Genomic DNA, 123,312 nt, shown 5'->3' with positions numbered 1-123,312 from the left:
TCCCATAAATGTTGGAATCCTACACAACAAGTTCATTGTTTGTGTGAAAACAGACTTACCCACTTAGGACACGAACCCGGTTAACTACATCCCGCGTAAACCGATCATGTTGAAAATCGTTCGCCCTAAGTTATTGTTGTGGACTAGATATCTTAGAAATCCAACGCGAAATATGAAATTTCGCGCCTTGCAAAATCTTAGTTGAGGGGCTCAAGACGGACTTGCGGATACGGGCGCTTTGGGAGGCTCTTCCATGAGCTTTTCTTTTGGCAGACGACTGTTTATTCACTCAAAAGTTTCCAATTCCGTTGCTTTCTCATACCTTAGAACTTGTGCACGCCATCTCAGCTCCTCAAGGTTGCTCTAAGCCGCTACGGCTTTGGAACCGCTGCAACAATAAAGTGTTTGTCGAATGCCTTATAAAAACTGCAATAACCTGTTTGACGGCCGAAACTGTGGTAAAAATGTTAAACCAAACAATCGTTTACAAAATCGAGTGTAGCGTGGGACATTCTAGCGTTTTTCTACAAAGAAGGGTGCATTACCAAAACTAAACCTTTGTTCTTAATGCTTGAAGCAGCTTAACACCCCCTTTCCTAATGCTACACGCCCCGGCTGCCCACAAAGGGAAAATTCACCATGCAAGGGGAAGACCTGGAATGCAGACATTAATTTTTTTGCAGCAGCTATGAACTCAGAGGCAGGGCCTTCTAATACTCGTGGCAACATATTACTTAGTAAAATTGACTCGCTGTTTCATGACATTGGCACTGTCGCGACCGACCTCCAATTTTTTTAACATAAAAAGGGGGTCATATCTTTTGGGTAAATTAAAAATAGGTGTCAACAGGCAGTGACGAAGTTTTTTTTTTGGATCGAACAGTGACGAAGTTTAATATTTAACAATATGACTACATAAGCAATACCACCGTGCAACTTCCACCAAAGTTAAAGTAAGAGGGACATACATAACGATGGCACAGGGAAGTCCTCATATGAGAGCATATGCCGATGATAAATGCGATGTGTGCTAAGCAAGTGCACTGAAATTTGTTTGCTAAATGATATGACAACTGATTATCGTTGGATGAAATAAGTTCACCGGACCCCACTCTTCAAATATATGGCAATTCATAACTAAAGCATGTCATATGTGTCGGCACATCATTTAGTAAAGAATATTATAGCAAATACTTCGTATCCCTAACAATGCTCTATGTCCATATAAAGTGAGCCTGACCCATTCGGCATGAAACAGGACTCAATAGAATACCTGACACCAACTCACGACACCTAAAAGATTAGGACTCTGTCAACTTACAGTCAACAGACAAAACCAGGATTTGAGAACCTCTGCCTATAGAGGCAAAAGCATTTGGAACAATTCTACTTCACCGTTGCCGAGAATCTCCTTCTCTCTTTCCTCGGATCAGCCACTACCCGGTGACAACTTAAACACATGGAGCCAGAAACATTAGCCCGAGAGGTATCCGTGCATTTTTTTAACTTTGTCGACGCGCATAACACTTACTGGCTGGAGAAGATGACTCGCAGTTCAGGAGCCTAAAGTATTAAACAGAATCCAAACTGAATAATCCTTGCCAGTCAAGCTGGCCGACAGATAATGCATTTGAAGGATCCATGAAGACCATATAAACCATCATCTGACACAACCGCCTCGACACGAATTATGAGAGGGTAGAGTGGTTTGACAACCGCTGCAACATGAGGACGACAAGACTGACTTTCAGACAACCACATTGTTGCAAAGCTGGACGACAACTCTGGACCTTCTCAACCCTCAAATATTGTCCTAGTACTCACTGGAACAGTGGGCAATTGCCTATCTATGAATGCACGAAAGAAGTCGTACTATAAAACAAATCCAAGATAAAAACTTCATGAACATTTGCTGGCTCAACATGGCTGTGTATTATTTTTCCACCGAGTTTATTGATAATTGTCCAGATGGTTGAGAGAAACAACCATAAATACAGGTAGCGGAAGTACAGGGAGCACATTACACAACCGACCTGATCATTTTCATCCTCAGCCGGAGGGGTAGATTTCTCAGGCTCATGCAGATGGTTTGTCGGCGACGCAATTCTGTTTGTCACACTTTGTCCAGAATGGATAATTTATGTTACCGCATTGCACACACATCCAACTACCCTCAGGCATTTTTTGTTTTGTAAGCAACTTTACATATGAGTACCAATATAGACAAATACGAGGCAAGCAACGTGGCCAGTAGCGATAACTTACTGTAGATTTTATCAGATTTTGAAGCCTGCAGTTGAAGAGCATAAAAATCCGTTAATTTAAACCGATCAGCAACCGAGAAAAGATGGATCTGCTGAAGGCGAAATTTGCGAGGAACCGAGAAAAGATGGATCTGATGATGGCGGAGCCCAAGCGGTTCGTGGAGAACTACTTAAAGACGTTCGACGCGAACCGGGAGGACTTGGTGAACCTGTACCGGGAAGAGTCGGGGATGAACTTCAGCGGCCAGATGATCCTGGGCAAGGAGGCTATCGTCGCCAAGCTCGCCTCCCTTCAGCAGTGCCAGCAGCAGATCAGCGGCATCGCCTGCTTGCCCTGCGAACTAAGCGGCGGCGTGTTGGCCTTGGCCTACGGCTACTTGTGGCTAGACGGCAAGCCGGACGCCTACCTTTTCTACCAGGCCTCTCTCTCTCTCTCTCTCTCTCTCTCTCTCTCTCTCTCTCTGTGTATCGGTTGAAGCATCCATTGATATATTTTATTTAATTTTTTTCTTTTTTGAGTGTCGAAGGATGGTGGTTTGGATGAGATGGCGTTTTTGTTGAGTGAATATCTCCTACTTGGGTGGTGATCCCTTCGTCCATTGTTGTTAGCGGAGCATCTGTTTATAAGATTTATGGTGAACCGAATTGTTGTTGCTCCGATGAAAGTTTCGGAAAAAAGCGCTAATTGATGCCTAAAGAAATTTTACCCTTTTTAATAAGTTTATATTTCTTGTGAATTCTTTGCAAATTTCTCTATCAATCGTTTAATCGATCGTATTGCATACTGAGAGTCGTGTATCTGATTCTGCCCTCAGTCGTTCCGTTTGTTGCAAGAACCAGAAGGAAGCTATTACATAGCGCAACAGGCTTGGTTGACCCATGATTTCAACAATCCTCCTCCCGCCTTGACTTGAACGCGAAGGATGTCCAAGACGAAAGAAGGAAGGAGGCGGCGGCGGCGGCTTTACGGAGGCGGCCGGGGGAGTTGAGTTTCAGTCTCTGATGTTTTTCTTTTCAATGTTCTAGATCTACTGCAGTACTGTCTGGTAAATAAGATTAGAACCGTGAATGTCTCAAGTGGATGCTTATGTCTAAGTGGATGTTTATGTTCGGATTGAGTCTGCCTTTGTTAGATTGCTCTTTCTTGTTCACCGTTTCATCTCTTAAATATGATAGGCTCGCTGTTTTACTTAGACCATTACATTGTTGTTGTTGATCTTGTGGTGTGAGCGTTCATGGTATCATCATCAACTGATTTTAGCCCATCTAGCTATGTCGTTCCTAAAATCGCAGGCCAGTACCGCAGCATTACATTTATCCTCTCTCTCTCTATCCGGATTCACTTGGGATTGCGCTCTGCTTTGCTGTTTTTAAATCCTGGAGAGCTGGATTTGATTCGCTTGAATTTGCCTCTATCCATTGTGCTGGAGAAGAACGATTAGGGTCATATTCTATCCTTTTTGCAGTCCCCATGGACGGAGTGCTTCGTTTTAGATCAATTATTGGCTTCAATCGACGAAAAATCGTGATACGCCCTAAAGAATTCCTACCAGCAGACTTCCCCTGAACTCAAAGTGAATTGTCGAAGTGCTCTCCTTTCTCTTTGCATAACAAGAGTCGCTCCGCCGATTGGAATACTTAGAGGAGCTCCTGTGTCAATTACTTTCATTCCTCTCATTAGACCATCTGCAACACTCATAGCTACGGCTCTAACTTCCTATCCCATGCCATTTGGGGTTAAGAAAATGTTAGAGCACGTTTCCCTATATGATAAGGGTGTGTTCGGAGGTGTAGAGAAGGGATTTCAGAATTAGCATATCCAGTTCATCCTTTGGAACCACATCACATCCCAGATCTAATGAAATAGGGTGAATTGAGATGGTATTTTGTAAATACGTAATTATGTTGAATTTATTAACTATTTCTTTATGTTTAAATCGCATAGAAGGGACAAAAGAAACGTCTTGTTCTTACTTCAACAATTTACAATCCCTAGTGGATCTCTATATTAAGCCTATATTCTTTATATTTTTTTTACAATACGACTTGTAAATGGGATGGAAAGCTCCATGCTGGTCAGTTGGACAAATTCGGGAGTAGAAGGTGGTGCAAAGCAAGTTAGTGCGAGTTTTCTAATTACGCTTTTTCCCGTTTTTCAACATCGATTTCTCCTTTCTTTTCTATGCGGAGAACTTTATTCTCTTATGAAATTTCTACCGATGGTCATGCCCGTGATCCTCCTTTTCTTCCGAAAAAAGGGAAGGAGAAAGAGAAAGTCTCCTTCATGACTCTAGATAGCCTTCAACTTCGTTTAAGCATAGTGAAATCAATCCTTCTTGTCCCTTAGACGTTCAACGCAAGAGAATGGATAAAAGAAGAAATTTGAAATCCCATATCGACATCGGAATCAACAGTCAAGGAATTCAATCGGTCCCGCTTGGGAATCTCCGGATCTACGCTTATTTTGAACTCCCCAAAGCATTTCGTCACTTACTATGCCCTTCCTAGTCTCTGGGTGCCTAGGTATCCACTGCAAGCCTTTCCTCATTTGACCGAACAAAGACTTGATCACCATCTCCTGAAAGGTCACCGGAAAGAAATCGAACTTTTGTTATCGAAAAGCATCACTTATTCACATTTTATTTTGTTGTCAGAGGCAAATTGAAAGCTAAGCAGTGGTAATTCAAAAGATTCCTCGAGCGAAAAATAGAGATGTCTCCTACTTTAAATCTAATCCAACGCGCGTATTAAGCGCAGCTGTGAAGTCAAATCAATGAAGTACTGCCCAACCTCCTGCTATTACATTTGCACATTTAGTGCTACGACTGTACTATTAAAAGGATTAGCTGTTAAAGGTATCTATCTAGCGGTAGATCCTTTAGATTCATTGTCAACTATGCTCCAACCTCGAATTATTGGTGAGGAACATTATGAAACTGCACAAAGAGTTTCATAACAAATGGTCCATTTATTGATGGGCGAATTACAAGGATTGAAGCCGCACGTGGTAAAAAAGAATTTTTTTTATTCCAAAGCAAAGATATCTACGAAATGGTTCATACTACTCAGATATTCACGATCAAGAAGTACTGTATTCTCTTTCGGACAAGCCCTGAAAGGAGTAGGAAGGATGGAATAGGGGCATAACATTAGTGGTTTGCTGGGTTGGTTTTGCTCTCTACATTCTCGCAGAGAGATGGAAAGAAGAGAGGTCAACTGGAGTGGAAGCCAAACGAAGGGGCCGAGAATTTGTGATCGATATGAAGAACCACTGAAATATACGATTCTGCTTCTCCTTCGTATTACCAAAAAAATAGATTCTTGCCTTCTTTGGACTTTCATACGCTACCCCTAACCATACGAACGAGACAAAGAATTCACATCACCTATTGCTAATTTCTTGACGAGGGAAACTAGATTTTAGTCAGATGTATTATTTAAACTGGCTTGGAACATTACTTGACTGTAGTGTAATAGAATGAAGAAATAATAAGTTGCTGCAGTAAGTGGACTTTTTATTTTCTTGGTTAGGAAATTGGAAATAAATATGCAACTCCACATACACCAAAAGTGGACATTTTATTTTTCCCTTACAACCATATATTATTTTTCCTAATAATTTTTATGACTAGGAAGCCCATCTTGTATAGATAAATCTTGAATGCATGGGGGAATTTATGATTATGGAATTTTGGTTTTCTCTTTTCTTTTCTAAACCAAAACCGATCCTAATTTCCTAACTTGGTATCTAAGAAAAGAGTGGGATATTCTAGTGTTTTCTATAAAGAAAAATATGGCTAATTCCAAAGAAAAACACAAACTTTATCTTGAGCCGAACATTTTTTGTCTCAATAAAAAGCACCAACTTTTATTCGAATCCCAAATCTGGCCTCCATAATGTGAAATTTTCAAATTGCCAGGTTAGAGTTGGGATATAAGTGAAAATTGATGATTTTTTATGAGACAAAAAAAAATTCGGGTCAGAATTGTCACTCAAGGTAAAAAAAATTTTTTTTTTGGAATTAAGCCAAGAAAATGTCTTTTATTCGAATAGAAGATAATCAATTCTACTAAGAATTAGTTAATGATTATGAATAAATGAATTGAGCCGGTTTTGTCTGCTACTTCCAATCATCTATGAGATCAACTATCCAATGTTTTAGTTTTGTCATTGTAATTATTCAATTTAATGGGATCTGTAGTGGTTGGTAAACTTAGTTTAGTTTACAGTTTTTGGTTTGTATGTAGCCGCTAACTTGGGTGTATATTTCTGTAAGTTTGTAGCTAAGGAATGACTTCATTCTTTTTTTATTATGATTTTCTTTTCCATATTTTCCTTAAGTTTTCCAAATTAAATTGTGGAGTGATTCTTGGTTAATTTCTTTCTACTAATTTCTGGAATAACTTAATTACCAGCATTGTGATGTCTATACATTTTGTCCTTTTCTTTTTAGTAGTGTTGTTGACATGTATCTCGAGGGACTTGTTAAGTTGGAAATAACTCAATTTTCTAGGTAATGCAGATTTGACAAGTGTTCCCGAAGATTGATTGTAAAAATAAGTACGCCTTGGACACCCATTAATAAAATCCTTCTTTTAATTCTTATAGTTGACGCCACCTATGATGAGAGGAAGCTGCTACAAGTTACACGTGGCAATGTCAAAGGACAAGCAGGAATCAAAATCATTTCACCAAAATCGAAATCATACTCCCTTGTTTCTTTTCTTAGGTGAAGGGAATAGATGTATTCATGACATCAAGCGATCCACATCAAGATCTAGAGACAGATTAGATGTTCTTGAGTATTGTTCAAATAAAATAAAACACCGACAAAGATAAAATTACATGCACTGCATATCATGCATAGTTTCAATAACGAGTTATCCGTAACAATGATCATTATTAAATTCTGCAAATTAAAATTAACTCTCAAAAGTTTATAAAACAACGAATGTGATATCACATCGATTTATATCTCGATTTTGTAAATCAATCTTAATATATATTTATTGCTATTTTAATATTGATATCGGTAAAAAAGAGGAAATCATGTTGACACTAGGTAAGATATAATCTTCATCCTGGTGTCAAGAAAATGAATTGTGACTGGACCCATACTCAAAAACCTTTTTTTTATTATTTTCTTTTTCAAAAGCTTTTGTTGTGTTGGACAATGAGATGCTTCCTTTTAGATTCCCACTCTTAGTTTAATTTAGGGTTTTATATTGTTTTCTTTACTTCAGTGACAGATTCTCCCTGTCTAATTAATCAAACAAAACATGGGAGGTAGGCCCTCCTATGTAGGTAGCAAATGCTTGTTCTCTTCCTTAATCCTTGTTTTATCCGTCTGCTAACACCAACAAGGAGGTTAATAAACCAATAAAAGAAAAAGTCATCGCCATTATATATGTCACCCAACAACTCATACAGTTTTCAACATCTTCCTCTCCTTCTCTTGTCCTCTTTCTTCTCTCCTTCATCTCCATTTTCTTCATCTGCATTTTCTCATTCAAGAACCTTTTGCTTCTTTGAAACTCCATTTGTGAAGACATGGGCCATGTCTGTGGAGATGAGGGAAAGATCGTTATATGAAGGAAAGCTTCCAGCTTCAACCATGGTCAAAGCCAAAGGGTTGGCCTCTCTTGATGGAAATACTCCATACAAGCCGTGGCCAGCGCAGTTTCCTCAGCAAAAGAAGATGATGACTCGAGGAATTGTTTTTTAAATCCTCTAGGCAAGTCTGATGCTTCGCTTTAAATTTAATTCCCATCATTTTCTGGTTCTTTTCCCCTCTTGAAACCAACTCGGTTTCCAGAAAGAGTTGAGATGAGAGTTAGAGAATAAAAAGTAAATTAGTTGCTAAGAATTAATCCATAGATTTCATTGGTGCTGTGTAGTTTTCTTGGCAACTGTCTGTCTTTCCTCTTTTGACATTGTAAAATCAGCAAGAGATACTCTCTTCATCTCTATGTAATACCCAAGAAATTTACTTCATTGCTCTTATCTTCCCCCATGTTCTTTTTGTCCATTTGCACTTATCGAATTCTAATTATCCTAACCCAGCTTGTGAACCTTCTATGTTTAGGTATCATAAGGTTATATACATGACAAGCAGTATTTTATGGACATAATTCTGTGAGCATTTATATGCACGTTATCTTTTGTTCCATGTGATATGGAAAGAGTTTATGAATGCTTTTAAAAATGTGTATGGACCTTGTGTAGCAGCTAGTCCTTCATAATCTAATAAGGCCTTCGTTTAGATCCAAAGCTCAAAATTTTCACTTTAGAGGATTTTCTTTGAGTCATACAAATCACTTGTGGTGATGATTTACTGCATCTTATTAAGTCCTTGTGAAATCCCACAATCTCCGGCGCCCACATACAACCTAAGTTTGCGAGAGATCTATTTCGTTAACTATAGCAATGGAGCGTATGATGTCTCACTTATTGATAAATGATGCGAAAGATATGAATAATGAAACAGGATATTATATGATAAGTTCTCAAACTTACCGCACGAAAAGTAAGGTGGGGGGCCCTGGCGGTGGGTTGCTGGGTTAGTCTCCCCTGAGATATAAGCACTCCGCTTACCTGTGCGGGCTCGTTCCCAGGAAATGGTGTGGATCCTCGGTTACCAAAAAAAAAAAAGTAAGGTTTTTACCAAACATCGACTTTTGATGTAGTTAGTCGTGGCTCATCGGGTATCGTGCCGTCGGCAAATATGAGATGACATCTCATTACCAAAATCAAAACATGGGTTTTTGTTTTTCCAATGAACAGATTTTTGCAGGGGTATATGGAAATTAGTAGTTCCTGGCATGCTTCAGATGGATGAGGAAAGAGAGAAATTGCAATCTCTACAAGTTTTTGACAGGGACCAAATCCTCCATGTCAATCTCCAATAAGTCTGCAATCTCTCATCACCAAGTCTAGCAAAATCAGCAACTATCTAAGAGGCAAAACAAGGAAGGGTAATTAAAGATTATACCCAGCTCAAATACCGCTCATTATCGAGCGAACAAGACGATTTGCATACGTCCACGGAGATAGATTAAACCGAGGTCCAAATATCCATGTTGACAAGAAAGTAGCTATCTATCCGGTACATATTAATTTCCTTTTACAATCTGTCTTATACTACTTTCTACTATTTATATACACACGATCTCTTTCCCTCACCAGTATGGAACTGCACATCGAATCAAGGAAATCAATTTAAAAATTCATGGTCCAATTTAAGTTTTCTTTACGAAAAGAATAAAGGGAGGAGAAAGAAAGTCAAGGACCAAAGTATCCCCTTCTCTCCCAACTATCTGTCAATGGGGAAAGCCAGATTTTGGGGTACGGATCCGTAGCTTTCGGAAACTTAATGGAACTTAGGAATTGTGATTGGCCATATTTTAAGGATAGGGACGACGATTCGACTTTAGTATATTTAGCTTTTGCATGATTGAAATCCTTGGTTAGTCACCATGTGTCCATCTTAGTGGGAAAATGACGTGCAACTTGGGAAAAGAGGAGGAAAAACAGTTAATAAGGACGAGAGCCATCATTAGAAAATTTTCTATTGGTTGATGACTCATCAAGAATCGAGATAGGTTACTGTGATCTTTGGGAAAAAAAGAAGAAGACTAATATCATTAAAAAATCCAAAACTAGAACCCTAACCCAATGCATGCGCGTCATAAATACGTAAATTTTTTATGTTAAATTTTTCATTTCTCACATCGGACCCGTCTTGTAGTTATCTGCCACGTATGTATTGATTGCCAGCAGAGAGTAAAATTGGGCGGGGTATTGGTTTGATTTTTTTCGCAAGACCAGAATTAATTTGGAATTAATATATCGTGTGAATACTAATTTATGATTTTTCGTAGTATTAGAAAAAATTCTTTATGAAGGACTCATAATGGATCACTTAAATTGAGAAAGATTCAAATAAATACGAGAAGCAAAAGCAAAGAGAACAACAACCGACACACTTGGCTTAAAGATTTTGCTCTGATCTACCTTTTTCTTTGAAACCCCACTAGGAGAAATTGAGGTTTTTTTCTTTTTTGTTTTGTTTTGTTTTGGTCGAAGGAGAATTTGAGTTTGACTTGTGGCATCTTAGCTCAAGTGGCAAGCATAACACAAACCATCATACACAACAAGAATATCTTAAGAATATCTTATTCTTGAAATTAGCTTGATCTCTCTTTTTCACATGAGGATTGATGGTGGACATGGGAGCTTGCGCAAAAGCGCATTGGACAACTCAATAATGAGCTCTTAGATAATAAGGTTAATGTGGGCTGCCTGCCTTACATTAAACTTCCAAGTGCCCGTCTACCTTTTCTGGATTAGGCTAAGTTGTCTTCGAAGAGTAGCAGAAGTTTATTTTCATATCCACTATGGTGGATAAAGTTAATATAGTTATACTTAAAGAACTAAATGAAGCCATGAGGGTGATCTTGTGTATGCCCTGTTTCACAGCTTAAGAAGAAACCAAATTGTATGCCAATTCCCTTCCTTTTTACCTTCAATCTGTCACACAAGTGACCACCATGGTTATTTGCAGAGTTCTTCCAAATTTTGCAATCTACATGACATAGAATAGCCATAAAGTAGGAATTATCTCAGCTGAACAGCCGAGCGCCTGAACAGAAATGCATACTTTCGTTGGCAAAAAGTTTGAAATCTGAAGCAAAAATTGGATTCCCATTCCATGAAGGCATGTTACAGTTTAGACACTCTTGTTTGAAAGAGGAGAACTTCTAAGCTGGCCAAGATTCCTCAATAATTTACACATCAATCATTGGGTAGCCTATGTGATAAGTTACAACAGAGAAGGAAGAAAGAATTACACGTGGAGATGGTGCTGCCTGTCAACATAATAAACACATGCTTCTGCTACCGGCTCAAATCTCGCGCTTCAAAGCCTCTAATGAACGATATGATAGCAAGGTGCTCCAAAGAATAGGTCATGAAAGATGCCAATATAAGGCCTCCACCAACCATCAAACCCAACCCGTTGAAGGACGCAAAGCATGCACGAATTTGTTGTTTTTGCAATCCTCACTCAAGCGTCATAGCAAGGAAATAGCAAAGAACATAAAAGAAACATCATAAGCAATCAAATTTCTGATCCCAAATGATATAGGAAGCAACAGATCAGCATGAAACTTGGTGTAATTTAAATTAGTAAAGAGAATTGGGGCATTTTGAGAATCAAACCAAAAGAATTACCTCGCGAAAAGAGCAGTAATCCCGAAAATGCATGGCAAGGCTGGGGCCACCATTGCCAAAAATGCCATGCCCGACCAGTAACAGCAGGTAGCAATATCATCGTATGCTCCATTAGAAACACCAGAATATGCGTATGCTCCATCGAAAAGATGTGCATTGGCAAAGTCGCTATAGTACAAATTTACAAAACCCTGATCACCAGTGGAATGAAAAATGTCAGAGACAGGGAGAAGAGGAACAGAGTGTATATAATAAGAAGATGTACATAGCTTTCTTTTATTGTGAGGTTCTACAAGGACAAAGAAATTGAGACAGTTTAAAGACAACCACAACAAATCTAATAGTTCGAAGTAAGAAGACTGGTGATCCAATTGAGACCGAGTAATTTTGTGCCACTTGTGAACACTAGAAGCCAAAATCTTTCCTGCCAGCAAGAAAATCTGGGGTTTGCATCTTGACCCTATTAGACCCCATCACATGCATGTCCTTACTCAAGAAAATTCAATTGGGACAAAAACTCCATGTCCTTCTCATCTACTTCATCCAGTATTTCATAAGTAAGGATAACTGTTTAGATACGTTGGTACAAACTCATCCTTGGTCCATAATCAAGTCAAAATCCAATCATCATAAATCATAGGAGCTAACATACTCGAACTAACTAAACAAAATAAATTGACATTACATCACCAGCCGTTAACATTCAGAAAAGACAATTACCTCCAGTGTAAGAATACAGGGTTTGCACTTTGCCCATCATGTCACTAAAAACAGTCTCAGAAGGTTCCACTACCATGACTCCAGAATTAAGCCTCTCTGAATGCTTCAAGTTAGCACAGAATTTCACGCATTTAAACAGATCCTCCATACTTTTAACCACAATAGTATCTGCGTCCAAGTATACAACTGCACAAAGAAGGGAATGTTTTCCTCCATATGAGAATATAAGAAAAATATCCGTACGCACATCATCTACGCATGATAATCCAAAAACTCAGCCATCTGAAAATGAACAAGTTCACTTTGCTCGTCCATTTTAAGTTGGCATTGTTGCCCCAACAATCCCGAAACATAGAAACATGCATAATAGCCACAGTCACCTTTGTTATAGCTAGTCATGTTGAATATTTTCAGTTTGGTGTAGACACCCCAAAACCTAGCCGGACGCTTTTGATTGGGGCTGGCCAGTAGACTGATCTTTTCCACTATCCAGCCATCAGCCTGCACAAGCATCCCAAACATTTCAAACTCAAAGACCACAAAACATTTAACTCGGTCTAAATTACTTCCTTGGTTAAACTCGATGACACGCCAAGGGAAAACAGGGGACAGCAACGGACCCAATTAATTTCCTACCACAAATAGCGACAGAACGAGACAGCAGCAACCGCAAAGCTGGAGTTACCCAGAATCTTACATTGCCTTAATTTTCTCAGGAACCAAATTACCCAGTTCGAGTAGAATTTTTTCAATTCTAATGACACTGATCGATCAATACTTCTGTTTCCAGGATCCTAGGTGACAAGCCGACCTCGAAGACGTCATCTTTTAAAAAGCCATTCCAACTTAGCAAATTATGCACTTAAATCAGAAAACACTCAGCAGAACATAGCACTAAGCACAAAATCAGAGTTTCTTAGCTCCTTAAGCCACCTCAATTTTCTGAGAAACCAACAAATCCTAGACCATGATCCGCTTCAACATGCTGTCGAACCGGATGCGCAGCTGACTACTTCAAAAGCAAACGCAAAGACAATACTGTTTTTTCCGTTCCGCAGACTACACGTGTGTGGTACAAAGAGAGACCCTGGAGGAGCTTCTTGGCGTAATAGGAGACGCCGTTGGAGACCAGAACCACCATGTCCTTGGTGGCCCCAGTGTCGCGGATCGACTTCCCCAGCATGCGGACTCCCAGCAAGTACTCGTCGCCATACGGAACGTGGCGTATGCCTCGCCGCCCCACGGTGAAGGCTGGGATCCGATTGGGGCCGCCGGACGGACCGAGAGCAGCAGGATCGCGGCCGCGAGGAGGAGGAGCGGGGCACCGCCGCGGCGACTCATTTGGGAGTGGCGGCGGTGGGAAAGCATACTTCGTCCAAAAAAAAAACACGGGTAAAGTATTCTCCAATGAATATTAGCAAACAAACATTAGTGGAAACGTGTAAGATATTGAGATACAAGAAGAAAATGGTTCTTTCAGTCCTGGGAGAGCAAAGCATTCTCCACTGAACATGTATTCGGCGGATTAGAAGCATGCTGAGATGCTATCTCGAGGCCACAAATTCATGTGAATCATACACCTGTCTCTTGACATGGCCACATTTCTAGAGTTGAGTATTATTAGAGGGTAAAAATGATGAGGAAGGTTTTATGGCTTCAAGATCATCTTTTTTTTTTTGCTAAAAGGCTTCAAGATTATCTTGCATGAAGAGAAAGGTTTACTTTGCCTATTTGCAACAAAAGGCTTGGGGAATCTCATTCTGGTTTAACCACTATTTGATATGGGCACCAGAAATGGCATATTGCTGCTAAGAAGACGGACAGAACAAAACCATATATAAATTAGGAAAGGCCGGAGTACTTCACAAACAGGAGCCACGTGTATTAGTAGGTTAATTGTCTTTTATGTTCTATTTTTTCATGAAATCTTAGTCCGAAGGAGGGAGACTAATTTTTTCCACTCATAAAATCTTTAGCGTAATGCATGTAGCTTATACAAGAAGTTTTGCAAATGCCAAACTAAGTTGTCTATGATTCACTCCAAAGGTCCAGTTTACTCGGCCTGAACAATCGGTTGCTTATTGGGTGATTTGTATCTAATTGGATTCAAGATATGCATTCAACTCGATAGGATACTCTTTGACCTAACCGTAATATGAGAAAATTTTCTAGTGCCCGTGATATCCTAGAACCTGTTATTTTTTCCATATATTAAAATTGAACTCTTGGGGGGTTGCGCTAAATCTCTGACTAGACTAGACGCGGGCGCCATCTTAAACCCTAAACGTCCCCTCCCAAAACCACACCTCCTGCTCCCGCTCTCGCAAATCCCGCTCCTCTCGTTCTAGCCATGGATTTGGGTCAGATGGCAGGGTATTTTGGCGGCGAATTTCACAATGTCATGGATCATAATCGTCAAGTAATCGGAAGGTATTTCGATGCGAATTCCGACGTCGATTTCGACCGGATGGGAGCCGTCGGCGTTTATGCTATAGTTAATTTGTATGGGACGTAACCCGCCGAGGTTCATCAGGTCTATTCGATGAGTATGATAGGAATCGATGTTGGACTTTTTGTCTTCTCCTGCAGTGGAGACTATATTGTTTTGCCGCAACAAGAGATCAGGAGTTTCCATGAGGTATGTTTTTTTTTTCCCTTTCTCTTTTGTTGGCTGCTTGAGTTTCAGTCCCTTAGAAATGTTTTATTGAAATGGTAAATGTTTTTACTGAATTTCACACAACGTCATGCACGGATTCGCATCTTAAATTTCCGTTCGTTCGGCCCCCACTGCCGGCGGCCGCACCGGCAGCGGCGATGGAGGCAGCTGCAGCACAGTGATGGAGGTGGAGGCGGAGGCGGAGGCGGACGAGAAGGAGGCACCAGCCGGGTTGGATCCACTGGCACCATGACTATTTCTGCTAGGCATTGGCATAGGTCAGGCTCGATGTTTTACTTAGATCATTGTTAAGTCTGTTTTACTTAAATCATTATTAGGTCGTTCCTAAAATTGTAGGCGAGGACCACTTTTCACGGCCTTACATCTATCCTCTCTTCGGATTCACTTGGATTGCGCTCTGCTTTGCTGTTTTTAAATCCTGGATAGCTGGATTTGAGTTTTTAAATCCTGGATAGCTGGATTTGATTCGCTTGAATGCCGGCCAACCTCGCGACCTCGACTTGGGGGTCGGGTTTCGTATGATTAATGTAGATATGACTCGATGAAACGATTGCAAGCTTTGAAAAAAAAATTTCGTATTTATTAACTGGGCCATCCAAAACTCAAACTTTACTCGGAGAATTTGAGGTTTTTTTCTTCTTTGTTTTGTTTTGGTCGAAGGAGAATTTGAGTTTGACTTCTGGCATCTTAAGCTCAAGTGAACACAAACCATCATACACAACAATGAATATCTTAAGAATATCTTATTCTTGAAATCAGCTTGATCTCTCTTTTTCACATGAGGATTGATGTGGACATGGCGGCTTGCGCAAAAGCGCATTGGACAACTCAATAATGAGCTCTTAGATAATAAGGTTAATGTGGGCTGCCCACCTTACTTTAAACTTTAAAGTGCTCCTCCACCTTTTCTGGATTAGGTTAAGTTGTCTTTCAAGAGTAGCAGAAGTTTATTTTCATGTCCACTATGGTGGATAAACTTAATATATTTATACTTAAAGAACTAAATGAAGCCATGAGGGCAATCTTGTGTACGCCCTGTTTTACAGCTTAAGAAAAAACCAAATTGTATGCCAATTCCCTTCCTTTTCCCTTCAATCTGTCACACAAGTGACCACCATGGGAATTTGCAGAGTTCTTCCAAATTTTGCTATCTACATGAGATTAGTGCATAGAATAGCCATAAAGTAGGAATTATCTCAGCTGAACAGTCGAGCGCCTGAACAGAAACGCATACTTTCGTTGGCGAAAAGTTTGAAATCTGAAGCGAAAATTGGATTCCCATTCCATGAAGGCATATTACAGTTTAGACACTCATTTGAAAAAGGAGAACTTCTAAGCTGGCCAAGATTCCTCAATAATTTACACATCAATCATTGGGTAGCCTATGTGATAAGTTACAACAGAGAAGGAAAAAAGAATTATGCGTGGAGATGGTGCCGCCTGTCAACATTACAAACATATGCTTCTGCTACCGGCTCAAATCTCGTGCTTCAAAGCCTCTAATGAACGATATGATAGCAAGGTGCTCCGCAGAATAGGTCATGAAAGATGCCAATATAAGGCCTCCACCAACCATCAAACCCAACCCGTTGAAGGACGCAAAGCATGCACGAATTTGTTGTTCTTGCAATCCTCACTCAAGCGTCATAGCAAGGAAATAGCAAAGAACATAAAAGAAACATCATAAACAATCAAATTTCTGATCCCAAATGATATAGGAAGCAACAGATCAGTATGAAACTTGGTGTAATTTAAATTAGTAAAGAGAATTGGGGCATTTTGAGAATCAAACCAAAAGAATTACCTCGCGAAAAGAGCAGTAATCCCAAAAATGCATGGCAAGGCTGGGGCCACCATTGCCAAAAATGCCATGCCCGACCAGTAACAGCAGGTAGCAATATCACAAGAAGATGTTTGTCGTTGACGACCTGCACAGTATAAACGACTCCTCGTTAATATAAAAAACACAAAATATGCACATCAAATGCCAATGCTCCAAGTCAACCAGCCTTTCTCAGATTCATGGTCAGCATGTGCAACCTTTTGAACTGCTGCTGCCCTTCCAAGTTTATATACCAAATGGAGATAACCTCTGAACAATACAAAGAAGACTGCAAATGTCCACTCATACATCAATAGCAAACCAGTCCACGGTATTACTTGCCGAGGCACAACTGCGAGAGCCAGCAAGAGAGACACAGCAGCTGCAGCGAAACATACTATTACCGATATCCCACCCAAATACACAGGGATCATTGACGGTGCACCATGTGAGAACTGTTAGATAGCAAATCAACGAACTTATAGTTAGAAAGATCACCACTGATGCTTTAACAGAAGCATGAGCAAATTACTGTGAAATCTAATATTTTAAGGTGTTGTCAATGAAATATTAGTAAAACAAACATGGAAAAGGAAGTAACCTGCTGGTTAAAAGTAATGCCAGATGCCGTGGAAACACCAGAATATGCGTATGCTCCATTAAATCTGATTCTATGTAAAAGCTGTCTAATGTTATCACCCAATGAACTTCTGCAAGAACGACATTGCTGCAATACCTACACCAAATCAAACATCAAATAATCAAAATGACTATTCCTAACGAAACAGAATGTCAAAGAAGAATAACCAAAGGATTTCCATGGACTTCCAACCTGGGGAAGAGATCGGTAGTACCCAAAGAACAGAAGGCAAAGAGGTAGCAGAAAAAGGAACTTCACTAGAAACTCATCATTAGGATTTCTTTCCCCTCCAGTTCCAGGAAGATAATCAGCAAGTTGTTCCCTCACATTCTGTCATATGCGAAGTTAAACGAGTTTCTATCACCAAACATACAGATCACTGCATAAGACAATAACAGAATTCATGCAATTGCACAACCGTGCATGGTGTCTGTCCCCCTTTCATCTAAACAGCGCAAAAACCACCAGAGAAGAAGTTGGATATGATACCAGCCACACATCTACAGGTTTCAGAAGCCAGGATGTCCACCAGTCCCAAGGTTTAAGGGGTCCAAGTGTATAGTGAATAACCCGGAGTTCACTTTCATCGACCATCCACTGTTCAGCAACATCATGGACGTCAGTATCAAAACACATTCAGCAATAGAACTGCATTTGTGCCTAGGTTGTGTAAGTGCTATATTGTGCATCCACAAAATGTAACCAGATCGTATATCAAAGTTTCTTTTTTCTTTAGAGCATTCATCTTTCGGGCATCATAAGGGTGTAGCGATCAAAGGTTTTATTAGGCGCTACTACAAGAACAAAATAAACCTCAGACAAGACCTACAGAAAACAAAAAATATTGCAATGTTTTTCAGACAGTGAGGGCTCATTAAAATGTTAAGAAAGACGCACCTACCCCCAAAACACCAACTCTAAAAGGGAAATAAAAAAGGATGGAAAGAAATCCAAGAAGAAGCAAATACAGCCCTGCTTTCTTATCTACACTTACCATGCCGATAAAATAATGTCTCAATGAGCCAGCTTAGTGACTTGTTTTCACATATAGGTAGCCATACCTTGTTTGCAAGCATGTAAAGACCAACATCTGCATTGTATAGAGTAGAAAGTCGCTCCATTTCAGGAACTGGTCGAGATTTCAACACCTCTGGGGATAAATTTGGCTCAAACAGATGTGCATTGGCAAAGTCGCTATAGTACGAATTTAGAAAACCCTGACCACCTGTGGAATGAAAAATGTCAGAGACAGGGAGAAGAGGAACAGAGTGTATATGATAAGAAGATGTACATAGCTTTCTTTAGTGTGAGGTTATACAAGGACAAAGAAATTGAGACTGTTTAAAGACAACCACAACAAATCTAATAGTTCGAAGTAAGAAGACTGGTGATCCAATTGAGACCCGAGTAATTTTGTGCCACTTGTGAACACTAGAAGCCAAAATCTTTCTTGCCTGCAAGAAAATCTGGGGTTTGCATCTTGACCCTATTAGACTCCATCACATGCATGTCCTTACTCAAGAAAATTAAATTGCGACAAAAACTCCATGTCCTTCCCATCTCAACAAAGTCTACTTCATCCAGTATTTCATAAGTAAGGATAACTGTTTAGATACATTGGTACAAACTCATCCTTGGTCCATAATCAAGTCAAAATCCAATCATCATAAATCATCAGAGCTAACATACTCAAACTAACTAAACAAAATAAATTGACATTACATCACCAGCCACTAACATTCAGAAAAGACAATTACCTCCAGTGTAAGAATACAGGGTTTGCACTTTGCCCATCATGTCACTAAAAACAGTCTCAGAAGGTTCCACTACCATGACTCCAGAATTAAGCCTCTCTGAATGCTTCAAGTTAGCACAGAATTTCACGCATTTAAACAGATACTCAATACTTTTAACCACAATAGTATCTGCGTCCAAGTATACAACTGCACAAAGAAGGGAACGTTTTCCTCCATATGAGAATATAAGAAAAATATCTGTACAAACATCATCGACGCATGATAATCCAAAAACTCAGCCATCTAAAAATGAACAAGTTCACTTTGTTCTTCCATTTTAAGCTGGCCAGTAGACTGATCTTTTCCACTATCCAGCCATCAGCCTGCACAAGCATCCCAAACATTTCAAACTCAAAGACCACAAAACATTTAACTCGATCTAAACTACTTCCTTGGTTAAACTCGATGACACGACAAGGAAAAACAGGGGGGACAGAAACGAACCCAATTAATTTCCTACCACAAATAGCGACAGAACGTAACAGCACCAACTGCAAAGCTGGAGTTACCCAGAATCTTACATTGCCTTAATTTTCTCAGGAACCAAATTACCCAGTTTGAGTAGAATGTTTTCAATTCTAATGACACTGATCGATCAATACTTCTCCTTCCAGGATCCAAGGCGACAAGCCCACCTCAAAGTCATCATCTTTTAAAAAGCCATTCCAACTTAGCAAATTATGCACTTAAATCAGCAAACACTCAGCAGAACATAGCACTAAGCACAAAATCAGAGTTTCTTGGCTCCTTAAGCCACCTCAATTTTCTGAGAAACCAACAAATCCTAGAGCATGATCCTCTTCAACATGCTGTGGAACCGGATGCGCAGCTGACTACTTCAAAAGCAAACGCAAAGACAATACTTTTTTTTCCTTCCGTGGACTACATGTGTGTTGTACAAAGAGAGAACCTTGAGGAGCTTCTTGGCGTAATAGGAGACGCTGTCGCGGTGGCCCGGGTGTCGCGGATCGACTTCCCCAGCACGCGGGACTCCCAACAAGAACTCGTCGCCGTACAGGAGCATGACGTATGCCTCGCCGCCCCGCGGTGAAGGCTGGGATCCGATCTGGGCCGCCGGACGGACCAAGAGCAGCAGGATCGCAGCCGCAAGGAGGAGGAGCAGGGAACAGCCGCGGCGACTCATTTGGGAGTGGCGGCGGTGGGATTTTCTCGAGAAAATCGGGGGCGTGGGGAGGAGATTTTCTCGAGAAAATTGGGAGAGTTTTTTTGAATTTTCGGGAGTTGCAGTTTTGGTTCCGCTTCTTGACGCCGGTATTGACTCTTCTTCTTCAAGTGCGTGAACAACACCGGAAAAATGAAAAATGCAAAAATGAAAACAAAATTTGTCTTTTCAGGGAAATATCTCCCCTTTTGTTTTTTCCAAGAAAAAAATCTAGGAGCATTTTTTGGAGCTTCCATTGCCCCGGGATTTTATATTTGTATGGCGAACAGATAGCCACAGTGTGATTCAAGTTTTAACTTGAAAAAGTCCACACAAAACACGTTCAAAAACTGAGAAAGCACACTTCGTCCAAAAAAAAAGCACTGGTAAAGCATTCTCTAATGAATATTGGCAAAGAAACATTAGTGGAAACGTGTAAGATATTGAGATACAGAAGAAAACGGTTCTTTCAGTCCTGGGAAAGCAAAGGATTCTCCAATGAACATGTATTCAGCGGATTAGAAGCAGGCTGAGATACTATCTCGAGACCACAAATTCATGTGAATCATGCACCTGTCTCTTGACATGGCCACGTTTCTAGAGTTGAGTATTATTAGAGGGAAAAAATGATGAGGAAGGTTTTATGGCTTCGAGATCATCTTGTATGAAGAGAAAGGTTTACTTTGCCTATTTGCAACAAAAGGCATGTGAATCTCATTTTGGTTTAACCACTATTTGATATGGGCACCAGAAATGGCAAATTGCTGCTAAGAAGACGGACAGAACAGAACCATATATAAATTAGGAAAGGCCGGAGTACTTCACAAACAGGAGCCACGTGTATCAGTAGGTTAATTGTCTTTTATGTTCTATTTTTTCATGAAATCTTAGTCTGGAGGAGGGAGACTAATTTTTTCCACTCATAAAATCTCTAGCGTAATGCATGTAGCTTATACAAGAAGTTTTGCAAATGCCAAACTAAGTTATCTATTATTCACTCCAAAGGTCCAGTTTACTCGGCCTGAACAATCGGTTGCTTATTGGGCCAGTATGATGGGGGTTGAGAAAAAACAATACGAGCACTTGAAGGGGTCAAAGATAAATCCCCGTCAAAAGCATTCAAAGACGAGGACAAATAATTCCTCAGGTCCAGTAAGGATAGGATCTATAGATATTTCCTGGACAAATTCTGCAGTCTTCACTAGACTCGCTCAATCATTCTTTTATCTGCTTTTCACGAGTCAATTAGTCTTAAGAGAGCTTTGGTATCCAAAACCAAGTAAAATCTGTATGCTTTATAGCAGCAAATAATGCAGTAACTCCAAGTATCAAAAGATTTATTGAGCAAGTCGTGTTGTTATATCCACAACTGGACTTGCTCAAAAAGCTCGAATAAACTGCCTTTAGTGGATTAGGGGACAAGAATCGAGGATCATATTATTTGGTCCCTCATACATCAATTCACTAAGTAAGATAAAAAACTTGATTGCATTCTATTGACTTATGTTACCAGACAGGTAGAGTAAAAACTTGGAGTTACCTGTCCATTAAAAAGTTGAACGAGGGAAAATGGCCCTTTCTCCCGCATTCCACCATTTTCTTCAAGCATCCTTTCCAAGTCCTGCCGGTCAATCAATATGTCATCTCTAGTTTCAGAGGATTCACTAAAAAATTGCTTAAAAAAAAAGGATTACGTTGACAGAGTGAGGCAAGGCAGCATTTGAAGGTGTATGGACTTACATGATCCCCACATAAGCAGAAACCAAATCAAGAAAACAAGACAAAAAGTATATGGCTCCATGCTTTGTAAATTAGTTTTCATGAATAGCATTCACATACTGAAAGAAAACCAGATAGAGCTTGACAACAATAGCTCATATGTGAAAGAACAGAGTCTAATCCGCATTACATATACCATTTCAGCCAGGATAGAACTTAAGCTCAACAGGTTGACATTGACATAAATGAAGATGATAGGAAAGAGACGAAGGAGATGAGCAACCATCTGTGGAAAGGGCTGCGAGAAACAAGGGACTCAAAGGACAAATGGAAAAAGGGTACTAAAAAATCAAGAGAAGAATTGGCTAAGAAAGGTATTATGATGATAAGAGAGGACAAAGACTTTTCCTCAAGTATTATAAGGAAGAAGCTAAATAAGATACAGTGGTATGATAAGCTCCTAAGAATAGACTTGTAACAATATAAGTGACATTCTATCATTCACTCCATATAATATTAAAGCTATTAAAGTAAGCTGGACACCTCCAAATCTACCTTTCCAGTCAAGATTTCAAACTCCAGCAACTCGTCGACAATCTTTTCGAGAACTCAACGATTTTTCTGTAACATTTCCTTTGCTTTGTAATAAGCCAAATCATACATCTGCAAAACAAGGATCCATCAAAGAAGGAACATCAAAGAATCTCGCAATCAACCAGAGATTTGCTGCTCTTTCAATTCGGACTATCGGATATAGTAAGCCAAATAGCCTCATAGCAACAGACACATGCCTTTTCAACTTTAGCTGCAATCTCATATTCATGGTTGTTCCCCATGCTCAAAGCTGTAACCTAGTGAAATAGAAACATACAACCAGAATTAAGCTAAAGCGCATCAAAGATTCCCAGCCGGAACATGAAGCTTGAATACATGACAGTATTGTTGAGTTTGATCATCAATGGTTTATTTTACGATCATAAAGTGCATGCAAAATGGAACAGAGAAGTGCCGCATTACTGTGATAGTAAATTGCAGGACTGTCATCAGGCCCCCAACCGTACTGAATGACCATCCTTGTCGCTATCTGTCACAGGGGGTGTATATTAATATATACATCTACATGTATTCAGCTTTCACTGTGAGAATATCAACAAATTTCTCAAACAATAATGTTACAGGACCAACCTCTTGAGCTCGCTTCAGTTCAGAAGAAGAGAGAAAATTCTCTTCCCCAAAAGGAAGTAGAAGCTGTGAAGTGACATACAAACCAAAGCAAAATACAAGCTTCTTTTCAAGGTATGATCTTGACTCTGAGTTAGCATTAACAGATCCTTCACTCCGTGCCTTGGTGATCTTGGTACAGCCAATTCCCTGCAAGAAAGGGGCCAAAGCAAACATCTTTATAGGACTAAGGCACTAAAATACCATAAGACATGCCGCTGCAAATAACTGCCCCAGCAAAGAGGAGAACAAGAACAACCCAGGACACATGGATACACTGTTATGTAGCACAATGATAATATGTCTGCCAGAATACTCCAATAATAGATAAAGCTATAAATTGACATCTCATGTCAGTGTGTTTGACTGTTTGATATCCGGTTTCATATGAAACTCCCGATGGAGGCCCTTAGATACAACAGCAAGGATCATGACCAACAGAAGCATGAGACTGATTCACGAGTGCCCAGATAGAGAAGGTAATTTACAGGTCGATAGCATGACTGGATGACAATACTACTGAATGAAAAGTTCGATAACAAACAACATGCCAGTGCACATAGCTTGAAAAGAGCCAAAAAGAATAACATAAACAAGATTAAAATGGTGAGCTGCATCCATGAAGGATAACATTCACTGTTCAGCAGTACAACGAAAATCCCTAAACTAGGAATATGGCTCTTGCAGGTACTTGCTCATAAGCTTAGTAAGGTGCATGCTATTTCATTACAAGAATGAAGGAGAGAACAGTAACCTGCCACGAAGATGGTTCAAGCCAAAAATTGTCAACCACATCAAAGTTAGGTAGTAAAAGAGCTATAAGGCCAGGACCAGCTGCCCAAACAGCATGGGGGAACTTGTTTCCCTCTGTCCACTGTCAAATCATCCAAATTATATAAGTTGCCTCAAAGAATCCAAAGAAACTTGTACACATAAAGAAATAATCATTTGTTCGCTCGTTTGGGTATATCAAGCTAGCCAAATTTTTAGAAAGATGAGTCGTGCTAACCCCACCACGTTCCATTTTTTACCACTTATTTTGTGGTACTCCTGATTCTTTAGAACACGTAAAAAAGGAAACAATACAAATTTATAGATCCGAATCTTGTCAATTTTAAAATTGTTCAGAAGACAATAGCCCAACATAGTCCAGCGAACTAATAGTAAGCATCCAAGTGAATTAATTGAGCATAACTCCACATTCCACTAGCTCAAAATAGATTGGAAAGGACACATACATCAAGTGGACGATTAAGAAGTTCAACTCCATTGGTTATTTGACCATATGGTTCCATTAGATCAACAACATTCTGCATGTCCTCCTCAGTCAGTGTCAGCCCCAGATGATTCACCAGCATTCGGCTAATCTGCCTCGCAACTTTTGTTTGCCGAATCCACTTAGGAACCATATGTTTGAAGGTCTATGAAAAATAATGAGTGAATAATATGCACATAGTAAAAGATATATCACAAAAAAATATAAATGGGAGAATTCACATTATAGTCAAGGAAGTAATGTGAACAGAAACTTCTAAGAGGAGAAAAAGCAGCAGCATGACTCACGAACAGAGAAGTTACGGGCCATGCTTTCGAAGATATTAAAAAATCAATCATAGTCAACAAGCAGTATAAATTTTAGAGTGAAAAGATCCCATAATTCCTATTATAATATACAATCAGGCTCCTGTTCAACAGTCTCTTTCAGCAAAATTATGACTAACATCAAATAACAATATATCCCACGATTGAATTGGAAAACATCTAATTAAGAGTTCAATCACTTTGTTAAAACTGGCTCATTTTCATGAATTATCCCAACATGTCTAAACCAGCTGGCACGTAAGCTTATCGGCTACTGCATCCTTCCTCAGCCAGCTCTTTCCATTGAATTTATATGTACCACCAATCAATCTTCTCACTCTCATTGGATTTAACACTTATTTGCCCATTTGTGCATTATTTCAGGGAATTCTATATCGTACAAACTTGCATACTAGAGCAACTAGACCCGATAGCAATGAATCATCCCAATATATTCTAATTTGGGACAATCCCTCCAATTCACCAAATATTGATTCAGAAGAAAATTATTTACAATGATAGACTAGCAATCTGATTGAGGACAGTTGATGCCATTTAACAAACTTGATATATTGAGAATATCAAGCAGGAAAGCACCAGTAAGAACACTCAAGCAATATCCTGACCCCAAAGCCCAGTGCAGTTTTAATCATAACCTTACCGCAAACCAACTGCAGTAGCTCATAAGCTCATCTGCATCAACAAATTTGCTATGAAATGCACTTCCTTCCAATCCCACAGGAACAAGTTTCAGGTCTACTCTATGAGTCTTGTAGGAGTCGGTGTTGGACTTTTCCTCCTCTCCATGAGTGGAGATTATACTGTTTTGCTGCAATAACAGGAGGTTTCAAGAGGTTTGTGTTTTTTTCTCCCTCTCCATTTTGTTGACCGCTTGAGTTTAAGTCCTTAGATGTATTTTATTGAAATGCCAGTAGATTATGCTGAATTTCGGGCATCCTTATGCACGAATTCGCATTTTAAATTTCCGTTCGTACATCCCGGCACCGCCTGCTCCGGCGGCACCGGCGGCAGCGATGGAGGCGGCGGTAGCAGAATTGTTGGCGATGGAGGCGGACAATTCTGCTACCGCCGCCTCCATCGCTGCCGCCGGTGCCGCCGGAGCAGGCGGTGCCGGGATGTACGAACGGAAATTTAAGATGCGAATTCGTGCATAAGGATGCCCGAAATTCAGCATAATCTACTGGCATTTCAATAAAATACATCTAAGGACTTAAACTCAAGCAGCCAACAAAAGAAAAAGGAAAAAAAAAATACAAACCTCTTGAAACCTCCTCTTACCACAGCAAAACATAATAATCTCCACTCATGGAGAGGACTCCAAGACCGACTCCTACAAGACTCATCGAGTAGACCTGATGAATGCCCACCGGCAACATCCTGTACAAATCAACTATCGCATCAAACTCGTATCCCGTCGAAATTCACGTCAGAATTCATGTCGAAATACCTTCCGATCACTTGACGATGATGATCCATGACACCGTGAAATTCGCCGCTAAAATGCGCTACCATCTGACCGCAATCCATGGCGGGAGCGAGAGGAGCGGGAGCTGCGAGAGCGGGAGCGGGAGGTGTGGTTTTGGGAGGGGACGTTTAGGGTTTAAGATGGGCCATGGTGGGCCCACGTGTCCAGTCAGAGATTTACCGCAACCCCCAAGAGTTCAATTGTAATATATGAAAAAAAAAAACAGGTTTCTAGGATATCATGGGCACTAGAAAATTTTCTCATATTGCGGTTAGGTCAAAGAGTATCGTATCAAGTTGAATGCATATCTTGAATCCAATTAGATACAAATCATCCAAATCAAAGTAAATAAGATCCTTACTTTTACTTTTTATTTTATTTTATGAATAATTGAATTATTCATAAAACAAATCTTATGTTTTCTCCTTTACCAAAAAAAAATCTTATGTTTTCTTCATATCCATGCAATTTTCTAGTTCATAGAAGTAAATTCTCGGTTTTTTATTATTATTATTATTTATTTGTGGATTTAAATCAACTTTAAAAATAATAATTTATCATGTATATATAAAAATATATATTTAATATACAATGTGTTTTAACGTGTCGGAATTCTCTATTTTTTAAGAAATGACATGTCTCGTGTCGTGTCACATATCGCGTGTCAATGTCGGTGTTACATGGGTTATACGTTCGTACATGGGTTATATGTCGGTGTTAGTGTCGGTGGCCGGCCCGGCCGCCCCTCGCCCATGGCCGACGAGGGGCGGCCTCGCCAGTCGCCAGCGAGCCCGCCCATGGCCGGCGAGGGGCGGCCTCGCCTGTCGCCGGCGAGGGTCACCTCACCTAGATCTGGCGAGGCCGCCCCTCGCCGGCCATGGGCAAGGCCGCCCTCGCCCAACCCTTCCCGGGCTTCGCCGATGGCCGGGCCGACCACCGGCAACCGCCCGGCGAGGGAAGAAAAGAAAAAAAAGAAAAGAAAAAAGAGAAAAAAAAAGGAAAAAAATTATTTAAAATAAAAAATGCTGACTGTACACGCTGACTCATCCTCCGGCAAGCCACGTCGGCGTCAAAAATTAATAAAAAATGTCACGTCGGATTTCCGACCAAATTGGCACTTAAGTGATCTCTTTTCCTCCGACTTGACACCAAAGTTATCCGAAAAAAAATTATGACATTAAAATATCCTTCATACATAATTTATGGCACTTATAGTGTTGTTTTGTCCAGAACTTAAAGAAGTGGTCACCAATGTCAAGGAAAATCCGAGGAAAAAGGTTCAACAGTGCTACGAAAATGAGATAAGCAGACTATATGTCTCTTCTTGTAGTCTAACCAAGTCTATGCTATTTAAAAATTCAACAAAAGAATAGGGTGGACAAATTAAGACCAACCGTTGATCTTTCAAAAAAGTGGATATATAACTATCATACGTAACAATGACATGCCTGTATTCTTCAGTCCTGTCTTAGGCCGGTCCAATAAGTCAAACCGCAGAGCAGCTTCCAGGTATGAAGGAGAGCAATCCCCAGAAAAAGACCTCAAATAGGCTTCTAATAACTTCAGCTCTCTTACCAGCAAGCATATCCATTTGTACGAAAGGACCTATAGCCATATACACCAATTTCTCCAGCAATTGTTGATCCCAGAGAGCATGAAAAGTGTTCGATCTTCGGTACTTCAAATAGACCCCTGCATGAAAAACCAGTATACAGGACGTGTAGTGCAGAACTATCAATATATTAGGTAAAAAGAAAAAAAGAAATCGAGAGAATGCAGTAAATTGAGAATCGCATAATTTCTACAAAATGTCTCGTGTATGCATGATGGTATGCATCGCAAATATGAACAAAACATGATTATCCTCACTCCACTTAAAAAATGAGATTTTTCACTAAGACGTTGAAGTCCGATATTTTGCTCCTTCGCACAGGGGACAAATTAGTTAGTTCCTTCATCAACAATCTGAAAGAACCCATCGTGTCAAGCCCTTCAGCATGTTGGATGCTATTCATGAGTTTAATAACCAACAAAATCTTACCGTGCATGCCCACTGCATCGGCTTCAATGATGCCGTGTCCAAATTAATCATCTCATATGATATTGAGGGGACATCACAAGCTAAGTGGATGCAACGAACCTTCGATATCACAAGCTAGCAGATAGACAAAGATAAGGCAATAGAACGGAGGATAAATCGAAGCAACAGAATGCAGTGCGGCAATTGAACTGCTGATACCCTAGGTGGGTCCCAATCAGCGTCGAGATCATGTTCTTTATTGCTAATGTAACTGAATAGATAATATTTCTCGCTGAGCTTAAATCCTTCGAGAAAATTCTTTTTCAAAAGCATAGACTCATATTTCGCTTTCTCGCGAATTACTATAATTGTACTTTCAAGTTGAATTCCAAATCTTCCGTACAGCGAGTTCATCAACATCTTGTACACATATACCATAGAAATTTCACTTTGGTAGGAGAAATACGAATAACCATGATTTAAAGAAAAGGCGGCATTTCGTTTGATAAGGAAGATTTCCTTTATTATTGGGCTCGATTAATATCTAGGGTAGATAAAGAGATTTGCAAGGCCCCTTATTTGGGATTTAGGGAAGCCTCAGTTAGCTTTACACCTCACGTGCGGTGTTTTGAGTGCGAGGTAATAGCGTTGGCTGTCATGCGACTCTTATTGAAGTGTGCATACCATACGAGCGCAAGTTATGGTAAATTTACCTTAGGTTATAATATGAGAATACCTAAGGACGATTCATTAACAGGCTGAGAGAACATTATTCATAGCGAAGCGATTACCTTTATAGTAGGCCCCACTATATCTTTGACAGATAATGATGGAAATATGCACCCTAACATGGATGTTTTTTATCGGGTTCTCAAAGCTGCCATGAAAAAAGCAGATATATAAGGGGTAGGAGTGCTTTCTGGGCTCTTCATTCGAATCTATCTTAAAGATGATTCGGGATCTAGTGAGATTATGTTGGGCCTGAGCTCCGAAGAATTAGCTCGCATAATTCAAGAATTAATGAATACCGAAAATTCTAGTAATTATGGTAGTGATGAAGAAAGAAAGGCTTTACCTATTAAGAAAAGTAAGAAGAGTATTCCTAAATATATAACACACCACAACCCGCGGATAGCGAAACTGAGGCCCTTCATTGTAGCTGATTTAGAAACGGTTCTAGTCAATGACGAACATGTACCTTACGCAGCTCGTTTTCAAGTGGTCCGCCCTGGTGAAGATGTCGCTGCCAAGCCTGATTATTCGATAGAAACTTATTTCAGTGAAGACCATCTTGGGTTAATTGGGGAATTTGAAGATAGCAGCAACAGAATGTTCTTTCTCTTTATAGAACGTCTAAAAGCTGTTGTGAGAGCCAAAGGAAATAATTGAATTCGAACCGTTTACTTCCATAATTTAAGACGATTTGATGGTATTCTATTAATCAAATATTTTGTTAATAAAAGCCTTAATTACCGTATTAAACCAGTGTTTCGTAACCATCTACTTTAGGGCGCATACTTCATGGCAGCTTTGAGAACCCGATAAAAAAACATCCATGTTAGGGCGCATATTTCCATCATTATCTGTCAAAGATATAGCGGGGTCTACTATAAGGGTAATCGCTTCTCTATAAATAATGTTCTCTGAGCTTGTTAATGAATCGTCTTTAGGTATTCTCATATTATAACCTAAGGCAAATTTACCATAACTCTCGCCTGTATGGTATGCGCTCTTCAATAAGAGTCGTATGACAGCCAACGCTATTACCTCGCACTCAATATAGGTGAATCAACTACGAATTCTCTAGTTGGCTGAACTAGAATAAGTTTCAAGATGGAGAATACTGAAAAAGAAAATTGGAAAACCTTTTATTAAGGAATATATCAAGGCTCTACTTGAAAGCCTTAAACCCTTGTCGACATGGGCCATAGCCCTATACTCAGCTTCGGCACTAGATCTGGCGACTTTTGCTTCTGATTCTTTTGTTTAAGGGGTATTTGGCTCTGAACTCGATGGTACCCGTCCTTTCCTCACTCTCCGGAGAGAGATGGGTGGATCATGCTTGAGGTGGAGACCTTATTCTGTTATTCAAACATTTTTCTAGTTTAGTTCTGCCATGGCATACTGTGTCACACCTATAAACCTTCAAACAAATAGGAGTCGTTTCATATAAACTAGCACCCCTTCCCTCCCGCGAAATTCCCAGAATGGTTGTTGTCTCTATTACCCCCCCCCCCACTGGGGAAGACAGGCTTGTTCAATGCCCACTTTGAAGAGTTCATTCTTCCTTCCCTCCTTCAGCCTGGAGAGAAGTATAAATCAGACTCCCTAGATGGCCGGGTGTGGTGGGCAATCGATCGATTTATGGGCAATCAATCCCTCAGGGTGGTGGGCACTCGAGATCCACTTGTCAATATATAAATCATCTGGTCTTTCATCATCTGTCGGCGGCTAATAAGATGTTAATGAATTACGGTTGACAATTACGCTTCCTCTTCCACTTGGTTTGGTAGAGACAAGAACCTCTTCCTTTCGTACGAAAACTAGACTTCGTATATCTCCTCTTCCTAAAGAGGTCCTCTTTTGCTGGATTCGGTGGATTCGACTCCAGCAGATGTAGGTAGTACTGTATCTTCAGGATCTTCGGGCATTGTTACATCTGACGATGCCCTTGCTTGATATGGAAGACTTGACCACTGCTTTTTATGTATTTGATACAGACAGCCCTCTAGGGTCGCAGATCGCTATGTAATTTATCAATATCTTTCCGGGATCGAGACTTTGTTGATCGTGTATGTTGAATACAGCTGCTTGTCTTCCTGAGGATTTGTGTGTCAAAAAGAGTGCCACCATCGGGCGGATACCCTCGGAGATCATAGTGAATACATTTGTGTTGGCAATGCTTCCTAGACACTGATTGGAAAATAAATAGACTTTCTTTTTTTTTGAAAAATGGAGTCTGTCAATTCCTGAAAAATATCTGGCTTTCTCTTTCTCTCTAGTATATTTTTTATACTAAAATATACTAGCCTTGCCGTGATAAGCAAATTGGATGGTCTGTCTTTTCTTCCAACAGACCATGCATATAATGTTTCACGATAGCACTTTCATTTTTGCTTTTGCCGAGGACTTGGTTGCCGGGTCTCCTCCGCTACTTTTCTTTCTCCAAGAGCCCCTTTTCCTCACAGACTAGGGGATGAATCTCGATACCTAAAAGCAGTTTTATAAAGCACTGCTGCCACTTCCTTTGCTACCGGCTTCTTTCAGTCGTAAAGTCAATCAAGAGGCTAAACTCGATCCATCTTTCCGGCTTAGCCGAACTCCTCCTCCTCCTCCTCCTCCTCCTTTAAGAAGGCTTTTAGGTAATCCATAGTAGTTGAGAAATCACCCCGAGTCAATCGACTTAACAAATAAGGGGTATTTTTATAAATACTTTCTTTGTCGTAGTACATCGTTAGATTCTCAATTCCATGCTGTGAATCATACAACTTACACATATCAGTTGCATCATTTTCAGCCTTATAATGTTTTAACAAATTAAAAACATCATCATGATACGGGTGAACATCACTAGAACTCGAACTTGGGCCACTTAGTTGATTTAGAAATTGATCCCGGAACTTCTCGACGATCTCCTCGTTAGACCCAGAGGACCTTTCACCTTTTACCAGATTTACAGATATTAATTTTATAATTGTTCTGTGCCTCCGCTAAGAAATATTGTCAATCGAGAGGGAAGCCGGAGGCAGAACTCTCCGGATCTCTCTCTACTGCTGCATCCGAACAAGAGTAGAAGAACGGGGAGGGGGGGCTTTTTAGTCTTTATACCGGAAGGACGGGTTTCGGGTCGGGTCGGGTCGGGTCGACCCGACGATGCCAAATAAAAGGGGAATTCTCGAAATCCCTAAGGGCGCGCTTTGTCTCTCTTGGCGTCTGCATCGCGTGGGGTCTGAGGGCACGGAACCAACCAGAAGGAGGAGGAGGAGAGATGGCGACGATCGATCGTGCGAACGACCCGATGATGGCGGAGGCCAAGCGGTTCATGGAGGACTACTACAGGACGTTCGACGCGAACCGGGCGGACTTGGTGAAAGCGTACCGGGACGAGTCGGTGGTGAACTTCAGCGGCCGGATGATCGAGGGCAAGGAGGCCATCGTCGCCAAGCTCACCTCCCTTCAGCAGTGCCAGCACCAAATCGGCCACATCGACTGCTATCCCTTGAGGCAAACCGGCGGCGTGATCGTCATCGTCTCCGGCTACATGTGGCTTGACGGCAAGCCGGACGACCTCCTTTTCAACCAGGTCTCTCTCTCTCTCTCTCTCTCTCTCTCTCTCTCTCTCTCTCTCTCTCGGTTGATATGTTTTTTTGGTTTGATTTCTTTTTTGAGCGTCGAAGGATGGGTTGTTTGGACACCAACTTGGGGGTGATCCCTTCGTGCATTGTTGAAAGCAGAGTGTCTGTTTATATAAGATTTTATGGCGATCCGAATTGTAAAGTTTCAGAAGTGATGCCTAAAGAAAGTTGTTATGTCTTGTGAATTCTTTGCAAATCTCTCTATCAATTCGTTTGATCATTCGTATTTTGCATACTGAGGGTCGTGTATCTGATTCTTGGCCCACAGACGTTCCATTTGATGCCAGCACCAGCGGAAGAAGGAGGAAGCTTTTACGTGGCGCAACAAATTTGGTCGGCCTATGATTTCAACAATCATCGGGCCGCCTTGGCTTGATCGCGAGGAATGTCCAAAGACGAAAGAAGAAGGCGGCCGGGGGCTTTACTTTTCGGAGGCGGCCGGGGGAGTTGAGTTTCAGCCTTATGTGTTTTTTTTTTTTCGGTGTTCTAGGTCTACTGCGGTAGTGTCTGGTAAATAAGATTGTTTTTACTTAGACCATAGTTGTTGATCTTGTGGTGTGAGTGTTCATGGTATCATCAACTGATTTTAGCCCACCATCTAGCTAGGTCGTTCCTAAAATTGTAGGCCAGTACCTCCTTCCACGGCCTTACATTTATCCTCTCTCTGCGGATTCACTTGGGATTGCGCTCTGCTTTGCTGTTTTTAAATCCTGGAGAGTTGGATTTGATTCGCTTGAATTTGTCTCAATCTATCGTACTGGAGAAGAACGATTAGGGTCATATTCTATCCTTTCTGCAGTGCATGTTCAGATTGAGTCTGCCTTTGTCAGATTGCTATTTCTTGTTCACCGCTTTATATCTTGATATGATAGGCTCGCTGTTTTACTTAAACCATTGTTGTTGATCTTGTGGTGTGAGTGTTCATGGTATCATCAACTGATTTTAGCCCGCCATCTAGCTAGGTCGTTCCTAAAATTGTAGGCCAGTACCTCCTTCCACGGCCTTACATTTATCCTCTCTCTCCGGATTCACTTGGATTGCGCTCTGCTTTGCTGTTTTTAAATCCTAGAGAGCTGGATTTGATTCGCTTGAATTTGCCGCCTGCCGGCCAGCCTCGCGACCTCAACTTGGGGGTCCTCTTCTTTGCATTAAATCGCATCATATTTCATATCTCCTAATGACAATGATATCAAGTGATACATAATTTACTGCCAACTTTGGTCATTATTAATATGCATTGAACTAGATCATTGCTTGTGGTTGGTCATTTGGGTCATATATGGAAATGTCATGTCCACTTCAGTTCATCCCTTGGCATTTTTCAACCAATTCAGTACTTCTCATTCAGAGGATGCTTAAGAACTTGTAGGAGCTCCCATGTGATTAAAGATCGGGCAGTAGTCTGTCAATCCTTGTGAAGGAAGTTCGGATGATGTTCATGGCATCTGTTGAAATTCTTGGTAGTTGTTTGATGTGTAACTGATTTGGCTGTTTTAGATATCGAAACATAGACATCGGTATGTTTAGGCAGGAAGGTGCTCTTGATGCTAACTGATTTTAGTAACGGATGCAACTCTGTTCACAAATAAGAAAAGTAGGGATCATAGTTAGAGAAGTTTATTTGACTCTATTTGATTAGAACATAGCTGAAGTCTAGTTTTCTGAGATGCTAGCTTTTGTATTTCTGACATGGCTTGAGACATCTTTATTTGGGTTCATAAGCAATTGAAATGGAAGATGATTCTTTGGTTGAACTGGCTTTTTTATCAGCGGAAACCTCCTTCTAATACATAAATTCATACCAACCGGTTGATTATCATGAAGAATCATGGGCTTTTCTGTCGAAACTTGATTACCTCTTTCTACTTCACTAGGAATTTGGGGTATACAGCATCTCAAACATGTGCTGATCTCTAGCTTTTTAGAATCAAATTCAAGTTCTTCGCTTAATTTTGAGTGGTATACTGATACTGTGTCGATCATCTTTTGTCTTTGCCCTACATTTGGATGAGTGAGAGCACCTCTGCATGCATTCATTATGTTGTCACTTCATAATAATACATTTGGATGAGTGATAGCACCTTTCCGAAGAACGATACGATTCTGCTCCCCCTTCATACTACCAAAAAAATAAAAAAATAGATTCTCGCCTTCTTTTGGCTTTCATACGCTGCCACTAACCATACCAACGAGACAAATATTTCATTAGCTAATGCTAATTTCTTGACGAGGGAAACTAGATTTAGTTAGATGTATTATTTAAACTGGCTTGGAATATTATTTCACTGTAGTGTAATATAATGAAGAAATTATAAGTTGCTGCCATAAGTGGACATTTTATTTTCTTGGTAAGGCAATTGGAAATAATTATGCAACTCCACATATACCAAAAGTGGAAATTCTGTTTTTCCTTGGCAACCATAAATGTTTTTTCCTAATAATTTTTATGACTAGGAAGCCCATCTTGTATAGATGAATCTTGAATGCATGGTGGAATTTATGATTATGGAATTTTGGTTCTCTCCTTTCTTTTCTAAAACGAAAACCGGTCCTAATTCCCAACTTGCTATTGAAGAAAAAAGTGCAATATTCTATCGTTTTCTACATAGAAAAATATGTCTTTTATTCGAATGGAAGATAATCAATTTTACTATGAATTAGTTAATGATTATGAATAAACGAATTGAGCCAGTTTTGTCTGTTGTTCCTAATCATCTTTAAGATCAACTATCCAATCTTTTAGTTTAATTTTCTCGGTTGTCATTGTAATTTTTCACTTTAATGGGATCTGTAGTGGTTGGTAAACTTAGTTTAGTTTACAGTTTTTGGTTTGTATGTAGCCGCTAACTTTGGTGTATATTTCTGTAAGCTCGTAGCTAAGGAAAGACTTCATTCTTTTTTTATTATGATTTTCTTTTCCATATTTTCCTTAAGTTTTTCAAATTAAATTGTGGCGTGACTCTTGATTGATTTCTTTCTGCTAATTTCTGGAATAACTTAATTACCAGAATCGTGATGTCTATACATTTTGTCCTTTTCTTTTTAGGGGTGCTGTTAACAAGTATCCCAAGGGATTTGTTAAGTTGGAAATAACTCAATTTTCTATGTATTAATTATGCAAAATACGAGTGCAATCAATACATTGAAAACTATCAAATTTTCCTTAATTAATCGCTTAACAAGTGTTCCTAAATATTGATTGAAAAAATAAGTGCGCCTTGGACATCCGTTAATAATATCCTTCTTTTAATTCTTATGGTTTGCGCAACCTATGATGAGAGGAAGCTGCTGCAAGTTACACGTGGCAATGTCAAAGGACAAAAGCAGGAATCAAAATCATTTCACCAAAATCGAAATCATGCTCCCTTGTTTCTTTTCTTAGGTGAAGGCAATGGATGTACTCATGACATCAAGTGATTCACATCAAGAGACAGATAGATTAGCTGTTTGGGAGTATGGTTCAAATAAAATAAAACGCAAACAAAGATAAAACTACGAGCACTGCATATCATGCATAAATTTAATTACAAGTTATCTGTAACGATGATCATTATCAAATTCTGTAAATTAAAGTGAACTCTCAACGTTTTATAAAGCAACGGATGCGATATCACATCGATTTATATCTCGATTTTGTAAATCAATCTTAGTATGTACTTATTGTTATTTTAATATTGATATGGGTAAAAAAAAAAGAAATTATAATGACACTAGGGCTTCGTTCGTTTGGCGGAAAATGTGACATTTTTGGAAAATATTTTCCGAAAAGTCATTTTCCTAGAAAATGGTATAATTTTCCAGTGTTCGGCTGAAATCTGAAAAAGTTTCAGAAAATATTTTCCGGTGTTCAGCGACCGGCGGTCCGCAGCGGTGACCGACAACCGATGGCCGGCGGCGATGGCCTCGACGACCGGCGGGGAAAGAAGGAGGCCGGCAGAAAATGTTTTCCTTTTTTCAAAAGATGAAAACATTTTCCATACTTTTTTTTTCATGTTTTCACTCATTGAGGGAAAATGTTTTGCGAAGTTAGTTTATTTTCTGCCCCCAAACATCGAAAAATCCGGAAAATATTTTACTGAAAAATATTTTTCACAAAACGAACGGAGCCTCGATAGGATATAATCTTCCCTCAAAAGTTTTCATGGAAGGCCTCCTCCATCCAGGTGTCAAGAAAATGAATTGTGACCGGACCCCTACTCAAAAACCTTTTTTTATTATTTTCTTTTTCAAAAGCTTTTGTTGTGCTGGACAATGAGATGCTTCCTTTTAGATTCCCACTCTTAAGTTTAACTTAAGGTTTTATATTGTTTTCTTTACTTTAGTGACAGATTCTCCCTCTCTAATTAATCAAACAAAACATGGGAAGTAGGCCCTCCTATGTAGGTGGCAAATGCTTGTTCTCTTCCTTAATCCTTGTTTTATCCGTCTGCTAACACCAACAAGGAGGTTAATAAACCAAGAAAAGAAAAAGTCATCGCCATTATATATGTCACCCAACAACTCATACAGTTTTCAACATCTTCCTCTCCTTCTCTTGTCCTCTTTCTTCTCTCCTTCATCCCCATCTTCTTCATCTGCATTTTCTCATTCAAGAACCTTTGGCTTCTTTGAAACTCCGTTTGGGAAGAGAAGGGCCATGTCTGTGGAGACGAGGGAAAGATCGTTATATGAAGGAAAGCTTCCAGCTTCAACCATGGTCAAAGCCAAAGGGTTGGCCTCTCTTGATGGAAATACTCCATATGAGCCCTGGCCAGCGCAGTTTCCTCAGCAAAAGAAGATGATGACTTGAGGAATTGTTTTTCAAATCCTCTAGGCAAGTCTGATGCTTGGCTTTAAATTTAATTTCCATCATTTGCTGGTTCTTTTCCCGTCTTGAAACGAACTCGGTTTCCCAGAAAGAGTTGAGATGAGAGTTAGAGAATAAAAAGTAAATTAGTTGCTAAGAATTAATCCGTAGATTTCATTGGTGATGTGTAGTTTTCTTGGCAAATGTCTGTCTGTCTTTCCTCTTTTGACATTGTAAAATCAGCAAGAGATACTCCCTTCCTCTCTATGTAATACCCAAGAAATTTACTTCCTTGCGCGTATCTTCCCCCACGTTCTTTTTGTCCACTTGCACTCATCGAATTCTAATTATCCTAATTCAGCTTGCGAACCTTCCATGTTTAGGTATCATGACGTTATATACATGACAAGCAGTATTTTATGGACATAATTCTGTGAGCATTTATATGCACGTTATCTTTTGTTTCATGTGATATGGAAAGAGTTTATGCATGCTCCTAAGAATGTGTATGGACCTTGTGTAGCAGCTAGTCCTCCATAACCTAATAAGGCCTTCGTTCAGATCCAAAGCTCAAAATTTTCACTTTAGAGGATTTTCTTTGAGTCATACAAATCACTTGTGGTGATGATTTACTACATCTTATTAAGTCCTTGTGGAGCCACATACAGCCTAAATTTGCAAGAGATCTATTTCATTAACTAGAGCAATGGAGCATATGATGTCTCACTCATTGATAAATGATGCAAAAGATCTGACTAATAGAGCAAGATATTATATGATAAATTCTCAAACTTATCGCACAAAAAGTAAGGTTTCTACCAAACATTGACTTTTGATGTAGTTAGTCGTGGCTCGTCGGGTATCGTGCTGTCGGCAAATATGAGATGACATCTCACTATCAAAATCAAAACATGGGTTTTTGTTTTTTCAATGAACAGATTTTTGCAGGGGTATATGGAAATTAGTAATTCCTGGCATGCTTCAGATGGATGAGGAAAGAGAAAGAAATTGCAGGCGAAAGTACATCTATACAAGCTTTTGACAGTGACCAAATCCTCCATGTCAATCTCCAATAAGTGTGCAATCTCTCGTCACCGAGTCTAGCAAAATAAGCAACTATCTAAGAGGCAAAACAAGGAAGGATAACTAAAGATTATACCCAGCTCAAATACCGCTCATTATCAAGCAAGCAAGATGATTTGCATAAGTCCACGGAAATAGATTAAACCGAGGTCCAAATATTCATGTTGACAAGAAAGTAGCCATCTATCCAATACAAGTTAATTTCCTTTTACAATCTGTCTTATACTACTTTCTACTATTTATACACACCACCTCTTTCCCTCACCAGTACGGAACTGCACGTCGAATCAAGGAAATCAAATTGAAAAATTCACAATCCCATTTAAGTTTTCTTTATGAAAAGAATAAAGGAAGGAGAATGAAAGTCAAGAGCCAAAGTATTTCCTTCTCTCCCAACTGTGTGTCAATGGGGAAAGCCAGATTCGGGGGTACGGATCTGTAGCTTTCTGAAATTAAGGCTGTGTTCGTTTGCGGAAAAATATTTTTCCGGAAAACATTTTCCGCGTTTTCCGGTGTTCGGGGGCGGAAAATGTTTTCCGTGGGAAAACATTTTCCTTCCCCACCCCCAAATCCTTCATTGTTTTGAGGAAAATGATTTCCTCTTTTCACAAAGAGGAAATCATTTTCCCCAAAGTGAAGGCAAAATTGCCCATGGGAGGGAAAATGTTTTTTGTGGGAGAGGAAGTTGATCGCCGGTCACCGCCGTTAGCCGCCGGGTCGCCGGTCGCCGCCGCCGCGCGGTCGCCGCCGCGCTGCGCGCCCGCCGCCGGTCGTCGCCCGCCACGGCCGCCGCGCCGCTGCGCCGCCGGCCGCCGCCGCCGCCGCCCACCGGTCGCCGCCGCCGATCGCCGGCCGCGCCGCCGCCGCCCGCCGATCGCCGGCGAAAAATATTTTCCGAAACTTTTTCATATTGGTCGCCGAACACCGGAAAATTATGTTCCGGAAAAATATTTTCCAGGAAAATGACTTCCGGGAAAATATTTTCCAAAAGGAGAATATTTTCCGCCAAACGAACGGAGCCTTAATGGAACTTAGAAGTTGTCATTGGCCATATATTAAGGATAGGGATGCCGATTCGACTTTAGTATATTTAGCGTTTGCATGATTGAAATCCTTTGGTTAGTCACCATGTGTCCATCTTAGTGGGAAAATGACGTGCAACTTGGGAAAAGAGGAGGAAAAACATTTAATAAGGATGAGAGCCATCATCAGATAATTTATTATTGGTTGATGACTCATCAAGAATCGTGACGGGTTACAATTTTCCTTGGGATAAAAAAAAAGAAGACTAATATCATTAAAAAATCCAAAACTAAAATCCTAACCCAATAAATACGCGTCATAAACACGTAAATTTTTCATGTTAAATTTGTCATTCTTCGCGTCGGACTTATCTTGCAGTTGTCTGCCACGTACATATTGATTGCCAGCACAGAGTAAAATTGGGTAGGGCACTGGTTTGGATTTTTTCGCAAGACGAGAATTAATTTGGAATTAATGTGCCGTGTCAATACTAATTTATGATTTTTCGTGATATTAGAAAAAATTCTTTTTAAAGGATTCACCGAGAAAGATTCAGATAAATATGAGAAGCAAAAGCAAAGAAAACAAGAACAGGCACACCTGGCTTAAAGATTTTGCTCTGATCTACCTTTTTCTCTTAAACCCCACTTAGAGAATTTGAGGTTTTTTTCTTTTTTGTTTTGTTTTGGTTGAAGAAGAATTTGAGTTTGACTTGTGGCATCTTAGCTTAGGTGGCAAGCATAACACAAACCATCATACACAACAATGAATATCTTAAGAATATCTTATTCTTGAAATTAGCTTGATGTCTCCTTTTCACATGAAGATTGATGGTGGACATGGCGGCTCGCGCAAAAGCGCATTGGACAACTCAATAATGAGCTTTTAGCTAACAAGATTAATGTGGGAAGCCTGCCTTACTTTAAACTTTAAAGTGCCGCTCCACCTTTTCTGGATTAGGTTAAGTTGTCTTTCAAGGGTAGCAGAGGTTTATTTTCATGTCCACTATGGTGGATAAACTTAATATATTTATACTTTAAGAAATAAATGAAGCCATGAGGGTAATCTTGTGTATGCCCTGTTTCACAGCTTAAGAAGAAACCAAATTGTATGCCAATTCCCTTCCTTTTCCCTTCAATCTGTCACACAAGTGACCACCATGGGAATTTGGTTCTTCCAAATTTTGCAATCTACATGAGATTAGTGCATAGAATAGCACCTGAACAGTCGAGCACCTGAACAGAAACGTATACTTTCATTGGCGAAAAGTTTGAAATCTGAAGCGAAAATAGGATTCCCATTCCATGAAGGCATGTTACAGTTTAGATACTCTTGTTTGAAAAAGGAGAACTTCTAAGCTGGCCAAGATTCCTCAATAATTTACACATCAATCATTGGGTAGCCTATGTGATAAGTTACAACAGAGAAGGAAAAAAGAATCACGTGTGGAGATGGTGCCGCCTGTCAACATAACAAACATATGCTTCTGCTACCGGCTCAAATCTCGCTCTTCAAAGCCTCTAATAAACGATACGATAGCAAGGTGCTCTGAAGAATAGGTCATGAAAGATGCCAATATAAGGCCTCCACCAACCATCAAACCCAACCTGTTGAAGGACGCAAAGCATTCATGAATTTGTTGTTCTTGCAATCCTCACTCGAGCGTCATAGCAACAAAATAGTAACGAACATAAAAGCAACATCATAAACAATCAAATTTCTGATCCCAAATGATATAGCAAGCAACAGATCAGCATGAAACTTGGTGTAATTTAAATTAGTAAAGAGAATTGGGGCATTTTGAGAATCAAACCAAAAGAATTACCTCGCAAAAAGAGCAGTAATCCCGAAAATGCATGGCAAGGCTGGGGCCACCATTGCCAAAAATGCCATGCCCGACCAGTAACAGCAGGTAGCAATATCACAAGAAGATGTTTGCCGTTGACGACCTGCACAGTATAAACGACTCCTTGTTAATATAAAAAACACAAAATATGCACATCAAATGCCAATGCTCCAAGTCAATGAACCTTTCCCAGATTCATCGTCAGCATGTGCAACCGTTTGAACTGCTGCCGCCCTTCCAAGTTTATATACCAAATGGAGATAACCTCTGAACAATACAAAGAAGATTGCAAATGTCCACTCATACATCAATAGCAAACCAGTCCACGGCATTACTTGCCGAGGCACAACTGCGAGAGCCAGTAAGAGAGACACAGCAGCTGCAGCGAAACATACTATTACGGATATCCCACCCAAATACACAGGGATCTTTGACGGCGCACCATTTGAGAACTGTTAGATAGCAAATCAACAAACTTATAGTTAGAAAGATCACCACTGATGCTTTAACAGAAGCATGAGCAAATTACTGTGAAATCTAACATTTTAAGGTGTTGTCAATGAAATATTAGTAAAATAAACATGGAAAAGGAAGTAACCTGCTGGTTAAAAGTAATGCCAGATGCCGTAGAAACACCAGAATATGCGTATGCTCCATTAAATCTGATTCTATGTAAAAGCTGTCTAATGTTATCACCCAATGAACTTCTACAAGAACGCCATTGCTGCAATACCTACAACAAATCAAACATCAAATAATCAAAATGACTATTCCTAACGAACAGAATGTCAAAGGAGAATAACCAAAGGATTTCCATGGACTTCCAACCTGGGGAAGAGATCGGTAGTACCCAAAGAACAGAAGGCAAAGAGGTAGCAGAAAAAGGAACTTCACTAGAAACACATCATTAGGATTTCTTCCCCCTCCAGTTCCAGGAAGGGAATCAGCAAGTTGTTCCCTCACATTCTGTCATATGCAAAGTTAAACGAGTTTCTATCACCAAACACACAGATCACTGCATAAAACAATAACAGAATTCATGCAATTGCACAACCGTGCATGGTGTCTGTCTCCCTTTCATCTAAACAGCGCAAAAACCACCAGAGAAGAAGTTGGATATGATACCTGCCACACATCTACAGGTTTCAGAAGCCAGGATGTCCACCAGTCCCAAGGTTTAAGGGGTCCAAGTGTATAGTGAATAACCCGGAGTTCACTTTCATCGACCATCCACTGTTCAGCAACATCAAGGACGTCAGTATCAAAACACAGTCAGCAATAGAACTGCATTTGTGCCTACATTGTGTAAGTGCTATATTGTGCATCCACAAAATGTAACAAGATCCTATATCAAAGTTTCTTTTTTCTTTAGGGCATTCATTTTTCGGGTATCATAAGAGTGAAGCCATCAAAGGTTTTATTAGGCGCAACTACAAGAACAAAATAAACCTCAGACAAGACCTACAGAAAACAAAAAATATTGCGATGTTTTTCAGACAGTAAGGGCTCATTAAAATGTCATGAAAGACGCACCTACCCCCAAAACACCAACTCTAAAAGGGAAATAAAAAAGGATGGAAAGAATTCCAAGAAGAAGCAAATACACCCCTACTTTCTTATATACAATCACCATGCCGATAAAATAATGTCTCAATGAGCCACCTTAGTGACTTATTTTCACATATAAGTAGCCATACCTTGTTTGCAAGCATGTAAAGACCAACATCTGCATTGTATAGAGTAGAAAGTCGCTCCATTTCAGGAACTGGTCGAGATTTCAACACCTCTGGCGATAAATTTGGCTCGAAAAGATGTGCATTGGCAAAGTCGCTATAGTACGAATTTAGAAAACCCTGATCACCTGTGGAATGAAAAATGTCAGAGACAGGGAGAAGAACAGAGTGTATAAAATAAGAAGATGTACAAAGCTTTCTTTTATTGTGAGGTTATACAAGGACAAAGAAATTGAGACTGTTTAAAGACAACCACAACAAATCTAATAGTTCGAAGTAAGAAAACTAGTGATCCAATTGAGACTGAGTAATTTTGCGCCACTTGTGAACACTAGAAGCCAAAATCTGTCTTGCCTGCAAGAAAATCTGGGCATCTTGACCCTATTAGACTCCATCACATGCATGTCCTTACTCAAGAAAATTAAATTGTGACAAAAACTCCATTTCCTTCTCATCTCAACAAAGTCTACTTCATCCAGTATTTCATAAGTAAGGATAACTGTTTAGATACGTTGGTACAAACTCATCCTCGGTCCATAATCAAGTCAAAATCCAATCATCATAAATCATCGGAGCTAACACACTCAAACTAACTAAACAAAATAAATTGACATTACATCACCAGCCATCACCATTCAGAAAAGACAATTACCTCCAGTGTAAGAATACAGGGTTTGCACTTTGCCCATCATATCATTAAAAACAGTCTCAGAAGGTTCCACTACCATGACTCCAGAATTAAGCCTCTCTGAGTGCTTCAAGTTAGCACAGAATTTCACGCATTTAAACAGATCCTCAATACTTTTAACCACAATAGTATCTGCGTCCAAGTATACAACTGCACAAAGAAGGGAATGTTTTCCTCCATATGAGAATATAAGAACAATATCTGTACGCACATCATCTATGCATGATAATCCAAAAACTCAGCCATCTGAGAATGAACAAGTTCACTTTGCTCGTCCATTTTAAGTTGGCATTGTTGCTCCAACAATCCCGAAAAACAGAAAAATGCATAATAGCCACAGTTACCTTTTTTATAGCTAGTCATGTTGAATATTTTCAGTTTGGTGTAGACACCCCAAAACCTAGCTGGACGCTTTTGATTGGGGTTGGCCAGTAGACTGATCTTTTCCACTATCCAGCCATCAGCCTGCACAAGCATCCCAAATTTTTCAAACTCAAAGACCACAAAACATTTAACTCGATCTAAACTGCTTCCGTAATTGTACTCGATGACACGACAAGGGAAAACAGAGGACAGCAATTAACCCAATTAATTTGCTACCACAAATAGCGACAGAACGTAACAGCACCAACCGCAAAGCTGGAGTTACCCAGAATCTTCCATTGCCTTAATTTTCTCAGGAACCAAATTACCCAGTTTGAGTAGAATTTTTTCAATTATAATGACACTGATCAATCAATACTTCTGTTTCCAGGATCCTAGGTGACAAGCCGACCTCGGAGGCGTCATCTTTTAAAAAGCCATTCCAACTTAGCAAATTATGCACTTAAATCAGCAAACACTCAGCAGAACATAGCACTAAGCACAAAATCAGAGTTTCTTAGCTCCTTAAGCCACCTCAATTTTCTGAGAAACCATCAAATCCTAGAGCATGATCCGCTTCAACATGCTGCCGAACCGGATGCGCAGCTGACTACTTCAAAAGCAAAAGCAAAGACAATACTTTTTTTTTTCCTTCAGCGGACTACATGCGTGTGTACATGGAGAGAACCTTGAGGAGCTTCTTGGCGTAATCGGAGACGCCGTCGGAGACCAGAACCACCATGTCCTTGGTGGCCCCGGTGTCGCGGATCGACTTCCCCAGCACGCGGACTCCCAGCAAGAACTCATCGCCGTACAGGAGCGTGACGTACGCCTCGCCGCCCCGCGGGGAAGGCTGGGATCCGATCGGGGCCGCCGGACGGACCGAGAGCAGCAGGATCGCGGCCGCGAGGAGGAGGAGCGGGGCACCGCCGCGGCGGCTCATCTGGGAGCGGTGCGGGGAGGCGGCGGCGGTGGGATTTTCTCGAGAAAATCGGGGGCGGCGGGGGAGGAGATTTTCTCGAGAAAATTGGGAGAGTGTTTGGTTTTTTTTTTTTTTTTGAATTTTGGGGATTTGCAGTTTTGGTTCCGCTTCTTGACGCCGGCATTGACCCTTCTTCTTCAAGCGCGTGAACAACACGGGAAAAATGAAAAATGCAAAAACCAAAAAAAAAAAATTGTCTTTTCATGGAAATATCTAACTTTTGTTTCTTCCAAGAAAAAGATCTAGAAGCATTTTTTGGAGCTTCCATTTCTCTGGGATTTTATATTTGAATGTATTTTTTTTGAATGGATAATACTCAAAATATCTTTTTTTTCTTCTCAATCTCTATATTTTGATTGCGCTAATTTGTCCTTGCAACTCGTCCATGAAGTCTCTATAAGATTCTCGAATAAATATAACAAAATAACATCTGCAGATTACAATAAAATGACTCTAACCCGTTTCCTTAAAGTAAGTCGCTCTGCACTTTATCTGAGGCGGTTTTCAACAGTTGGGCTGTTCGGATCTCAGACAGACCCCAATGTGTAATGTAGGACACATTGGGGTCGACGATGTGCGGTCGGCATGCTCGCCCTTAGCACGCCTCCTCTTTATGCCCTTCTGGGATGGCCTTCTATAGGTCTTATTGCTACTCTACCAAAACAAAGCTAAAAGATACTATTGATGGTGCCCTCCCTCTTTCTTGTTTGCCCATTTACATGGTCCACGAGGCCCTTTGTTCGGCTCAAAACATGGTCTCTAAAAGCGATCAATGATATCAACAGCACAACGATGACAAATGAGCACATGGTGATCATGGAGGAACAGATGGTGCCTCACTCATCACCATGTTTGTGCTTTCAATGATTATCACATGCGTTTCCACTGAATTTTCAATTTCAAGTTGCTTGGAAAGCTTGTCTAAGACATGGGCCACAGTCCCATCTTTCTTGTTTTGCTAGTCTGACATCCAGTTTCAGTGATAATCAAACAATGGCAAGTGATTATATTCTGATAAAAAAAAAGAACAGATCTCCAAAATTGGTAAGAAGAAAGAATCTCAAGACTTTATTTTTGGAATCAATTGTGAAATTTACATGTACCGGGAGAGAAACAAAATTTTTACGGCTTCGGTTACAGCACAAAGAATGAGATCATTGGCATATGAGTGAGAAGGAAAAGGGGGTGCCTCTTCTCACCAAACAGAAAAAGGGGGGCAACAACAAAATAGAGAACCCCAAAGAAACAACCTGCACAGTTAATTTACCGCGAAACTGGTCCGACCCTCTCTCTTTCCTAAGGATAAATGGTAGTTTACCTGTCATGAGATTAACTGTCTAAACAAAGATAAGAACAATCTCCTCCAACCTTTTAAGTGCTTGTCAAGATTAAGATCGATGGCTGATTGTCGTATCCTCGATACTAGGTTGGGGCACCTAACAGTGCAGTTCCTGATGCGTTCCCATCATCAAGGAAGCTGCTCGATACCGGCTGCAAAGAAGACAAGAGGTGTCAGTTCCCTTACATCCATATATCTATTGTACATAAAGTAGTACTAGTTTTCATCTGCTATATGCTAGACTTGATGTATGGCGTACAAATAGCCACAGTGTGATTCAAGTTTTAACTTAAAAAAGCCCACACAAAACACGTTCAAAAACCGAGAAAGCACAGTTCGACCAAAAAAAAAAAAAACTGGTAAAGCATTCTCCAATGAATATTAGGAAAGAAACATTAGTGGAAACGTGTAAGATATTGACATTCAAAAGAAAATGGTTCTTTCAGTCCTGGGAAAGCAATGCATTCTCCAATGAACATGCATCGGCGGATTAGAAGCATGTTGAGATGCTCTCTCGAGGCCACAAATTCATGTGAATCATGCACCTGTCTCTTGACATGGCCACATTTCTAGAGTTGAGTATTATTAGAGGGTAAAAATGATGGGGAAGGTTTTATGGCTTCAAGATCATCTTGTATGAAGAGAAAGGTTTACTTTGCCTATTTGCAACAAAAGGCTTGGGGAATCTCATTTTGGTTTAACCACTATATGATATGGGCACCAGAAATGGCATATTGCTGCTAAGAAGACAGACAGAACAGAACCATATATAAATTAGGAAAGGCTGGAGTACTTCACAAACAGGAGCCACGTGTATCGGTAGGTTAATTGTCTTTTATGTTCTATTTTTTTATGAAATCTTAGTCTGGAGGAGGGAGACTAATTTTTCCCACACATAAAATCTTCAGCGTAATGCATGTAGCTTATACAAGAAGTTTTGCAAATGCCGAACTAAGTTGTCTATGATTCACTCCAAAGGTTCAGTTTACTCGGCCTGAACAATCGGTTGCTTATTGGGCCAGTATGATGGGGGTTGAGAAAAAACAACACGAGCACTTGAGGGGGTCAAAGATAAATCCCTGTCAAAGCATTCAAAGACGAGGACAAATTATTCCTCAGGTCCAGTAAGGATAGGATTTATTGATATTTCCTCAACAAGCTCGGCAGTCTTCACTAGACTCGCTCAATCATTCTTTTATCTGCTTTTCAAGAGTCAATTACTCTTAAGAGAGTTTTAGTATCCAAAACCAAGTAAAATCTGTATGCTTTATAGCAGCAAATAATGCAGTAACTCCAAGTATCAAAAGATTTATTGAGCAAGTTGTGTTGTTATATCCACAACTGGACTTGCTCAAAAAGCTCAAGTCAACTGCCTTTAGTGGATTAGGGGACAAGAATTGAGGATCATATTATTTGGTCCCTCATACATCAATTCACTAAATAAGATAAACTTGATTGCATTCTATTGACTTCTGTTACCAGACAGGCAAAGTAAAAACTCGGAGTTACCTGTCCATTAAAAAGTTGAACAAGGGAAAATGGCTCTTTCTCCCGCATTCCACCATTTTCTTCAAGCATCCTTTCCAAGTCCTGCCAGTCAATCAATATGTCATCTCTAGTTTCAGAGGATTCACTAAAAAATTGATTAAAAAAAAAGATTATGTTGACAGAGTGAGGCAAGGCAGCATTTGAAGGTGTATGGACTTACATGATCCCCACATAAGCAGAAACCAAATCAAGAAAACAAGACAAAAAGTATATGGCTCCATGCTTTGTAAATTAGTTTTCATGAATAGCATTCACATACTGAAAGAAAACCAGATAGAGCTTGATGACAATAGCTCACATGTGAAAGAACAGAGTCTAATCCGCATTACATATACCATTTCAGCCCAGGATAGAACTTAAGCTCAACAGGTTGACATTGACATAAATGAAGATGATAGGAAAGAGACGAAGGAGATGAGCAACCATCTGTGGAAAGGGCTGCGAGAAACAAGGGACTCCGAGGACAAATGGAAAAAGGGTACTAAAAAATCAAGAGAAGAATTGGCTAAGAAAGGTATTATGATGATAAGAGAGGACATAGACTTTTCCTCAAGTATTATAAGGAAGAAGCTAAAAAAGATACAGTGGTATGATAAGCTCCTAAGAATAGACTTGTAACTATATAAGTGACGTTCTATCATTCAGTCCACCTGCTGTTAAACAGAGGAGGATTTAACTGTATATTTAACTGTATAACGACACACATAAAATTAAAGCTATTAAAGTAAGCTGGACACCTCCAGATCTACCTTTCCAGTCAAGATTTCAAACTCCAGCAACTCGTCGACAATCTTTTCGAGAACTCGACGATGTTTCTGTAACATTTCCTTTGCTTTGTAATAAGCCAAATCATACATCTGCAAAACAAGGATCCATCAAAGAAGGAACATCAAAGAATCTCGCAATCAACCAGAGATTTGCTGCTCTTTCAATTCGGACTATCGGATATAGTAAGTCAAATAAAGCCTCATAGCAACAGACACATGCCTTTTCAACTTTAGCTGCAATCTCATATTCATGGTTGTTCCCCATGCTCAAAGCTGTAACCTAGTGAAATAGAGACATACAACCAGAATTAAGCCAAAACGCATTAAAGATTCCCAGCTGGAACATGAAGCTTGAATACATAACGGTATTGTTGAGTTTGATCATCAATGATTTATTTTACGATCATAAAGTGCATGCAAAATAGAACAGAGAAGTACCGCATTACTGTGATAGTAAATTGCAGGACTATCGTCAGGCCCCCAACCGTACTGAATGACCATCCTTGTCGCTATCTGTCACAGGGTATGTATATTAATATATACATCTACATGTATTCAGCTTTCACTGTGAGAGTTTTCTCTCAAAAGTTAACCTAAGGTAGAGAATATCAGCAAATTTCTCAAAGCATAATGTTACAGGACCAACCTCTTGAGCTTGCTTCAGTTCAGAAGAAGAGAGAAAATTCTCTTCCCCAAAAGGAAGTAGAAGTTGTGAAGCAACATACGAACCAAAACAAAATACAAGCTTCTTTTCAAGGTATGATCTTGACTCTGAGTTAGCATTAACAGATCCTTCACTCCGTGCCTTGGTGATCTTTGTACAGCCAATTCCCTGCAAGAAAGGGGTCAAAGCAAACATCTTTATAAGACTAAGGCACTAAAATCCCATAAGACATGCCTCTGCAAATAACTGCCCCTGCAAAGAGGAGAACAAGAACAACCCAGGACACATGTGGATACACTGTTATGTAGCACAATGATAATGTCTGCCAGAATACTCCAATAACAGATAAAGCTATAAATTGACATCTCATGTCAGTGTGTTTGACTGTTTGATATCCAGTTTCATATAAAACTCCCGATGGAGGCCCTTAGATACAACAGCAAGGATCATGACCAACAGAAGCATGAGACTGATTCCCGAGTGCCCAGATAGATAAGGTAATTTACAGGTCGATAGCATGACTGGATGACAATACTACCGAATGAAAAGTTTGATAACGAACAACATGCCAGTGCACATAGCTTGAGAAGAGCCAAAAAGAAAAACATAAACAAGATTAAAATGGCCAACTAACATCCATGAAGGATGACATTCACTGTTCAGCAGTAGAACATAAATCCCTAAACTAAGAATATGGCTCTTGCAGGTACTTGCTCATAAGCTTAGTAAGGTGCATGCTATTTCATTACAAGAACGAAGGCGAGAGCAATAACCTGCCACGAAGATGGTTCAAGCCACAAATTGTCGACTACATCAAAGTTAGGTAGTAAAAGAGCTATAAGGCCACGACCAGCTGCCCAAACAGCATGGGGGAACTTGGTTTCCTCTGTCCACTGTCAAATCATCCAAATTATATAAGTTGTCTCAAAGAAACCAAAGAAGCTTGTACACATAAAGAAATAATCGTTTGTTTGCTGGTTTGGGTATATCAAGCTAGCTAAATTTTTAGAAAGATGAGTCATGATAACCCTACCACGTTCCATTTTTTACCACTTACTTTGTGGTACTCCTGACTCTTTAGAGCACACACAAAATAAAACAATAGAAATTTATAGATCAGAATCTTGCCAATTTTAAAATTGTTCAGAAGACAATAGCCCAACATAGTCCAGCGAACTAATAGTAAGCATCCAAGTGAATTAATTGAGCATAACTCCACATTCCACTAGCTCAAAATAGATTGGAAAGAACACATACATCAAGTGGAGGATTAAGAAGTTCAACTCCATTGGTTATTTGACCATATGGTTCCATTAGATCAACAACATTATGCATGTCCTCCTCAGTCAGTGTCAGCCCCAGATGATTCACCAGCATTCGGCTAATCTGCCTCGCAACTTTTGTTTGCCGAATCCACTTAGGAACCATATGGTTGAAGGTCTATGCAAAATAATGAATGAATAATATGCACATAGTAAAAGATATATCACATAAAAATATACATGGGAGAATTCACATTATAGTCAGTGAAGTCATGTGAACGGAAACTTCTAAGAGGAGAAAAAGCAGCAGCATGACTCACGAACAGAGAAGTTATGGGCCATGCTTTCGGAGACATTCAAAAATCAATCATAGTCAACAAGCAGTATAAATTTTAGCGTGAAAAGATCCCATAATTCCTATTATAATAGACAATCAGGCACCTGTTCAACAGTCACTTTCAGCAAAATTATGACAAACACCAAATGATTGTTATATCCCACGATTGAATTGGAAAACATCTAGTTAAGAGTTCAATCACTTGATTAAAAATGGCTAATTTTCATGAATTATCCCAACATGTCTAAACCAGCAGGCACATAAGCTTATCGGCTACTGCATCCTTCATCAGCCAGCTCTTTCCATTGAATTTATATGTACCACCAATCAATCTTCTCACTCTCATTTGAATAAACACTTATTTGCCCATTGTGCATTATTTCAGGGAATTCTATATTGTACAAAATTGCATACTACAGTAACTAGACCCAATAGCAATGAATCATCCCAATATATTCTAATTTAGGACAATCCCTCCAATTCACCAAATATTGATTCAGAAGAAAAATTATTTACAATGATAGACTAGCAATCTGATTGAGGACAGTTGATGCCATTTACACAAACTTGATACATTGAGAATATCAAGCAGGAAAGCACCAGTAAGAACACTCAAGCAATTTACTGAGCCCAAAGCCCAGTGCAGTTTTAATCATAACCTTACCGCAAACCAACTGCAGTAGCTCATAAGTTCATCTGCATCAACAAATTTGCTACGAAATGCACTTCCTTCCAATGCCACAGGAACAAGTTTCAGTTCTATAGGTCGTAAAAGAGCAGTCTTCTCAGCCACCTGTCAAGGTAAATAAATTGCTTATTAAGGTCACTAAAGAAAAGAAAAAAAACAGATACAAGTTTCCTAACTTCTCAGAGTGTCTAGTGATTTATTGATTTCAGTCTTAATGGGATAATCCACCAACAAACAGCAGGGCAAGCGGTCGGCAGTAATTGCTAGCACCTGACTATCCCATCTACAAACTATCCCAAAGCTGCAGACTAAGAGGACATTCAGAGTACTATCATTATCAAATGCCATAGAAACCTCATAATTGGAAGGTCCTAGACCTGCTTATTTTTACTGGAAATGAGCAGCTTTTGTCAACAACTGAAAGTACATCTTTTACTGAAAAGGAAAGTATAGGGCACGTCTATTTGATGGCGAATCACCTTTCTCCAGTCGACAAAATCAATGATCTCATCGTCCATTGTTTCTTTAGCAGCAATTTGTAGTATCTTCTCTCTTTCTGCTTGAGTTGGCCTCTGCAGATGGAAGACTCTATCCATCCGACCAGGTCGCTGCAACGCCTCATCAATTTGTTTGAGGCTTCTAGTTGTGGCCATCAAGACAACACCATCTTGTTTCTCAAATCTGCATAGATAATTATGCTGATCAGAATGGAAGATATGCAGAAGCTTCCACCAGACAACAGGGAAATCACAGAAATAACCTTTGTCCTGAAAGTTAATCATATAATAAAATGACATTTAGATAGGGCAGCAGGAAGAAAACAAAAAAAGCTCATATATGCATGTCTTCACATCTGTTTTGCCTATAATACTGTTTCAGTAATACTTGGTCTTGGAAATAAATTGTCTCAATCAAGTTGCCATGCAGAGAAACCTTATTCTGGAGATGATACAAAAAATATTAGCAAGCACAAAGACTTAGTAGAAGCCAAGACCAAGAACGCAAAATAGGAGCAGAATATCTTGAAAAAAGACCAATTGAGAGGTTAGTGACAAATCTAGAGTTGATAAAAGAAAACAGAAAAAAGAAAAGACAAATTTCACAAAAACAGTATGGTTGAAGTTACCCATCAAGTTCAACAAGAAGCTGATTGATGAAAGCCTCGTGATCTTGCTTTTTAGTGTGAATGAACTTGCCACGGACACCAGCAAAAAGGTCAAAATCCTCGACAAAAATGATTACAGGTGCCTACATCAAAGAACATACAAATTAGTGTTCAACTGCAAAAGAGAATGTTTTGCAGAAGGGAACAGGCAAGAAAGAGGGAATACCCAGCACCAAATTTCTTATATGAAATTTCTAGTCAGTCATTATCGAAATATATGGCTCACTATATTTAATGTAACTATGATCAATTTAAGCTAATCACTAATAAAAAGACAGACCATCTGACCTCATAGAAGGCCAGATTATTCAAAAGAAAAAAAGATTCAGAACTTTTTAGACTGCGAGTTGGAAGGAAAATGCATTTGTGCAGAGACATCCTTTTCTCAACTACCAAACCAGGAAATGATGAGGTATTTGACAATATTTCAAATGTGTAGAAGCCCAAGCAAAAATGCAAGGCCTAACATGGATGGATATAGATTCAAGACTGTTTTCAACTGACATGTTCTGGACATCAAGATTAACACAATAAGGGTAAAATTTTATTAGGAAAAAATCAGTCTACAATGAAATGCAAATAAATCAACATGAAACAATAAAAAAATAAAACGAAGGGTTAGAGACGCCAACCAAATCCCTGGCTGTCTGAAATAACTCCCTAACATTTGAAGCACTTTGTCCAACCCATAGTCCAGCCTCCAACTGCTGGGCTTCAACTTTAACAACGGGCACCCTAGCTTCTGCTGCTATGGCCAATGCTAGAGATGTCTTACCAGTTCCCCTCTCACCCACAATAAGAACACCCTGCAATATAAGAATGACAAACCCCAGAACTGATTATTCGACAAATAGGATGGGGGGACATACATATGGAAACTCTTTTGTTTGTTTTGTTGGAAAAGATATTCATTTATTGCATCTTGTATTTACTTTCATGAGAAATCAATGACATTTTTCTCTATCTGAAAAGAAAGTAGCATCACAGGATAAAGGATAGTTTCCTTTTTCATTTTCTTAATAATCGCATGGTCTCAATCTATCAGAATGTAATCACAATTTCAACTGTCTATTCAACTTGGGCAGATTCTCATTGGTACACCGGAGAAAAGGATTCTGCCTATGCTGCTTTGGTTGGACAAAAGTCTGGACAGATAACATAGCAAATGTTCTCCATTTATGTCCCCATGTCCCCACATATAAGGCTTCAGAGCTAGGAAGCAACATTCAGCAATGTTATGCCTGATCTAGTGAGCTGGCACATTCCCCAGTCTCATGGAAGATGCATAAAACATGCTAACATGATGCTCCTGACATGTAAAACTGCTTTATACAAAATGCGATGGGATACTATTCCTAAAACAATGATACACAATTCAATCATCACCATCAGTTGAAAAAATAACTACTACCACTAGATTATGCTATATAAATCATACAATCATTTCAATAGACTATTCAACCATTGACTACAACTGCTAAAAGTCCAACACAACCCTTCAATTCTCATAATGTAGCTCATGCAATATCATATTCTGCAAGAGCAGACCTGTTTAAAACAGTTTGTTAAGAGTATAAACAGGGGCACAAGGAAATAGGAAATGAGGCTTGCTTTAAATATGCCTCGCCTCAGAACCAGAGAACCTCTCTCCTGAAAGTACCACCCTCTTCCATGAACTTTTGATCAGTGATAGCAAAAGAGGTGATGGCCCATCAAATTTCACTAGCACACTATCAATACGATTCTGCAGGTATAGAGAGAAGAATTGCCGCAGAAGGATTTCCATCTACTAGTCATCCACAAAGACTTCACGCAAGCACAATTTCACGTGGCTGATGGAAAACACAGACACACCGAATAGGAAATTCCACCTAAGCATAGTTCAACTAAGAACCCCTTATATGACTTAATTGATTCCACAGAGCCCGTCCACAAACAAGCTAGTGTCAAAGAACAGGGGAAAAAGGAACTGTCCAGCATAATTTCTGTTAGTAGACAAGCAACTTATCTGGGTTGAATTTTTAAAGACAAAACTCCATCTTTATGCTAGCAAATAACAACCAGGGGTGAAACATTTCCAGACAAATTGAGTTCTACTGTGGAAGTCTACTTTATGCAGAGAACCAAGAGCATAGAGGTGTTTGATGTCTTCAAGAGAAAAACGTACGCGAGGCGCACGGGCGCCCATTTCTTGAAAAGCACGGGGATTCTGTAAGAAGGCAACAACTTCATTGATCTCCTCTCTCATTGATTCAACACTAGCAAATTCCTTTAATGGTATTGGCGGATTTTTAACTCTCTGCACAAAAAAATGTTTAATTATGAGACAATAATTTACGAGAAACAGGTTATAGACTATAGAGTACTTTGCAGCACAAGAACCTTCATTCCATCAAAAGCAGTTTTGATGGGATCTATGCCAGCCTTCTTCTTCTGTTTGATTTTTCTAACTTTATACTGGATATACGATTTCTGCAAGGTGACATAAAGGTAAAATTTGATTCAGTCAATTGCACATCATAAGCTACAGAAAAAAGGACTTCAATGACTATTTTAATACTCCAGTGAAGATCACATAGAATTTAATGAATAGATGAGAAGTTTCTTTCCCGATGTAGGGGTAAGATCATCACAGCGTAGTGCGATATCTACAAGGGCTATCTAGCTCCGAAAAGCATATATAATTGACAAGAACTTTAGCTGGTAAAGAGTCAAGACCCAATCCACAATGTATTCCAAATTCAAAGCACAAAAGACCAAGTACAGGATTCCACTCAAAAGTGATGAAGAACTGCTGTTGCATACGACATTTAGAAAAAGCAAAAAGTCAACGGTCATGCATCGGCTGAAGTGCAAGCCCAGAGTTATTGTAGCTAAAGGAACAGAAAGGATATTTGAAGCAAGAAAAAAATAATACCACTAGCCGAAACTTCCGCACGTTTGGATTTCTACGTAAAGGCCCATAACCAAGAAGTCTAGGGACTTTTCTCTTAAAAAACCGGAACACGTTATACAAAATGTATCCATACACAGCACTTCTAATCAGAAACCACAGAAACCATTGGAGGTCATCTGTTTTTCTGGATTTAAAGTTCATTTCTGCTTCTGATTGCCATTTCAAGTACCATGTTGAGCCAACAGTTTGATCAATTTCCTCCGGCCATGCCATTCCCAATCGCATCCTTACCTGTGGCACATAAAAATTAGTAGAAATTATGGACAAAGTTAACAATTACAGTGAGTTTGAAAACATAATTATCAAAATAGACAGGTTGCAAGGTTAAAGAATCAATACCGGGTAAGGGATTAGGTACTCGACAATGGGAAAAAATATCACTGTCACTATGTCATCATTAATGTTTCTGACTTTTTCAACAACCCAACCTCTAGCATATGACATGACTCGAGTCCTCCACAATCCCATTAAGCATTGATGGAGGAGACTTGTCGTCAAAAGGAACTGCTGGTGAAAATTCAACTCTGAGAAAGGTATCCACATAAGTTGAACGGCAGTAGGGATCCCAGAAGCAAGCATCTTCATGTACAACCCATCAAAGCCCCCAAACTCTTCAAACAGCATTTCAAATTCCTGGCAACATGCAGAATAACATTAAAAACCCAAAAAAATGAATAACCTAAAGAAGAAACTATAAGTTGAAAGATGCAGCACCTTGATGTTGACATAATATTCCTTTGTGTCCCCCTTCAGAGCAACATACATAGCACCCCAATCATGTCTGATTCGTGCACTGTCTATAAGCTTCTTGGATACGGCATAAGGTACAGCTATGGGATCCATTTCCCACCTATTTTTCTCTTCATTGTACCATGTTTTGGACACCACCCTATCTCGGTCCAAGAGAATTTGTTCCTTTAAAGTTGTCAACAAAAAAACCCATGAGTGTTAGAGCAAGCATCTAAGTTTGACTTTGACTCTTCTTGAATCTTTATCCACTTGAAAAGTATCTCAAACAAAGAAGAGAAGAGAAATTAAAGCAAAGAGGGAATACAATTCTCTTTTAAAAAGTCACATACAAATGACAATTCAGAAGAGTCAAGACTCAAGACATCCAAATTAGCAGAATAATGCACAAAGTCTTCAATGGTTTAGGCAGAAAGCTCATGCAAAAGCATGCTTGTGAACTTGTAACGCAAATTTGCGTCACAAGCAGCAAGTGATGCGACGAGAAGTGAACAAATCTTCTACTGTATGATTCCATATAGGTGGTGGGGTTGGGGTGGGGGGAGTTGAGAACATAATACAATTATATGTGACAAACCAGTACACAACACACCCACTTCACTGCTGCTGCTCCATGAGCCAAGAGCTACCTGCCGTTGGGTCACATATTCTTTCCCAAAATCTACATCTTCTAGTAGTTTTTTCTTTAGATCTGCCTTAGCTTCTTCACGCCACTTCTTCCACCCATGATACAAATGGAGCCCAATAGCTTTTGGAACCACGACCTCCTTATCCCCGAACATCCACTTCAACTCGATTTCAGGAAATCCCTTGACAACTTCATCAACAGGTGTATTTACAATATAACGCTTTTCATCACCAAATTTCTTCATGCTTTTTCTAATGCGAGCCTCTAGACTCCTCTGCAGTTCCCTAGAATCTTTAAGACCTTGTTTTATAAGAAGAGCAAAATCTACTGAATCTTGATGAAAGAGAGGACCAAAATCTTCAGTCTCCACAATCCTTGGCAGAATCATTTGTTCCAGGTACTTCCTTTGAGCATTTCTCAGATCTTTCTCAATATCAGACTTGGAAAGCTTGGTTTCGGAGTTTAATGGCACACTGCAGACAAATGGAAACATTTTGCTCAAGATGAAGAAGCATGTTCATTTGCCTTGGAAAGGATAAAGAAGTACTCAAACGAGGCTAGCCCGTTCTCAAAAGTATATATGCATAAAAAGACCGCAGAAGCTGGAAACACTTCCAAGCAAGTTGGCATCGTTAGAAGGGAACCCTGCCAATCTATTCATAGTGCATACACCCAGAACAATTGATAAACGGTTAATTCAAACTTGTGCAGCAATGATGTGTAATGCTTTGTGGCATCAGCATATTGAACCAACAATTTCCCCTAAAATCTTTACTTAGCACTAATTCGACTGTATCTGTAGTATCGGGACTCATAGCAAATGAGGGGCCGTAGAAATTTTACCTATCTGGGGTACTCTTTCGCCAAATTTCCCTCTTGAACCTCTCAACCAGAGCTTCACACTCTCTCTCGATGAAACAAAGCTCTCGCACTCCAATACTCATTGCAACCATCTCTCTCCTCACTATACTATCCTCAACATCCCCAACTCTCTCCCAAATTCTATCATACTCGTCCTCCAATCTGCTCAAGGTCTCCTCAAATTCACCCCCTTTTGCAGCCGTTTTCTCGTTTTCCCTTTTCACTCTCATCGCCTCATTAACAATCTCCTCTGACCTCTTAATCAACCCCTCTTTCTCTCTCTTCAATTCCCTCAGCTCCTCATACATACCACGCATTATCTCCTCCTGCAATTGCCGTTTCTCCAATTTCACCGCCTTCATCGCCACCTCCAACCCCTTCACGCTCCCCTCCCCTCTCCTGATCTCATCCATACATCTCAGAACCACCGAAACCTTCTCCAACAATCTCTTCGTGCAATTCGAATACTCGTGCCCTTTCACTTCAGACCCCTCCTCTATTTTCTCCAAATTCAGCTCCGTTGCCGCTACCGCGGCGGCCGCAGGGGCCTGAACTCGGCGAAACGGGGCGAAACCTACCGCTATGAAGAACACCGTGCAAGCCAACGGCTTCACCACGCATTGGATCACTCGACCCGAGCTCTCGGAAGCTTCCGGAACCCGCGCCGCCGCCGCCTCCTCGCCGAAGCATTTCGAGCCCCGGGAAGGCTCGACGACCCGAAACGCCCGCGGGCGGGCGGCGAGCTTCGGCAGCCTCCACCGCTTCCCGTGCGGCGGCTTCGAAGCGAGCAGCCGGCGGCTCGAGAGGGCGGGGCCGAAGCGGAAACGCGCCGGGGACGGAGATGCCCGCCAGGATTGGTGCGAGAGGAGGAATGGAGTGGCGACGGAGGAGGTGACGGAGGAGGTCATGGTGGTGCTAGACGGTGGGATGCGCAGTGCGCGAGTGCATTGTGTGATGAAGAGGATCAATAGAGGAGAGAGAGAGAGAGAGAGAGAGAGGAGAGGTTTGGTGTAGTGTCAGACCAGAGGTGAAGAGGTTTATCTGGGATTTCGGAGACAGCGGAGAGAAGACGAAGACGGTGGAGGATGGAATTGTAAACACCGACCGTTTGAGTTTGGGTGATCGACTGATCGGTTCCCGAATTGAACCGGTTCCGTTATAGATTCGAGAACCAAACCGATAGAATTGGGAATCGGATTGGGAGTGGGTTGGACCGGTTCGATTTAGGTTTTGACAATTTTCTTTTGTTTATTCTTTAAAATGAAAGAGAAAATGTTTTTTAAAAAAATATATCTCAATCCGGACGGTTTGATTTCGTACTTAGAACCAGAAACCGGACCAATTATTTAAAAACTCCACCGGAAGCGATGCGGGCAACATTGTTTTTATCTTATTTTGCACGGTTTTTGAATTGTGAACCTGACGGTCATGATAAATGAAGGTTACTTTTTTCAAAGCCGTGAATTGAATTATCATTTTGTTAAGTCATTGATGAAGGCTACACTACCGTCCTAATAAAATACCTTCGGATCGGTAAGATTGTATCGCTTGCGAGAACACACGGACCCTTATCCACACATTGATAATTTCTTCTATTCATGCATCAATGAATGAGATGAAATATCCTTCGCGATTAGAGTGAATGAAAAACCCTTTTTGACCTAAAGCCCCTCTTTTGGTATTTTCAACTATCCACGGCATGAGTCAAAATTGTCTAGATGGTGATTCTCTCCGGTGAAAATTTGGTGATAAAAGTGTCACAAGCCGAAGTGACGATGGAGTTCTCCCGTACTTGTATGCAAATCATAAAAATAACATGCACATCAATTAGTTTAATAATTCCATGTCATACATTACATGTGGTTTGGTAAATCACAATTTTAAATATCCACGTCATACATCAACATAGTAGTATCCACGTCATTATATCAAGTGAATACATGCTTAGGTTCATATAATTAAATTGCATGATTATCTTGCCCGTCGTTAGGATTACTTTACAATGCATTTAAATTCATGTCATGTGTCATTCGTTTAAATTAAAACTCAAATTTTATGCGTTGTATTTACTTTAATATTTATTAAAGAAGAAAAAATTTAAAAATAATTAATTGTCATTGCATTTAGAGATCATGATTAAGTCATGCATATTTTGAATTAACATCTTGCATAACACTAGGCATTATCATAATGAAAGTCATGCTTTGCTCGATGCATTGAGGTTTTTCCCCATTTTCTAGTAATTTATTTGCATGTTTTGGTTTATTGAACGTTAAATTCTTGCTTGTGCCCACGGATGATCACCCATTGCATATAAGTAGCTTAGGATTAAAATTGATCAAGACCACTTGCAATTATTTTTTAAATAAAGAGATAAAATACCAAAAGGGCATTAGATTCATCTTGTAACTAAGTCCTCGTATCCATAAAATTTATAGTTCGCAGAAGTAAAATATTATCCCACATTTTACTTGGATTTCTAATCTACCCATAATATATTGGGGACTACTCCTAAAAAATTGATTTGTACATTTAAGGATGATTAAATCAAAATTCGAAAGTTGCAATTGATATGGGTTTGAGAGAGTCCGTGCTAATTATTTGCTTGGTAATCAATTAGCTTTCTAATCGGTGGTTCACCTCTAAGAAAGTCGTGATAGATCGCATATCCACAAATGAATTATTTATTAGTCAAGTATTCTTTTTGCAGCTAAATCCCGGTCCCTTCTTCCACTGACGACCCTGAAACATTGGCTTCCGCTAATCGTGGACTATTAGGAAACTAAAAAGATGGCACAACTTTAAAACATATTAGCTTTATCGGTATAGTAAGAGTTGAATATTTGCAACTAAAAAGTCATAATTAAAATAGTAAGAAATATAAAGGGCTTGTTTATTTGAGTTCAAGTAAAAGCAAAATAACATTTCCCTATTTCACCAAACAAATTTCAAGAGGAAAAATTCCGAAAGAAGGGCCTTCTTAAATAAGGCTTGAAGTGGCTATAATAATTTCAAATATGGGCCTAACCCCACCAGCCAGCTAAATTCTCTAACCGATTGAGGGCGTTTTCATCCAATAACATTTTTTAAATAAATTTTAGTTAAATTCGATTAAAAAAAAAGAAAAAAAAACAAGTAGGATGGCACTGATCCTTACGCGGGTCTAGGGGAGGGCCACCACCCTCTCTCGGTTCTTAGGCCTTGTCTCTGGTCCACAAGGGTTGCCGGCCCTCGCTGAGGTGCCATTATTGCTGCCCCATCGACGATGGGGCGACGACCACAGGGTAGGCTGCTAGCCCTCTGGCTTGTTTTTTATTTATTTTAACTTTAGCCTTTTTCATGGAAAGAAAATACAAACATAAAAGGAAAAAAATATAAAAATATAAAAAAAACAAAAAATGTCCTTGAGATCGGTGAGGTCAGGCCTTTTTGAGACTGACATGACCACTTTGAATCCTTATTTGAAACAATATTCACTTCATGCCTTTATTTAAAACAAAATCCACTTCAGACTTTTATGCGAAATTAAACGCGAATTTACTTTTCGATATGCACAATTTACGAAAATCTCAAATGTTCCGGCTTTTAAAAAGGTCGAAAAGCATGCGATTCATAATATTTGTGATCCAACTAAAAAGGGAAAAGTGAATCCACATAGAAAATTTTCTTTATTATATTCTTTAGGGAAAAAACCACCAAAAACCCCAAACTTTCCCACTTGTGACACATTTACCCCGATATACATTGTCCATGGGTATTTTCGTCTTTTTAGCTTTTTCTTTTTCTTTTTACTTTTTTTTTCTTTCCGGAGGGCCCTCGCCGGATCCGGCGAGGGGCCCTCGCCGGCGTCGGCGAGGGCCGCCCGGCCGGATCCGGCGAGGGCCGCCCTCGCCGGCGTAGGGTGAGGCTCGCCCTCGCTCGCCCGAGCGAGGGCGAGCCCGCCCGACGCCGGCGAGCCTCGTCGGCGTCCGGGCGAGTGAGGGCGAGCCTCGCCTACGCCGACGAGGGCGGCCCTCGCCGGATCTGCCGGGCGAGCCTCGCCCTCGCTGGGGCGAGCGAGGCGAGCCTCGCCGGCGTCGGGCGAGCCTCGCCCGGCTCGGGCGAGGGAGGGCGAGGCTCGCCCTCGCTGGCGAGCGAGGGCGAGCCTCGCCGACGCCGGCGAGGCTCGCCCTCGCTCGCCCGGCGAGGGCGAGCCTCGCCGGCGTCGGGCGGGGCTCGCCCTCGCCGGGCGAGCGAGGGGCGAGGGCCCCCCTCGCCGGATCCGGCGAGGGGCCCTCGCCGGAAAGAAAAAAAAAAAGTAAAAAGAAAAAGAAAAAGCTAAAAAGACGAAAATGCCCATGGACAATGTATATCGGGGTAAATGTGTCACAAATAACAAAGTTTGGGGTTTTTGGTGTCACAAAAAAAAGTTCGGGGTAAATGTGTCACAAGTGGGAAAGTTTGGGGTTTTTGGTGGTTTTTTCCCTATTCTTTATTTTTTGAATTTAATAAAATCAGACCAAAAAATAGAAAAAGAAAGAAATCCCAGAATTACAAAAACACTTCAAGTTCACGCAAAACAAAACAAAAACAAAAAAAAAATATAAAAAAAAGAAAAAGTGCCGATTCCTTTTTCTTTTTGGGCGAATTTCTAGCCATTGGCACCGTTTCAATTCTCATCACATCGTCTGTAAATCACCCCCAAAAAAAAAAAAAACAAAATTTCCCTCCTCCTCCTGCTTCGATTCGCCTAGCCGTCCGGCGAGCCCTAGCCTTCATCTCCGGCGAGCTCCGTCGCAGCTCCGATCACGCTCTCCCGCAGGGTGTGCAGGAGTCGACCTGCTCCGGTGACAGTGCGTCGAAGGCCCGCGTTCGCGTTCGCGTTTCTCTCTCTGCTGCTACTGGCGGAGCTTCATGTCGGGGCGCTTGCTAGCTGACAGCTTCACGGTCGTCGTTCCCCGTGCCCGCCATTGAAAAAGCGCGCCCTTCCGCGTCGGCGGAGTCGTGAGAATAAAGGGTGAGTGATGCGAAACGGGATTGTGGAAATTCGTGGGTATTGCATTGTCTTCGAGCACGATGTGTGTGCGCGTGCAAGTTCGGATTTTCCCGCTGCATCTGCTGGGCATCTGGGTGTTTTTAGAGCTTGGCGTGTCGGTTCTATTTGACAGTGAATTTTAGGTGAAGGTGACTTGGTGGTCGTGTTCCCTGCTGGGCGCGTTCTTATTTCCGGCGACTCCTAAGTGAAGTTGTCGCTGCTGGATGGTGCTAGATCAAAGAATGCTGGCATTGTTGACCGTACAAGTTTTACACTCTTGGAAGTGACTAGGGACAGTATTGGCAAACTAGTATATTCAGTTTTCAGAGATGATGGGTCGCCCGAATAGTTATTTCCTGGATCATGCTGGAAGTTAGTGTTTGCTTTCCCGGGCAAACATCACATTAAAGATGGCTCACTTTAGAATAACACCACCACTTCAGACCACATTAGGCCTATAGCTGCAGTGTTGTATTCTTCTGTATAAGGCTGTAATTTGTGCATGTTTGGGTAGATATGGCTTCGTGACATTAGAAATTCAGTTTTTGTTTCATACTTGGCTTGTTGTGGATAATTTGTTTTGAGCACCGAATGCCTCAAATATTTTAGAAACATATGCATGTCTGTATTAATTCATTTTTCTTAATTTTTGCCTGAGATTCCTTATATGTGAACTTTTAGAATAGTAGGCTGTCTTAAAGATGTACCAAGTGAAATTATATTAATGAAAAAAATCAATGAAACTAATTGAGGTCTTGGCTATTCTATTATTTGGGGAAAAGTTATGGTGAGTGTTTTGTCCAGTGCCACGCTTTCCTGTGCATTTTATGTAGGAATCTCTATTTTTGTGCTGATTATGTTTTGAAATCTAGGCTGCCATAGTTCTCATGACTGCATTATGGACTTTGTTATTGTTAGGCCATGGAGCCAGTAAGTTTTCTCGGGGTATCGGTAAAAGGATCTCTAGCAATTTTTTGATACACTATATAATGATCATTAGATCAGAACTTGATTGGCTTGTGCTATTCATCTAATTTGGGATTGATTGGTTCATTGCAGACAGATTCAAGTAGAATACTCTGATTTTCTTATATCAAATTCAGTTCCTTCAGAAATGAAGACTGTCTCATGAAATTCTTTAATTTATTTTAGACTTTGAAAGATGGAGGAAAAAAAAGATGAAGTTGAAGATATGGAGATTACTTCTAGCGATTCTTTTATTGATTCAGATGATGATGAATCATCGGCATCAGAACAAGATGTTAACTTACATCCTGAGGCAAGTTGCTTGGACTGCTCCTTCCATTGGAGCAACTTTTTTCCTTCTGTGAACAAGCTATATTCGATAGTATTATAATTCGGGTGTCTTTTTCTTTCAGGAGCCTTTGACAGAACAGGAAATAGAGGAACTTGTTAATGAGTATTTAGAAGTTGAGAGCAAGGTATCAATTCTTCATATCTTTCCTATTTTGACTTCACAAGCTTTATTCTGGTTGATTTTTTGGCTGGTTTTCTCTCATTCTCATTTTAGGCTGCAGAGGCCCAAGAAGCACTTGAAAAGGAATCACTTGCCAGGTTAGAGTGTGAAGTTAGAGCAGAGCTGGCTCAAACTTATGATGGGGATGATGTGAGCCTTTACTCTTGGATTATGCACTCAAGTTCTTGGTCTGCAAAGTTTGTCTTGGGAACTACCTGAACTCTTTTGTCCTTTAACAGTTGGAGAAGGCTGTTGCAGATGAATTGGATACATATAGGGAAGAGTGGGAAGCTCAACTTGATGAGCTTGAGACCGAGAGTGCTAACTTACTGGTATCACACCCTTTTGGCAACTGAAGAAGTTTTGATGCTTGCTACGTTTCGCAACTGCTAGCCTTTCTTCTAGATGATTGTTATCATACTTCATATAGTGCAGAATTGCAGATGCACACACCTAAGTAGAATAGAGCCCTTCATTGTTTGTTGGGTATTAAGGAACAATGTAGTGTTTTCCGTCGGTGACCTTATTTTAATCCCCTTAAGATGGTTATTCTATCTTGGCTTTGAAGAATTGTCCAACTTGTTGATATGCTTTTCTGTCTCCCACAAATCCCTGTCATTGGTTTGTCTTCTCAAATTTTTTATGTGAAATTGTTGAAATGCTGACTCACCTCCACTCCTTCGGATGTTTATATTGGTCTCTGACGTTTCTACTTTCATAGATTTTTTGTTTCCATTCGTACGTCCCGTGCTTTTATCAAGGTGCCATTTTTGGTCATTTTGCACTAAATTCAGGAGGCCTTCTCTTTCAATTTCTTGTATTGTCTGGATACATGCTGTTCCAGTTATTTGACATGGGGACTTAGAGTGTGGTTCCTGCCATTAATTTGTGTAGATGGGCATAAAACCTCTTTTGGAGTCAATATTTTTCATATTATTTGTTGTTGTTTTTGGCTAATATTGCATTCAATAGAAACTCTAAACCCTCAAACGATACAAGAGCAAACCTTCAAACGCTAGAATAGATGCATCTCCAGTGGTAGCCTGAGTATGTGATTGCTCCTCTGGAAAACACACTTATATCTTGTTGACTTCCTCTTATTGCTTTATTTTGGAACAGGAACAACTTGATGGTGCTGATGTTGAGTTACCAAGTCTATTCAAATGGATTGAGAGTCAGGCTCCCAATAGTTGTTGTACTGATGCATGGAAAAAGAGGGCTCATTGGGTTGGTTCACAGATTACCAGTGAAATTACCGAGTCAGTGGTTGAGGCCGAGAAGCACCTTCAGACAGTTAGGCCTATAAGGAGGTTGTTCAAACCACCCCGCCCCCTCCCAACAGTTTATTGTATTGTCCCATTACTGAACTCAAAATGATTTTGCTTTCTGATGTGTGAGTTCAGGCGACACGGTAGAGTACTGGAGGAGGGGGCTAGTGGATTTCTGCAGAAAAAGCTTGCTAGTGATGAAATCAAAGATAGTGTTGGGAGTGACTCTGCAGTTGACTGGGGCACTTTTAATAAGATGTTCGCCGATGGTGCATCTGATGATGCTACTTCATTTGGTAGCAAGAACTGGGCTTCTGTTTATTTGGCAAGCACTCCGCAGCAAGCAGCCCAGTTGGGAATAAAGTTTCCTGGTGTTGATGAGGTTACATAGCACTCAAATGGTGTTTATGAATTGTGATCATGTTACTTTGGGCACAACTGCTTCGGGTTTTGTTTTGGTCTCTTTTGTTAGTTATTGTTTTTGTTTCGAAATTTGTTTTAAGGCATATGCCATTGTGCCTAGTTTCTACAAGGCAAAAACTTCAAAAGCTTATCTTAGTGTTGTGTTGTATCAACAATTTTATTTGTCTGATTCTTGTGATGCATTATTTGCTTTAGGTTGAGGAGATTGACGACATTGATGGCAGTTCCAGTGATCCATTTTTTGCAGATGCAATAGCAAATGAAAGAGAACTAGTTCTTTCTGAAGAACACAAGCAGAACTTCAGAAAGGTCTCTTTTTATTATTCTGTCTTCCATTTCTCAAACTTGTAATCTTCATTTTCTACTGGGAGGAAGTGTGTTTTTATCTTGTATTAACCATTTAAAGTGTAGCTTAAACTTCTTGAAGCATTTTAACAATCATTTGTGGTTTGCCTTGACATTCAGAGTTGCTGCATGCTTGTTTCTGGTATAAGTCCAGCAATATTACATGTTGTCTAACCACATTTTCCTCAAGATGATTCTACATCAGTGTACTATGGCGCGAAATTTATTTAGTTGTAGTAACTAGCAAGAAGTTAGCCTTTTTTTTCCAGAAGTTGGACTTATTAAAGTTTTTCAAATGGTTCAAATAGAAGTACTTTTTAACATCAATGTTTTGTCCCAGGGCAAACATGTGTTCTCACTTTGTTGAGCTTGTTTCTTACATTCACACCTTGACAGGTGAAAGAGGAGGAGGATGCAAATCTTGACAGAAAGCTTCAACATCACTTGAAGCAAAAGAGACAAAAGAAGAGATGCAGGAAGGTACAAATTTCCCAGCATACTTTCCTTTCATGTTCCAATGTTCTTGTTATCTTTAATCTCTATATGATCCGTTTATCTTTCTTGTTGGATGAACAACAGAAATCATTCTAGGATAAGTTGACTAATTTACATTTAATTGCGGGTAATTATTGTGGAAATCATACACCATTGTAGTAAAGAAATAAGGAGCGTAGCTTAGTTATTAACCAAATATTGTTTTAGGTGTAGATGACCTGTTACATGCAGGCTCTTTGGGCTTTTGTGTGAGCTTGAAATTAGTCAATCTTCTTCCTCTTGTTGTGCCTTCAAAAACAGAAGGGGATAACATGGAAAAGAAAAAAGAGGAAAATCGAAATTAAATACAAAAGCCTAGATATGCTAATCAGTTGATATACGAGTTGATTGTCGTGTTAGGGTAAATCTTAATGATATTTCTTCTTCTTTTGTCCATTTTGGCATGGAAGACTGTTCAGAAAGAATATATGACTGATCAAGATGGCAGCTCAGATGTGCAAAATGTGTTGAACAAGATAGCATGTGAAAATGGTGAAATGGTTGCTGATGATGGTGTTACTGTTCAAAATTTGAAGAATGATATGCTTGAAGGTCATGCCACCGATAGTCCAGACAGGGGAAGGCAAATAGCTAATGGCTCAACTTCATTGCTTCAGGAAACTGCTTTCCCTAATTCCAATGAGGAGATAAGCTTTAGTAATAAGAGGAGTCGGACAGTCATTATAGACAGTGATGATGAAGCCCAGTTGGTAGATGATTCACTCCATTGTGTTGCTAATAACGAGCAATCTGTTTCAAAGGATTCAGGGGACGCTGCTGATTCCTTTAATGGGAAATCACATTGCACAGCTTGTGGTAAAGTGGCTGGTGAGGTGCACGCACACCCTCTGCTGAAAGTGATCATTTGCAATAGTTGTAAATATATGGTGGAAGAAAAGATGCATGTGAAGGTATGGACATAGTCGATTCCGCATATTTTATTTTGATGGGTGCAAACCTTTGAGTGTTTGTATTTTCTTCACTTTGATGCTTCCCTGGTAAGTAGTTTTCTCTTCCATGTGCAAATGTTATTGTCACGAAGCTTGATGCTTAACGGCTAATTATCCTTGGAAAGGGGAGCTCAATCAAGAACCTTATTTAATTCTCTTGTATCATTTGGTAAATTTCGAAAAGAAATATTAATACAGTCCATGATTATATTATCCTTCATGTCAAGTATAAATTTAAGCACCATTTGGTCTGAATCGATTGCTTTGTGTGTTTGCACCAGTTCTCAGGTGAACTTTTCGCAAATTGTAATAATTGTTATGGCAGATTCAATCGATTAATCTTGTTGTATGATAATTCAAACAAACTTTGTAGGACGCTGATTGCTCCGAGTGTTATTGTGGATGGTGTGGAGGAAGCAGTGACTTATTAAGTTGTAGAGCTTGCAAAACATTATTTTGCGCCAGTTGCATTAAAAGGAACTTTGGTGAAGTATACCTGTCCAAGGTCCAGGCCTCTGGCTGGAACTGCTTCTGTTGCTCTCCAAGTGTCTTGCACAAACTAAAATTGGAATTGGATGAAGCCTTGAAATCTGGGGTTTCGGTGGTTTCTAGCTCCGATACTGATTCTGATACTTCAGATGCAGACATTAATATTCCAATCAGGTGATGCGTATTTTCACTTTAGGGACTTTCATGCAGGAAATTAAATGTTTCCAGCTTTTCTTTTGCTTCGTGAAATCTTATGTCGATTTGTTTCTTCTAGATAGCTTTTATATACTTTCCATCAAGCATATATTATGGAATAATGACTCCGTTACAAATTAATTCTTTCCTTCTTTGCTTCCAAATGCAGTCTATATATTTTTCTTCTTTATTTTCCTGTTCACTAAGTATAGTGCATTTCTCTGGTTTTACGCATTTCTCTATTGTTGCTACTGTTGCAGTTCAGCAAGATCAGGAGTTAGAATTATAGATGCTTATCCTCTCTGTCATTGTCTGTCTATGTCGTCTTTTATGATAAGAGAGTGCCATTATATAACATTAACAAATGGCCGAGTGCAAATATATGGAGAAAGGATCGAGAGAAATGTCTTCCACGTTGAAGTACTTTGCCCTAATAATTAGGATTTTCAAGTGGAACATCCTAAACGTATTTTCTATGTGTGCTTGATACATGAGTATCATATGGGACTATTGTGTTGTGATAGTTCAAATATGCCATAATGACCAGATGAAGTCAAGCTGAAGGTGATTGATAACTGTTAACATATTTTCCTATGATGATGAGGAAAGTAAAAGCAGGAGAGATGGGTGCTTTGTCTCGCACTTGACTCTATATGCGAGCAATGAAATGTGAGTTTGGTTTAAGAAGAAGGCATTACTCCTCAAACTTGTTCTTCTTTGTTTAGGTCAAAGAGAAAGCGTAAAAAGAAAATTCGTAGAATACTTGATGATGCTGAACTTGGTGAAGAAACCAAGAGGAAAATCGCAATAGAGAAGGTATCTCTTGTTTGGTGGATTTGTTCTTCTGAAATTGAGTTGTAAGCAGGGCATTGCTTGTGATGTAATATTATGCTTGCAGGAACGTCAAGAACGTTTGAGGTCTTTGCAAGTTCAATTTTCTACCAAATCCAATATTCCGAATTCTCCAATTGGTTCGTTTAGCTTGTCAGAGGGTGCTGCTATTGACATGCTTGGTGACACCTCCACGGGTTTCATAGTGAATGTGGTGAGAGAAAAGAGTGAAGAAGCTGTGAGGATTCCACCAAGTATTTCATCAAAGTTAAAAGCTCACCAGGTCTTTGTTCTTCTTTTGACAATAATTGCCTCCCTACATAAGTGGGGACACTTTCAATACATTTTGATTGCGCCTTCTATGCCCAATAAACTTGTTAATGGGTATTTTGTTAGCCACTTGTTAGCCACTAAGATATGTGACATAAATCACTTAGACTGGGCATTTTCTCCTCCAACCTGCCTTGTTATCTGTGAACTTTAATATGTGCATATCTTTTGATGCCAATTATTACAAGCTTTGTTACTTTACATGGATGAATGGCTTAACATGACAAACTGGGGAAAAAAAAATTGTTGGATGTTTGGAATTGTTGGACAGAGTTATCGCTGGATCTTATTTTGGGAAGTCTGTTGGAATTACTTCAGCTCAGTTATTTTAAGTTTTCCATCATCACTATGGGAATTTGGATCGTACTTGTTATTCTGGTCTTCCATGTTTGTTTTTGTTGATTCACTAGCCGTTCAATCTTCCTTCTTGTCTATCTTTTCTCCCCCTGATGTAGGTTGCAGGGATTAGGTTTATGTGGGAAAATATTGTGCAGTCAATTAGAAGAGTAAGGTCTGGGGATAAAGGCCTCGGTTGCATCCTAGCTCACACCATGGGCCTTGGTAAAACATTTCAGGTATTGTTTTCTTAACTCTATCCCTTGATGAGATTGTTGACTGATCTTGTCTCAACTTCCTATCACCCTAGGAAGAATTTTTGTTATCTCTAATTGTGTGGAAGGCCCCATATCTTTTTTCCTATAATTGATCGTGCCTCTCATCCAATTGACCCAATTATTGAGTAAATTGTATCACACAAAATCCTGGGGCAATGTGGGAAAAGGTGAGAAAGAAGCTTTAACCTTACATGAATATTCTTTGATGATTAATGATACTTATCTTTTTTCTTTGGACTGTAGATATTATTTATTACCCTTCAATGCTGATATCTCAGAAATTCTCAATTTTCAGATTTGATTAGATTGTTGTGTCCATGTTACTTTTGCATGCAATATATTGCCCCCTGATTTTGGAGTGTAGGAACCTAGTCATACTCCACTTTGAACTTCTTCTTGCACAGCATATTATCATGTAGTTCAATTTCTGATTTTGATGCTCGTGGTTGTTTATTTAATTGACGCTGTTTTGTCGTTTTTTTTTTTATGTTAGGTAATAGCATTTCTTTACACTGCTATGAGAGCTATTGAGTTGGGACTCAAAACTGCTCTTATTGTAACGCCTGTAAATGTGCTCCATAATTGGCGGCGTGAGTTTGTTAAGTGGACGCCTTCAGAATTTAAGCCTCTTCGAGTCTATATGCTGGAAGATGTATCAAGGTACGATTACATTTCTCTGTTATTTCGACCAAGGTGCAGTTTGGATTTCATGATAGATTTCTCGTGGAGCCAATTCCCTTGGACATTGGAACTGTTTTACTATTTTAAAGCTACATATAAAGTGGGTTGTTTCATTTTAGTTGGGTAAAAGAAGAGTATTATTGCTACAGGAAAGTGCTTTGAAATTTTAGTGAAATTGAAATAATTATTAGTTGTGACATGAAAGGTGTTCTATGTGTGGCATTATTTTGATAGAAACTGAAGGGAAGTTTGTGTTGGCAAATTTCTGTGATGTGAAAATCTGAGGCTTGTCATTGTTATGGTTTTGTAATTTTCAAAATTCTAATGGTGAATTTTCGTATGCTTGATTTTCAATTTTCCCAAATGAGTCAAACTTGGGTCTTGAGAGTAGTTGTTCGCACTTACCATAAGGTGCTGTTATTTTCCATTAGTTCTAAGTCAGGAGAGGTATTTACTTTCCTTTTTAGATTACAAAAAATGGGTGAAATTCTGCTGTCGTCATTATCTTCTCCCGCTATTATTGTTCAGATTTTGTTGATCTCTCCTTGTCTATTCTGTATTATTGCTCATTAAGAGTACATTAGTTCTTGCTTTTACTAGTTTGAAAGGATGAGACAGTATTAGTGGAACACTTTTGAAGGTAGCTCATGCAGAGCAACTCTCTTTAATAAACTGGTAAAACAGGAAAGGGTTGCCAGTACTATTTGGATCGAGATGGTCAGAATGACCAGCTCAAGATGATGAATTGTTGTACAGTAGAAAGATTAGGGGGAGCTGCTTTTTCAGTAATTGCACGAAATGTGATTTAGCATGTTGTTTGGGTGCATAGCTAGGTGAGTCTCTGCAGTAATCATTATGACCTCCTTAAAATGGAAAAGAAATGATTGAAAGGTGATTATGAACATGAAATTATTGTCGAAGGAGATTTCTGATGTTGTAGACTTGTTCTTGCTTATAAGCACTAGCATTGTAAATCCATGGTGCTTTAGTGTTAACACTCATATCTCCCAAGAGTCATTTGATTAGATTTTCTACTTCGATTTATGTTCTTTTTAGGAGCCATGGACTATTTGACGGCTCAAAAGTTTCTGGAATGATCTAACAAAATAACTCTTTTTGCTTTTGTTTTGACGTGATTAACTTGCACCATACCTTTTGAGATCAATGAATGAAATGAATCAGTTTTATTTGGGTAACAATCTGGTAATTGAGCTCTTTATTTGGTTTATTGATCTCTTTTTGCTAATGAGCTTTCACTCTCTTGGTGTCCTCTAGTTAACTTATGAAATAATCTTGTGTCCTTTTGTTTTTCTTGTGTCAAGATATTGATTTTGCTGTTTGACTTCCAGAGAGAGAAGACCTGAATTGCTTGCAAAATGGAGGGCTAAAGGTGGCGTCTTTTTGATAAGCTACACTGCTTTCCGGAACTTATCCTTTGGTAGAAATGTAAAGGACAGGAACGCGGCTAGAGATATTACTTGTGCTCTGCAGGTAGTTAAATGACTGAATTTTTTATAATAATACTTTTTAATTGGGTCCTACTACTGCTTATGTGTAAGTGCGCGCATGCATGCGCATGCGCTTCGTGGGTTTATACTGATACGATCATTTCTTCGTTTAATTTTCAGGATGGACCTGATATACTTGTTTGTGATGAAGCCCATATCATTAAGAATACTCAAGCTGATACAACCCAAGCCTTAAAACAAGTTAAATGCCAGAGACGGATTGCTTTGACGGGGTCACCCCTGCAGAACAATCTAATGGAATATTATTGTGTGAGTTGCACGAAATCCACAAATGCTGTAGATATATTTGTGCAATGTCCAGTAAAAGTGGATGAGATTTATACTGTTATTGTATTTGACAGATGGTTGATTTTGTGAGAGAAGGTTTTCTTGGGAGCAGCCATGAGTTTAGGAATCGGTAGGCTTTCTCATAAATAATTGTTATATCCTACTTGTGCCTCCTAAAAGCGTAGTAATTACTCCCTGTTCATTTCAGCTTCCAAAATCCTATAGTGAATGGTCAACACACCAATTCGACCTCCGAGGATGTGAAAATAATGAATCAACGATCTCATATTCTGTACGAACAATTGAAAGGTTTTGTCCAGAGAATGGACATGAATGTGGCGAAGAAGGATTTGCCACCTAAAACAGTTTTCGTCATTGCTGTTAAGCTTTCTCCTTTGCAACGGAAATTATACAGAAGGTTCCTAGATGTGCATGGCTTTACAACTGGTAAGCTCTATGATGAAAAGATGCCAAAGAGAAGTTTTTTTGCAGGATATCAGGCCTTGGCTCAGGTACCGCATTTAAGGATTTTGTTGTTTTGCTAAATTTCTTATCATCAGTCAGAACAAACATTGAAAGGCTGCCACGGTGCAAAATCCTTTTTTATTTTGTGAGTAGGAGAGGTTATTTTGCATCTCATCTCTATTTTGCTGGGACTGTTTTGGTGGCTAGGTCTAAATTGAGCTACCTCTCCCTTGCACCAATGTTACATCACCTCTGAAACTCATAGAAAATCCCCCTGAATTTCATGTTTTATGTAAATGTAGATTGGACAGTAAGAACATTTTTGACCTCCTTTTTTCACTGCCTTACGACTTTTTTGTTCTCTCTCTCTCTCTGTCTCTGTGCTGTTTCACTACTTTTGACGCATTCCACTCTATGTTTTGTTTTGTATGCTTACTCTCTGTAGTAGATATGGAACCATCCAGGTATATTGCAACTGAAGAAAGAAGACCGTGAACATGTGAGACATGAAGAGACTATGGAGAATTTTGGAGATGACAGTTCTAGTGATGAAAATATAGAATACAACATAGCCAATGGAGGTAGACGCTTTCTGTTTTACCTCTTCGAGTGACAGTATGTGGTGTATTTGATAGCCATGTTTCATAATATAAACGAGGTCATTAATTTGAGGACACTGGATGAGGATCATGTAGTTTCCTTGTTTATCATAGCATCAGATTGAGCTGGATAGTTAGTCTGTCACATAATCCATGAGTACTCCACCAAATGTACTTCTAGCCCTTTATATTTTACTGATGAAAAATATGAGAGCAGGATCAAATCAAAGGTTTTGTTTTTGTAATCCTCTATATCTGAAGCCCAGCCATGACGACAGTTTAACTTGTTGCCCTTCCGTACTGCCTCCCTATCCTGTTTTTGGAAACAGTTGCTTTGGGCGATATTTGTGTGTAATTTGCATTTGCCGTTTTGTTGGAAATTGTGTTGAAATGGAATTTCTCAATTCTAGTAATGATTTTTGTTCTTCTTTAAGATTAAGAAGAGGAGACAGTTCACTGTTTCCCTAATTGATTACTGATTACTTCTGCCAATTATAGTGAAAGCAAGCAGTGGAGATGATTTACTCAGGGGAAAAATTCAGAATGGCTTTCTAAGCAAGGTATAGTTCAACAGATGGTATCGATGACTCATTATAGACGGCACATCTTTGTCTCTTAGTTCTGAAAGCCATTGGTGTGCCTATTTTTAGAGGCTGTGTAAGAGCTTTTATGTTAGTCGTTTTCCATTGGGTTTCACTTCTAAGCCTATTTGTACCATTCTCTGTATTGTGAAAAATCAATGACGTTAGTGGCTCTTTTTCATATGTTCAGCTTTTACTAATAAATTACTAATTTGTCTGATGTTTCTTTGCATGTCTTATTGTTATTATATCTTTGCAGGACTGGTGGAATGATCTTCTTCGAGAAAATGATTTTAAAGAGCTTGGTTATAGTGGCAAAATGGTTCTGCTGCTCGACATTTTAATTATGAGCTCAGATGTTGGTGATAAGGCATTGGTTTTTAGCCAGAGTATTCCTACTCTTGATCTTATTGAATTCTATCTTTCAAAGTTACCTAGACAGGATAAACGTGGCAAGTTCTGGAAGAAGGGAAAAGATTGGTACAGGTTGGTACTCTTTTTTTGATTGTATAAAATGGTATGCGGGGGTCCATTAGCTGGCAATAGTTAATGTTGTGGTGGGTATCTCATGGTTCATTCAATAATATAGAGTGTTTGTGGGAATGAACTTTTTACTCAATCATTGAACCCGAGGAATTTGGCCAGTTGTATATTTGTGTTTTAATTTCAAGGAAGTTCCATTGTCTTTATAGTACAATTGGTGGTCAATTTTTTTTTTTTTATTATTTTGAGTCGCCTTCAGTATCACACACCTGCAAAATCATGTTACCAACAGAGGCAGCAGAGCTATGAAATATGGTCTTTTGGAGGATGTTAAAGTGTATAAAACAGTCTAAAGCATGAATTGGAATACTGGCTACTCTTTGAGAGAAAAATTATAAGTGGTCATTGTGTTACTACTCCAACCAAACCTCAAGTTCTGTGGGGAGACAAAAATGCCAGTAATTTTGGCCAATCTGGCATTTCCTCCTTTCCTTGCTCGCTCCCTCCACCCCTAGTTCATCAGCATAGCTCATATTTGGTATCCTTTCTTTATTCGTTAGTCAGATACATTAAGTGGGATGACAGTTGTTGGAATGGAATTGCTAGAGTTTTGCTTGGATTAAATTCTCTGATTTAATTCTGGAAAGGATAGCAAAATAACGTCTCAACATTTGCATGGGATTTATTCAATATGACAGCTGAGAGCACTGGTTTTACTTTTCCAACAGGCTTGACGGAAGAACAGAGAGCTCTGAAAGGCAAAAGTTGGTGGAGAGGTTCAATGAACCCCAGAATAGAAGGGTGAAATGCACTCTGATTTCAACAAGAGCAGGATCTCTTGGGATTAATCTGCATGCTGCTAACCGCGTTGTTATTGTTGATGGTTCATGGAATCCCACATACGATCTTCAGGCAATATATCGAGCTTGGAGGTGCATATTCTTGTTTTATCGCTGCATTCTTTAATCATTTATCTTTTACTCATTTATTAATTCGTCCCTGCAGATATGGCCAAACAAAGCCTGTTTTTGCCTATCGATTGATGGCACAAGGTACCATGGAAGAAAAGATCTACAAGCGTCAGGTAGAGGAAGAGCAGATTTGTTTGTACTCTCTCTGGTTTTCTCTGTGGAAATTGATTGATCTGAATGCTGCATGAAGGTAACAAAGGAGGGCCTAGCTGCAAGGGTGGTGGATAGGCAGCAAGTGCATAGGACTATATCCAAAGAAGAGATGTTACATCTATTCGAATTCGGCGATGACGATAACCCAGACATGTCGACCGAGCTGCGTCAACAAGCCGGCGATGCTAGCAAGCTGGGTCTGGCCTACCCAGTTGGAGATTCCCTGAAGCAGAAGTCTTCTTCCTGTGGAAGCTGCTCCTCCGACAAAATAATGGATAGTTTACTTGGCAAGTATCACTCGAGGTAGACTATAATTTTACCGAGAACTTTGATGGATGCCTGTTTCCTGAGTTCTTTACGGATTTGGTAATCATTCAGGTTTATGATAGATGACAGAGTAGGTCTAATTTAGATGAATCACCTTCTCTTAGGTGGATTACCAATTACCACGAACATGAGACCCTTTTGCAAGAGAACGAAGAGGAGAAACTTACCAAGGAGGAGCAAGATAGGGCTTGGGAGGTATATCGGAAAACATTGGAATGGGAGGAAGTGCAACGCGTTCCCGTTGGGGATGTTTTCGCAACTGATAAGCCGGTCGCAGCTCGTGTGCCGTCATCTACCAGCGAGACCACTGCCTTATCACGAAACAAAGGTAGTTTAAGGAGTCACATTGTGCAGCGAAAATGCACTAATCTTTCACATTTGCTGACCCTTAGAAGTCAGGGCACAAAAATTGGCTGTAGCACCGTATGTGGAGAGTGTGCACAGGAAATAAGCAGGGAAGCGTTGGACAGGGATTGTAAACAGGCCAGATGATGGCATCATCTTGAGTTGTCAAAATCTTTGCCAGAATTTAAATTTCAGTAGCTGTCGGTTTCGGCAAAGTTGCAGGAGTAGTTGTTGATATCAGCTGCCAACTTCCTGCCAAATATGCAGGAATTTTTTTTTTTTGGTTGTCGGAAACTAGAGAAGATGGCTAATTTGTAAATTGACTCACTCTAGATCTCTATACGGTGCGGGAGTAGGCCTTTTATAAAGGGTAGGTGGATCATCCATCTCGATGGATTCTGTGTGATAAACAGAAGATGACGCGATTGGAAATTTTTGATCAGTATGGTTCTTCAAAATGTAGACATTCTTTTTATGTGGGCTACATTGTTTGAGTACGAGCAATGTCAAACTCACTATTACCCGATGTCTATTGCTTGCCTGTCGTTTGATCGTTACACAGGATTTTTGGCAAGTGACGCCATTCGGATCCTGCGCGATTATACTAGCAAGAGCTCAATGACAGTCTCGTCTGTGACGATTTGGTTGAAATACGTACTACTTTAGAGGTTCAGTTACTTGAAGAAGACACAGGTCACAACTCCAAAGTTGTCGATCGGCGGGAAAAGAGCAGGCAAAGGGCCATAATTGAAATCAATTTTTTTCATGTGGATGCAAATTCTAACTTCCCATATCAGTATATGATGGTTAATGGCACCGAAAGAAAAGTAATATTTCTACAACTCTCTTACTAGACCTGAGGGAGCTTTATCAGAGAAACTGGGGAATTGATTTTCATTTGATGATTGAAATCTCTACATCAAAGCGGGCACATACCCTACTTTCAAATAACAACACACACTGTCTCTACCCCTCTCATGTATGAATGCAGTTGCATCACGACTGAGGAGCATCTGTAAGTGGGTGGCACTCCTTCGAAAGAGTGGAAAATGATTCCTTCACATAGGTACACAAACTTGCTTTCTTAACTCAGCTGCTCTGATCCGTGAGCATGATCTAGCAAGCTAGTTCTTCAGAGCTGGCCATGCCGGAACCACTTCCTCTTGTGCATGACAAAACAATTTAATGAATATCAAGCTAGTCCCTCTCATCTCCAACCCAGTTATCCTTCTCTTTGGGTCCCGTTGGCCCTTCCTCGCCATAAAGCTCCGTCGGAAACAAGTCGATGAGGTTCTCCACAGAGAACCTCACAAAGAAAGGGAGCAGATTTATTATCTTATCGACTTCGGATCTTGAGTCGTATTTGATGGTCGGACCCCACTCCCTCATGTATTGTAGCCAACAAGGTTCGGTTACTACACCATCACCAAGATACTCTGCTGAAATAATCTGATACTTCTCGCTGGAATCTACATAGAACTTGCTTCGAGCGCAATCGTTTCTCACTCCTATTCCCAGTTTGGATGATCCTTGGAGATAGGTCCCAGGGTGCGGGAAACTCGCATGACCACATTTAGAAGAGAAAACCATTGGCCTATTCCCCTCAATGTACTCCAAGTCAGACGCATTGATCCATCCACCACCACTGTGCTGGGAGAAATATGCACTCCACAATTCTCCAGTAAAGTTGCTCACACGGAGAGTGAAATGCTCCCAGTCGCCCACATGCTGCCCTATCCTGGTCATTGGAACAGTCATTAAGCCTATTTTCAGGGTTGCAGGTCCATTGAAAGGGCAGAAGACCCACATCACGATATCGGTAAATGTACCTCCAAGTGCTGGTTTAACATGTACATAGAGCTCCGCGCTCTCCAGGTCACCGTCCTTGACACGATTTCTTGCCTCATCATCATCTGGCAAATCTATCCAGAATTCCCCATCATTACACCCTTCACAAGGCAAATTCGAACCATCGTACTTGATTGGTTCGCCTCGATCTTGTCCATATTCATACAAGAGTGCTCCGTTCTTGAAAAACCATTGTACAGAAGACGGCATATAAACCTCATCAGGATGGAAGAAAACAGTGGGCCCGTAATGCCTTATTAGTGCATGTATCTGGTCTAAATTTGGCATCGCATGCAATGTGTGATCGACATTCTTCAAGCAGGCTATATCTAGCTGTTCCTCCATACCGAAGAATGAGTCACAGAAGAATGCACCAACAGAAACACCAGTTCCCCACATTCCCCGCTTGCAGGGCCGCGTGGTCCATATACGAAATGGGTATCGAGCATTCTTTGGTTGCACGCTAAACAGCAGGTCGCAGGGCTCACAATCCTCGGTGAGATCTTCTCGTACGCATCTGACTTCATCAACATCAGGCTCATCCGGACTGTCAGTAACAAGGATGCCCATGGCTCTATAACCCACGGGTGCAATTGGTAGCCAAAAGTATCCAGAACCATTTTGATCTGAGTCGGCTTTCCATACTAGTTTGTAGTTGAGAGGCTTCTTCATGGCTGGGGAGCGTAGAGCAGTGACATGGCTATGATCAGAACAACTGCCGTGGTCGACGGTTTCACGAGCCACAAGGATATAGCCTCTCAATGGCTTGTCATTTGGCTGGCAGTAGTAACCCAGACAATGAAATCCGTCTGGTATCCCTACAGGTCTATAAAACGTGACTCCATGTACCTTCGCACGCAACAGACTGCAGCTCCAGACTCTCTCAAACTCCGTAATTTTAAGTACTTCAATATCACCTAGTCGTATTGTTCCGGAACTGAAAGCCTTGCCTACAAAGATGGCAATCAATTTGAAGAGGTAAATAGAATATGAAGTAGAACCGCAAACTTTTCGGAAAAGGACATAAGTCCAACATGTTCTCTGGGAAGCCTTCAATTAGATTACAAGTTGCAATAGATTATAATGGGCACGAAAAATTTCTCAACCTCCTTGCTTCAATACTCGTAGTCCCGCTGGGGGGCAAGAACAGAACTTGGAGCATGAAAATGAAGTAAGGGCATTTAGCAATAGTTTTGATCGAAAACGGACGGTTCCTTCCAAGATCCATCAGTTTGCTAGCTTTCGATAGCGGCAAGTAACAAATGAAAAGCAGTGAATTTGACTCACAGCACGCGAATTTTTATCACGGGATGACTAGCAGGGACTATCAGATTAAAATGGAAAGAGAATTCAGCAACTAAACCCAATTCACATCCAATCCAGTGATCAACTTGATAGTCAAATTTCCTCCTAATTTCCAGCGGAACTCTGAGATCTAGCACACACACCTCCCTCACCAGGATACACATACATCTATAACACACGTGTGTGATTGGTCGTGTGTCAGAGGGAGGAGAGAGAGGGGAGAGAGAGAGAGAGAGAACATCCGGCGAATATTCCAATATCCAACACAGAGCAGATGACTGAAAACCTCAATGGCATTGCCCAAAAAGAAATACTAAAATTAAATGAATAAAATAAAGGGCGAAGAGAACTCCGGAGCTAACCGAAACCAAACTTCTACATCAATCACCAAGATGCTAAACCCCATCAAAAGCATGGACACGAACCCATCAATAGCATGAACAGAACGAACAACACCCAGAACCCAAGACGCATTTTGCTCCCAGAAAGATGGAACCTTTCTTCATTTCCCGAGAAAAATTTAAGGAGGAAGAAGCGAAAAAAGCGCACCTCGAGGCCACTTGGGCATAGGCGACGGCAGAGAGAAGGGCTCCGGCTCCAGAGGACAGAATTCAGAGATATCCTCCCAGCAAGTACACTCGCAACCAAACATTTCCTTCGATCGCTCGATCAACCTCACAAAAAAGAAATTCCGGGACTCCCAAAATGATCAGCCGCCGAATCGACCCGGAAGACCCGTCAGCTCCGTCCCTCTCTTCGCACCCCCGCTCGTCACAGCTCCAGCAACAAGAAGCAGCACGCACGGTGAATTCCCCAGAAAAGAGATAGAAGAGAGCCCCGGCGTTTCTGAAGCTTCGAAGCCGAAGCTCAGCATCACCCCCAGAGACTCTCAGGCGAACTGATCAGGGAGGACCGAGATCATACACGCCTGCTTCTCCGGACAGAGGGAGCCGATACGCGGGGAACCCACGAAGCCGGAGCAGATACCCACGAGAGGACCGAGACGAATTCTCAAGAAATCGCCATGCTTTTCTTCGAAGTCCAACACAGAGATAGAGAGAGAGAGAGAGAGAGAGAGAGACAGGTTGCTTTGCTTTGGGTTTGAGTAAAAAGGTTGAAGGAGACGAGACGAGAGAAGCAGAGCTCCCAAAATTATTGAAATGTATAAATAATTTATTATACACAATTTATTAATTTTTTTATGTGATTCATAATATTTCTAATTTTTTTTATTTTTTTTTTGGGTTTAGTAGTGATTATTCTTCTTTTTGGGCTTCAAGCTTTCAACAGCTCAACGACTTTTTGATGTGAGCAGGGGAGCGCAACCCTAATAATTCGTTATTTTATTTATTTTTTTTATCTCTATTTAATTTTATTATTTTACTTCAAAATCCCAGCCTTTAAATAACATTTAAAAGTCGAATTTAATTTTTTTATCTCTATGTAAGGACAGGGTAAATTTCGATGTGACGTGAGAAAAAGGAGCTGCATCCGGAGTACTTCGAAGTAAAAAAAAATTATTATAAATTCGACCCCCCAAAAAGTCACTTTTATCTCTTTGGAAATTGTATTATTCTATTTGGGTGCGCGGAGAGCGTGTCCGCTCGAAATTTTTTTCGAGGCCTGTTCATAAGTATTGTATTCGAATTGGTTTTTACGAAATTTCTCGATCTCACGTCCAACGAGAAGTTGAATTTGTAGGTGGAGACTTATCTCTTTACTTCACCCTCCTCCGCGATTCGTGTTTTGAAATTAGAAAGATGAGTTAAATTCGAAGTGATCCCGCTCGGTACGTGCCATTGCAAAAATGATCCGGTGTGATTTTCATTAAGAATGGATGAGAAGGTGCCGGTTCTTGATGATGCCGAGCTAAGTCATATCGTGTCATGTCAAGTTCGGATTTCTCTCATTGAGTTCATGCTATAGTTGAGTCGTGTTCTCGTGTCGTGTCAGAAATCGCCGCCCGTGTAATTTATGTTGGGCGATTCATGTTAGGTCAACTTTCGGCCCTAATCTCGTACCTTATCTCTTTGTCAAGGCATACTCAAGCATGTACATGCACCATCCTAATGATACTCTCTCTATATATATATAATGTAGAGATTATTGTATATAGTATAGAGATTACTATAAAATGTTTTAATCCTATTGTGCATTTCTTTTGATCTTGGGGAAGGTGTTACTGGGGATGGGTGCTTCTTCTTCTTTTTATTTTTGTCTTTTTTTATTTTCTCAAGAAGAAATAAAAGAAAAAGAAAACAAAAGAAGCCGTGCTTCCCCAAAAGCATAGTAATTCTTGTGAAGGAATCAATAAGCATCAGGTTCTTATTTAAGTAGCATATTCTCCTAAAATTCAATTTTTTTTTGTTTTATTTTATCATCCAATCATTTTCAAGGTCACCTAATTTACAGATGAGACGTCAGTGCTTCATTTAAATGACAGTTTGGAAATATCCACTGGATTTATGTCATGAAAAAAAATATTATGTATATATATGAGTTAATATCATGAAAAATTATAAAATAGTACAACTATGACAAGCCCTAAACTGGTACATTTGTGACAATTTGCTCTCCGTTAATTTCCATTAAATTTTTGTTAAATTGCTGAGTTGAATAATACGTGGTAGTTGACGAGTGTATCGATTTGGGGTTTTACCATCTGTTTGTCACAGATGTACAAATTTATGATTTTTCGTGGTATTAATTCAATTTAACTAACAGAGGGTAAATTTGTCACAAGTCTACCGGTTAGTTTGGGATAAATTTTTTAGATTTTTTAGGGTATTAACTCTATATATATTATGCAAATCATCATGGGAGAAAGACTAGAAAAAGAGACAAAATGGGTGGTCAAATCACGACTTCTTTTGTCGGTTATTAAGAGAGATTATTAGGAAGCAATCATGCGTCTGAACAATCATGCAAGTGTCCCATTATCTAACGATCGGCCTGTTCCTAGGATCAGATATTTTAATTGGGGGAATGTCTTTTTGAAGATAACAATGGAGATGAGCACCCCATAAATTAGACCGCCCCATATGGAGTTAATTAACGTTTTAATTAATTAATCATCAAAAGAGGAGGAGGCCCATCTAGTTGTTGTGCCTAATTATGATTTCCGATTGCACGTCACGCCAATTATTTAATATGTGCAAAATCATTCAGTTTGTTTCACGAAAACGAATGATCTGAAAAATATTTTTTAAAAGTTAATCACTTGAATTATTTTCAAATATGAACGAACGAAAAATATTTTCGTCATCTACGAAATTATTTAAATATGAATCATTGTCGATAACGAAAACATTATTCATTAGCTATTAGTTTCGAGCAATATCGGTGATATTTTTTTTAAAAATTATTCATTTTCACAAAAACAAAGAGAGCTTTAGTACATGATTGCAGTGTGATGATAAAGACTTACTGAATTGACCATTTGGCTAAACATATGTGGTTGATATATGCTGAATTTGACCTTTCTTTTTTCTTTTTGGGTTGGAAAGTTAGGTACGCAAGGATCACTCATTGGCGGCTTGCAGCTAGCTCAAACAATTGCATTGACCAACCTTAAATTTAAATTTTAATAGATATATAAGATGAAGTTAAACTTGTCTATGTATATGGACCAGCCTAAAAAAGATTTGCGTTTTCAAACTTTTTCAATATATACGAACTTATTTAGGAAATTTTGAAAAAATTAAAATACAAGCATATATTTTTTTTTGTAGCAACCGGTATATTTTTATGAGTTATTATAGCCGGTGAAGTCCAAATTCCACCGTCGGGAATTAATTGAAAGGGAAACAAAATAAAAGGAAATTGCAAGTAGCCTCGACTTGTCAGTATTATAAACTCCTAATCACTAAATTAATTGAGAGAATGGGTTTTGGTTAGTTCGCCATCACCCTCTTTAGTTTCAATAAATTGGAAGGAGTTGTAGCTGAGATTCGCTCAATTCAAAAAGGTAAGGCTGTGAAATTTACATCATGAATAATGGCCAAATCTTCAAGATTCATTTCATTATCCAACAGCTTCAGCAATGGGGAAACAAGAAAATAATGGTGGGTCAGGCTCCATAAATTGTTGAAGAAAAGAGAGAGACTGGCTCCATGAAAAAAAAATCAAAATTATATTCAAAATAAAATAAAAATAAATAAATAAAATTTTGTGAACGATGCTCTCTTTGAATTTCTGGTTAGGATGGGGACCTTTATATTGTCCTGTTCCTGTGAAATGTGGATTTCCTAGATTTTTACCTTTTTACCAATACTTGGGTCCACAAGGAGCTCCTTGTTCACTATCATGCAAGGAGGATGTCCTTAGTCCACATCTTGCACGTTTGTGATGCTCTTTCCTAAAGCTAAAAAACAAAATAAACGGGTGAAAACATCCCACACCAATGTTTTTTGGTCAGATCCAATTGGAGGAGCTTCAGACCTGGATATACCGACCGTCCGTCGGGGTAAATTTCATTTATAAGCGTCGCTTAAGTAGCACCGACACTGACACGTGACACGTGACACGACACGACACGACATGCCGACACATCATTTCTCAAAAAATGAGAATTTCGACACATTGAGTCACGTTGTATATTAAATTTATATTTTTATATATACATGATAAATGATCATTTCTATGATTATTGCAATCAAATTAATTTGATTCTAATCCACAAATAAATAAATAACAAAAAAAGAGTGTCGGACGAGTGTCGGTATCCGACACGTCCGGCACGTGTCCGACACGACACGGAAGCCCCCGGAGAGTGCCCGTGCTTCCTAAGCCGCGTCGCGACATAACTCCGACGCGCTCTTTCCGATGCATGCACGAGTCCGAATTAGGTAGCAAGACGAAACGGATGTCGGTCGCACGGAATAGAAGGTTCGACTAAAAGCACGAACGAGCACGAAAACTTTGACTCTACTATTAAAAGAGGGGGAAAACACGAGTGGGATAGAGCTCTAGCAAAAAAATAAATGATTACACGAATAAAAAGTCTCTGGAAAAGATAAAAAAAAGGAGGAGACATTACTTGTGGGGTTGGCCTAAAAATAAAGTTGGAGGCCCGCCCAAACTGACTTTCAAAGGGGTCCCCCACTTCACGACAACGAAGAAGAGGGAGAGGAAGACATATCGCCAAATCAATTTGAGCTTTTGAGCACGAGCCACGATTTGGACGGCAGGAAAGTTTGGTCACGATTCCCTTCTTCCTTTCAATGATTTTCTAATCGACAAATATCCCTTTTAAAAAAAAAAAGAATAAGTATTTTCTTTTAAAGTTTTCATGATGAATTTTGCAGTCATCTTCACATTTGTCCCCACTCCAATTTCTGGGTGCTGAGGTCTAACATGAAGGGAAGGCCCAGTTTCTTTCATAAGCTGCTAGGCCTGTTCATTTAAAATAATGGGCTCTTTCCAAAATGCTCAATGTCAATTGGAAAGCCCCCCTCTCCCTTGTAAGCAATTGAATCGGGTAAGCCAAATGAGACCAGAAAATGCACAGGGATGTGATCACTTTTGCCTTATTTCTCTAGCCTTCCTGCCTCAGCGACTAGCAACTTGGGCTGTTTTATAAGTCTATCATCGATGGAGTTCATGCAGGTGAAGAAGACAGACACAAAAGAACAACCCAAGACATGCAAATTGGGTAGGAAAAGCAGGTCACTCGATGGACTAGCACCAAATCGATGGATGCGTGCCATGTTGTTTGCTATAAGGCTGGTGTTTGATAGTAGGGTTTGTTCCATATTTTTTTAATCAGTTGGATGGGCCATACATGTCCTTCATAACCTCTGTCACATTAAACTTAAAGACCAAATCATGTGTTCATCTATTTGCTAACTCAAGTTTATTGTCCTTGAAAATCCATCTTTCGTATTGTAACGAAATGTCTTGAGTACGACTCTTTTTGAACATTTTATTTTTGTCCCTCCATTTACAATGAATTCTTATGCCGCAGTCTCGAGTCAATATCAAGTTACACGTCAGAGGAAAGTTGAATATAACATACCGCTCGAATTTCAACGACCGTATGTGATTCATCTCGTAACGCGGAATAGTGTTCTCACCTTCTCACATGCTATTGATCTTTTTTCTTAGTTGGGAACATACTTCACCATGAACACTTTGTCATTATTTTTTCTTTGACCCTAAATATCAACATGGAATCAGAGCCGGTGTTATCTCTTTCACAAATGTGCATCCACCCCCATTAGTGCTGTGGTCAAAATGCCTCGTGCCGCTCATGATCTGGCTTGCACGTGAAATGGGATGTTGAAATATTGTTTCACATCGCTTGATATTAGGTCCTAACTGCTCTTTAAATTCATACGATCTCCCTGCGCTAATCAGCTTAAACTTGGTCTAACTATTTACTTTCGAACTTATCACAAGTGTCTTGTACCTTGAATGTCCAGATTTAAGATGGTAGAGAGATTGTCACTCATTTGGGGTAGACAAGCTTCATTAGCATAGCCCCACCGACGAGGGAGAGATCTAGAACTCATTTTACTAGAACAAGATACATGGCCAGCAATCATAATCAAGCGAGCTGGCAACCTCGCACTTTAGAAATTATCAATCTATACCACCAGCCCATCGATCCTAATCCATAGTGGAAGTGGAATATATCCCCACGAGATGCTTGTTGTGTTGCACACGAAAACTTGGGGAAAACTGCAGTAACTTCCACTTAAGCACGATCCAATTAGCAAAACTGGTGTGTATTGATCAACCACTCCATTAAAATTTCTTGAACAAATCATGACGGCACGAGCCATGCTTGCCGACTTCATTTGACGGCTTGTACCTGTGTTCGTTCCTGCGGTCTTTGCTAATCCAAATGGAGGAACCAGCATAAAGTAGTGATGGTTAGATGAGGGTTGGCAAGAAAACAATATTCCAATCCACCAACTTCTAATAAAACCACATGACATTCACCAATCCATACTATTCTATTATTACATTTAAAGAAGTTTTGATTGGTTCATTTGCTCACTTCTCTTCCTCGCCATCTTGAATTGTGTCCATCGTCACCACGAGAACTGGTTCAAATCTTGATCTAATGGGAACGTTCTCTCCATTCTCTCTGCTGGTTTTCTCTGTTGTTCTCGGGTTTATCATACCTTGCACCAACGGTCTACTTAAGCCAAGCGCGAACTACACCGCGTTTGTGTACAACAACTGCTCTAGCGACACATTCACCGACTCAGATGAATCACCTCATTCCCAAACGCTCTCAAACCTATTCGATGAACTAGTCTCTCACTCCTCCCGATCCAAGTTCTACAAGGCCACTGTTGGCGACTCTCTCTCCGGCGTCTCCGGCCGGTTCCTGTGCAATGCCGCTCTCACCGACTACCAGTGCCACGAGTGCATCGCTCGAATCCCCGAGATATCACATACTCTCTGCAGCAAGTCAATTGCGGGTAAGATTCGGCTCTCCGGGTGTTACCTCCTGTACGAGACCGACCAGTTCTCTATCCGGAAGGCCGAGATCTTGCCACGTGGTGGTGGCGGTGTATCCAAGTATGGGATCGATCACAAGAACTGCGAGGTGTCGGGCGAAGTGGAGGGGATCGAAGGGTTCGAGGAGAAGAGAGATGCGGCGTTCGAAGCGCTCGAGGAGGGCGTGGTGCAGGGGAGAGAGGGACAGGGAGGGAGGTACCAGACGGAGTACGGGCCGTTCATGGTGGAGGCGGAGTGCGACACCGATCTGGGGCCGTGCGACTGCGGGCAGTGCGTGAACGCGGCGGTGGAGGTGGTGAAGGAGGATTGCCCACAGTCGGTCACCGGTGAGGTCTTTCTCGACCAATGTTCAGTGAGGTTTCAGTATTTTTACGGGGGAGGGGGAGGCATAGGCGGAGTCGGAGGCAACGGCGGTAATTTGTATCCAGGTAAATTGTCAAACTTATCTGTGTCCAAGGACTAGATCACTTGTAGCGAAATCAGTGATAATTGAAATAGGTCCGATTATAGATTGGCCAGTTACACCACATTATTACAAGATATACGACATGCATGCAATATCTCATAGGCGACCTATACAAAGTTAGATTCTCGAGGTACCGAGAATGAATAAAAACACACAATCTTGTAACCTGCTACTTATATTTTCTCATCCTTTATAGTGACCAGATTTTACTATTTCTTATTCCTAAAGAAAACGTGCCTTGGATGGTTGCAATTCACGCAAGGTTTGTGTTGAAACAGGAGGGCGCGGAGATGAAGAAACAGGAAAACAGATAGCGATCGTGCTGGGAGGAGCTGGAGCCTTGGTGCTAGGCTTTCTCTTTTTGATGCTTCTCAGGTCGTGCGGCAGGAAAGACGAAGGTGAGCGCGCATACATCGCTCGTCTAAAGAAAGTTTTACGCAAGCAATCTTTTTTTCGTATTCGATACACAAAATGCCCTCGTTTTGGTCGCTCAAACATGCTAGCTTTCTCATGACATCGAATCGAACTTCTTGTTTAACAAGTGCACCAACACGATTTTTGCTGCAGATTGTTGAGAAGAACTCGGAGTCTTCCAAGCTACACGCAGCCTATTTCTTCTGGTAGACGAATGGGCCTTTTGCTACTCTCTAGTCTCACTCAGGCTGAAAAGGAGAGGGAGACAGAGACATTGATGCAGATGGAGTAGATATGACTCTTGGGGACTAATATCGATTTATTTGGCTTTGGATATGACTGATACGTCTCTTTCTTTCTTTATGAGGGTCAACTTGTTAGGAAGGGCGGATTTCACTATTCATGAATGTGACTGTTCATATTAAAGTGTGTTGTCATTAAAATTTGATCCATGCCTTTTTCATCTTTTGTAGTAACATTTCTTTTTCTCTTGATGACGACGGAAGTCAACTTGGATAAGTAAGTATCGCGAAAAAGATTCTAGAAATATTATAACTTTTATACGGCACCCATTTTAATACTAAAATTTTTTCGCCAGATCATTTTATTGCCACATCGAAGTAAAACGATCGTTTAAGCACCTCTATCGATAAATTTCAATAATATTCCAGCAATATATCTCATGTGGCTTTTTTGAATAATGCCTACATGGCTTGTTTATACTTTAAAAAAAAAGGGAAAAAGTCACCAAAAACCCAAAACTTTACCACACGTGACACATTTACCTTGAACTTTTTTTTGTGACACCAAAAACCCCAAATTATGCTATTTGTGACACATTTATCCCGATGTACTTTAGTCCATGGGCATTTTCGTCTTTTTTGCTTTTTTTTTTTTTTTCCTTTCCGGCGAGGGGGGCCCTCGCCGGCGTCGGGCGAGGGCCGCCCTCGCCTGGGCGAGCGAGGGCGGCCCTCACCAAACTCAGGCGAGGGCGGCCCTCGTCGGATCTGGCGAGGGCCACCCTCGCTCGACGCCGGCGAGGGCCACCCTCTCTCGACGCCGGCGAGGGCCCCCCTCGCTTGAGTCGGGTGAGGGTTGCCCTCGCTCGCCCAGGCGAGGCGACCCTCGCCCGATGCCGGCGAGGCGACCCTCGCCTGACGCTGGCGAGGGCCCCCCTCGCGGGAAAGGAAAAAAAAAGGAAAAAAAAAAGAAAAAGCAAAAAAGACGAAAATGTCCATAGACTAAAATACATTGGGGTAAATGTGTCACCAATAGTATAGTTTGGGGTTTTTGGTGTCATAAAAAAAATTTAAGGTAAATGTGTCACGGGCGGTAAAGTTTGGGGTTTTTGGTAGCTTTTTCCCTAAAAAAAAATAATCTCAGGCCTTCAAATGATTGGAGAGCTTCACGTGGGCTATGGGATCTCTCTTCTTCCTCTTCTTGAAATGCTTGGAAATCTGCATCATCCAGATTTCTTTTCTTCAGGCTTTGCAGTTTTCATTTTGTTCAAGTTTTGCAGAATTCATCATGTCAAGCTTTTCCAGTATTCCTCCGATTCCATGACCCCTCCACCAATCTTGGTAAGAGCTCTCTACGATACACAAAATGGCCAAGCGCTCCCGAAACCACCATGACTCCTGCACACTTCACATCAAAATGCCTAGGACGCTCAAGCCCATCAGAAATTCCAATCAAATCAACAACAATTGTCAAAATTTTTTGGAGGGATTTTTGGAGATGCATTGTATTTCTAAAGTCCTCGGAAGGTCCTTAGCCTAATGAAAGTTCTACCCAGTTTTGGGCTTTGAACATTTCCGGATTGCTAATGTATTTTTTTCCTTCCAACTTTACCATCACTAAACTTTCAAAATTCCAAAAATGTCCTCAACTTTTTCACCCCGTGCGACGTTGCCGGTGAGCCTCGTTTGAGGTCATGCGACGGGTCGCGCGAAGATCGCTGGGGTCGCTTGAGATCGTGCGACCTCAAGCAATGGCGGCCTGAGCCCTTCGCTAACGTCTAACGAAGGGTTTGAGATTTATTTTAAAAGAAAAGTAAAAATCCTTTAAAAGTGTGATTTTTTCCCCACATTATTTAAATCAAAATTACTTCCCAATGCACTAGTGTCAAATATTATTTATATTTCGAAAAATCCTTTTAATTTAAAGTCATTTGCATTTCCCCTAAAACTTTCCTCAAAATCGAACCAAATGCAGCCTTTGTCTCTATCTGCCACTGCTCTCATCTCCGGTCAATTCTCAGTCTTTTCTCCTCTTTTTATTATTTGAGCTAGCCTTGACGTCCTACCATTGCTACATCGCTCTTAGCCACCATCTCTCGCGGCCAATACAGCTAGCGAACACCGCCACTTGTCATCCTCAATAACCTCTCTCTCTCTCTCTCTCTCTCTCTCTCTCTCTCTCTCTTAATTGTGTAATTACATGAACCCAACCAATTTAGGATCATCGCGACCGTCACGGTCTCACCATGCAGCCGTCATGACCCTGACGCTTTCCATGGTGGTAGTATCATGTTATCTGCAGAGAAGAATTGTCGTCGCCAAAGTTACTGAGTTGGGTGCTTCAGCCTCACTCGAAACCCCTTCCACATCCTCAATGAAGAAGAGCCCAACGAGACGATGCCGGTGATGCCAGCGGCAACTAGATTGAGGGGAACTTCACAGTGTCTCTATACCTCTTGGAGATGTCTATGTAGAGATGCTTCACCAGTTTCGAACTAAAATCGTTGTAAAAAGAAGGTCTCAACAATCTTACCACGTGAAGGACTTGGGCTTTATTTCTTGTTGTTGTGCTTCTTCGAAGCGTTATCGGTCGTTGGAACAAATAGTTTTTTTTTTGGGTCTGAGCCGGATAAACTGGTTGACTTCATTAGATTTGACGGTGAAGAAGGCGTCATTGCATGCTATGTTTTTTTTATCATTTTTTTTTTCTGCTCTAATGTTATAGGTAGCCACAGATTTGGACTTGGACCTCTTGAACATCAAGACTCGAATTAGTCTGGGGAGATGACTTGAATGGAAAGATAGGAGACTAAGGCTGCGAAGTGGATTTCCATGGGAATGATCTTTTGCTTGGAGGAAGAGAGTGATAGGAGTTGGAAATAGAGAGATGTTAGGAAGATGAAGAACATAAAGTCAGTGTGGCCCCATAGGACCCACAATTAGGTAATTTTGTCCTTTTAACTCTTTCGGGATTGGGATGGGTGAGCCGAGAAAATAGCAGGTAGTTCTGGTGATCCACATCAGCCATAAACCCACTCCATTTAGCGATCGCCACGTGTCTCATGTGAGTCCCAATTTTTCGACTTTTTAAAATTTCTTCTCTTCTTTCTCTCCGTTACTCTCTCTTTCCCCCTCCATTACTAACAATGCAAGCTTTGTTAGTGACACGCCGTTTCTCACTCTTCGCTGCATCTTTTCTTTTTCTTCGTTCTTTAAAGAACGAAAGTTGCTCCATTTCTCCCTCTTCGCTTCCTCTTGATGGGAAAATCTCTCATGATGTTTTGAAGATGACAAAATAATTAAATGCTACTAATGCGTGTTTTGATTGAGTGGCATCAGGTGATATATATACAAGCTGTTATGTGGATATTGTCTTAACCTGATGAGCTGATATAAGGAGGGCTCTGTCATTGTAAGAGTGACTTGTCGATATTAGGGGTGAATAATATATTCGGTGTTGAGATGTCTATAAGCAGGAAGGATTTTGAGATAAGGTAAACATCTCGAAGGATTTTGATCGAGGGTAAAATAGAGATGCTTGTGATGACTTGGAGGTAACAAAATTTGATGAACAATTGGACGGACTTGGTGATGATGAGCAAGTCTTTAACAAGGATGTTCCGTAAAACTTGGAGGACCATGAAGGTGAACAACTTCGTAAAGTCATAATTGTCAATATGCTTGGAAAGACCGAAGGAAATGCTCGTACATGTCACCATTTTATGCAACAAACAATGTTGAGGAATTGGAGAAGAGAATTACACAAAATGCAAAGTGAGCTTCAGGTGTGCTCCGGGTGTGCAACACACTCAAATATTCCGAAGGATCTCTACCTCTATACCGAGATAAGAATATGGGAAGGGAGAATTATGTAATTTTTGTATATTTTGATAAAGAGTAAATGAATCGACTTTACTAGATAACTATCTAAAGTAATAAGACAATCAATTAGAATTAATATATGCACAATCAAGGGAGATACATGTACAATCCTAACAGATATAAATAATCTGGAAGAAATATAGAGAATCTCTTAAATATATCTCTAACAAATCATATAATTATAAGATGATGGTAATTTGTGGAACTTAGTGTGTATTTTGCCAATAATAACTAGGGAATTGACCATTCAAATCGTTCTAGCGGGCGCGACATGCTAAAATTAGTAAAAGAACACATTCGTTACGTATGAAGAAAGCACTCGGAGTATTCATATAGATGGAAAAATTTAATTCTTGAAGAGTGCGAGATATTAGAAATTACCTTTTGATTACTTGGTTAACCTTTAAATTACAATTTAAGCTCCGTTTGTTTTGCAGAAAATGTGACATTTTAATGTGTTTCAAGAAGTCATTTTTCAGGAAAATGACTATATTTTCGACATTTTGCTGAAACTTGAAAATAAACTGGAAAACATTTTTCACTGTTTGGTATGGAAAATCTTTGATTTTCCTCTATCCACTCATTTTAATAATTTTTTATTTCTTTTTCTTTTCCTTCTTCTTCGGCTGGTCGCTGACCACGGCAATGGCCAATGACCGGCCCCGGGCGAGGGACGAGCCTTGCCAAATTAGCGAGCTCGACCTCACTGACTTTTGGCGAGGCCTTGAGCTCGCCGATCTAGCAAGGCTCTTCCCTTGCTAGGGGCCAGTCGCGCGAAGAAGAAGGAAAAGAAAAAAAGAGAAAAGAAAAAAGAAAATAGTTGAAAATTCTAAAAAAATATATTTATAAGAATGGATGTTTTATTAACTAAGGATTCGAGCCTGAGCGCTGAGGACCCATGCTAAGCCTTTGTGAGCTCGGGCCTGAGTGCCGTGGATCAGAGCTTGAGCATTGAGGACCCATGCTCGACATTTATCAAGCTAGGCTCGGGTGCTGGGACATCGGACATGGGTACCAAGCTTCGGGCCTAGTCTCGATGGACCCGGGCGTGGTCGTTAGGACATCGGGTTGGGGCACCAGGGTCCCAGGCTCGGCCTCGATGGACTCGAGCTCGGGTGCTGGAGACCTAGTCTTGAACGCTAGGGACTCGAGAACTAGTATTGGGGTTTGCATGTGAAAGCATAAAATTTCGAGTCAAAGTACCGATACCTAGTCATATTTTAGAAAATATTTTCCGGCCTTTTCAAAGAAGAAATCATTTACTTGAATTTAAGCATAGATTTTCGTTGACTAGGAAAACATTTGCCCGTTGGCTCATTTTCCTGAGCGAACGAAACACCGGAAGATGAGGAAAATATTTTTCGCCAAACAAACGGAGCCTTAACCCACGATTTACAAAGGAAATATCAAAAAAATTCATCTCAACATGCTCGCATGGAAAAAGTATTATCTAAACGATTACTGATCCGATCGGCGGCGCACGAAAATGTCACTCAACGAATATGATAACGAACCTCAGACGGTCATCCAAATTCAAACAAATTAATTAAATAATAATAATTTTCTCTTGGGTCAGAAGTTAAAATAATAGTTTGGCCCTTTAAAATATTTCCAATGTCTTACTGCGCAAGCTTTGCATGGATAAATCATGTAATGTCGACCGGCGGGGGGGGCCCCACGAAATCCCACCTTCCCCTTTAGAAAAAACACGGGAGACTTAATGCTAAGGTAATCAATATATACCTCGGCCCGGTCCGCGGGGGGGGCGGGGGTGTCGCTCTCCTGCGCTCGGGTCCACCGGAAGCAACCTTCGTCCGCCTCCCGCGCCGCGACGCGTGTCCGAAGCCGGACGCCACGCGGCATCCCGCCTCGCGCGCGGCCAATCAGGAAGAGCCGTCCGGTGCAGCTCGGCCGCACCCGAGTTCCGTCTCCCGAACAAATCCACGCGCTTTCCATGCGCCAACCCCTCTCTCTCTCTCTCTCTTACTTCATCGAGTCTCTGCAAATTCCTCTGCTGCGGACGAAGCCCAAAACCCTCGTCGCGTGCGAACGGTGGCCCCCCCGCCCCCCCCGTCGAATCGAATTCCCGCGCCCCTTCGGAGTTGGGGGGCTCCGCCCGCTGCATGCCCGGGCGGCGATCGCGGCGGTGGCTGGGTCCTCCGGCGGTCGGGTTCCGCCGCGGGGGGGGGGGGAGGCTCTCTGACCGGTGAAGCGCGCTCTGCATGGCGTGATCGGCAGCGTTGTCTTCTTCTTTCTTTCGTTCTGGAGGGGGACCGGACTGGCTTCGCCTCGCGTTACGCGCGCGCGCCCCGAGGCTGTCGACAGGTCGGTATGTGGGAGCGTGCGCGTCAATGCGGTCGAGCTCTGCCTCTGTCCCTCCCGGGGGGCAGTGGTTGGATTTTTGTTCGTGCTCTGTGTTTTTTGCTGGTTGCGGTGATGTGGATTTTTTTTTTGTTTCTGCTTTTGATTTGTCCGATTGCTGTCGGAGAAAGCTTGGTCTTTTGCTATGCTGTTGCTTGATTGCCCACCACAAAAAAAAGAAAAAAAAAGACGAGACTTGATGGGTGTGCCGGAGGAGATCACGTGTTTTGAGATGATGGTGATACGCGTTCTGAGGGGAGTGCGATATTGGCGTGCTTGGAAGTTGGTTGAAGCGAGTCGGTGTGGTGACGTGAGAGAACTTGGTTCCTTCATAATGCTTGCTGGTGATTGGACTGGTTGAAAGGATGGTGGTTCTGGAGGAAGAGCGGGAATCTCATCATGGGGATCCAGAAGGCAGCTTGTAGTTGGATTTGCTTCGTATTTTTGTGCTTCTCTTGGCTGTATGAGCAGAGATTTGTATAAAGAGTCACGGAGGTTCCATTTATGTGGCAATCAGTTCTCTTTCGTAGGATTCTATCTATGGCATGGTGATGATAAGATGAAAAGAGCAGAAAAGATATTTGGGATAAATGTATAGATCTAGAAAAGTAAAAATAGTCAAAATCTGTCTGTAAGGAAGAGGGCAACTCTCAATTAAATTTGAGTCAATTTTTGTATCATAGTTAAGCTAAAAACTTTGCAAATACGCTAAAAATCTTGTTTTTTCTGGCTACCTAAAAAGCTTGATGGTTTTGACCCCCAAAAAAAAAAAAACTTGATGGTGGAGGTGAAATTTTGTGCAATTGCGTTTTGGGTCAAGAAAATTATAACATCATTTTTGGTTAATCCAGTTCTAAATGATTGTACAAGGCTCAGTACTGGCTAAGGCTTTGATTTTCCTATTCTATGGTGTAGATCTGACGTAATCTCTGGTTATATTTTGGAATGTTTGGAGACTTGTCTTCATGGTTCTTTACATGGAAAGCAATTGCCTTAGTACTATAGCTTCAGATGACAAGACCTGGACTTTACTTCCTTGAAATATAGGGAAAATTGGCAAATGAAATGGGATCTATTTTCTTCAACTTCTTTCTGGAGGGTTATACGGTTGCTACATTCTTCATATTGAATAAACACAGAATAGAAGAAGCTGAAATTTTTGTGCTTGAAGAGTGAATTCTTCCCTGGTTTTCTTTCATGTTACTGCAATAGAAATGCTACATGAAGACTTCTTTATCAGATATTTGGAAAGTGCTTAGCGGTTCGCTGAGTACCTTGAGAGTTGTGAGGTTAAAGCTTTTTGTGATTGGTTCTTATTTGTTTCAAGGATGTTTACAGCCAAAATTCGGTGTTCAGTTAGTGAAGGGGCTGCCATTTGATTGAATTGTGTGAAGAGAATGCAAGATTGATGTTCAGCATGTGGAATGGAAGTTTTTCTTTCCTGTGTTGCGAACCATTTTATTACTTTCTTTACCTTATGATTGGACATCTTGTGGAAGCGAAACTACAAAACTGGTATTTCTCATGTCTTTAGCCTAGCGATGATGGGAAAGACCACTTAGTCTTCTGGTTAGATCTCAAAGCAAAGTCAAATAGTTTATTACTTGCATGGAAAGCGAAACATTTAACGACTGAGGGAAGAATTTATATCCTAGTAGAACTTTGAGCTGCCAAATGTGACATTAGCATTTTAAGGACTACTTCTGGTGATAGATAAGTGGAGTTCCCTTGCCAGTTGCTAAGTTTGTGTTTGATGATGAAATTTTTTTAACTGATCGTTGTGGAAGTCAATAGCAATTTAACTGTATGCCAGGAGAGGCTTCAACACTCTTAACATAAAGTCAAACTCTTTGATGCTGAAAATTATGGCAGCGATGATCTCTACGAGCGAACTTTATCTGGCCAAACTAAGGCCTTTTACATCCTCATTCTTTGATGAAGGTCGTTGTGGTTGTTCATGTAGAGTTAATGTTTCTGATATATGGTCCTTCCATGCTTACTAGTTTAAGTCTAAAATAACCATGGCCACTGTTACTTCACTTAGGCAAAAGGTAATATTTAGGATCTGAAGAATAAGGAGACTCAGTTTATTATATGATAAACAATTTTATGGCAATTCATGTATTGAAGTTTGACTTGGTTGCCACTACGCGTGGTCACCTCTAATGTGAATCCCTTGTGTGTAATGTGTTATGATCTCGCTGGTACCTTTGTGGAGCCTTATCAATTGCACTAACTTCTCTCTATAAAATTTATTGTTGGTGATTATTATTTTTCTCCTTTCAATCATCTGAGTAATGAATTGCCTATTAATTAACTGTTCTTTCCTTTCTGACTTTGATCTAATAGACATTCTAAATTCAGGTGAAATTGTACTAAATCAGAAGATATAATCATCAGAAGTAGGTTTTCTAGATCAATTGATGGCTCCGGATGTTAAGGTGCGCCAGGCATTTGCAGCCACGAGGGCTTTGGGCATTCCTGATGAGGAGGTGAAGCCAATTTTGAAGCAGCTTTTAAGAGTTTACAACAAAAAATGGGAACTAATAGAAGGAGAGAATTTCCGGACACTCATAGATACATATTATGAGTCCAAAGAAAATAAGGTCACCACACTTGTTCTTCCATCTAACATCACTTTGTATTAACATTATTGGCTAACATCACTTTGTATTAACATTATTGGCTCATCTTAGTCCTATTTTTGTTTCATGAAGTATCCTAACAGGGTATCTCAGAAACTTGAAAGTAATTGTAACTGCTTAGTTTTAGATGCATGATCATTTTGTTCCACTTCTGTCATCTCCTGCTCGATGTACACTTTTTATTTATTATTGGTGGTGTTCACTTTTGCTCATTAATATTTCTCTCTTATTTCCATACAGAATATAGGTGATGGAAATGGGAGTACTGCAGGGCAAGATGGTTGTGAAAGACCATCTAAGAGGCTGCACTTGGAACAGCAGGAAAACCAAGTTTTTGTTAGTATGAAAAATGTAGCTTCAGAAGATCATGAACTATCAACTTCCAACGGATTTGTGGAGTCACCACAACAAAGTTTGAGAGATGGAACCCACCATAATTCCCGACTGCTTCACGTGCAGCACAGTAACTCATTGAAGCAGACAAGTTCTTCTCATCCTTTGATGAAAAGTGACGTGATGGCTTCTAGGAAAGCATCCTCTCCAACTTTAAGTGATAACTCAACAGGGGAGGTTGGACTAGGTCAGATTTCGGTGGAAGGTCTGCATGGTAAAATTCGTAAGAAAGAGCTTAGTAGGTCAAATGCATGTTCTGTCGCAACATTGTCTCCTTTGATTGAGCCTACCCGACTCGGCCATTCAGGTATGTGTAGTTTGTTATTTGCAATCTGCCATCAGGTTTGGCACTCGGGCTTACAGCATATTCTTTAGCGAGGAGGTTGATTATGCCTTTGATATGTATATTTGGGTGAATGATAGTCGAGAGCCACTGTTGTAGTTTATGATCTTCTTGTTGTTCATCTGGAAGAGTTTCTTTGATAGTGTGAACACTCATACAGATGTCCAAGTTGAGAACTGAAGTCCCCCGTGTGTATAGGATGTCCTAAAACTTTTCACGGAAGTGCAATTGAGTCCTAAAACTTTCCAAAAGTGCAATTAAGCGCTAAAACCTGTCAAATTGGTCCAATCAAGTCCTTCCGTTGATTGCACTTTTAGAAAGTTTTAGGACTCAATTGCACTTTCATGACAAGTTTTAGGACTTGATTGTACTTTTTGAAAGTTTTACGACTTAATTGCACTTTTGTGACAAGTTTTAGGACTTGATTGCACTTTTTGAAATTTTTAGGACTCAATTGCACTTTCGTGGCAAGTTTTAGGACTTCCGGTGCACTTATATCTTTTTTATTTTACTTTTTTATCTTTGGAATGCATACTGTGTGGAAATCCTTGCCCTCCTTTTTCTAAAAGAGAAGCAAGCTGTTCATTCATTACTGAGGATTGTAATAGATTTATATGGCATTTTTAGCAGATATCGAGACAATGGTAATCGTTCTTTTTTGCTCGGGTGAAAACCATAATTAAGTTGGTCTACATGCCTGATCTCTGCTTCTTTTTTAGAGAAGCAAATTCAAATATTGAGCATGATGCGTTGATTAGGAGAATACTATTTTAACTAGTTGCACACCACATTCTTCTCATTCTGCTGGGTAGAAAATTTGGTATCTGGCAAGTTTGTAATTCAGGCTAGCTTGATGTTCTGTAGGAAACAGTTCCGGTAGGCCTCAAGAGGTTATAGTTTTCATTCTGCAAGAATTATTTACTCCTTTCCATTCTGATTTATTTGGTTTGGCATGGCATGCTCAGAGCAACATTCTCCATTGGACTCAGAAGTTAAATCGTCTCCTGGCATCATAAGAAATATCTCAAACTCCAATGGGATTACTGGTCCAAACACAAAGGTTCTAAGCTATTCAGGAAAGGACTCAGAAGTTTTAAACCCAATTGCTAGTTCAAGTTCAAGCGGTCCCGCCAATGTTCGTCGCCGTCATTGCAGTTTGGTCAGAAAAGGCCGTTTCAGTGACTTCACTGACATAACAAAAGGTGCTGAAAAAGTGAAAATTTCTCTGGCAGATGATCCTAGCAACGAGCAACTTCCTGCCTTTAATTACATACCACATAACATAATTTACCAAAGTGCTCATGTGCAATTTTCACTGGCTCGTATTGCGGATGAGGACTGCTGTTCAAGTTGTATGGGTGACTGTCTCTCCTCAAGACTGCCATGTGCTTGTGCCCGTGAAACTGGTGGGGAGTTTGCCTACACACCAGTAGGTCAGCTCAAGGAAGAGTTTCTAGAATCTTGTAAATCGACAAAAGTGAATCCCCAAGAGAAGGATTTTGTTTACTGTCAAGACTGCCCAATAGAGAGGTCTAGGAATGAGTCAAGACCTGAAAAATGCAAGGGCCATCTGATTCGCAAGTTCATTAAAGAATGCTGGAGAAAATGTGGATGTGATATGCACTGTGGAAATAGAATAGTACAGAGAGGAATAACGTGTAAGTTGCAAGTGAGTATCTTCTTTAAATCATTTGGTGCGAGCATCTTTTTAGTAGCAAATTGTTCCGAACTGATTGCTAGAGCATTCATAATTGATCTTTGGCCATCATGTTCAAACTTTTGTGCACTCTATTATTATTTGTGCAAGGTGATATATATTTTACTCCACTGTTGGCTAGGTTTGCCGTATTAAGATGCATATATATCCCTTGTTTACCATATTAGTCACGCATCGTGGTAGAAAGTCTTATTTTGTGGTTATGCGTCTTAACTGTGGTAAAGGAAATTAGAATTATGGTAAAATATCTCATTTCTCTGTAAATGAATGACTATTTTAGAAAAAAAAGTTACACAACTACGGTAAATTATTATCTGTTTCATGGTAAATGTGCCTGTGTTATAAAGAACGCAAAATTATGGTTGAGCATTCTCTTTTGGTGTAAAAAGTTGGTCAGTTGGCTATTTCCAGATACACAAGATATCAGCAGTTGACTGTTCCATCCAATGTTCATGGTTCAGGGGATTAAGTCAGTTGGTCAATTGTATAAGTTAACATCTTTCGTTTGAAGAATTTTAATACATACGTCACATGTGTTAAATTACTTCAAGATCTGAATTGGTCAATGCTCGTGACATGATTTGGGTGAACAATCATAATATAGAAGTACGTATCTTATAATGTCTGTAACTTCTCGAAAATACTCGACTCATCTAGGCCTACTGTTCTCTCCCTCCTCATGATAATCTAGTTTGAAGATTTAAATTATGTTGCTTCTTTTATCTATATGCTTTTCCTCTATCCTCAGGTTTTCTTAACTGAAGAAGGAAAAGGCTGGGGTGTCAGAACACTTGAGGAATTGCCTAAGGGAACATTTGTTTGTGAATATGTGGGGGAAATAGTGACAAATACAGAGCTATATGATCGTAATATGCAAAAAAATGTTCATGAGAGACATACATACCCAGTAATGCTTGATGCAGATTGGGGATCAGAAGGACACTTGCAGGATGAAGAGGCTCTGTGTTTGGATGCGACGTATCATGGCAATGTTGCCAGGTTCATTAATCACAGGTATGTCTTTGATGATTGTCTTTGATTAGGCCTTTGCACCATGGAGCCAATTTGTTGGTTTTTGTACCTAGGCTTTCTTCCTTGTTTGATATTGTTTCTTCTTGTTCCTCTTTCTATTCCACTGGGTAATTAATATGCTGCCTTTAAAAAGAGGGAGTTACATTACTACACATAAGAAGAAAATCACCCATGGTCACTGGAGTGGTAGAATAGGACTGAGTACTTCTTGTGCTTTAGAGAAGCCTAACGGGAGTTTGGAAGTACCTTTTGCAGCAAACCGTATTTGAACTTTTGGGAGTGGAAGAATGTTTTGATCCATAATGACAAATTAACTCTTATTATCATTGTAAAATATGATCACATTTACTGGTAAAGCAATCACTAAACGGCTCCCTTTCTCAATATCCTGTAGAAAACATTAATTGCCAATTCTATTTTCTTTTAACATAGGTCCATTATGATGTTATTATGTTATTATCCATTAGCACGCCGATACTTTTAAAAATCCACAGAATCTGACTGTTATCGCGTATTTCTCTTTAGCATATGCCTTCTTTTATATCTCTTGTCTAAGACAATTTTGTCAGTTGGGACTTTTAGTACCCATAGTATATATCTTGTTCTGAGTTCTAAGCTGAAGATTTGAGTAAGCTCTGCAAAATATATTCATGGCATACGTTACTTGATACCTACTTATGTGTCATCCGTTTGTGACGTCCTTGTTTTCTCCATATTTTTGCAGATGTTTTGATGCAAACTTGATTGATATCCCGGTTGAAGTAGAGACACCTGATCGACACTATTATCATGTATGAGAATCACTGGGTTTGACTTTGTTTATGTTATTGCAGAAGCAGGATTTCTGGTGTAATGTTATCGGATATTTATTATGTTCTTTAGAATGAAGAGGCTCGTAATTGTTGATAGACTTTCTTTTTTGCAGCTTGCGTTTTTCACTACCCGAACAGTTGGTGCTTTTGAAGAGTTGAATTGGGTAAGGAGTATTGACAAACTATCTATAAAGTAGTTTATGAAAAAACCAAATCTCTCTCCTAGTTCGGACTCTTATTTGTTCCTCTGTCACTTATAGTGAGCTCTTTGGACATCGTTGGTCCTCCCTTGCTGATGAAAAGCATTTTTCACCTTATGGACTAATAAATGATTACTGGTTTCCATTTTAACGCCAATCTTTCCAATCAGTGCTCGCTATGGCCTGAGCACAGTGCTTTCTGTTATATGATTTATTTCCCTATCACCGGGAAGCTATGGTTTGAGATAAACTTGTAGAATCATGCAAAAACCGGGGACGCCTTATTTGTCTCATTTCACTGACCATTTTTCACCAATTTTTGCTTCGACCAGAATTAAAGTGTGTTCCTGTATCAACTATGGTTATGCTATGCATGATTGCAGGATTATGGTATTGATTTTGATGATGAAGATCATCCTGTGAAGGCCTTCAAATGCTGCTGCAAAAGTTCACATTGCCGAGATATGAAAAGAAGGTCATTTCACTTTTATTTCCTTACGAGCAAAACATGTGTTGGTGTGATTTGCCTTGTACTGTAAGCTTGGTTGATTATGCTAACTCATATACCCGAATTTGGGCCTTAAGCCAGAACAAGAGAGCAATTGGACTTACATTTTTCTGTTTGTGTACCAACTAACTGTGAGCTCTTCTCTGGCACAGGAAGTAGATCAAGAGTTGTGACTCTCACCCGACGACCGGTCACCGACCTAGCTGTACAAAATTCCATCAGGATAGGTTTCTAGCGGCAATATAAGCAGGGCTGGCCCTGGGGTTCTTTACCGATGGCAAATGACCATGGCTTACCAGCTCGGACAATATTTTTCGCCGGTTAAGAATTAGGCAGATATTTGATGCCTTGGAGACTTTGCATTCTGCTGTGGGAGGGTTGGGTATATACTTCGTCAGCTTGAGTCCAGCTGGCAAAGTGCGAAAATGCCCGCACGAAGGGTGTGGCAAGCGTCTAATTAACTCGTGACCTCGACCGTGAGACATGTTTGTTGGGCGATTCCTGGGCTTTGGCTGCACATTGTTCTAAATCTAGGACATCGGTAGTTCTTTTAAATGTGTACATCCGTGATTTTCGAGTGATTAATTTGAAGTCCCAACCGAAGAAATTTTATTACTTTGTAGATGATGGTTGCACGTAGGGGTATCAACGGTTCGATTCGGGTGAAACTTTTGGGTATGCGTTTATGACCCGAAACAACCTTCATCTGACCTGAACCGCAAGCGTGGATCGTAGCTTCGCTTATGATTTTTAATTTTTTAATTTTTTTTGGGGGTTGAAATTTAGGAATCACTGAACTTTGAAATATCTTTAGGAATTTCACATTACTCGAAATCACCTTTTACGTGCCAATAATTATGCAAGTTTCAGGAGATGCTAAATAACCCTTAGGGTTACGAAAAGTAGTAGAAACCAGAAATTAGAGAGCCTCGATCCGACCGATGTGTCTCGTCATACTAGACTCCCTTTTTTAGTTGGGGTAGTACCACAAAAAACCTCAAACTGTTATATCTGCGACAAATTTATCCCAAATTAATATTTTTTTATCATTAAAAATTTCAAATTGGTACATATGTGACAAATTTACCTTATGTTAGTTTCTGTTAAATTTTATTGTCAAATTTATGAATTCGATGTTACGTGGCAGTTGACTGGTGTATTAGCTTGGGGTTTTACACTCCGTTTATCACAGTTGCATTAGTTTGTGGGTTTTTTTTTTGTATTAATCTAATTTAACGGAGAGTAAATTTTTCGCAAATGTACCAGTTTGGAATTTTTGATGATCAAAAAATTAACTTTGGATAAATTTATCTTAGGTGTATCAGTCTGGGGGTTTTTCGTGATAAAAAAATGAATTCGGAATAAATTTATCATATATATATCAATTTAGAGTTCCTCGCGGTATTAATCCTTTTCAATTTTTACTGCGAAGTAATATTTATACTGGTTTTGGTAAATAAATCCAAGGGATCGATAGCCGTCCCATCTGTTACGTCCCTGTTTCAACGGTCGCGAGTCGGGAGGAGGAGGTGCACATCACGATCAAAACTAAAATACCGTCTCCAACGGCACCCCGCGTGGGGGGCCCCGATGTCCATCAGCATCGTGAACAGAAACAAGAAAGGAAGTATCTTTTCTGTCTCTTTCAGGAGACAAAAACAGAACAAACGTGTACACTAGAAGCCCTAAAAATTTGTCCCGCAAAAGCGCCTTCGAATCTGAAAACTTTCAGAAAAGCGTGGTCGAGTTTTTTTTTTAAATTTGTGAAAATAGTGTGATCAGGTGTTCCCGTTAATTCTGTTCGTTACTTCTTTTTTATTTTATCATTTTCTCTCTACTGCTTGGCGTTAACGTTATTTTCTCTCTTATGAGGTTGGTTTTTTGGTCTAATTAAATTTTACATCTTCATATATAAATCCTAGTTAAATGAGATTAAAAAAATAAAAAAGGCTAAAGTTTTAACAAAAACACTAAAAAAAAAAACCTACACAGCCGCCGCTCCACTAGAAAGGGTTGATGGGGGGGGGGGCATCGGCCATGCCCGGCAGCCGTCATCCAGATTTAAGAGAGGTTCACGGCCCTCTCTCGGATCTGATGAGGGTCGCTGGCCCTCATCGAGCCCTCGGCAGCCGTTGCTAGCGATTAAGCGATAGCCCACAAGTGGAGGACTTGAATCACCCACCTGTGGGTTTTCTTTTCTCTTTTTTGTATGTTTTTTTTTTAATTTTTAGTTTATTTTAATCTAGCTAAACTAATGTTTATGTTAAAAAAATTGAGATTTGGACCAAAACGACATTTTAATATTATATTTCTTGCTTTATTAATGTTAATGCCACGTGGGAAAGAGAAAATAATAAAAAATCACGTCAGTATTTTTAATTGGACGGAATTAACAAGAGGATTTGATTGCACTAACTTGACAAATTTTAAGATTTAATGACACTTTTTAAAATTTTTAAGACTTAATCGCACTTTTGTGACAAGTTTAGGACTTTTAATGCACTTGTTAAAAAAAAAAAAATAATCGGGTCAATCAACAAACTTGAATTTATTTTAGTTGTAATAAAATAATATTTTGGCACATATATTAAGCTTTCTTATTATTTGGACATTTTTCTTAATTTCCAACGAAGTTAAAAAAATACATGTTCTACCCCAAACTGAATTTAATGGAGTGGGTAGATCTCAAAAATCATGTCAGCTATCAATTTAATTCAGGTAACTAAGGATAGTTTAAAGTATTCATTCATATATACATTCCATGATATATGAGCTGTACGGGGGTATATACTCAATGTATGCGAATAGTTTGTTCAAATTTGTTTATACGTTTGATGCCTCTAAGCTTAAAGCTCACGACATAAGAAAGCATTGGATTTTGTTCTAAAAATAGGTAATTATTACATCTTGCATATGTCAATTCTTCATTTGCCGCATTACGTTTTTTTTTTTTTGGCATTCTATGTATTAAAAATATTCTTTCAAGATAACAGAAAAGGAAAAAAAAAACATTACTAAAAAGTGTATATCCAACCATTTGATAGAAATAAAATTTGTGTTTCCATGACCAGCTCTTACTAGAAAGTTTATGGGCAAAAAGGATCAATTATGCATTCTCAAATTTTATAGTTCTTTTTTCGGGTTTTTGCGAAAGTATTATTTCAATGCAAATGTTCTTTCTGGGCATATGTTTGGCAAGGAAATTATAATAATAATACTTATTTGTACCTGTATAGTTGTATTGTAGATGAAGTGCATGTATATTCCAACAATAATAATTAGGACCCGTGATGGTACTCAAAATTTTTTTTTTGGCGGCATTTGAATTCTCTCGCTTAAAGAAATAATGAGACTTACGCTGAAGGTCACAGCCAAAAATATACTCCAATACATGCATTAATGTACTGTCATCGGCCATGTTTCTCCACGTTATTCATAGTATCAGTGCACACTAAGCTGTTCTTTCACAGCAAAAGATAGTGCTAAACATCCTGCAAAATGAAATACAAAATTGACCACCACGAAATTATTTGATGAGTGCTTGTTAGACACTTTGTTAACCCGCGATTCATTTTCGAATTTTACATGAAAACCTCCCATCATACTTTCATAGATAGATCGATTTTGTGTGGACCTTCCTAAAAATTTCCATTCTCCTGTCACCGACGTGAATTCCTGTCACATATATGCGTGTGGAATGCGGTAAAGAATCACATTTTAATCCAAAACGAACTGAATTCAGGAGTCCCTGATATTTTCTCCATTGAATATAGGTCATCAGGATCTGATATGGAAAATTTCTCAATCATTGCCAATATTCTATTGTTATCATGACTTAACAAGCAGACATGCCTGTAACTGTCGCAAGTCGAACAAAAGCCTAAGTCCCACTCATAAATATCTAATAGTTATCATGTGGCCATGTGTATCCCATCGCATTATTACGTATGTAGACCGAATCGTACATCATTTGATAAAAGGAAGGATCGCCATCAGTCATCTCTCTGTGTGTGTGCATGTATCCATGTCTCTCGTTGTCCTTTACTGCTCGATGACGGAAAATACCTCTCGAGCAGTTGAAAATCGTTCCTAGTCAAGAGACTGGGATGGCGGGTCTGGTGAAATTTTTTGGGTCGGTAATGGAGTTTTTTGGGGCATCTCTCTCTGCATGTGTCCATGTGTCTCGTTGCCCTTGCCCGCGCAAGGCCTTTGGGGCTGGCGAGATCCTTGCCAAGTGGCATGCAATCCTTGTTGGCCACAATGAAAATAAAAATTATAAAAATTATCCACGTCAGTGCCGGTCATTCCTGCGCTTCATACCGTGTAAAACAACCGGCGTCCACGTGGGCGATTTGGAGGTAAAATTGGCTAGAATGACTCAATTGGCAAAATATCAAAATGTTTAGAACTAAATTGGCCAAATTGAAAGGTTTTATGAAAAAATTAGCACAAGTATGATAGGTTTATGACTTTTTTTGATAATTTTACCATAGTTATCATGTGGCCATGTGTATCCCAATTCACCTTGGCAATACAATGTTCACCATAAATTGGAACGATTTAAGGCCATGTGGCTATAAGCTTTAGTGCATCCTTCCCCGACGTCAGCCCTTGGTTGGTGTTCGGTCCCTAACTCTGCTTGTTAGATTCCTTCCTATCCTAAACTTAGTAGGAGAAAGGATCTTTGGCAAAGAATTCCTTTTCCATCTAGAAATCACTTCGTGTAATTTCATTAGTCTGATAATCTTTTTTGCATTTGTCTTCCGCCTATCCCTTTCTTAACGTTGAATCTTCCCCATAGGAGAAAAACGATATCCTCTTGCTCATCCTCATGCCTTTTCTTGCTATACTCATCGCATCATTACGTACGAAGACTGAATCGAAAACATCATGCGGTAAATGGGAGGATCAGGAGGATCAGTCATCATTCGTGTTTGATAATTGGAAGCCGTCGTTGCGCCATCCGATATCAAAGAAAAGATACTGAAAAAAAGATCATAGACCAAAATTAAGAGAATGATTACCTTTCTACAATCTTCCCCCTTTTTCCCCCAAGCCATTTTTTTTTGTCTTGTGTTTTCATTTGCTTTATGTTTGCTCGGAAGATTTGGAACAGAAAGGCCCGTGTCATTGCCGCGGAAAGTCACACATGCTTGCCGGCCAGAAATCTAGGGATGATTTGAGACTAAGGGCCCGTTTGGTAACGTGCCAAATAGTAAAAATTTCTGTTCTTTTGTTTCCAGAAATAGTTTGGGAACAGAAATGCGTTTGGTAAACTTTTTGTTCCTCGGCACATTTTTGCAAAAATTTGTGCCGAGAAACAGTTTTGGAAGAGAAACAAGAAGTAAAAAAAAGTTGCTTCTTGTTTCTCGGCACAATTTTGAGAATCAGTTTTTTTTCTTTTTTTTCTTTTCTTATTTTTATTCTTCCCTGGCTGAGCCGGCCGCCGGTCGCCGGCGGCCGGCAACCGGCCACGACCCCAGGGCCGGCGAGGGCGTCACGGCCCTCGCCGGCCGCCCGGCCGGAGGCGAGGGCGAGGGCTGGACCCTCGCCGCCCGGGCGAGGCGGCCTCGCCCAGATCGAGCGAGGCCGAGCCTCGCCGTCCGTCGCGACGGCGAGGTCGGCCTCGCCCGAGACGGCGAGGCTCGGCCTCGCCCGGAGACGGGGAGGCTCGGCCTCGCCCGGATCTGGCGAGGCCGAGCCTCGCCGTCCGCGACCCACGGCGAGTCGGCTTCGCCGGTGGGTCGCGACGGCGAGGCTCGGCCTCGCCCGGATCCGGGCGAGGCCGCCTCGCCCGGGCGGCGAGGGTCCAGCCCTCGCCCTCGCCGGCGGCCGGCGAGGTCCGTGACGCCCTCGCCGGCCATGGCCAAAGAAGAAAGTAGAAATTTTTTTTTTAAACAATTCAAAATATTATTAAAATATTATTTGGGAACAGAAATTTTGTATAGTTACCAAACGCATTTCTATTCTTTTCTACTCTAGGAATAGAAATTTTGGACAGTTTATCAAACGCCTTCAAATAACCAGAAATTATTTCCGGGCACAGAATAAAAAAAAATCATTTCTGTTCAGAAATAGCGCCGGGGCACAGAATGGTATTCATGCGCACCCTAAGTGGCCCACTTTGTCAATACAAACTTCATGGCTCATTCTTTGACTTCATTGATCTTCCGCTTACAAGCACTAATCAAGTATGTCTGTGCGCTGGCCCAAAGGCCGGTTCGGCAAAATGTGGCGAAATGCTCACAGTTGTTATCGAAGAGGTCATACTTGCCGAAGCTATTGTGCTCATGAAGCTCGCGAGCCTTGTTCACGACATCCTGGGGCGATTTGGTTTCGAGTAAGATCGTGCCAGTTCCCCATCTCGTCAGCCAATACCATAGTTGAGGCCGCCCATATACATATAGGTGGAGTTCCTCGCCTTCTCTCTGGAAGGAATCAAGGCTTGTCTTGTCGACTCCTGTTCTTGTGAAGTGAATCACGCAACCCTCTCCAACATAGATTCCTGCTATGATCAATAACAAGTATGTGCAATATAAACAGTCGATTGTCCAAAACTTTACACTCATGGCATATAGTTACTTAGAATCAACTAGTTAATAAAGGATGAGAAGCCAATAGATGTGGATTGATGAACAAGATTTTCTAAGTTTGGAAGAATTAAGTTGCGGATTGAGCAACAGTGGATTAGCAGCAATGCGATCTGTGATTTGCTGGGTGCTTGATGTTAGATCTTTGTGTTGGAGAATCAAAGACTGATGGAGAATAAACTTCGATCGTGATTTATGTGATTTAATTGATGTACGTTTTCTACCCTGACATATTTCGACATTCTAGGAAATATAAGGAACAACTTTCAGAAAGAGAGATGACTGAACGAGAAAAGATCTTGATGAAGAAGAAAGAAATAGGCAAGTAGTGTCACGAGAGAGAAAAAAGGAGCGTTATAAAGGTTATGGGAAATTCCTGTTAAAGTTGATATAAAACAATGATCTGTATTTCCTAAGCTTTCTAGAATACTGCACTATATTTTCTGTCTCTAGTCAATTTTAATGGTAGGTAAACTGTGTGATTAAAATTCCTTGGGCCGTTGATTTCGAAGGAGAAGAAAAAATCTCAAAAAATTACCGGCCATTATCTTTGCAAATGGTAGAGATATTTGGTGCCCAAGTCGCAGAAGTTGAACTATAAATAGGCTTCTAATGTTCAGTTCTTGGATGCACAGACCAACTGCAGCCATCCAATCCCATGCTTCTTGTATTCTTGTAGAAGCCAACATACTATAATAAAACTTTGTTGTTCTTCATCCTCAGCCATGTCCCCCTCACATACATTTCACATTCAGAACATATCCTAATCTGACAGTATCGCGACCTACCCCCGCCAAAGATTGGGTTTAGGCCAAGAGGTAGTGGTGGCCACAGGCCGGTTTCGGCCTGGAACCGGCCTGGAACCGGACCGGTCAAACCCTGGCCCGGCCTGTTGACTGGGCCCGCGGTTTGGAACCGGAACCGGCCCGTGCCCTACGGGCCCGGTTCCAAAAAAAAAAAAAAACTGCTGCACTCTGCACTGCAGAGTCAGCAGACTGCACTCTGCAGTGCAGTCACTGCAGTGTAGTGACCCGTTGGCCCAACGGCCCCAACGGGCAAAGTTTTTTTAAAAAACCCCCCCCCCCCCCCCCGGCGCCCGCAGCAGGGCCTGCACGTCTGCAAGCCCTGCTGCGGGCTTGCGGTCCGTTGCCAACGGGCCAACGCCCGTTGGCAACGGGCAACGCCCAACGGGCAAAAAACTATTAAAAAAAAAAAAAAGATAACCGTTACAAAATTGCAACGGTTATCTTTTCTTTTTTTTTAATTCTAAATTTTCTTCTCATTTTTTTCTTATAAATTCTCTCAATACTCACAATTCTCTCAAATTCTCTCAATACTCACAATTCTCTCAAATTCTCTCAATAGTCGAAATTCTCTCAAATTCTCTTAAATTCTCTCAATTTTCTCAATACACGCAATTCTTTCTTAATTCTCCCAATTAATTCGCTCAATTCTCTCAATCCACTCGAAAAATGGCAAGTGGAAGTCGAGTGCCAACTGGCAAAGGTAAGAATATCGCGACGGAATCCCATCATTCTTTTGATCCTCGTGAATATGCAGATTTTTAAGATGATGAAATCAACATTTTTCCCGATGTGGAGCGCGTCCTGACGCAAGAAAGTTTTCATCCTCCTGCCGAAATATCTACAACAAAGGAAGTGGAACGGGAATTTACATCTGACATTTGGAATCATTTCACGAATATGGAAAGGTTTGATATTGGTCAAAAAAGGTATGATATAATTTGTAAATATTGTGGGAAAATATATAAATATATAGGTGGACAAGGATATGGAACATTTAAACGACATCTTACGAGCAAACATCCAACCGAAACGGGAATCGATATTGGGCAACAACAAATTTTCGGGTACGTTAATCCTAACACTTCCCCTTTATTTCGTTTTAATGAAAAAACTTATAAGGAAGAATTAGGCAAATTTATTTCCATTGAGCATTTAGCATTTAATTTTGGAGAAAGATTTGGTTTTAATGAATTTGTACAAAAAGCATGTGCTCCACAAGCAAAACGTGTTCCTAGAAATTCAATTAAACGAGTAATTAAAGATTTTTACAAAAATGGAAGAAAAGATTTACAAAACTTTTTTATGCAATTTAATGGATGCGTGCATATAGGTAGTGATATTTGGAGTGATCATTGGCAAAATCATTCTTACATGGGCATAACATGTCATTGGATAGATGACGAGTGGAGTATTTAAAAAAGAGTTATTGCATTTAGAGTTTTCGATGATAAGCATACGGCAAATAATATTTATAGAATAATTAGGCAAATTTTAGAAGAATATTATTTGCTTAACAAAATTTTTTCAATTGGTTTTGATAATGCTGCAGCAAATACCGCTTCAATTGCCGATTTAGAAAATATTTGTAAACCCGCTTTTGGCGGAAAAATTTTTCACATTAGATGTGCTTGTCATGTTTTAAATTTATGTGTACAAGATGGTTTGAAAACTCTTGATATTTTTCTTCAACCAATAAAAATGGCGATTCAATTTTTATGGAAACATCCCCAGAAAATGAAAGAATGGGGTAGATTTTGTAGAGAAAATAGCAAAAGGCCAAAAAGATTTTCAAAAGATATTCCAACTCGTTGGAATTCTACTTTTCACTTGCTTAATGAATCTTTAGCATATAAAGATTTATTATGTGCATTTATTTCTAATAATATACCTGAGATTAATTTATACCCACAAGAGTGGGATATTTGCCAAAAAATTTTAGATGTTTTAAAGGTTTTTAATGATGCAATTTATACTTTGTCCGGTGTTTATTATCCTACTACACATTTATTTTTAGTAGAGTGTACTAATATTGTCGGAATTTTTGATGAATATGAAAATGATGTTGAATTGCAACATACTATAGTTGCAATGAAAATGAAGTGGCTACATTATTATAGGGAAATTCCCATTATTTATTTAGTTGCTTGTGTTTTTGATCCGCGTTGCAAATTGGATGGCTTAAATGATTTTTTGCGTACGTATTATCAATGTTTACATTATGATGCGATAAATGTTACAACCATAATACGTGAGGTTAAAAATGTCGTAATAGAATTATATAATGAATTTTATGCTAAATATAATTTAGGTGATATTGGATCTTCTCGATCTACGGAGATACAAAATGACAGTACAGGTAAAATTAGTAAAGGGTACCAACTTTTATTACATAGACAAAAAAAACAAAAGGGAGTAATAGGAAATATTTCTGAATTAGAGATTTATCTAACCGTTTCATTTGAGTTTACTGAATCCGAAGGTGGTACAGATTTTTTAATTTTGGATTGGTGGAAGAGGCACGCAAGCCAATATCCAATCCTTTCTCTTATTGCAAAACAGATTTTTTCAACCCCTTGTTCCACGAGTTGCGGTCGAACAAGCATTCGGTCTAGGGTAATATTTTGGACGAACATCGTTCAAGATTATCTCCAAAATCAGTGGAGATTCAAGCTTGTGTTGCTGATTGGACGAAGGCTCAATACCGGCAACAAGAGATAGATCGGAATAATGAATCCGAATTCTTTAACGACGGAGATACTACCGGTACCGGTATCGGTACTGGAACGGGTAGTGACGATTGAGGGTAAAAGAACTATTGGAGTTGCAAATATTTCGGGAACCCTTGTTTCTCATACCGGGTACGCCCACGTGAGCTTAGGGAAACCGAAATATAATCTGACGACATGTGACCTCTGGTCCCCTGCGCACGGAATGCTTAGGTTTTGGGGTCATTTTAGGGCATATATATTGTGCTCTTTTTTTTTATAAATCGTTGTAACGAATTATAATGTGCTAAATGATAATTTATTAAGTTCAAGCCCTCTCTTTCTCTCTTGTCTTTTTGTCCCCAAATTTGATTACAATTTACATTTTAATTACAATTTATATTGAATAATGTTCCGGTGACGGAACATTAACTTTTTAATTTTTTTTTATTATTTTCTTTTTTTTTATTTTTTTTCCTTTTCCTTTTCTTATTTTTTTTTTCTTTTCTTCCTCCGCCGGCCATAGCCGGCCTGGCGAAGGTCGCTGGCCTCAGGCGAGGCCGCCCTCGCCGGCGTCGGGCGAGGGCTCAACCTCGCCGGCGTCGGGCGAGGTCGACCTCGCTTGCAACTGGCGAGGCCGGCGAGGCTCGACCTCGCCTGCAACTGGCGAGGCCGGCCTCGGCCGGCGAGCCTCGCCCGGTTTGGTGAGGCTCGAGCTCGCCGGCGTTGAGGCGAGCCGACCTCGCACACCGGCGGCGAGGCCGGCCTCGGCCCGACGCCGCGAGGCTCGACCTCGCCAGCCGGCGAGCGGCCGGCCTCGCCCGGCCCGAGCGGGCGGCCCTCGCCCGGACGCCGGCGAGCCGGCCTCGCCCAGGCCGGCGACCTCCGCCGGCCCCGGCTATGGCCGGCGGAGGAAGAAAAGAAAAAAAAAAAATGAACCGGCCCGGAACCGGTTCCGAACCTGAACCGGAACCGGAACCGCCAGGGGCGGTTCCGGTTCCGGTTCATGCTTGGCCACAAACCGGAACCGTCGGTTCCGAACCGGAACCGTCGGTTCCGAACCGGAACCGGTCGGTTCCGAACCGTAGCCATGACTACCAAGAGGTATTTGTCGATGGATATGAACAACGATTGGTTCGTTTGAATGGTGAACCAAATGGTTCAATAATCCAATGACCGAGGCACTCCAAAGCCTTATACCTCGCGCAACGAGAATTGTCTAATTTAAGCATTCGATTGGAGTCGCCACTAGCCATGATCAAGGGTTGGCTAGAAACCTTGATCGAGACGCGGGAGTTTCGTCTCGATACGTGTGAAAATCAAAAATTCCAAAATTCGGGGACTTGATTATACTAGCAATTTAACTAGTGCCCTTTCGGTACCTAAACTTGAATGTTCGCAAACTAACGTACCGGGTAGCTTATCGAAAAAACTAATATTCCACCTAACCGTTCTAAAAATAGAAAATAACAATCAATGTATTAAAAGTGCGCAACTAGATAATCATGAAGAAAATAAACAACCAGCGACCTAGCATCGTCTCTAAAAAGAAAATGCAATCAAAAGCCCTAAGGTAAAGCCCTAATGGCTTATACGATTTTTTGAGAATTTTTTTAGAGGATTTTTCTCATTTTTCATTCATTTTTTTTGAGTTTTTAACCTAAAATCTAGTGAAATTAAGCCCAAAACTGATTTCCTAATTTTCTGATTTTTTTTTTGGAATTTTTCCGAATTTCTCTGAATTTTTTAATTTTTTTTGAATTTTTTAATATTTTTTTATTTAATTAATTAATTTGGGATTTTTAAACATTTTCGAATTTTTTGGAATGTTTAATATTTTAATATTTTTTTTTGAATTTTCGAATATTTATATTAATTAAAAAACGGACCGGGTCTCCCGACCGATCCGACCCGGATGCCCGACCCGGATTTCCGACCCGCCCGGGATCCTCTTTTCTATTTTCTTTTCTGATTTCTTTTTTATTCCTCTTTTTCCCTTTTTTTTTTGTTTCTCTTTCTTTTCTAATTTTTCTTTTTACTTTCTTTTCTGGTCTTCCTCCCTTCTGCCATGCACGTGGTCTTCTTCACCGAGAGCTTCCTCAGCTGCTTCTTCATGGCGCTTTCACCGAGCCTCGCTGGGACTACGCCGAGGAAGCCCACCGCCGGTCGACGGCTCGGACCGCCAGCGCCGAAGACCGGTGCTGGCCGTACGCCGTCATCGCTGGCCACCGTTCCGGCGGCGATACCGACGACTTACTCCGGTCACGGAACCGACATTAACGTGTAAAAATCCGATTTCTCGGCTCTCAAATTCTCGACCACCCCATAGAGACAGTAACACTGAACATACAAGGACATACACACATCAAATGAAGATAGAGAGCTAACTGTTTCGCTCCAAATCGCGAGTACACCCGGCAACCGAGAATGAAACTTCCGACGAGGAAACATATACACGCGGCTGACTCAGAGACGTGTGACCCGCGACGAAACCACATGAACAAAAGCGAGAAACTTGAAGTCAGTGACAATAACAGAGCAAATCGTGCATAAATCAACACTCTAGAGTATCGATTTTCATGGAGTTCATCTCGGATCTCACTTGGGCATTTTACCGAGCAGGTGCTGTGTGAGTAAAACTACGGGTTTCTAAGTCGATTTCAGTGGTGTTTAAAGGTTCTTCTTGGTAGAGATCGATCAAGAACGCATCCTGGATAGACTCGGATTTCCTCATCTTGTGGTGCCGGGCGATCACCGAATAGACTCGGTGTGCCCGGCACCCGAGAGGCAGGGGAGGGGAGGCCAAAACAGGGGAAGACTGAGAGAGACCCACCTGGTTCACGGCCAATCGGAGCGAGGTGCGACGGTTGGGGGGTTCGGCGTCGGTTCGGGCGGCCCTCCGGCGAGCAGGCGAGACTCGGCCCTCTCCGATTCCCCTCAACTCTCTCCCTGTCTCCTCTTTCTCTCCTCTCGTTCTCCCTCTTCTTGCTCACTCTGCAACTCTTCTTTCTTCTCTGTTTCTTCCCCTTCGTGCCTCTCTCGGACTTCCCCAAAAACACTCTCTCCATTCCAGCCACCCCAAAAACCTCTTCTTTCTCTCTATCTCTCCCCTTTTTCTCTCAGTTCCCCCCTTTTAGACGCCTCCCTTTCTCTCCTCTCAAAACTCCCGAATGTTCTCTTCTTCTTTTTCTCTTCTTTCGTTCAAGCCCCTAAAACCCTCTCTCTCTCTGTTTCTCCTCTTCTCCCTCCCTCCTCTTTTAACGCTGGGAGAGAGGAGGATAAGCTCCTCCCTTTGGGGACCACGGGCCGCCTGATCTCTGGCCTTCGACGCGCGCGACCTCCTCCCTGCAACGCCACGTTCCCCGTTCTGCTCTGTCAGCTTGCCTCCTCACTGTGGTCGACGTTCCCTGTTTTGTCTTTCTCGCAAGCGTCAGGAAGAGAGAAAGAAAAAGAGAATGCAGCTGGGCTGTGGAAGAGAGATTGGGCCAAAAATAAAGGGTAGGGGGGGATGGTCCGAAGGTGGGCTTAAAAAAAAAGAAGAAGATCGGAACTAGGGCTGATGGGTCGGGATAGATTGGTCCGATATATATATATATATATACTTTATTTATTTTAATTTTAGTTTTATCTCTCTTTTGCACTAACTTGGCCCATTTACTATTTAAGCCTGAATTAATCGCGGCGGGGCAAAATTAGGTGTCAACAGACAGTAACAAAGTATATATGAAAAATTCTAAGCGGTCACTAAATAGGAGCTGAGAAAACGAAAAAGAACGTCTTATCACGTCTCTGTACTCTCCCAGATTTACTATCTGAGCTTCATCTTAGTCCCCGCTTAAATAAAATGAAGTGCTCACAACCATCTGTTGCGGGCATGTATTGGCTCAAGTCCATGAGATTTATCTAATGGTCCAGACCAGCGATAATTTAGTTTTGTTAGACAGTAATTAAACACGGGTTACCATGGGAATACTATCCCATGGACTATGATCTAATTTGTATAACGGCAAGCCCATATTTAAGTCCATCAGATAGTGCTTCCGATCAGACAAAAGAAAGTTGATCGTTGATTCTTCTTCTTGGTTAAGCAAACAAAGAAATAAGTTGATGTCTGCAGTTTAAAGTAAGATTTAGGCTTAACTTTAGCATTTAAGTGGTTTGTTTATTTTTTTGTTTTTTGTTATCGGTGGCGTTTCATTCTTTTTGGGTTGATCGGTTGCGTATTGACTCAAAAATAGAGTTTCTATCTACGGTCTCCAATAAAATAGGGTTTGCAAGATTACTATCGTTATTTTCTTTTTGGTGAATTCAAGGTTAATCGTCTCTTACTGTGCAAATGTTCACACACGGAGCAGGAAGCCGGAAGGGTAAGATTCAATGATCGCTGAGATGATCTATCAACCAGATACACTACGGTACTTTGGCCAAAGACCAAAGATCAGAAAGGATAATTTAGCTAGCGCCACATATTCAGATGTATATGTGAAGGAAAATATAAAGGAAAAGGAAGAAGAGGACGAATCACTAACCATGATGAGTGTATAATCCATATCGCCTATAAGCATAGACGTGTATCCCAGGTTTAAGATCTTCCTGCCTTACCACATCCCCAATCGGTCTCATCGATATTGCGATTACAATGATGATGATATGATCCATCATTTTCTCTCTCCTGGGCCCTTCTTCACTCTCTACGCCTTGTGTGCTTGAGCTGGTCTTAGATTAGCTTTGACGCACCTAAAAGATCGAACCAGAATTGAGAGAGCAAAGTGAATGGTTACATTGGTAATGGGGTGGTCTGAAATTCACAGCCAGAGGCGTAGGGTTTTTTTTTTTTTTTTCAAGTGAAAGCCCTAATCACCTGCACCACTCCTGCTATGTATGCCAAAGCTGAGCCCTCCCACGTCTCTAAAGGTTGCGAGACAGAGACACAGAAGCTGAGTCCTCCGATGTCTCAAAAGGTTGAGAGAGAGAGAGAGAGAGAGAGAGAGAGAGAGAGAGAGAGAGAGAGAGAGAGAGAGAGAGATCACAATCAGATGGTAACATAGCTGCAAAAGAGAGAGATATCACACTGAGGTAGTAAGATAGCTGCAAAAGGGACACTGAGCGGTGAATGGTGGTTGGGGGGGCCACATTTTGACAATGAGCAAGTTAGGACAAGAAAGACCAAATCGAAGACGTGTTCATATCATCATGAATTCCATGCATCATCGTGCAACGAGTCAAGAAAATGTTGTTCGGATTTTTTAAAGTATTTCCACAGTTAAAAAATCTACGCACAGAAATTTCACTGAATCATGGATGTTGGGTAATTCAAATGGTTGGCATGACAAGGATATTTCCTTGGCATTGTTTGATAGAGGGGCAGGGGAGTCGCATCTGCATTATCTTGATAGATAAAAATGAAGAAGAACATTGACAATCTTTGTGCCACGGTCCATTTAAAGGACGCATGGTTATTGAGTCTTTAGGTTTTGTTTGATTAAAAAAAAAAAAGAGGCGAAGCCCTTATACAGAATAAATAAGTCGATATGATGTGTTGATCATATCGACATGGCACATCTATAATTTTTTCTAGCATGTCTATGTTAGTAACATAACAATTCTTTTTTTTCTAAGTGGCTATAAATGAGGTAAAAATATTATCCTAGTTTGAATATCTGGGAATGTCGGCCCATATAGGTTTCTTTAGCCAAATAGAAGGTCGAATCCACACGTCTAGTACAAGACAATTTGCAATTTGCGACCAAAGTCTGTGCCCTAACTTTCTACGAAAGTTTCTTCGATTAAAGTGCAAGTTGTGCAAGTTGTGCGACGAGTCAACCCTAGTAAATGGAAACAGAGAGAGGGAAAGAAAAAGAAAGCAAGCGTAGAAATTTCTTAATACATGTGGCACAAAGAAAACCAACTGATTTATACAGAAGGTGAAAACTAATAATATAGCATAAAAGTCGGTACAAATTGAATTCTTCCCACGGTTGACAAAATGACAATTCGAGTTTGGACTATATATCTCGTCGGTCCATCTTATATAGTATCATCAACATTTATAAAGTATTACGAATGTTCATGAAAGGAAAAACACCAATTTTAGGTCCGTCTCAAATTTGATGAAGCGCACGTTAATCCATGAGCGAAAGGCATAATTAACATAGGTATAATCGGGTACTCTATACGAATAAAAAGGATAATTATCAGGTCCATTGTCGGTGTAAGAAATTTTAATTTGAAAGAAAGGAAAAAAGAAAAAAGAGGGAAAACAAAAAATAGAATCCAGATATGTGATTCTAATTTGAAAAAAGAAAGCGATGTGGAATTGACACATCATACTTTTAACAGTTAGTGGATGGAAAACTAACAAGATAAGATTTGAGTATGAAGTGAAAATTGATGATTTTTATGATAAAAAAAAAAGGTTATGGTTAGAATTGGGATTGGAATAAAAGTTGATACTTTTAAGAGAATTAACCCCAATCGAATATATTCCATTGTTTTTATCGCATAGACTAGATGTGATCAACCGGTTTAAGTTCTAACTAGCTATTACTTTAGTTTCGAGTTACGTGTGCCGTTTCAAGTGTTTCTAGGTGCAGTTGACCTCTGTTTTTATAGCTTAATATCTGGTATCAGCTGCTTTAATGGATGATGCAAATCCAGAGGACCGGAACTTCTGAAATTACTAACGTACTTTGTTTTGTGGAAAATGAATGATTTGAATTCGATTTTTCATAAAAATGATTATTTATATCGCTTACGAAAATGAATGAACGAAAAATATTTTCATCATCAATAAAAATGTTTAAACATAGATTGCTGTCAACAATAAAAACATTTCCCCATCGATTTATTTATTTCAAAGCGATATAAACGATCATTTTTAAAAATATTTTTCGAATTATCCATTTTCTGTGAAACAAACAGAGTCCTCGTAAACTATTTCTTTCCCTTTACTCTCGACAACACTTGAAAACTCTGGTGACTTTTTTCTCTGTCAAGTTTTGTCTGCCTACGCTGGCTCAGCCCCTCTACGTTCGCAAAAGATGTATGATAACATGCATTGCGCCATGAATCCACTTGTTGAAATTCTTAGTCAATGACTAGTAAGATAACGAATAAGATTGCTAGTCACTGATAAATGCATACGTTACCGTATTCATAGGATTAGAATGTGTACAAGTGCGCTATGATTACATTTAAATGATTTTAATGATAAAATTCATGCGAAGCATGGACAAGAAAACTAGTTTGATTAATAATTCCAGCGGATAATCCCTAATTTATTCAGTCGGAGGTACTCATTGGCCTTTCGGAACACGATCAATATTTGGTCCACAACAAGTGTTCCGCAAGAATATAAAGAAGTTTCACAAAAGCTTGATCCATGACAATGTATCACGAAGAGAATTGTTGGATATCTTGCGGAAATATGCAAATATTCAATTTATATTATTGCAATATTTTCAAAATAAGAAGAGTCACGTATTCCCTTCTTTTCTTGTGAAAATTCCGTTGCCAACGGTTGGTTTGTCTATATTTTAGGTTTGTTAATGCTTAAAGTAAATATTTTCCCCAACTTTGTACATCTTAATTTGGTCGTATCATGATTATCCATTAATAATTTTTAACTTACGTTACTGTATCATGTATTATAGAGACATTGATGTTGCAACAGCGAAATATTGGCGGCCCCATACTATAACATTTCTCTAGAAAAATCGGTATTAAAATTAATGAAGTATAAGGTATTGCTTAGATATTACAACGAAATTTCAACAAGATTATGTGAAATGTGAGGACATATATGTGTCATCACATGCATGTGGTTGTGCCGGGATGAGTATGTATAGAAAACATCAGATTGGTATCACCAAATGTCTTTTGGTTAGTCATATGGTACTTTCATAAATCAAAATTTTCAAATGAACAATTACAGGTGACTCTAGTAGTTGCCTCATATCAGCCAAAGTACAAACACCTAAGTTAAATATACCAAAAAAAAAGTGTCAATTTTACAGAGCTACCTGAAAAGAAATGGCTCCATATCAAGTAAATTTCACTTATGATCTCTAGACTTTATTGAGGTTTGCAATTATGTCACTGAAGTTTAGTTTAAATCACCTAATGTACTAAAGTTTCCTTGTTTTTCATTCTTTCTTTAATTAACCCATGAGGCAATTTCAATTTTTGAAACCGAGAGCCTGATTTGCTCTGCTTTTTTCTCTTTTCTAGGCCTTGATTTCCCTTTTTTTTTAATCTCTCCCGATCCAATATGGGGGCCTTTCTTCTCCCGATCTATCTACATTTTTAACCATTTTGTACTCGAGTGACTAGACAATCATAGATAATTCTTTTTGAATTTTAACTTAAAAATACTAGTCTCGTTTCTGGACTTAAGGGGGTACCATAAAAAAAATTGTCAAGTGGGACCACATGTCTAAACACTTGATTTGAAGGAGCGAATTTTTCTAGACATTAGGGATTTCAGATTGAAAGAATGGCACCTAGGAAGATGACAATCTAAACAAAAAGCTTTTCTTTTAATTTCCTAATTAAAAATTGATTATTTTGTCCAACATAATAAAAACAACAACTTTGGGTATCGTTTGTCCAATGAAAAGAGAACGCGTGGTGTAGATTCCTTTCAACCGGCAGATTCCATTCTGATTACATTGACTCAAGGGGTTCGAAAGGACACGGTGTGTTTGATTGCGGAAAAAATTTCATGATTAAGAAAAAGGGTTAATATTACGAAAAATCTCAAATTGATATATCTGTAACAAATTTATTTTAAATTAATTTTTTCATCACAGAAAATATCAAACTGGTATACTTGTGATAAATTTTACTCTTCACTAATTTTCGTTAAATTTTACTGTCAAATTTCTAAGTTAAATAACACGTGGTAGTTGACGAATGTATTCTTCGTTTGTCACAAGTGTACTAGTTTGTGCTTTTTTTATTAATCTAATTTAACGGATGATAAATTTGTCACAAATGTACTAGTTTAGGGTTTTTGGTTTTTAAAAAATTAGTTTGAGCTAAATTTGTCACGGGTGTACCGGTTTGGGATTTTTCATGATATAAACCCTAAAAAAAAAATTTTCAACAATTCATTTTTCACGAAAATGTTTTCCTTTTCAGGTTAAGAAAATTCATTTTTTTTAAACTTAAATCATGCATATTTTTTTGGACTGAAGCTCCTTCATATTTGTTGGTTCAGTCTTTAATCTTCACCAAAGTTGTCTTTCACTACCACGTACCACGTACTGTAAAGCACAAGGATCATGTCCAGCCATTAACTCTCCATAATTTTCTCGTCAACGATGATCTCGATCAGTATTATTGCAATTGGTGTGAGAAACCAAGGCATCCAGAGCAAGGCATTTGCTTCTGCGAAGAGTGCAGGTCGGCCATAGCTAGCATTGAATGTGTGTAGAATCTGTGGTAAGCCCACTCAAAATCTGTCGTATATGGTATTCTGCTTAAGAAAATTTGTGGATCATGTCTGTTGTTGGATTGTAAGGAAAGAAATAACTGGTTGTAAATACCAAAATACAGGCACAAACAGGAATGCATCTCCTTTTTCTACTGTACAATACATGATTGTGCATGTAAGATTGATTGTGATGTGGTTAGATTTCAGACTTAAGTGTCAACAATATTCGGGATGAGATGTGGACGGGTATGAGAATGAGATCGGGGCCTAGCCGACCAACCAGATAAAGAAACTGCAAGTCTACAAGCCGAGGTGGATGAGATGTGGACGGATCTGGTGGCAGAAGCGACAAAATAGAATGCTCTAAAGCGAAAACGTGCCGGTGTTTGACTCGGCCTTGCGGAGATGAATAGAAAGTTCAAAAACTTCCATTTTCTTCTCCCGTATGTGCTGTTCGTGTATCCACAGTTGTCTTTGTAGTATTGATCCCCCAAATCAGCTTGTGCATCCACGAGTGCAAGTTCTTTCCACACTTGCCTTTGCACACTGCCTGCTCTGATGGAAATCCAATCATCTTGTGTTGTTGTGGCTAGAAGCAAGACAACATCGGTGTCGTACTTTTCGAAGTGGAGATTCTTAAGAAGCTCGATCCATTGAAATACTGCTTCCATTATGTTCAAATTTCAACTGAAAAATCAATAGATTTTAACAACCTCTAGAATTTATTTTCACAAATCGAGTAGTCTCATCATGAATCATGGTAGGGCTTGAGTCGTAATTAGTCTCTCTCCTGTCGTTATATGAAGTTACTAAACTTAAACGTAGACACATTTGCTTATTAGTCCCTTTCATTTTTTAATTTTATGTGGTAAAGTGTCTTTCGACTCATCTCATATCATGTCTCGTCTACCTTAGCTGATAAATCATAAACTTAAGGTTAGCCGAGATCGATAAAGTACAAAAAAGCACACAAAAAAAATAGAAATAAAAGCAAGCTATTTGGAGTTGACTTGCTGGAGATAATGCACCATTTCTGCTCTTATAACAATTGGAAGTGTTTGTTGTCTCTAAGGTTGGAAATGCTACACAACATCACCGGACCAAC

General features: G+C 40.0%; 10 protein-coding genes across 14 annotated transcripts; 5 read left to right on the top strand and 5 right to left on the bottom strand.

Moving 5' to 3' along the window:
* Positions 1-2,338: 2,338 nt before the first annotated feature.
* LOC130138365 (nuclear transport factor 2B-like) lies at positions 2,339-3,462 on the top strand. Its single transcript, XM_056312186.1, has 2 exons — positions 2,339-2,683; positions 3,080-3,462. The coding sequence occupies exons 1-2, from the start codon at positions 2,348-2,350 to the stop codon at positions 3,176-3,178; spliced, it is 435 nt and encodes a 144-aa protein (XP_056168161.1). The 5' UTR covers positions 2,339-2,347; the 3' UTR covers positions 3,179-3,462.
* A 7,478-nt stretch (positions 3,463-10,940) lies between these two features.
* On the bottom strand, positions 10,941-25,933 carry LOC130138500 (probable inactive ATP-dependent zinc metalloprotease FTSHI 5, chloroplastic). The gene is made up of 12 exons (XM_056312721.1): positions 25,830-25,933; positions 25,496-25,655; positions 24,492-24,674; positions 24,008-24,127; positions 23,218-23,403; positions 23,042-23,116; positions 22,824-22,883; positions 22,588-22,695; positions 21,854-21,934; positions 12,597-12,717; positions 12,217-12,402; positions 10,941-11,687 (listed from the first exon to the last, which is right to left on the bottom strand). The coding sequence occupies exons 1-8, from the start codon at positions 25,931-25,933 to the stop codon at positions 22,642-22,644; spliced, it is 942 nt and encodes a 313-aa protein (XP_056168696.1). The 3' UTR covers positions 10,941-11,687; positions 12,217-12,402; positions 12,597-12,717; positions 21,854-21,934; positions 22,588-22,641.
* On the bottom strand, positions 16,859-20,295 carry LOC130138501 (inositol phosphorylceramide glucuronosyltransferase 1-like). The gene is made up of 8 exons (XM_056312722.1): positions 20,062-20,295; positions 19,447-19,474; positions 19,113-19,385; positions 18,417-18,580; positions 17,845-17,952; positions 17,548-17,685; positions 17,317-17,451; positions 16,859-17,170 (listed from the first exon to the last, which is right to left on the bottom strand). Exons 1-8 carry the CDS (start codon positions 20,293-20,295, stop codon positions 16,874-16,876), a joined length of 1,377 nt encoding a protein of 458 aa, XP_056168697.1. The 3' UTR covers positions 16,859-16,873.
* Positions 25,934-32,268: 6,335 nt separating the features above from the next.
* LOC115665376 (nuclear transport factor 2B-like) lies at positions 32,269-33,903 on the top strand. Its single transcript, XM_030587255.2, has 2 exons — positions 32,269-32,643; positions 32,964-33,903. The coding sequence occupies exons 1-2, from the start codon at positions 32,329-32,331 to the stop codon at positions 33,069-33,071; spliced, it is 423 nt and encodes a 140-aa protein (XP_030443115.1). The 5' UTR covers positions 32,269-32,328; the 3' UTR covers positions 33,072-33,903.
* Positions 33,904-40,865: 6,962 nt separating this feature from the next.
* LOC130138359 (inositol phosphorylceramide glucuronosyltransferase 1) lies at positions 40,866-45,304 on the bottom strand. The gene is made up of 10 exons (XM_056312180.1): positions 44,906-45,304; positions 44,199-44,319; positions 43,819-44,004; positions 43,131-43,294; positions 42,559-42,666; positions 42,262-42,399; positions 42,032-42,166; positions 41,618-41,885; positions 41,413-41,536; positions 40,866-41,194 (listed from the first exon to the last, which is right to left on the bottom strand). The coding sequence occupies exons 1-10, from the start codon at positions 45,158-45,160 to the stop codon at positions 41,077-41,079; spliced, it is 1,617 nt and encodes a 538-aa protein (XP_056168155.1). The 5' UTR covers positions 45,161-45,304; the 3' UTR covers positions 40,866-41,076.
* Positions 45,305-46,240: 936 nt separating this feature from the next.
* On the bottom strand, positions 46,241-59,246 carry LOC115665411 (probable inactive ATP-dependent zinc metalloprotease FTSHI 5, chloroplastic). 4 transcript variants are annotated; one of them, XM_056312176.1, is made up of 19 exons: positions 58,144-59,245; positions 57,302-57,773; positions 56,640-56,840; positions 56,265-56,558; positions 55,887-56,156; positions 55,352-55,441; positions 55,137-55,268; positions 53,602-53,775; positions 52,931-53,052; positions 52,284-52,485; positions 51,781-51,909; positions 50,775-50,957; positions 50,291-50,410; positions 49,500-49,685; positions 49,292-49,366; positions 49,074-49,133; positions 48,836-48,943; positions 48,048-48,128; positions 46,241-46,690 (listed from the first exon to the last, which is right to left on the bottom strand). In XM_056312176.1, the coding sequence occupies exons 1-19, from the start codon at positions 59,067-59,069 to the stop codon at positions 46,622-46,624; spliced, it is 3,894 nt and encodes a 1,297-aa protein (XP_056168151.1). In that variant the 5' UTR covers positions 59,070-59,245; the 3' UTR covers positions 46,241-46,621. The 4 variants fall into 4 exon arrangements, with proteins under 4 accessions (XP_056168151.1, XP_056168153.1, XP_056168152.1 ...); XM_056312177.1 differs by lacking the exon at positions 46,241-46,690 and adding an exon at positions 47,534-47,617; XM_056312178.1 differs by lacking the exons at positions 50,775-50,957; positions 51,781-51,909 and having other exon boundaries at positions 58,144-59,246.
* Positions 59,247-62,834: 3,588 nt separating this feature from the next.
* LOC115690099 (protein CHROMATIN REMODELING 20) lies at positions 62,835-77,474 on the top strand. 2 transcript variants are annotated; one of them, XM_056312686.1, is made up of 26 exons: positions 62,835-63,157; positions 64,328-64,454; positions 64,555-64,617; positions 64,707-64,802; positions 64,892-64,984; positions 65,772-65,962; positions 66,056-66,302; positions 66,539-66,652; positions 67,085-67,168; positions 67,642-68,133; positions 68,546-68,835; positions 69,582-69,672; positions 69,755-69,970; positions 70,473-70,592; positions 71,125-71,291; positions 72,662-72,803; positions 72,941-73,090; positions 73,183-73,238; positions 73,317-73,620; positions 74,022-74,154; positions 74,671-74,732; positions 75,013-75,239; positions 75,965-76,168; positions 76,242-76,320; positions 76,398-76,663; positions 76,792-77,474. In XM_056312686.1, the coding sequence occupies exons 2-26, from the start codon at positions 64,338-64,340 to the stop codon at positions 77,177-77,179; spliced, it is 4,392 nt and encodes a 1,463-aa protein (XP_056168661.1). In that variant the 5' UTR covers positions 62,835-63,157; positions 64,328-64,337; the 3' UTR covers positions 77,180-77,474. The 2 variants fall into 2 exon arrangements, with proteins under 2 accessions (XP_056168661.1, XP_030472199.1); XM_030616339.2 differs by having other exon boundaries at positions 67,633-68,133.
* Positions 77,475-77,898: 424 nt separating this feature from the next.
* On the bottom strand, positions 77,899-81,265 carry LOC115690101 (hypothetical protein At1g04090-like). The gene is made up of 2 exons (XM_030616344.2): positions 80,735-81,265; positions 77,899-79,830 (listed from the first exon to the last, which is right to left on the bottom strand). The coding sequence occupies exons 1-2, from the start codon at positions 80,835-80,837 to the stop codon at positions 78,230-78,232; spliced, it is 1,704 nt and encodes a 567-aa protein (XP_030472204.1). The 5' UTR covers positions 80,838-81,265; the 3' UTR covers positions 77,899-78,229.
* A 5,897-nt stretch (positions 81,266-87,162) lies between these two features.
* On the top strand, positions 87,163-89,032 carry LOC115690102 (plasmodesmata-located protein 2-like). The gene is made up of 3 exons (XM_030616345.2): positions 87,163-88,086; positions 88,403-88,522; positions 88,692-89,032. Exons 1-3 carry the CDS (start codon positions 87,255-87,257, stop codon positions 88,697-88,699), a joined length of 960 nt encoding a protein of 319 aa, XP_030472205.1. The 5' UTR covers positions 87,163-87,254; the 3' UTR covers positions 88,700-89,032.
* Positions 89,033-94,705: 5,673 nt separating this feature from the next.
* On the top strand, positions 94,706-103,255 carry LOC115690100 (histone-lysine N-methyltransferase SUVR4). The gene is made up of 9 exons (XM_030616341.2): positions 94,706-94,984; positions 97,385-97,626; positions 97,906-98,365; positions 99,367-100,070; positions 100,867-101,132; positions 101,875-101,941; positions 102,076-102,126; positions 102,546-102,637; positions 102,823-103,255. The coding sequence occupies exons 2-9, from the start codon at positions 97,444-97,446 to the stop codon at positions 102,827-102,829; spliced, it is 1,830 nt and encodes a 609-aa protein (XP_030472201.1). The 5' UTR covers positions 94,706-94,984; positions 97,385-97,443; the 3' UTR covers positions 102,830-103,255.
* Positions 103,256-123,312: the final 20,057 nt, after the last annotated feature.

This window comes from Syzygium oleosum, unplaced genomic scaffold, assembly GCF_021117445.2.
Source record: "Syzygium oleosum isolate NSW1041296 unplaced genomic scaffold, Sole_v2.1 Sole_v2.06, whole genome shotgun sequence".
Classification (NCBI taxonomy): domain Eukaryota; kingdom Viridiplantae; phylum Streptophyta; class Magnoliopsida; order Myrtales; family Myrtaceae; genus Syzygium; species Syzygium oleosum.
The sequence above is the reverse complement of the archived record's forward strand: the minus strand, read 5'-3'. Positions and strand labels throughout refer to the sequence as shown.

Coding starts and splice junctions, on each gene's coding strand:
- LOC115690100 (XM_030616341.2), top strand. CDS start 97,444: ATGGCTCCGGATGTTAAGGTGCGCCAGGCATTTGCAGCCACGAGGGCT. Junction 101,133..101,874: donor GCCAGGTTCATTAATCACAG/GTATGTCTTTGA, acceptor ATATTTTTGCAG/ATGTTTTGATGCAAACTTGA. Junction 102,127..102,545: donor CTTTTGAAGAGTTGAATTGG/GTAAGGAGTATT, acceptor GCATGATTGCAG/GATTATGGTATTGATTTTGA.
- LOC130138359 (XM_056312180.1), bottom strand. CDS start 45,160: ATGAGCCGCCGCGGCGGTGCCCCGCTCCTCCTCCTCGCGGCCGCGATC. Junction 42,167..42,261: donor ACTACCGATCTCTTCCCCAG/GTTGGAAGTCCA, acceptor GATTTGTTGTAG/GTATTGCAGCAATGGCGTTC. Junction 41,537..41,617: donor TGACGATGAATCTGGGAAAG/GTTCATTGACTT, acceptor TATACTGTGCAG/GTCGTCAACGGCAAACATCT.
- LOC130138501 (XM_056312722.1), bottom strand. CDS start 20,295: ATGAGTCGCCGCGGCTGTTCCCTGCTCCTCCTCCTTGCGGCTGCGATC. Junction 19,475..20,061: donor ACGCCAAGAAGCTCCTCAAG/GTTCTCTCTTTG, acceptor ATGCTTGTGCAG/GCTGATGGCTGGATAGTGGA. Junction 17,953..18,416: donor TTTACATGCTTGCAAACAAG/GTATGGCTACCT, acceptor GTTGCTGAACAG/TGGATGGTCGATGAAAGTGA.
- LOC130138500 (XM_056312721.1), bottom strand. CDS start 25,933: ATGGAGGCGGCGGTAGCAGAATTGTCCGCCTCCATCGCCAACAATTCT. Junction 23,404..24,007: donor TTGAACCATCTTCGTGGCAG/GTTACTGTTCTC, acceptor CCTTTCTTGCAG/GGAATTGGCTGTACCAAGAT. Junction 22,696..22,823: donor TTGCAGCTAAAGTTGAAAAG/GCATGTGTCTGT, acceptor CTTGTTTTGCAG/ATGTATGATTTGGCTTATTA.
- LOC115665411 (XM_056312176.1), bottom strand. CDS start 59,069: ATGACCTCCTCCGTCACCTCCTCCGTCGCCACTCCATTCCTCCTCTCG. Junction 51,910..52,283: donor ATTTTGTCGACTGGAGAAAG/GTGATTCGCCAT, acceptor TTACCTTGACAG/GTGGCTGAGAAGACTGCTCT. Junction 46,691..48,047: donor TTCAACTTTTTAATGGACAG/GTAACTCCGAGT, acceptor TCTTCTTTGCAG/CCGGTATCGAGCAGCTTCCT.
- LOC115690099 (XM_030616339.2), top strand. CDS start 64,338: ATGGAGGAAAAAAAAGATGAAGTTGAAGATATGGAGATTACTTCTAGC. Junction 66,303..66,538: donor AGTTTCCTGGTGTTGATGAG/GTTACATAGCAC, acceptor TATTTGCTTTAG/GTTGAGGAGATTGACGACAT. Junction 69,971..70,472: donor CAAAGTTAAAAGCTCACCAG/GTCTTTGTTCTT, acceptor CCCCTGATGTAG/GTTGCAGGGATTAGGTTTAT.
- LOC130138365 (XM_056312186.1), top strand. CDS start 2,348: ATGGATCTGCTGAAGGCGAAATTTGCGAGGAACCGAGAAAAGATGGAT. Junction 2,684..3,079: donor ACGCCTACCTTTTCTACCAG/GCCTCTCTCTCT, acceptor TTCTGCCCTCAG/TCGTTCCGTTTGTTGCAAGA.
- LOC115690102 (XM_030616345.2), top strand. CDS start 87,255: ATGGGAACGTTCTCTCCATTCTCTCTGCTGGTTTTCTCTGTTGTTCTC. Junction 88,087..88,402: donor CGGCGGTAATTTGTATCCAG/GTAAATTGTCAA, acceptor GTGTTGAAACAG/GAGGGCGCGGAGATGAAGAA.
- LOC115690101 (XM_030616344.2), bottom strand. CDS start 80,837: ATGTTTGGTTGCGAGTGTACTTGCTGGGAGGATATCTCTGAATTCTGT. Junction 79,831..80,734: donor TATGCCCAAGTGGCCTCGAG/GTGCGCTTTTTT, acceptor CCATCTTTGTAG/GCAAGGCTTTCAGTTCCGGA.
- LOC115665376 (XM_030587255.2), top strand. CDS start 32,329: ATGGCGACGATCGATCGTGCGAACGACCCGATGATGGCGGAGGCCAAG. Junction 32,644..32,963: donor ACGACCTCCTTTTCAACCAG/GTCTCTCTCTCT, acceptor CTTGGCCCACAG/ACGTTCCATTTGATGCCAGC.